A 144,179-nucleotide genomic window follows, 5' to 3' on the forward strand; every position below is an offset into this window, starting at 1 on the left:
ACATCCATCTAAAAGTATCATCTACATACTTGTCTCCTTACCTGAGAAGCTCAGTAGTAGAATTTAAACATGTGAACTCCACTAGTAATAAGCAAAAATCTAAGAGCGAAAAAAAATCAATCTATTGCAAATGGCCAATACAGCAAATAAGAGCTGACACTTATTTCTAACTGAGGTTCTACAGTATCAAACAAAATGATTAAGGATGATCTGGGTCTAACAAAATGCATGAGCAATTTAGGGTCTTACTGTAAAAAAATAGCTTTTTTTTCTTTTTTTTTTTTTTTTTCTTTTGATTCCTGCACTGCACAGCAGCCTTAACAATGTGTCTACATGTTCCAAGCCTGACAGCCTACAGGACATCAGCTTTCCTGTGCATGAAGACGTAGCTTTCTTCATCCTTAGTTCCCTCAACGAGTCAGTTACTTGTGGGTTGAAGTTAAAAAAGTTTGGGTTGAGCACTTAGACCTCAAAGACTGAAAAATGGGGCTGTTAAAAGATTAAATCAGGAACACCTTAGAAAAAGGGTCACAATAAAGTAAGTGTGTGTATCTCATCATAACTGGATTCCTGGTTATTAGGCATGAGGTAGCCTGAAAACCCTTCTGAAAACTCAAGGTTTCAGCTGAGAGATCAAGTCTGGAATTAAAATTGAGTTAAATTTAAATTCCAGAGTTCACTGAATGCTGTACTGGAGTAAAAGAAAGTCTGTCCTATGCTTTGAGTTGAAACAGCTTAGCAAGGCAAACTTAAAGCTGACTCTTATACTTACAAAAAAGAGCATCACTCCGCCATGAGCATTTTCATCCTTCAGTCTCTAGCTGAGCATCATTACAAGCAAACAATTCAAACCTGTCACAGCCCCTCAAGCTCTACAACTTACAACCTGCTGCAAAACCACACTTGAGCCAAGCCTTTCTTGGAACTTACTAGAGCAGCTCCTGGGATGACTGCCCCAAAGTGTGCCTTCTGCCTCCTGCTGGAGCATAAGAGACTTTGAAACATCACAAATTCATTTTCCACATGGAAGATGATTTTCAGATTAATTTCTCTCTTCTATCCTTATGGTGGTTTTTCACCCAGAAAAAAAGGGGGCAGGAGGAAGTGGGGGGTGTGGTGAATCCTGGCTCATATGCAGTCTACATCAAAGTTACCAGGGCTACAAACCAGTTAGGAAACAAGCTGACAGACCTAGCCAAGACTGCTGGGCCCCCTGAAGGAAAAAAAGAAATGACTGAAAGATGTCAGAGGAGGAAAAATAAAAAATGAAAGTCCATCCTGTTGTGCTAAGCTGCTCAGAGCATGCCCACTTCATCCTATTTAGGGTGAAAGTGTCTAATAGTATATCTGACTGGGGAAAAAAAAAAAAACAAACACAAAAAAAAAAAAAAAAAACTAAAGCAAGAAACTTAATTCAAAAGTGCTGAGCATTTTTCACGCTATTTCCCTGACACTGGGTGCTGCTGAGGGGCTGCAAGGGGCAGGCACAGCCTGTGCTGGGAGAAGGGATGGCACCAGGGCAGAGCCTGGGCTGTGGGGGACACAGCCAGTGACAAATGGAGCAGTGATTCCATCAAAGGGAGAGGAACAGAGCTGATCAAAACAAGCAGAAGGCACTGTTCTGTCTGGTCTGTACACTCTGTACGCTGCCACTTGGGAACTCAATTAGTCCACATGCTTTGTGTTTCTATCTTGAGTCTGATGGCATACAGCTGTTCTTTTCAGCATCGCTGCCTCCTGCCCTTTCCCTGCTCTTGGGGAACGCTTGCACTTAGAAAAGGTGGGATTGCCTCGAGTGTAACCCTCTGCCAGCCCTTGCTGATTGCTTAGAACAGAGCGTTTTGGCCCAAATCATGAGGTAAATTGTTTCATAACCTCATGGGAGTTTTCAGACCTGTCCAGGGATGGGCAGGAGTCTCAGAGTGACCATCACAGGGCCACCCTTCAGAGCCAAAATGCTGAAAAAACAAAAATTGAACCCTTTTCAGGGCAATCTTACCTGCTGGGGTGAGGGGGAAGCATCCTTGAGTCATTATCAGCATGAGGTGAGGGGACAGAGCTGGTTCTGCTTCCCACCTCAGCTGAAGTGGATTTGTGGCAGAAGAACAAGCTCTGGACACGAAGTATGAAGGGACACAGATTATTTTAGGATCTTGAGAACTGGCACTTTCCCTGTGGCCTGCCGTGACAGACTGTGACCAAGATTGTGCAAGGATATAGAAATAAAAAAATCACTCCAGGACTGAGGCTGTGGTGATCCATTCATACTAAAATGCAGGAAAGAATATCTACTGAAGGTGCCCAGCTGGCCAATGAAGCCAAAATTGGGAGAAGACTCAGGAATGAGGCATGAGCTCCCACTCCTGGTTGCCTCTGTGCTCAGCATCAGGGTAAGCCTCAGCACCCCCATTTAGAGCACAGGGAGGAGGACAAAGCTGGCTTTATAGCCAGAGTCTGCCCAGGGAATGCCCCTATGCACTACAGCTAATAAATGAAGGTCTTCAAAACCCCTTGGCTGATGTCACTCCTTGCACAGGGTGTCCCAGCCCTGGCCTTTGAGCTGGGACATTCCTATCTCCCAGCTGGAATGCAGCCAGCACCCCCAAGCCTGGCTGTAACCTCCCAGCTCAGAGAGCAGCTCATTTTTCTGAGCAGTTAAGAAGTTACACATTCATCTACTCCCGAGGTTTAACCATATCAGTATCCTCCACCTCCTGCCTCCCTCATTAGTTTTTGTCTCTTGTAATCATTTTTTTTCTCATAGTCTAGAAATCCCTGCTTGGCTACCTTGACAGTGATGGTAATGTCAGGTGCAGCACATCATGCCACACTCATGAGTTTTACATTCCTACAACATGCCAGACTTTGATACAATTACAGCTTGGCGGCATATCTTAATTTATGTTACAATATTGCTGCGGTGATATCAGAGACAAATGTTTAATTCACAGAAACTCCGTTTCAAACTACAGTCCCTGAATGCAAACAGCAGACTTCAATATTTTTTTCATCAATTTCTTAGTTCATAAAAATCAATTTTTGTAGAGTTTTTACACTGTACATAAAAGACTGTGGCATCAATTAGCCTTAATTCTTTTTTTTTTTCTTTTTTGGAAACCTCTTTGTAAGAAAATCTCATATTTCAGCAATTTGCATTATCCACACAATCTGCTTTGAAGTTCTAAGTTATGGTAAGAAAAGGATCCACTTATCTGCACATAAAAAATGTTCAAAGCTTATAAATTCCCTGAAACAGATGTACATTATCATTGGATTTGCCTTTCTCTCTTTGCTGTTGCATGGCTAATAGAGTTTCATGTGCCCCCTCACATCCTCCCCATTTAGCATCTTTTCTCTACAGAAGCATGCACCCTACTGTGCCAATCCACACTTCAAAGATTTCTGTCTATCTATTAGAAACAAAGCACAAAGTGAGAACATATGGCCCCTTTTAAATTTCCCACATTTAAGTCAATATCGTTTCTTTTCTCCTTTGGCAAAGAAACATAATAAGGTTTATCTTCTCCCTTCCTAAATCTGCTGGCTCTCTCAAACTGCTTGTGCCAATTCAGCAGTTACTTTGCAGTATCAGACTTGGCAGCACATATGAAAACAAAATCTCTAATTTTTTAAATTGCTTTTATTTCTTCAGATCAAGAAGATGCATTTAAATGATGAAAAAGGACAAAATGTAACTGCACACTTTCAGATAAGTGGATTTTAAACCCATGAAAGGGCACAACAGAAAGTCAACAGCAAAAAAAAAAAAAATTGTCTTGTTCAAGTTCTATTCATGGTGACATCTTTCTAAACTGACTGAAGGGATGGAAGAGTATTCTGGAACCCAAGGCCTTGCTGCACCTGCTTGTCACATGTGCCAGAGGCTCCACAGAGCCCCAGAGCTGGGGCTGATCAGACACGGAGACACTGACACCCCTCTGGGGACAGGAACTGTTCCTTGTCTCAATGCCTTTGGCTCCTCAGTTTTCCCTGTTGGTGTCACAGATGTAGTGAACATTCCTCCTGTGTGCCAGGGAGAAGGAATTTTGGGCCATTCCTTGGAGTGGCTCCATCCTGCACATCCTTGGGGAGGTGAGTAAGAGCTCATGGTGAGATCTGCTGTCCAGTGCATTTCCTTTGCAATTGTAGGCCACAGAAGGAGTATTCAAAGGAACACAGGCTCCAAGTAAAACAAACTTCATTAACTATTGTTAGAAAGATCAGCAGACACATAATATCCTGTGAGTGCCGAATTCCTGATTCAATTATAGCAAAAGGGGTTGCAGTGATGATGTTTTTAGCAGAGAAAGGAATGGAAGTCCTGCCCTGCTCCTGAAAACACAATTACTTTCTCCTTTAATTCAGTTACCAGCTAAAATTACTCCCTGTTTCAGGTCGTAAGACATCAAGACTGTAATCTTTGAATTATTTTAGCATCCATTTATTAGACCAGGAAAGTTCTAATAAAAACCTGTCCCTAACCAGTGCAAGCTCTGAGTGTCCCAGGGCCCTGATTCCATGACAGTATAAATTGAATTCTTCTGTTGATCCAGTAAAGCTGCACAAAATTTCCAGTGAAATCCATGGAAGTCATGTGCTCAGAGCCACTGAGGGTTGTGGCCCTAGCAGATGGCACACTCAAACAGCAAGTTGTGATTATGGACATCAAAAGTAAAAAATATTCCCTGAAAAGGCTGTAAAGAGACTGGAGGAATGTGAGGCCCACAGAGCTGCCTTATTGCTTCCCTTCATACTTCTGCACTTACTGGAAACTCCGAGTCTCTTTAATTGAGCTTTTCCTCCCCTCCACTCCTCGCTGGGTGAGAGGGTTAATTGCTTTGGACTGGAACATTACAGTTTTTGTACTCCTGCTTCCTACTGGCACATTGAGCATGCAGAGCTGCTGTGTGCACACACCACAGAGGAGCCCCCAGCACTTGGAGCAGGGATGAGAACAGCTCCAGACCTCCCAGCCATGGGATGAGAGCAGCTCCAGACCTCCCAGCTGCGAGTATCTATAGAGCACCCTATCTATGGCTTTGAAAATCAGCACTGGCCAAGTGAGACCTTCATGCTAATTGCCATAGCATTTCACTGTTTATCTTAGTCGAACTAGCATTACCAGTCATGGTTGTTAACAACCTCAAGTGGCACTTTATTCATCTATCAACAGCCTTACCCTGTGAACAAGCAAGCAAAGAACTATAAACACCCACTCCAAAGTCACTCTGTAGGTTTAGGCTGAAGCCCACAGAAAAAAGGCTGTTCACAGATCATCAGAGAGCAGACAAAATACAAGCTCCAAACCAACGTTTTAATCTACAAAGTTTTATTTGTCTTTTTAAACTTGTAAACCATAAAAAGAGCTTATCAAATATGTGAAATTAGTACAAGAAAAAAAATGATGACTCATAATAAATTGCATTTGTAACGTCCAAATTCCAAGACATGCATGGGGCTCTTCTGCTTCCATTTATGAAGCTGAAAACAAATTTGGCCCAGTTTGTTAGGTGTCTTATTAGAAAATTCTCAAAGCCTCAGCATGCTACACTTTGTGAATAGAACAGAATGGGAAGGATTAAATGCAACAAGCACTCAGCACCAGAAGGATCTGAACCCCAAATCTTCATCCACAAAACACAACACCAAAGGAGTACATACATCCCTTAGCTGGCAGTGATTAGAAGCAGCTTTGTCTCCATGGACTAGGCACTCAAAGGAAGTCACACACCCCATCCACCTCACAGACATGTCCTAGAAGCCAGAGAGCACAAGGCACATCATCACCAGTGTGCCTGCTACTGTCCACATTTGCCCATCACCAAATTTATGAAGCTCCTTAACATTGTCTTCAACATAGCTAAAAAAACTTGGAAACTTTTGACTCTCAGACCCCAGAACACCACCCTGATGAGACAACCAACAGGTCCAGTCTGTCATTCCTTGTGGTATAAAGGTTGTCTTCTGTGTCAGCAGATTTCACAGGCATGGTTAGTGCTTGGTGTTTAGAAAAATCAGGGCAGATACTGAAACTTTGGGTAACATTTGACCAACGTCTGTGTGTTTGTAGTCAAAAGGATAAAGAACTGATAACACTATTCAAAATGTATTCTAAGGAATATCCAAAATATCTGTAGAAACACCTCTGCTTCCAAAAACATTTCCCTCAGCTTGGACAGGGACTCAGGAAAACGGGGATCTTTCCTTTTTCTGCCACAGCCCCATATCTGCAACTTTCCTGCCTTGTGCCTCCCCCTGTATGCTGGAGATTTACCTCTTATAGAAAGTTTTTCAAGTTTTCCCAGTGAAAAGCATTCTACAAGCTACTGTTGCTGTTTTATGAGCAAAAACTGTACCATAAGAGATTCATAAGATTAATATGAAAAAAATTGCTCCAAACAATTCTCTTCTTCTGCCTCTAGTGTGTCTCCCCCAGCCCCTCTGTTGGACAGCCCTGTGCTATCCCTACACTTCTCAAATCTTTCCATCTTTCCCTTGCCAGTCTTTCTTCACAGCTCTAACCCTCACAGTAATCTGCCTGAATTGTCCTTAAATCCTGCTAGTTTAAAACAAAGAAATTAGAAGACTTCCTCCTTATGACTCTTACCATTTTAGCTCATTTAGGATTAAATTATCTAGAAATATATAGAAATATATAGAAATATAAAAGTAAATTAAAGCATCATTGAAAACCTCATTATTTAATAACTGTAATGCAAGTTTCAATAAGATGCATTTCAACATATATTGAGTAATTTCAATATAATTTGTTTTTCTCTATCTGTTCCTTTCAGACCATTTTAAGCACATTTTAAATGTGCACAGAATAACAAAAAAACCCCAAAACTTCCAAATCAAATCAACTCAACATCTGGTCAAATATGCAAACAAAATACATTACTATGTCATAAATAGAGGCTGGTTTTGCTGTTAAGTGCATTAGGAAAAAATCTTTCAGAAGCTATTTAGAAAACACATTAAGTTCAATTTTTAGTTCATGGATTTTCAAACATGTTTCTGCTGGTATATTAAAAAAAAAAAAAAAAAAAAAAAAGTCTGACAATTAAGAGGATGCTGAATAAGATTTGGTTCCCAGTAAAGCCATGAATAAGTCATGTTTGAAAATGTATTTTCAGATCTTGATGAATTGCATCAAGGTAATTAAAGGTGAGACTTGATTAGCTGACATGTTTCCAAACATGAACATTCTTGCCTGTACTCCAGGCAAAAATTATGGTGAATGTTTTTGCAAATTTCCAAGCATGATGAATTTTTCTCAAGTATAATATAGGCCCAAAGGGGCCCAACTTTCCTGTTAATTGGAATACAAATGAAATCTGTCATTCAGTAATTGAGGTACACGATGACATATGGAGAACAGTATGCATTCATCAGAGCTGTGTGTTTATGTGGCAACTTGTGGACCAAAAGCACACACAGTGCTCATCCCTTTAGAAGAAATCCCCTCTGTCAGAATCCATTTTGTTCCACTCTAACTTCTGCCAGAGGACACACTCACACACACACCCCACACACCTTTAGAGCCCTTCTCCAGCTAAACACTGCTGCTCCGTGCTCACCATGACTACTGTAGAAGGACCATAAAGAGGTCATACTTCTGGTCATATATTTGGGGCTGGTCTGCCAAAAATGCCAGGAGAATCTGTACCTCATCAGCCAAGGGCAGAACTGGGTCTCCATCTCTAACAATGACAAAATGACCTGTGGCTGTTTCAAAGACCTTTGGAAGTGCCTTGAGGTCCTCCAATGATATCAATGTAAAGAGCATTTGCTGCTAATCTTAATTAATTTACCAGCTTGATCTCTTACAGCAAAACTTCCATTTACCATGAGCAAACCCAACAGCAGTAAGATGCAGAGAAAATAAATACTGAAGTTACTGGTTGCACGTTATGCAGACTTCAAGCCCACCTTCCTGGAATGAAATTATAGGCACCCTGTAGCAGTGGGAACCTGGAAGTCCTGCCAGAGACTTCACTGGGACAGAGATTTTACTTCACAGCCTTAGCTTAAGCTCATTTGCATTGTGGACATGAAGTTGTGAGAAGAGCTTAGCAATCCTTTTCAGAACACTGTCCTCCTCAGAACTGCAGCTGGTAGAGATGAGCAAAATTTTTCCATTGAATTTTTTCAGCAAATAGTGCAAACATCAGGATTGACTTCATTTTGCTGAACTGCCTTGTGTAAAAACAGAAGAAGGAAGTGAAAAGTCTGGAGTTTTCATCTGAAATTACTTAATTCCACTCCATTTTACTTTTCCATATTAACAATATACTCTTTTGATATTTTTTCTTTGGAAATAAATATTTTGTTTAACCAGAAACTAAACTCAAATTTTGATTCAGCTACGGTTTTTAACAACTTAAAACAATATTTTTTCTTTTTTTTAGGAAAAAGTTTTCAGAATTAAGAACAAGATGAAATATCAGTTATTCAACACAGGTCCAACAGCAGAGGACAAGAAATTTAACTTTGAAACTTGATATTTTAAATATTAGACCAAAGCATACCCAGTCCATACGTAATTTCCTGATCCTGTTCCCAAAAATGTTAATGCAAGCTCTTTCATCAGTGGGATCTGCAAACACTGACAGCAATTGCAATAGGCCCCTGAAATCCACAACAAGAAGAAAGAAATATACTTTCTGAACTAGTAAAACTTTAATCAACAGGGGGTTCTCTTGGCACAGTTTTTGCTGTTAAATAAATAAAGCATTTAGTCAAAACCATCTATATTTACTATACAAAATACTGAAAAGCAAACATATTTAAAAGATACGGAAATTTAAGGTTCTGTGAAAAGAAACTGTGCTACATGTTATTCACACTTATAATGCACATAACACAACTGCAACACAGTATTTAGATACTGTATATTCATACATGGCTGGTGTAAAGTTTTCATAAGGGGATGCCATGTTATTAAAATGTATTTGTGTCTCACAGTCTCTGAGCAAGGCAGAATTTGTCTTTTGAATGTCCAAATATAATAAACCAAAACAAATCAATGCCAGGCTGTAACAAATGGTCATGTCAGAGTTCACTTGGCACACTTCTCAGTCAGATGGGATTTTGGTAGTGGTGCCGTTTTCTTTTCCAGCAAAATATCTTTGGGTGAAGGAGCAGTTTTACTCCCTTGCTGCCCTTTCTTAGAAAACCCCACAATTCTGAAAGCACTCGAGTTTTCCAAAATGCTTTCTGGTTTTCAGCAACAATCTGCATTAAAAAAAAATTACTAAGAAAAATTTCCACCTCTCGGTCTTTCTGGCATATGCTCTACTGAAAAGAGAACAGCTTTAATTACTTCTTGAAAACAAATAGCATGGCATCCCTTCTTAGATGGAATGTACACTGTGTGTTTGCATGCGGTATAATGTAAGTCACTTGAATACATCAGACTTTTTTAACACTATAATATAAATAAGCTTATTCCTTCTACTAGACATATAAATGCCTTTTTTTTGTTTTTTGCAGTCCATAATTATATATACATTGAAAAAGAATGATACACAAGCAGCAAAAAAGGCTTAGACTAGAACAACTCAGTGGTAACTAACCAAATTCGTGGCCTTTTCATATTTTCAACACAGAAAATTCTGCATATAAATATTTTTGGACTTTAGGAATTTTAAAATAAACAGAACAGTATAGTTGTCACACAGATCAAACACATTTTAAAAACATTTTGTTAGATTTTACAGAACACGCTGTTGACAGCTAAAAAAAGTAAAATAAAATAAACCAGATTTTTTAAAGGGGACAATAAGTCTAAACATCTGCTGATCCAGGGAGACAAGAGACGGACCCAATTACCATGAAGCAGTGATTATATTCCAATTCCAGAAGAAGGCAAGGCTTCCCACTGTTCTTTACAAGGTGATGTCTCTGTGTTCTTAGAAAGGACAACATCGCCCTAAAACTGGTCAGCAGTAAGGTAATACCCCATTTTGGACTGATCAAAACTCTAGTCAGAAAACAAAAAACACCCTAATCATAAAGGGCTTATAACAACGTTGGATAATTACATTTTACAATATATACTATTGACAAAATACCACAACATTAAAAATAATTAAAACCAAAAGCAAATACATTTATAGAACAATTATGTCTTTATGTGTAGGAGTTCTCTACTTTAATGTTCCTAAAGAAATGTAGGTGTTTTCCAGTCACTTTCTACCTGCAAAATGGTGATCTGTACAAAACCCAACCCAAATCTGGGCTCCACAGAAAGCAAAATTCAATGTATTGACCCTTTTTTTTTTTTTTCCACTTTTCTAATTTCCTTTTGCCCTTCAAATTTCTCAGCAGCCATTAAGGTCTTCTGAGTGTGGTCTGATTCTCCTTCATGGAATGGAAGCCCTTTGCTATGGAAAAAGTAGGAAGAATCCAGAAAGATTGTGAATGATGTTTTTTATACACATCTCTAAAATGGGAGAAGCACAAACTGATAGGTGCTTGGGAAATTCAAACTGGAGGCACCAAGAAAACGCCATGGCATATGTTTCTAAAAAGTTAAAGTTACTGTTGTGGAAAAAAACAAATATAATGTTAATATTCAAACCACAGATTTCTAAAACACAACAAAATGTACCTGAGAGTGTGCATATTTATATATATATATTTATATTTATATTTTATATATATTTGCCAACATTTAAAGTGAGAAAGTATATTTTCCTCAATTCTTTCTCAAAACAAAGAACTGTGGATTTAAACAAAACAACCCCCCCCCCACCCCAATCAACCCCTCTCCTTCTCAAACCCCCATGAATGATACTTATGGCCCAAGCACTAAAGTCTAGTGATGCTTTGGAAAACCCAGTTTCACATCCTCCTCTTTTCAAATGGTACCCCAAACAGAGTGGAGAATAAGTAAGAGAAAACCCCCCCCAAAAAAAGAAGTATATTTAAATATTACACAGTATATAACAGACTGTACTTGTGTCAAAGAAGAATCTCCAAGAAAATAAAGTGTAAGTCGTACAAATGTAGCCCTGTTGACAAGTTTAGCTAATATTTCCTTGCAATTAAGATGATTTGAAAGGATGTGAACACAAACAGGCTACATGAACACAGTATATTAAAATTCCCCCCTGTAGCACATTACAATCAATAAAAAGAAAATAAAATCTGAATAATACTAGAGGTAGCAGCTGTTTGTATTTTCCATTATCTGAGTATCTCTGGAGTCCAACCCTTCCAACATTGCTCCCCTGATGAAAGGCTTGTGTGCGATCAGCCGACGTACAGCAGAGTGGAAAGCTCGATGTCTGCAAGTGTTTGAAGTGTATCTTTCCGAGTACAATGGAAGTAGTACTTGTACACAAGTGCCTTGATGACCTGTATTAAATCACAGCTCAAAAAGCTATGGCTGTTTGCTGTTTTACAAGCCACTTAAAAAAAAAAAATATCCACAAGGTGTTTGAGTAAGCTATGCAGTTCCACAACATATAAATAGGGTGAGTTTCAAGAGTTCCATATAACCTCTAAAATATATGCTAGCTGAATATTAATGGAGTAATGATAACATTAATCATAGTAATGCCTTAGTTCTGGTATCACAAGAACGCATTTCCTTCATTTGGGATGATTCTTGGAGGATGTTGGTGGGATCTCCTCTATGTCTGGTAGAAGTGGTGGTAGTGGTGGTGGTGCTCGTGGTGGTGGTGGTGCTCATGTCTTTGTATCATTTGTCCCACTTGGCCTTCATATAAAATGACTGTGGGCAGGTCTCTCACATGTTCCTTTTCCACAACTGTCCCCGGAGACTGGAAGGTTTTGCACATTTGGTGATTCTCCTTTGCCCTCTGCTTATGCTTCTTGTGGATCTGTTGGGATTGCAAGGGAAGGTACGGGAGGTTCTGGCCCACCCGTGCACTTGGGGAAGCCATGGGCAAGGGCACCCCTTGAAAAGGTTTATTTCTAACTGCCCTTCCAGGGTGCACAGGGGCAACATTTTTGCCCTGGGCTTTGGGAGACCTCACAAAGTGCTTGTTTGAGTCCTGGTTCCGGAGCCTCTGTTGGATATCTGCAATCTTGGCATAGGAACTCTCGGCCAGATTGATGTGGTTTGGATCCACCACTTGAGATTTCCTATGGTGAGCATGGAAGGTCTCAGGCTCATGAGAACGGGATCTAGTTTGATTCACAATTCTGCCTGGTGGGTCATGTTTTTGAGCTGCTGGAGGAGATCCTAGGAAATAACAAGCTGAGTTAGTCATCTAGTATTTCAAAGTTTTAATTAGTAGCATGCAGTTGGCAGGGATAGCATTATCGGCAGAACAAATTTTTCCTAAGGAAGTGAATGCAATTATAGCTGTCTAGTTTAATTACATTTAATAATTCTGGCCAGTAAATAATACACAAATATGAATACCTATCTAGAGAAGACTGAACATGTGTATGTGTGTGTGTGTGCATGTGTGTGTATAAAAATCCTTATGTTACCAACTCTTGGTCATCAAATTAACTGTGAGGGGAATAGTAAAAGCCTGGCAGAGGGCAGGGAAATGAAGGAAATCCAAATCTCTTTGATTTGAGGACTAGAGCCAAAATTCCAGGTATGAACACACATTCTCCTATTTTTGGGTCAGTAGAGAGTATAAAATATGTGCTGGTCTCATCTTGGGAACAAGCTCCAACATCCAAAAGTCAATCCTTGCCTCACCCGTAGACTAAACTTAATAATTTAGATGTAAAGATTGTTCTCCTAGGCTCAGCTCCAAGTTTAGCTACACAAACAAGTACATCAAAGCAGCCTTGCAGCAGATTAGCCACTCTGTTGTGATATCACCTTCACTAGTAATTATCTTGCTGTATTCACAGTCCTGTCCCTGAGTCACTACAGACAAATCACACAGCTTCACAATTCACTGTGCATGATATGGAACATGCAACTGAAGAAAGAAAAGATTATGAGGTTACATCATAAATTACCTGGCCCAAATTTTGATGTGTAGTTTTCTATTCCTGCAAGATCCAAATAGTGGTTTCTCCTTTCAATGTTTTCATCAACACAGTGACGATAGCACCCACTTTGCTCTGGATTGTTCTCACTCTGGTGGTATCTGTCAGCAGGAGGCAAAATTACAATTCAGCACAACTTCTTTAAAGTTCTTATCACCATCTGCAAACCAGCAACTAATGGACCCTTTGAAGTGACAGGAGCTGCTCACAAAGAAACAACACTTGAAATTCTGGATGACCAGATCTGCTATGATGATAGGCCTAAACTGACTGTTCCTTCCCCTCATATAAACCAACCTGATGTTGCAAAGCAAAGGAGGCCTTCAAATTGCTTCACACATGTAAAAGCAAATAAAACCACTCCTGGCATTTATTGCTTTCTGTCTTAAGGCCAAATCATTCAACTGATTCTCCGATTTGGACATGCCAAAGAAAATCTGCTGTTTGATTCATGACCATTCCCACTGCTGTGAGGAAGTGCTGGGGTAATCCAGATAAATGTTCATGTGCTCCTGCTGCAGCAAGGCAGGCAACTGCACAGGTGTGGTAACTGGAGAGAGCCTGGGAAGAGAAGGTGTTGGTAGGACACTCAGGAGGTAACTGCTGCTTTCAAAAATATAATTAATAAGGTCAGATCAGACACTGGCTTTAGAATCCCAACTCCTTTTCTTGCTCAGCTTTGCAATTTTATTTATAGCAGAGCTATTTCCTGAGAATGAATATCTGAAATACCATTCATTTATGAGGCAGAAAAAAAACAGGCAGAAGTTTACAGTATTGTAGCCCACAATGCTGAACAATTTAATTCAGCAATTTAAATGGGAAGTCTGCAAATATGAACAGTATTTTCAACATAACAAACAGGATAGGCAGAAAACTCTTGCTTAAGTTGCTGCTTGTCATTCAGACTGCTCAGTCTCCATGACCATGAGATTGACTCTGTTATTTCTCCATGCAAGTGCACTGATGTCAACCTAACACCAGAATTTGGCCTTGTATCCTACAGCAGTGGCTAAATATGGGCTCTGTACTGTATGGTGCCCAGTAGTCTGCTTTTAGTCTATTAACACATTTCCAAGTTTCCAGAGGCTGCTGGTCCCCCTGAGCTTTGGCACAAATGGCTTTCCTGGTCTAGCTTGTACTGTTCAGGGACATTACAGAACTGAGGCCCCTCGTGTCTCTGTCAGACACAGGTCTGCAGTTTCTTTGATAAAAGTCACAAGACTTAACCTACTTGGAAGATCCTTTTTGCTCTACTTTGATAGAGGTAGAGTCTCCTGAATGGAGGAGAGCCTGCCTGGAAACCAGGTAAGGTTTAAAGATTCTGAGTCGGCTTTGAACTCCAGAAGCAACATGGGGTACAGTCAAAAAAAAAAAAAAAAAAAAAAAAAAAAAAAAAAAAAAAAAAAAGGAATGCCCAGATATTTTCTACTTTTTGGATACCTAACCAACTCAGTACCTTTCCTATCTCAGACAAACTTTAAGGTTGTTACACTATAGCATGGCATCATCAAAGATCTCTGGGGCTAGAACTTGCCTAACTGCAGTGCCAGGCATGAATCACCTACAGAAACCATTGGGACTTGCACACATGTGCTGAAGACAATGCACAGTTAACCCAGAAAAAACGTCATTGAGCTTGATCCAACACAATTAAGCAACACTATATACAGCACTGTCTGTTGGAAATGAAGTTAACAGGGAACCTGTTATTTTGTTACTGTAATAAATTCAATCTCTCATCAAGACAGAGAAGAAAAAATTGCTGCCACAGCCCTACACTCTAATAACTTTCTTACATGCAAGATGACGTTCAACAGTACTCATGCAAATGCACAGAGTGAAGCAATTATACACTGATGAGAGATGTGCTCCACTGTCAAAGGGAACTCCAAGCACTTCTGAGAACTGAAGTGTCTGGCATCCAGGCCCACAGTGCTGTCCTGCAAACACATGGCAAGGCTTGGGCAGGCATCAGCCATGCCTCAAGGACTGTGTAAAAACACAGTGCTGTTACTGGGTTTGGGCTTGGTTTGGTTTTGGTTTTAATAAAAAATGGCAGCTGCTAAAGTGTTTGTGAAGTGTATGAAAGTCCTTTCCAAAATTCCCACGCTGATGTGTCATCCTGATGGCACCAAGCACACAACAATAGAGCAGGAAAGGGGAAGAGAGCAGTGACAGAGCACAGGGCAGAAAATGCAGGGACATCCCCTGAAAGCCTCACTCACTGAGAACACAGAGTTTAAGTCAGTCAGGGAGAACCAGGCTATCTAGCCATGAATCTAGCTACTTATCTTGATACTCATATTAGCCCTACAGGTGAAAATTCCTGCCTGTAGCTTCCAGCAAATGAAAAATCCAACCCATCTATCTCCCAACCTTCAGGATAAAAACATTTCTATCCATTTTATCTTGAATATTAATGTTATCTTGCCTAGAATTCCTAAGTGACTGAACACGTGAAACGTGCACTTCTCACAAGTTCTCATTGCTGATTTCAAAGGGGAAAGCAACTGCATTAATATTGTGAGATTCTGATCTGCGCCTCAGCAGCTTTCCTGAGGGTTGTCAGCTTGGCCAGAGTGCACAAACACACCCTGAAACACACACAGTGTGAACAGAACAATCTTCAACCCGTCTACATGTAGTGGGGTGCAACAAAAACTGGCAGATGCTGGCCATTGATAAACTCAGCTCAAGACACAGATTTGTTCTGTGGACGAAGCCTCTCACCAAAGGAATGAGGAGGGCAAACATTTTATCCCAATGTTTGATCCTTCCATGACTGTGGATTGAATTGGAAGTGTCTGCTGTTCATAAAAACACTACATTTACAGAGCCAGGACTTTAAAGTGGATAAGAGGGGGACTTCAAACTGAAAGGGGATTTTTGCACTAGATTATCAAACAAAACCTGTCTTTCGAATTCACACAGGGCAAAACTTTGCTGATGAGCAGAGGGAATCTGCACACCACATCCAGGCCAGCAAGGAAAACCACAGAGTATTCTTCAGTTCGTAGAAGAATTTGTGCAGAGTTGCTGACACAAGATTAATAGTAATTTTATTCTTCTTTTAATCTGAAATTTGATTGTACTGGGATTTGCTGACTGGGATAACTCATGAGCATTTTTTCTCCATCCAAAAAAGGGAGGTACTGTTCTCTTGTCAGTTTTAATAAGACTGAATGCTCCTTCTCTTGATAAATTTGTTATGTATCCAGAGAAATATCCCTAAATCTAAGGAAAGCCAAAAGTTTGGGTTTTTTTTTTTCTTTTTTAAATTTGCAGCTGAAGAAACAAACATAACTAATGAGTCAATGTCATTACTGTAACATTTCAGCAAACACTTCCCCCTGCCTTATGGGCAGTGTCTGTTAAGAAACATAAAATCCTAAAATATATCAAATCTACACCAAGATGACCTGTTAGCACTCTGCTTGGGTTATGAGCTGGTAACCAAGTTAGCCCATGCAAATCTTGGCAGTATTTGAGTTGATGAGTGAAAAAGATGGGCTGGAAGAAAGACAGAGAAAGGCAGGAGATGGCTGCAAAGGAGAAGACAAGGTTTTAGGACACTTTTAGCCAAAAAGCTGTGCTATTAACTTCACTTATTTCCAGATGGCATCTAAAAAGACAATTCAGATCCTCAAAAGAGCTCATAGATAAATAAAATTTCAGGATTCTTTCTTTTTTGTTTGTTTTGTTTTAATTTAAGTATCCAGCTATGGAATCTGGTCTTAAGTCTGCAATGAAAACTCCTGTAATTCTTCTATTTTGAAATAATCTTTAAAAATAAGACAAGCAAACAAGAAATCAGTGGTTAAGGTTTAATCAGAGGTATCCAGTGGCTGTCAGGAGCCAAGGTTCATTCCCCTCACCTGAGGGAAGCCCTCTGCTTCTTCTCTGAACTTCTTCCTTCTTCATTAGCTTTGTTTTCAGCTCTGTGCCTGGCACTCTGCAAATCTGCCAAGAGAAAGTACATTATTGTCACATTGCTGTCCTTGCTGATCAGCACAAACAACACTGTACATTGCAAATACAACTGTTCATGTCAGCAGATCAGGGTGTGATGTATCATCGCATGTAACCTTCTCTGTCTCACTTTTGCCCACACACAGATTTCATTCAGATGTAGCCTCGACTGCAGGGTATCAGTCAGGGTGAGGTTTACCTGCACTCCATGTGCCAGCCCAGGTGGAGCCACATTCACTGACAGGCTCAGTGTGGGCAATTCAGTGCTGTACCACCTCATCACCTAACTCCCCAGCAGTGAGAATCTGCCTGCTCCTGAGGGAGTGATTGTTTTATTAAAATTGAGTAGAATTGATTAAAATTGATTGTTTTATTAAAATTGAGATCTCCTTTTAGATCTGATGCCTACCTTTTCTACTGAAGCATTATTTTAAATACTTTTAGGTATTTCAGTTAAGTACTCTAACTACTGAAGTAATTATGCTGATACAATTATTATTACAGTGAACATAAGATGGAAAAGCCATCAGGACACAAACATTTTTATAATGGCAGACTCTGCCAGCACAGAAAATGCGCAATTTTTAGGCACAGATTCTTTAAGTTTACTTATGCCTAATTATTTATTTTTACCCAGCAGCACTGGTAGCTATGCACAGACAAGAAACTTTTTATACTCCTACACCTGCTTCCACACAAACCAAGTGCTGCAATATCATCAGAGACAAAGTGGTGCAAGTCAAGAAGGCCTTAGATCTGCCCCTGAGTGCACAAAGACAATTCATGACATGGGTTACTGCTGCTTCCAAAAGAAGCAATCCATCAGAAAGGGGAGCCCTCATTTGCTAATGAGACACTGAAAGGAGGGCAGGTAATTTCACAGTCAAGATCATAAAGCAGCACCATGGGGTTTAAAATACCCACATAATTATTTGCCTTTAAGTATGTATGTATTTGTATCAACAAAATATGGAGATGGATTTTCAAGGGACTCTGGAAGTCTTTTGTATTTTTTCTCTGGCTGATTGCACATCCTTACCAGTATGATTTAACAAGATACTCTTTTTCTTCTGGCTGCCATCTGGTGCCACAGTAAGTTTCACTCGCAGAGTTTTGCTGGAACTAGGAGAATGGTTTACTGATGCATCAACTACCTCATAGATGGTATGAAGCAGGCTGGTAATGTCCTGGAGTTGGATTGAAACACAAAAAAACACAGTATTGTGAAAATGGCATGAAACCTACAGCTTTGATGCTTACAATTGTTTCGGATTTGGCACTATTAAATGCTGAAGTACCCTCAGAAGACACTGAATTTAGAAGACTTCAACTTGCACATAGCATTACAATCTTCACCAAACGGGTTTATGAACTGGGGCAAAGCAGATCAAAACAATAACAACAGCACAAGATATGCAGGTTTCCCAGGCTCTCAATCAGCAAGACGGTGTTCTGCCTTTTCTTTTCTCTGATTTACACAGAACCTAGGGATAATCATTCATATCCCACTAAAAATTCAGTTCACATGGCCAAAACACATGCATCAATTGAAGAAAATCTTGAACATTACAGTCTTCCTATTTGTTTGGGTTTGGAGTTTTTTGTGGTTTTTTGGGGTTTTTTTCCTTGGCATAGTTAAATAATTGATTATCTAGAGGAAAATCAGTAAGAAAAGTGGCAGAACTGTAAATTTCAGGTTTGGAAATAAATTATGTCTGTCTGAATGTCACCTTGCCATCTGTGTTCTAGCTTATTTTTCAAAATTCAACCAGTTTTAAAAGCACATTTTCTAAAAACACACTGCAAATATTATCCAGTCAGGCCTATTACAGAATCTTCTTCTCAGATCTCTTTGAAGGCAATGGGATGAGAACAGAGGCTTACACATCTGGCTATATTGAAAAGAACACCAGCCAATTTTAACAAGCCAGTGGTTTCAAACAGGAGAAACCCTGTTTAGTAGTAGCTGGTGATGCTCAAAGTATCAGGTTGATTTTGATTTCTCAGCCAGGCTCAAAACAGGGTACTACCTGAAATTACCAGGATGAAAAGGGGATCTCTGGGCTCCCTGATTTTCCTCAAAGGGATTTTACCCAAACTGATCTTGGGCACCAACCTAAAGCCAAAGCACTCTGATAAAGTATTCTGGTCATGGCAGGCTATAAAGAGCCCACTGAATGAATATCTGAGAACTTCTCTATGCTGGTCTTTCCTTTCCTTGATCTATTCTACTACCAAAGCTCTTTCCAGATGCCTGCAAGCACAAAGGAAATACCTAAATCATCTTTTGTTAGGCATAACCGGTTCCTAGGATTAGCAGTCAGGTCTATAAAAATTCAAATTCAATCTTCCTTTGCTCAGGAGTGACACCTGCAACACAGGCAGCTCAAAGTTTAGTATGCCCTAATGGAGTCCCCCACCACTTTAGTAATCAATATACTAGGCAGCCCTCATTATGGAACCAGCTTTAATGATGACACAGAAATACTAATTTCTACTCACACAGAATTTAGGGAACTACTGACCTTATGGCCAGGACCAATCATATTATAGTAGATTTTTTTCCAGCTCAAAAGTAAGAATGAATAACTAAATCCTAGAGGGCCCTAACTTTGTCTTAACATGTAACCTCTCTAACTCTGCACTCAGGGGAATTTCTCCAGACTTATAAGTTCAAGACAATATATTCATAAAAGGAGAGTAGAATTTGCAGTGTCTCGTTTATTTTTTCACTGATATTCCTTCTCTCATTGCTCCAAGAGTCTATATGGACTGTTAATACACGTTTTTTACATGTTACTACACGTCAGTAGCTGCTTTCCATGCTCTTGACAATCACTGTCTAAAGCCTGAGTGTGGGACAGAATGCTCTGTGTCAATCTGCTGGACACCTCACAACTCTATAAACATCTCCCTCTCACACTTCCACCCTAATTTGAAACCTAGCTGGACCTCTAAATGTGCCCAGACAGAGCCACATCCAACAGCCAGCTTGAAGGGCTGGATTTTTATTTCATCTAAGACAAAAAACCCAGGCAAGCACACAAAAAAACAAGCCATCTCTGTTGTTTTATACACTGTCCAGAAGTCATGTTCTAGGAGCATTGTCCTGTAATCCTACATTTTGATAAAGCCTCTCCCCTTCAGCAAAATACTTAAGTACAGTATTTATTCTTAACTGGGCTCCATACACTCAGCACATGGGTGAAAGGGGCTTTTCCCATACATTCCTGGACAAGTGTTGGTTAACCAGCATGTCATCTTTCCACACAAGGCTGCTATCAGGAGGTTATTATCAACTGTTTCATTCACAATAAACTGCCCTTCTTCCTTCTCTCAGCTATGCCAGATATTTGTAAAGCCAGATGTTTGTACATCTAGCCTATTTTAGCTTCAATAACCAAAGACAAAAAATTCCCCCACTGTCCTTTTACATAATTTTTTTTTGAGGGTTGAGGTCTAACTTGCTAACTGGGTAACAATCTGCCCCTTGTGTTCTGTGAGGGTCTTTCTCAACAAGCTGCTTGACTCAGCAGTTTAAAAAGTACTCCCAAAGGCTGTCAGGGGAGGCCAAACATGGCATTTGTGTGACACATACTTGGCAAGTGACAAGTATGTGCACACACATATCACATCAGGACAAGTTACATGTCTCAGCCAAACAGGCCCAAATTAACCCAAATTAATGTCCAGGCTGTGAAAAGGCTGCACAGAGGACTCAGCACCTTTGTGAACTCACACACTGCTGCCTTCGCCTCTTGTAATGTGTTTGACATGTCCCTCCACGGGGACTGCTCTGCATCCTGGCACTGCAGGAACGTGGTAGTCCCACTGGATGTGTCCCAAGATCGAGGTTGGGGACAGCCACAAGCAACCACTTAGTGCTTATGCTGATCTTTTAAATACTGGCAACAATACTGGGTTTATTACAGGATTCATTTATTTGTGATCCTAATTTGGGGTTGGGAATTTCAACAAATTGACAGTTCTGATTTGGTCAAACAAGGCTGTTTGGTCATTCTGTCTCATGCACCACGGTCCTGGCTGAGCAGGTACCAGCTACAAGGCAGCTTGAGCCTCCTGTTGCTTCACAATTATAAGATATGAATTTCTCAGGCGCTGATCTACTGGGAATGGGCTTTGTGAATAAAATTTGAACTGTGACTGAAACTACTTTCTCACAGCCCTGTTTTGGCAGCTAATATGGTAATGGTTTCTTGTCAAATTGGTAGCAATAACCATTAAGATATATGTTACACACTGTATTTTATAGTCACATGTATTTTTACCCCCAGAAGTATTTTCATCTTCCAGTTGCCAGCAGACTTGTTTCCCTTGAAAGCTGTCCCACTGAACATTATCTGCATTTAGATTTGTTAAAAAACTGCCTAAATCCATTGAGACAGCTTTACCTTCTACACACCAGCTTGTGCATTTCACCATCCTCAAAAATCTAGCATCAAAGATCAAGAATAAAACCTAGTAAAATGTTCCTCTTTTCTGATACATAAACCAGCATGACTCAGAGTCCACCTACCAAAGAATTGAACTTTCATGCACAATGAATTATGAGTTTTACAAATCATGGGATTTTGCAACTGTTTTGCTTCAGAATGCTTGGCCCTTCCCCCACAAAAAGTGTATTTTTAGACCACTATATTAAATGGATAAAGAGAAACAAGAAAGAACAAAAATATTTCCCTCCTTTATAGCAAATGGATTATATTTAGAGGGGAAGTGTGCTGCATGACTCTAACCTCTGAAGGGCTTCTGGTATGCAGAATTTCTGCTGGGATCTCTTAATCACGTGCAAAAACTGAAACTATGATATTTTTCCACAGAGAGGAAAACAAATGCTCATTGAGCAGTATCCAACAGCCAGCACATGCCATACCCAGATTTGTCTTTTGCTTATTGAACACCACTGTTTTTTCCAGGGTGAAAACCCTGTTCTTTTTTATCAAGCAGCCAATGCAACAAAGTATATTGACAAGAGAAAATTTAATATATTGCCCAAAATATTTCCATTCAAAATATTAAAAAGCAAGCAGTTAAGCCCACACATGTATGCTGCACTCACACACCTATCTGCAGAACATTTTATGGATGTCCAGTAGGAGATTAACAGTAATTTATAACATCCAGAGAAACCAATGGGTCTGAAAAAAGAATGAGAGCACTGAAGTATTCCTCATTCCTTACAGAACACATGTGAGACTGAGAAAGTTCTTATTCCAGGTATTATTTTGTAGTTTAAATTAATATTAGTGGTACAGGGATGACCTTATTTTTCCTATATTAGCATAGATTATCATCATAAGACTAGTTAGTAGATTTTTGTAGAAGACACTAATAGATTTTTCCATTAGAATTAATTTAACAGAATTAGATATTTGTACCCAAAAAAGGCCAACCAACAAACAACCCCCAAAACCCCCTAAACTACCAGCCTCCCCTCAGAAAAACGAAACAAAACCACAGAACACCCCCAAAACCAAAGAGTTTAAAAAAATGGAAAGATTCAGTTTGAGTCTTTATAGCTTGCCTGAGAGAGAAATCTTTGACTCCCCTTAAAACCAGGGGAGAAAGTTTTATTTTCTCTTAATATCTTAATCTGACATGAAGCCACCATTTCTAATGACTGAAATGATGGCCACAGATACAGACACTGCTCCTCTCTCCACTGGTTTCATTGTTCTTTCTATATCCTGAGTTAGTACAAACACAGTGAAAACCAACAGATTTCAAGACAAGGGTCAGGCTGATAAATGGTTGCCCCAAAAAAGCCAATATCCTTCCCCAAGTCAATGACTCACTGCTGAATTCTGAATGCAGATACAACCTCAAACCTTTTTATTCATCAGAGCATAGGAGTAAAAAAAAATTCTAAAAAGAGAAAGAGCAAGTCACAAAGGAAACATAAGAGGGAAAAATGGGTATTTAATGTAAGATACAAAGAACATTTTTAGCATTAAAAATGCATGAAGAAAAACATCACTATCAGTTCATTACCTTTCCCTTGGAAAAAGATAAATACAAATGTCTCACTTGTACTTTGTTTGTAGTCTGATTTCTACATACAGCAGGATGTTTTTATTGCAACATCAGCTCTGTTTGATCACATACATTTTTGAATCATTCTTATTTGGAATGCAAAAGGAACTTGCTATCTGCTCAAAAGCTGCTCTAGAAGAAATTTCCTTTTTTTTTTTTTTTTTTTTTTTTGGCCTGACAAGCAACTTTCTTGTGTGCTTATTCCTGTGCAGCAGCTCACCAAAGAAACTCAATTTTACAAGGAAGAACTGATTAAAAAAAAAAAAAAAAAAAAAAAAAAAAAAAAAAAAAAAAGCTAGTGTTTATGAAGTATAATTATATTCAGAGAGCTCAATATAAAACCTCATGGATCAAAACACATTAGTTCAATTATCCAAGTTTCAAGTCCGATTACAAATATTCGTGTGAAGATAATTACAGCACAGCTGTCAGTACTAAAAAGGCCTGCTGTACATAATGAATTGTCCTCTTATGGCTTATGGAATGAAGGGAAGTGTTACTAGCCAAGTTTTGTAATATACATATTAGAGCCGGAAAAGTTATCTCTCACTAAACCAAAAAGGACTGACAACTGGTCATCTTTATGACAGAAAAAGCAGAAGTTTAATAACACACAGTAATGTTAATTTATAATTTGCCATCCCAATAATTACACTTTCATAATGGGTGTATCTCTTCAGGAAGCATGACTAGATGTGAATTTCTAATTATAAGGACTACAGAATAAGTCATACAGGCTCTAGGAGGAAATCAAAGCAGCATTAAGTTCTGAAGACATTGTTAGATCTACAAGAAATTTCACTGAAGGAGAATTTGAATGCTCTAGCAGTGATCTATTATTCTGTAGAACCCAACAGAAGCTGTATCAACTAAACACACACCTTATTTACAAATTTTAAACATTTGAATGAAAAAAGCCTATTCAGTCCATCAGTAAAATTTCTCCCCATCTACATGTGTCTTACAAACTTAATTTAACACTGGATTCCTTTGGAATCTCTCTGGACATGAGGTACAATGTTTTAAACACTATGATTTTGAATCAAATTAGATGGATGTGAGTGGGCAATTGAGAAGTGCAGTGGGCACTTCTTTTCCACTGTCTCACTTTTACAACATGGTAAAAAGCAAGAATAATGCTACTGATATCTTTTTGTAAAGCACCTCCAGGTCTACAGGTAAAAAAACTAACTAAAAAAAAATTTCATGTCTCTGTTAAATCTAGATTTAAATCCAGGAGACATTAAAAGGAAATTTTTCAAGAAGGAGAAAAGGTCCATATTAAGTTTTTTTCACCAGAACACTGGACCTTTGTTAAGAAAAGCTGACTAGTTCTGAATGCATTTTCATCAGCTCACTTAAAGGGCACTGGTACAGATCTGCCTCTTCCTCAGACTGCCCATTTTGTCCTTACTCCAGCAATGTACTTCACATACTTTTAAATGAAAAAATGCCTCTTATTCATTTTAATTGAAACTATTCAAATGTTTAATGCTCCCCCTCATTAGGTCATTCGGTGGAACGGGAGCAGAGTTGCTTAGCAAAGGACAGCATCAGGCACACTGTGACTACCCATCTCTACCCCCTGGGCCAAGAGAACAAGAAATTCTGTGTCACATTAAGAGACTAAAGTTCCTCTTTTGTGGATTATTTATGAGCTGCTATTGTTGGTCATTCTTGCTCACAAAAAGCCCTCATAAATTGCACCTGGATTCAACAGAAGATAACCAAGAAGATGTCTTATACAAATAGCCCTAGAACAGTTTGCAAAAGAAGTGTGTGACATAAAGGAGGAAGATTTGGAATGGTGCATACTACTTGTTTCTGTCTTTGGTCACATGTAAAGAGCTGAAAATTATCAACTGATTTGGTCCCTTGGTTGAAAGAATTTTTTTTGGCACAAGTTCAAGCCTGAATGTGGCAACCTCCAGACCTCAGAGCAGTATAATATTCAATCCCTGCACAGATTTGGTTTCAGTTAAGCTGTAGTCTGCTCTTGTAGCAGGGAGAGGTAGAATTTGGCTGTAATATATTCTCAAAGTACAGTCAAATTAAGCTCTTTGGTGTACCACATAATCACAAGTAATTATTGTATACATACTTGAAAGCATATTCTCATTATGTTCAGCACATGGAACCCCCACTGACATTAATGGGAATTCCATGCCTGAATGTAAAAGACACCCATGTGTGTGGGTTTGGGTTTTGTGTGTTTTTCCCCTATTTTTTGAGAGTCACAATAATCTTGTAATAAAGACTTAGCCTTGGGTCTAGAAAGACCTGGGTTCAATCTGCCACAAGGTTCTTGTGAGACTTCAAGCAAGTTATTTCATTTTTCTAGTCTCTGTTCCACAAACATTAACAAATACAATACTACTTCCTCACCTGACCCTTTCTTCTTGCCTTCTCTATCTCATCTTCCTATTTGAAACCCCAGACTTAACCTGCAACTTTTCATCTACTTGTTCTTGTACACGAAGGGCACAGATTTCACTGGACTACTCAAAGCTACTATATCAGAGTAGAGACAATAAAAATAGCCTTTTAATGATGTTCAAATACATGTTAAAAACTCTGAACAACCACCACAGTTAAAAGAAATTTGCTTCAGACTTACGGGGAAATTTCTGCCCTTAGTTGGTGTCTAAGGCGACAAGACTTTCAGTATTTGCCCTATTGCTTCCAAGCTGTTTTTAGCAATTGTCACAGGCACAAGCATTAGATCTTAGAGAGAAAAAGCCTTTGATTTTCAGTTGATTATCTAAAGACATGGGAGCCAGTAAACACACATCACAAAAATCAATGACAGCATATGGCATAAATCCCAAGTAAAAAGTGTTTTTCTGGAAGTATTATTCAATTTGGGCAGAAATAGTTCTCAGAAAGGACTATATCCTAATCTATACTTCCTCTAATTTGGAGTGAAGACATCCTGATGATAAAAAAATACACACAGGTATGCTTCAACAGTCATTCTTTACGGTCCTCCAGAGAACATTATCAGGGTTATTTATACTTGGAGGGAAAAGACAGAGAAAACAATAGAATAATATAGTTAGTAATGTTGGAAAGAATGTCAGCAAGCAACCTTGTTATTTGGTTAGCTTAACTCTGAAAAGCAGGAGTGAAGCCAGAACAATATACATTTGCAGGGGTTTATTTTGACAATGTGTTTAGCTGCTCAGTTGTTTCAGATATTTTTCCTCCTCAAATGCCAGTACTATTTTTTAAAGGCTAATCTCAGGTATTAAACAACAACTAGTTTAGAAAAAAAAAAAGGTACAGTAGATCTGAAAACAGTAAATTACTGGTGGGATTGTTTCTAGGAGGGAAGGGTCCATGGCAACTGCTGTTTAAATTGGCAGGACACCTCTACTTCATAGTAGAAAAAATGTTCCTGTTATAAAACACTTCTCTTGTTAGCAAGAGCTGCACATAAAGGGGCAGCTGTACTTTGCTTACCTCACGTGTGACTCTTCCGTTGTTATCAAAGTCATACAGTGTGAAGGTCCATTCTTGCCTGTTATCTTCCTCTACAGACACATCACATTGCAATTCCTAAGAAACATGCAAAGAGCAGCTGATTACCTAAAGCAAAAGGCCTGTTTGCAGAGGAGACTCTCTGTAGGAGGCTGCTTGCTTTCCTCCTTCCTCCCTTGTGGGAGGAAGCTCTCAGGACATGTCCCAGAGAGGCCACTACAATGAAGAGGTCCCATCATAATCACATAACCTTCTAAACTCTCTGGGCTACACCTCAGGGAATTCACAACTTGCTTTCTATCACATTGTAGAACACAGCAAAAGGTACAAGAAGACTATTCCCTGAAGCTCTTGAAACATAGGAAGACTCCCCACTAAAACATGAGAAGGAAAACTATGCTTAGCTCAGGAAGAGGAAGACAACAGAAGCAGACTCACAGGCGGAGGTGGCACAGCACAGGGCTGGGAGTAAAGATTAATGCAGTATGGACACAAATCCCCACCCGAGAGATCTACCATCAACACAGATACTCGATGGGCAAAGGTTGTCAGAGTCAGTGCAGTACAACACCATGCTGCTGGAGCTCCTGAAACAGAGCCTGCCTTGGAACTGGCAAGAGCAACCTGGGAGCAGTGCCTGCTCCTTGTTTTAACTGTGCTTCTGTTAGTGACAGTGCGAGCTGCGGAAAGGCTGAAAGAATCAATTTGTTAAAGGGGAAAAAAAATCCCCAAACCAAAACCAAGAACAAAGGATGCACTTTGAATGACTCCAGTCACCTGGGTGCAAATCGTTTGCTGTCTCTCAAGGCCTGTGCAATCAGAATTATCCAGAGCCACAAAAAGGCAAAACAGAGACGTTACAGTGCAATTAAAATGAAAGTCACTGTATGCAAGTAAAATAAACAGCCCCAAATAGCTTCAGCATGATAGACCTCAAAATACCTGGTTGATCTTCTGACTTGAAACCAATTCCCTACAGCAGTTATGGGCACCCCATCCCCTGCCGAGTTCAAAGGCAGCCTCCTCTCAGTTGTAAGGAGCGGGGCTGAGAGCTGCCAAGTGCCCCACACTCCACTGTGGAAACACAGGTTCATATTACATAAACATTCCCGGCACCTTTAAAAGCCAAATCACTTTCACCTCAGGTTTAGACCTCTTGTCGCAACACTCGCATTTCTGATTCTTTTATACCTTTGAAGCGTTTACCAGTCTCTCAGCTCCCAGCTTACATCGCTGGAAAACTTTCATTTGTAGAACAAGGGGAAAAAAATATCAATACTTGGTTTCTTGCCACATATTAATACTTCCCTGTCTCACATTGCCTAACATAACATCTTTATGTGAGGATGTGCTCTGCTTAGTTAAGAGCCATGGAAACCTTCCCTGCATTAGTCACGGTGCCTAGAACCAAGTGCTAACCTTTATGGCATGCCAAGAACTACTTGGGAACAAACGCAGACTCTGCTGGTACAGTGCAGCTCCAGCTACTCTGGCACCAACCATGTTGACAGGTGTCCTCCAACGTTCAAATGTCAAGGCACTGTTAATTGCAATTTATCATGCCTTTCCTGTCTGCAAATGTCTGCTACTCGAGGGAGAATATAAAATGGGCCTACAAAAAGAGTTATAGCTGGGAAGAAAAAAAAAAAAAAAAAAGGAAAGAAAAAAGTCGTCTCCCCAGAAGGCACACAAGCAACACCTGAACTACCCATGGGAAACCTACCTCCCCCTAATCTGCTTTAAAACAATAAAAAATAAAATTGTACCAGACTGAGAAGGAAAAGAACACTCCAGCCATGCTGCAAGGAGGCTGCATGGTCTTTTAAACATCAGTTGAGGAAACACAAAGCTCATGACTTACACAGGCTGACAGCACTGAAAGGCAGATGTTTGCCATATCTGCTGGAATGCAGAGATGAGTATTTGTGCTGGTTTTTGCTGGTGCCAGAATATCTTCCTCCTGACCAAGCAGACAACCCACTAGCTGGGTGACTGGATGCTTCCACACTCATATTTATGAAAACACTCCCTTACAGAAACAAAATCTGCCAGCTACACACAATGTCTGACAGTTACGATGTTTGCAAGTCTACAAGGAAACAGCCCATAGGACTCATCACCCTCCTTCTCCTGCCATGATCAGATGGATTTCCCATGTTGCAGGTCAGGGTTATTTCACTTTGGAGATGTGAGCACAGAAGATCAATCATTGCAGAAGCTTTCACATGCACCTTTTACTTTAGGCAGATTTAACAAAGTGAAATAGTCCATGAAAGTCAATCTAAAGATTTGATAATATAGTAGCTGGCCTAATAGAGAAAGGGTTAAACTGAAGGCTTCTTTGTACTATACATTTCAAATCCTGCAGAGAAATAATCATAATTTGATTCTTTCCAAACCTGGAAATAAGTGTCACTAATCACCTCATAAGCAGCACCAGGAGTAAGGCACTGATTTATGCCAGTTCTGCTGCCTCCTGTACCCACTACAAACACTGGGAGCTATAAACATGCATCAGATGACATTATCTGGTCCACAGGTTATTTTTCTACCATAATTATGTCAGTACAGTGAAACTTTAAAATACAAAGGACTTACTTCAAATTTCAGTTGCTTCTTGGAACTTGTGCGTGTGTCACTTTCTTTTTCTGCTTTCTTTTCATCTCCACTGCAAACTCCATCCGTCTTCTCTGGAGGCAAAGCCACTGCGAAAAGCATATTCAAGAAAAAATGCTTATAAGGAAATGTCAAAGCAGTCTCATATTTGCAAATCTGTCTTTATATTTAGGGTGAAATTGATATCAGCACACTTGTATGAGAGAATCATTATACTTGATTTGCTTTTGTGTTCACTACACATCTGGGATAATTTCAGCAGACAATCTACCAACAGCTTTTGGTACACAGCCTCTCCTACAAACATCACTAGAGTCACAGGAAGTTCAAACACAGTATTATGAGAATATAAAATAGCAGAACTGTTACTGCAAATAAGTTGAATAATTTGCAAAATATTGAAAGTTTCTGACATATTGCAAAAACCCATCACATTCACTAGCAGTGAGTGAAGTAATGAAGCTGAAATAAAGCCCTCATTCTGTTCCAGTTTCACTCTTCAAACACACACAAAGCTTCGTACCTTCCAAGAAGGTAACACTACCTCCCAAAAAGGTTAAGCTGCATTTTTTCAATGCATGAAATAGCATATTTCACTCAAGTTTCAAGTTAAAACATCAGGCCTCTGCATAAATCAATAACATTCATAAAGATCATCAATATTAATATCTCTCAAAACATATAATAACATATATCAGATATATAACAGAAAAATATATGGTTCTCATGTGGATTAAAAGGCAAATGCCTAGAACTTAATAGCTGTTCCTTTGGCCTCTGCAAGGGCATTCAGCCTTGCACTCGATGAAACTCTGTATCTGAAGAAAAATAATTCTATCTTCATTTGCATTATGAAACTATACAAAGACTTTTTAAATCTACTCTCAAACTTTCAGACATGATTTTTACACATCCACACAGCTCTGCCAATGTTGTGCCCATACACCATTGCATGTAGCAGCAATCCTTCCAACTCCACAAAACCCAGCAAAATTGTAAAAAACAAGGGTCCTAAGTCAGCATTTTCTTCTCTTGCACTGCAGCATTTGCATCTACCCAAAGCCTTTATCCTAATGCTATGTTAGGAACCATTTCTTGGGGATGCCTTTGGCAGTAGCATCTCATTAAGTGCCAGTTCAATCAAATCTGATTCCTTACAAAAAAGGTGACATGATCCCCTCCAGTTCAGGGTGACCCATTTCAAACTGGGTTTACTGGCTCTCCTGGTGTTCCACACTGCTGAGCTGCCTCCCAACCATTCTCCCAGGAAAGCAAGTCACTAGCATGCTAGAAATTAAGATACTCTATTAGCCATTTTTGCAGGACTTCCTTTTATGTTTAAAATAGAAAAAAATAGCTTCAAGAAACCAACCAACAACCACAAAAAAACCCACAAAAAATCTCTTACAACTCCTATTACCATAGTTTTATACTCTCAGAAATTCCAGAAGATTTCTGCCCCAGCATTCATACTGTCACACTGCAATATATATCACAGTCTCATTTATTCGTTTAAATTTAACATTATTGTATTACTTCTGTTTGTTTGCTTTCAAAACTGTGATATGCTATATAGGATGGATGTACAGTAAAGAAAAGGGAATAAAGCAGAAATGCCGACCTTGGGAATTTCCTGTCTTTGATACTTGCTGGTGGTTTTGATGTTATACTAACACCAGTTTCCCAACACACACTCGTAATTTGCATTACACCAATGAAATAGGGTTTATTGTACACACACTGACATGTTGATATCCTTTGATTTCTACTCCAAATCATGTTAGGATTCCTTACACCAAACATAAGCTGAGTAGGAAGGCCAGACAAAGCTGCTTCACAGAAGTTTCTTCCCTGATTCTTTTAAGCTGGTGTTATTGGATGGGCAGGGGGCTCTTAGGGTTTCTTAGGAGACTTTTGTACAGTGCTTATCACAGGTAAGTCAGGCATTAAAATAAATTTTATTTCCAATGCATAACTTTGAAATATATGTGACAAAGTGCCATTTGTTTTCTACCCATTTTGCACATAAATACAACTCCACATTCCTAGAAGTTCAAAGCTAAGGTTACAAAAAGACCCCCATAAAACAAAAGACAGTGTTTGTTTGTCTACTTCAGTCCAGCTTTGCTGCTTAGTCTAAAATCAACCAGAAATGAAAAGGTAACCTGGGCTTTCATAACAAGGACAGTTACACCTGCAGTGGTTCTTCATAGCTATTAGACACACCCCTGGATTTTCAGTGCCTCATCTGGACCAGTGATTGGTTCTTCACATGCACAGCTATAACCTGATAAAAACTTCTGTAAAAGAGGCCTTTGCAATCCCTCCCAACCTTGCTCTAGGGAACGTGAAATAAATGAAAGCTGGGCTGGTATGACCCCTAGCTTCTTTGGAATAGTGAACTGTGTATTTGGAAAAAATATCCACTCCTGTTATCACATATTCTTTTGAATGTTTACAGGTACATATTGGCCAAAAGATTTCTACAGTTGTCTTTTATCTGTTGAGGGTCAGCATCCCAAATGAGAATGGCATGGCAGACTGCGTTAGGCACAGCACTGTGAGGCAGATCCTGCATGAGCTGACTGTTCCCTACCACAGCGATCTCTGTTGGGTTTTCTGTCAAAACAAAGTGTCTTGCAGAGCATTCCCACCTTTCCACCACCATGGGAAGCTTCCTGCCCTGTGCTGAAAGCCACTGGCACAGCACAGAGCACCAGAGCTCCCCAGGCCACCAGAGAGAACAGCACAGAGTTACCTTCTGCTGTCAGGGGCAGCCCCTCCCTGGTATGGGTACCAACCTCCCTGCACGTACAGTTTTGTGTGTTCAGATAGGAAGCTTTCACTTTAATGTATAATTTATGTAACATAGGAAAAAACGTGCACTGACAAATTAGTCTTCTCAAAAAAACAAGAGTTCAACTATTGGGGAAGGAGGGGATACATCTTGCAGTACACTCCTTGGGAGAGTTTAAATACTATATGCCAGAAATTATCCTCTTTGAGCTTCACTGACCTTTGATCTGAAGAACTTATTGGCCTTGCTGCTCTGGGGAATTATCCTTTGAAATCAGTTACTCATTTTGGAGTTCAGCTGAAATGGGGAAATCTGGTGATCTCATCCTGATGTCAAGTTTAATTCAGCAAAGAAAAATTAAATCTAACTGAGGAAACTTTAAAGATACTAAAATATTATTTACAAGTGATCAAATAATGTGTCGGTGCATATATCCCCATGTGCCTTATCCAAACCCAATGAACATTTAAAAATACATACTGTTTTGTCTGAGAAGAGAAGAAGTGTTTGGTATTTGCTGCTATACTTAGTTTTGACTATTGACATGTGCTCAGTTTCATGAGGGCTACAAACACATGCAGAGCTTACTTATAAATAAAAAGAGAATGTCTGCTTGGGACAGTTAAAACTGGCAGCCTGTAAACAGAGATCCACCAGTGAGCCACATGCCAAGGTTCAGATATATTCACAATGTGAACTTCCTTTCAGCTCTGCCAATGATATTAAACCAGACCAGACGAGATAGCTATCTCAAAGGAGTGTGGAGAATTAATAGACTTGTGTTTCCAAAGTCTAGGCCATCAGAAATAGGTCTGCATACAACGCATCATCTGTGCAAAAATACTTACTTATCTCCCTGCTCAGATAACAAGTCCTGACAAAAAGAACATGCTACATAGACAAATACATAGAGAAACATTTTGTTGTTGTTGTTGTGGGAATCCACAACTGCAGGGAAAAAGAATTATATATATTGCTTCTCATGGGAATAACCATATGCTCTCAAAAACAATGTTCCCTAACAGAATGTTTCATGAATTGAAATACTGCATATGTTTTCTTTATTATGTTCTTTTCTTGTTCATTATTAATAGTCTTGTATTCACTTCTATAACCTTAAGACACTATAAAAATGCGTCTGGACAATATTTGAAATTGGAAAGACAATAAAGGAAAAATATTAACTTGGAAAAATTGTGAAATACCATTCTTTCACAAAAAACAAGCTGGCTGGCTTAAGTGTACTAGCAGATGTTTCTCTCTACAATTGTTAATTACTACCACCCAATTGCTCCTAATTGAAGTGGGGGAAAAAAAGAACAAGAGAATGAACACCAGTATAAAGATATTAAGACTCATCCCAGAAGAATTAACTCTCTTTTTCAGGCTGGTTTTTTTTTTTTTAATTTTATTATTATTATTATTATTTCTGAGGAAAAAGGGTAATAATTCAAAATCCTCCTTAGGAATCACCAAAATACTCCAGAAATGAGGTAAACTGATTGCTGTGCTCTGTGTATTGAGTAAGGTTAGAATAGTGAGCTTCAGGAAGAAAAACCATTTTTCTCCTGCCTCCATCCTGCATCTGGCAATAAGGGAGAAAAAAGAAAACACCAAAATAGAGTTGTACTCAGGTGGAAAAGTGACTGTTTAAACTTTCACCCTCACTCAGGAGGCGTGTCATTCCATGTTTCTCAGAGGCTCATTCCAGCAAAGGACCATGTGCTTTGTCAAATGATCTGCCTTCTCAAAGGACAGCTTTACTCTAGTTTTTAACCATAGTTTGCATTTTAGTCAGGTGGATTAACAGGATCTTGAGGCCAGAATCAAAGGTGCAACTCTGAGGAATGTCCAAGTCTGGGCTACCAGCATCAAATTTTGCACAGCAGTTAGGAGAACTCAGGCTAAATAGACAAACAACTTCAGAACCTCTATGGAAGGACAGCCATTCCAAAAGGCATGGGATTGTTGCATCACCTTATTCAAAAAGGAGAACTATGAGAGAGTCTGTGCAATTCCACAGTGGTGACTGGACATTACCAGTGATGTGTTAACCCTATCTTAATATCAGTTATTACTGGGAGAGACCAGACTAAAGGTAAAATTGGAGAATTGACAAAAATGCCACCTGTGAAAGTCAGCACCTGTCATACATGAAACTAAACCTTTGAAGTGAAATATTGTTAAGTCCTCCCCTCATTTTGGATAGACTGGATTCCACAGCAATGCTTTAAAACTACTACCAGAAGCAAAGGGACAGAATTATCTGTACATAGAGAAAAGAACAACAAACCACACACTAAAACCTGAGACGTGTGCGGGAGTAGCACAAAAGAAAATTTAAAAATTACCTATTAAGACAAGGAGGGGAAGTCATAAGCACTTCTATCACAGGTCAAATTGAACTTCGGCAGCAGTTTTTGACTGGTGGAATTGAACATCAAAGAGCTGGCCAAGCTCAGCAGTAAAATTCCTATGGACATCAACAGGGTCAGGGTTTCTCCCTCCCAATTTACAGACCTGCCAGATGCAGAAGGACTTAGAGACTATGAGAACCAAAGGGATAGAAAAAGAATTAATTTCATTGTTTTATGTGAGGTCTCTGATGTCTAAGTTATCTGGTCTGCCAACATTTTTCTCATTGCAAGTCAGGTTTGACAAACATAACTGACATTCCTCACTGACTATGCAACAACCAGAGCAATAACAACCACGTTTGAAAGTCTAAATTGAGGCGAAGTCCTTTAATTAACAATTACATTCACATTCAGATTTCACCTTTAAGTTCTCCTGGAGGCCATGGATTAAGAAACATCACTCCCATTAAGCACACTTTGTTTTATTCCACTGATTTGATTGAAATATATATCTCTGATGGAGATAACTTTGCTTGAGCAAATGCCCTCTTCTCCAGTGGCAAATGAACATAGGGAGAACGGGATCAGGGAGGAACATTCCTGTTCCACAGCCACCAGAACAAGAACATAGTAAAACAGGCTTGTCCTGGGTCAGTGCCAGAAACACGCATTTAACTTTCCCTGACTGAAAGCTGAAGCTGATGAATTAGACACACCCTTCAGAACAACAAAGATCAAGCTGCCTTCTCTGAAACTTACTATAGGGAAATTAATTGTCCACTTTAAGTCCAGTGGGACAAATAAAAACCAATTTAGAAGAAGCTGTACTAGCAGTGCTTCCTACCAGTCTGGGATGAGTATTTCAACCTGAAAATATGGGGAGAACCCATGTTCTTCTAGTTTGTGGTTTCTTGTTGACAGTCACAACACAAATTAAAGTCTCAATTGCACACCATAGGAGAAAAAAAGTCACAATGTCACAAGACCTACTGTCAGCACCTGACCAGGATGAGACAGAGCAGAGGGGTAGTGACTCACACCTTGTGACAGCTAGCAAAAAAAGAATGAAAAAACCCAACCAAACCAAACCAAACTCCAACAAAAATACACAGCCAAATATGTTTTAAATGTTCAAGCATGGTTCTAATTGACAGGACACTACTAGGACAGTGAGGAACATCTAAACTGAAATTCACTCCAAAATTCAGAGAACAGTTTCTCTCCTGAATAAACTTTAGTCAAACTCACAGGTGTGTGCAACACCACCCCCCTTAAAGGTTCAATTCCTTTTGCCAATCCCAATCATTTGACATTTCTAAGTAGAAGTATTTCCAAACTTTAATGCGGATTCTGTCCAGGTTTCTATCTAGGTCTGGCTTTTTTTGGTTTGGTGGTTTGGGGAGGATTTTTTGGCTATTATGTTGAGGAGAGAGGGGTGGATTCTTTTACTATTTCCTTACAAAAAATGTTTTGTACTAAAGATGAGATACAAAAGACAATGTGGTCTCTCTCTGTTAGCCAGGGTGTAGCTCATACATGCATAAACACTAAACCTAGATTTCTCACACTTTCTCTGGAGTGAGTTTGCTAAAGGGAGGGAGTCTGCTGAATTTTGCCAGATTATGATTCCCTTTTCCAATTAGTTCCCCAACTGGCTGTATTTCATCAACAGAAACTGCCAGATTAAATGCCTTACTTGACCATCTTCACCCAAAACACTTTGATGTTCAGTTCTCAAGCTCCAAAATACCTTTTGGATGAAGATCAGACAGCACTAAACAGAATTACTAATTAATTAAGCAAAGTTAAATTTTAAACACTGTTTGTTGTGTTAGCCAAAAGCCTGAACAGAACAGTCCTTTTTTTTTCTTTTCTCCTTCCTCATTGGAGATCAAAGACGATAATTTCTCATTCCCCACCCCTATCTTAAAGGAAAAAAAAAAAAGAGAAAGGAGAGGAAGACGAAACCAGGGAAGAATCTCTATAGGCTTTGGTCAGAATAGGATGATACCTGTAAAAGCAAGATTTTTGCTTGATCAGTGGACATATCAAACCCCTCATGAACAGCATGCAATCTGTTGTATTGTTTAACATGGGTAAGTGTTCCTTAAGTGAAAACTGTCAGTCATATGGACCACTTACCACTTTCTTACAGTGTTGTATGTCCCTAGGGCTCTGAGTGGGCCTTGAAGTGTTGAATTCTGCTACTGAACACGGACAGATGGGGACATCAACGAATCACTTGTGATTTAAAACAAAAGAAAAAAGACCTCTCTTCTCTAAAGTTGGTTCTACACTGATTTTGGTTACAACTTTGTTTTTCAAAAAAATCCCTTCTCAGTGCAAGTTACAGACATTCATAAGATTTTCTGTCTTAAATTTCCTTTGCCTTTTTCTCTCTGGATTTTTTCCCCCTGAGATTCACAAGGGAACAAAAAGAAGGAAAAAACCCTACCCCTGCATAACCCTTTATTCAAATGAAGACTGAGTAGGCAATGTTATTAATAATGTAATATTTGATATTAACTCGCTCCCATCTAACTTAGATGTTCAATAAGAAAAACGTGTTTCCACCACTTTTGCTGTGATAACGGGGCCTCTAAAGGTATCTGAACTGTAATTTTCAATTCATCAGAATTGCTTCCCATGAGGATAAATGTCACTCTGCCCCTCACAGAACTAACCTTTTACAGAGAGCAATGTTGTCGACCTGTGCCGTTAACATTATTTTGGCAGTGATGAATGGTTACAGACCTGACAACTCCTTAATAGTTAATATTCAGTAATAGGTTCAGTGCTCCCATCCTCACAGCCATTCATATTACTCTGAGGGAGGGGAGGAGAATGGAGACTGATCCACAAAACAAGAGAAAAGCATTATTGTGATTAATATTAGTAGTCCAGCATATACATGTGCACATATGTCTCTTCACCTTTTCATATTCATGCAGGGGTGAGGAATGGTACTGAGATGATACATCACATACTGCTGAATATGCAGAGAAATAAATTTCACCAAGGCTTGACCCAACCACCTGAAGTCTGAAGAGTACACAGGATCTCATCAGAGAAACCATTCCCACAGAGCCAAGGCAGATATCTGCTCACCACTGACAATTAGTACAGTCTAAGGACCTCAGCCAGAGATGGAGCCCACAAACCACTCAGAGGAAAAGACATGGTTTGGAGCATGATTTGGAGCACCCTTTCAGGAGGAGCCAGCCCTTCCTGTTGCTCCAGAGAGTCCACATCTCTGCAATTCAAGCTTCAGCTTCCCACTTTGAGCTACCCCTTTGGTGGAAGATCCTGTAATATTCCCCTAGACATTATCACTGTGAATTTATCTTCAGATGTAGCATCTTGAAATCTGGGCAGCAATAAGTCTGTGCCAGAGGGGCTGGGCAGCTCTCCCTGCAGGGCACAGGTGCCTGGGACAGGGCAGCTCCCAAGAGGTGCTGCAGGAGCACAGTGAGTGGATTAACCCGAATCCCACTTTGCCAACAACGTCCTGCCACACCAGAGAGCTCCACTCTCTGTAAAGGCTCCTTGAAATAGCAAAACAAGGGTCTGCAGCATCACACTTCAGCTTTATGCCTCCACTTCCTCAGGATGGACTATAACTCCCTCCTAAAAATATCTTTCATGCACAGAGTGCAGAGCTGCCTTGGCTTCCCTTGGAAACTCCTGCGCCAGCAGCGAGCCCTGAGTGCAGCCCTGGCTGCCAGGCACAGAAATGCTCTCCACTCCTCCAGAGCCCTCTGAAAATTCCTTGGGGAGCAGCTCTTTTACTTCTGGATATTTCAGTTTACAACTACTATTCCTTTCCTCTCTTTCTGTTACCTTTACAGTTGTAAATCCTTTTTGGTACAAAGTTGAGAACTCTGGATGACGTATTTTATTGGTGAAAGGACCTGGATTGCTGGATGAGATTTATAAAGCAAGAAAAAACTGATTGCTGGTAGTTTTATTTTTTTTGGTAGACTGGGGGTTGGGACTTTCCATCTAACAAGAGCGGCTGGACTCCAAGCTCTTTCAAGAACAGAAATGTTGCTTCAGGTTCATTTCCACAACCCCACAGTGCTGCATTTATTATTTGCTTTTACTCACAAACTAGTTGTGGTTACAAAAAAAAGCTTGTCTTCCAAACAAATGACATTTTATCTCTTTCTCCACAGGAGAATAAGGTTGACTGCTACTTGTGCTTTGAGGTTTGGATATGATTGAGATGAAACATCTGTTAAGAAAAAAGGTGTGGGGGGACTTTTTTTCTGCTAAAAATATCATGCCTTTTTTTTTCCACCAAACTTGAAACATGTGATGAAATTCAACTTTTAAAATATAACCCTGGAGCTACTTGAAACTATAAAAGTCTCCTCAGTATCTGAGGCAAGTCAGAATTTCCACTGTTCAAGCTGGGCTTTTATGAAGAGCAGACTTTAGAAAAACCTGTAATCTGTCTAGGTAACAAAGGGCACTTGTTCTGCCTGGTGAGGTAAAACTTTGGGTTTCTGTAGCTACTGCAGCAGAAGTGGAGTTGAAACACACAAAAGCACCCTGACTGATACACACTTTGAATTTGGAACAGCATCTGGCAAAACAACATGCTTGTCATGGAAATTGCCTCCACAGCTCTGCATCTACACAGCCCAGTGTCTGCCAGGCTCAGAGGGTTGCTGTGGCTAAACTTACCCAGCACAAGGCTCAGGATTCTATCTAACTTTGCATCTATCAGGCAGGCCAGCTGTATAAAACAACTGCTCCTAAACGCAGTCCCAGAAATGCAACAACTATTCAATCCTGTCATAAAGTGTGTCCACACCTGAGACACTCCAAGACATGAAATCCCTAAGGCAGGACAGAAGGGCCTTAACACAACCATGCACATGGCATCTGAACAAAAGCCTTTTGCAGAAAGCCACCAAAACCCAGCAAAGGCAGCGCTCAAGCTCAGTGGCCTGGCTCTGTCACAGGTCAGTGAAACACAAGAGAACCTGCAACATCAGAAGACTTGGGAGTCACAGCAGGACATGTTGCTTATTAAATGAAGTGTTCAAGGTTTCTAAAAATGAGCTAAAAATGAGTGCAGTGTTTCATGGAAAAGCAAGGGATCCGAAACATACGTGTTGTCTTCAGAAATATCAAAGGCCAAAACTTCTTTCAATTATGAGGGAAAAAATCTGGAATAATTCTAGGAATACCAGCATGAGAGTGTTATCTAGTCCAAAATCTTTGACTGGAAATATGCACTAGCTCCACATGGATAAAAAAAATAGAAAAAAAAAAGAAAATAAAAGAAAAGAGAGAGTCACAAGAGAGTCAGAGAAGAATGGCATTTTTCAAATCACTTTTCAAAAACATGTTTAATAAAACCTCCATGAACTGTGGTCAAAGCTACAAGAAAAATAACTGGTAATAATCGTTGCTGGGAAATTAAAAGTAGAAAAGGACCTTTGTTCAAGTAGAATAAATGAAACCACTGGTATTCATCATGTTTCCAGAGAGATTGTTTTCAAACTCCTGACTTGTTCCCATATTTCATTCTTTGTTCTTGGTGGTGGATGTCCTGGGGCAAAGTTGAAGTACATTATTACACTGCTGCCATGTACAGTACTGCAGCTGATCTCTGACCACAGGCACAGGACCCTCTCTCACAGGTACCCCAGCCCAGCTCACACTCCCTGGGTGTGACTCTGCCAGGGCACAGGTGAGCTCACCCCCAGCAGAGCAGAGGCAGGAGAGAGCAGGACAGTCCTGGGCAGGGGTGACCCTGCCCTGCTGGGGCTCAGGGTGTGCCAGGGGTGCCCACAGCGTGGGCAGCTGGAGCAGAGCTGTGCATCTGTGTCTGAGCAGAGCCTTGTGTGAGGACCCAGCCCAAATGAGCAGCTCAGCCCCTGAGCCCAGCCCCTGAGGCCCAGCCCTTCCAAGCTGCAAGGACAAACCACAAGCCTCACCTCCCTGGCACCCACTTCTCAGTTCTGCTGCAGGGCATCTCCCCTCGAGCTTCACTCACTGACATGAGTCTGCTGCCCAACATCCCCCAGCACATCCTACTGCCCTTTGGGATGCCAAAGGCAAATCCAAGAGCCCTCCTCCCTCTGATGGGATGTCCCTGAGTTGTCCCTTTTGGCCTTCAATTCTTCTGCTTCCCACATGCACCCTCATGGTCTGGCTTCAAGAGAAGCAGCTTGAGAGATCTGTAGACAAAGATTTTCCAACAGGTGACTTTTTGCCTCCTAGCAAACTAGTTCATGACTACCCCAGAGCTGAGAATATAAGAATATTCTCAATGTTAATTGATTATTTTTAAATGACCACTCAGGAAGAGCATTAGCTTCTCCATGGCAGAAGGAAAAGTTGTTAGTCTTAGGTAGATGGAAAGAACATGGAAAACCAATATTATTATAAATACCATGAAGATAATATTATTTTAAAGCTTTCCATATTTAAGATATTCATTAAGGATTAACTCTTTGCTTTTTTTGAGGTGCTTGTTCACTCCCCTATTTAACATTTGCCTTTCCTTAGCTATCATAAAGGAAGTATATAGACCACTTGGAAGTTTGGAAGGCTTTCTTGAGTATTGTGCTTTTTAACTCTGTCATATGCCAAGGGACAGACATGGTTGCAGAAAATCCCAAGCTTCATTCTCAGCCTTGCTCTGCTGCTCCTGAACCAAACATGCAACTTGCTCATGCTCAATGGAACAACTTTCCAGCTGTGTGGAATGATTTGAACACAGAGATCAATGTGAAACCACTCCTTACAGCAGGTATGATCTTCCCAGTCTAATGCAGAGGATTATAACCCAGAACAGTCTCAAACCATAGATAAAACACATCGTCTACCACAGCCTGTTAGGCAGCACCAGCAGGAGCTGGTGGGGTGTCAGCTAAAGAGAGCGACATGCTCCATGCAGGGAACACACAGGACACGGGGAGGAGAGCACATGCTCTCCACACAGCAGCAGCTCAGTGTGAGGAGGAAAGCTCACCCTCTGAGGTGTCCTAACAGCCCACTTTTCACTGCCTTTCTGTGCTCTGCTTGCCAACATGGGTGGGAGCTGTTAGACACGCTGTAAAGGTTCCTTTGGAAACACCTGGAGACCACTAACTCATTACACACAGGCCATGGGCAACCGTTGGATGGCAACAGTCTTTCATCACTACTGACCTGGCTGCACTTGAAACAGCAGCTCCAGAAGTAAAAGCTTCTGATCCAAATACCAACCCCCCTCAACTGGAACAGCTAATGTTAAGAAACACTTGTACAATTTTATATTTTTTTATTTTTTTTTTAAAGGGCCTCATGCCGTAAGATTTTCCTCCCACTCATGGCAAGCAGCCTACCTGCTTCTTATAATTTCCTGGATCTGTGCACAACCACAGGAAAACTTCTGCTAATCCTACCAGTCTCATGTTCTTTGGTGACTTTTATTCTAACTGCCAAACTAAGCAGTTTTCTCTTGGCACTCTCCCCTGCTCCTTCCTCCCCACACCCCCACGTCCTTCGCTGCTCCTTCCAACCCACAGCAACCAGCTTATCAGCTGCCAGCCTCTGCAGGGACCTGCTGCTTGTCACATACTGGTGGCTGCTGCCAGTGGGTCACCCTGTGGCCAAAGGCATTTTTCAGAGTTGTTCCATGTCATATTGAGTAGTAGGAAAGGATACAGCAGGAACCTCTTGGGAGCTGAAGAAAACACAGCCAGTGAGTGAGTGATCACACAGCATATACTCATGCATGGCAAATCTATGGTAAGTGCATGGGATTAGCAACAAGTCATTAAAATGCAGAGCTCCCATATAACATCCCAGAAGGCTGACCACAAGGGCACTTTTAAGGTAGAATTATTAACACTCTGTTTGTAATGTCAGGGATAAACAGGTATTCTGTTTAAGAACCTGAGAGAGAAGGCACCATCATTTTCTGCAGAGCCCCAAGCCTGCATCAATAGTACCATACAGGTAATAACAGCAGTGCCAACAAAAAGAAAATTTGCCATTGTGCAAGATGCAATCTATGCTTTTTCTATAAATACACTGGAATTTCATGTATATAAAATACAAAAAACTATTTACGCTTTAGAAAAATGAATAACTATTATAACTGAAAGCATTAACTAGAGAGAGGGATGCAGTTTGAAATAACTGCATTTTAGTACCTATTCACAGCTCCACTTAGAACAACACATTAATTTATTAGAGTTAAGAGATTAATGAAGTATGGCAAAATGTGTCTCCCAGACAAGTAGGTTAGCTAAAACTAGCTAAATGGTTGTTCAAGTTTTTATCTGCTGACAAGTTTATAAACAATTTGGGCCCAAGTACCATACCTACCACCTTTCCTCTGAGCTGACAACCCAACAAATATTCTTCCAATCCCTAATTTTAGAGAAAACTCCAGGAACTAAAGCCTTCACTGAATCTTTCCTGAATGGAGAGAGAGGAAAGGGAGTAACCTGACACAGGAGCAGCCCCACTGCAGGGTGCCCTGGGGAAGGATTCTCCCCCTGCCTCCCCTGTCACTGCAGCCCCAGCAAAGGGAAGCATCCTGCTGGAAGCCAAGGTGTTCCACCACTGCAGTCTGGGATCAGTGTGGAGGGAGAAGCAAGTGCAGCTGGGGGGTCCAGGCAGCCTGTCACAGCTGGGCATGAGATGAGCAGCCTTAAACCACCAGTTCATTCTGTGTTATTGGTTCCTTGTTTGCTTTTCGGTTCTTATTTAAGTCAAAAATAACAACACAGCTCTTTGTACTGGAGCACTGCTAAACCAGACCTCAGCTCCCTCTTGACCACAGATTCCCTGGATGTTGGGGAGGAAGATGTGAAGGACAGACTGCATAAATTAGCAAAAAGTTGAATTACTTTTTTACTTAATGAATTACTTTTTTGCTTTGCTGAATACAGAATGCTCTAATTGTGGGTTTAAAAATTCCATACGGCTTGTAAATATGTGAAAAGAGCAACAAGTAGCTCTTTTACAGATCTGCTAGATTTTTTTTCAGCAACATGTGCTTTGAACTCTGCTGGAGGGTTTTCTAATATTAATGGGCACGAAGATGACCTGAATAATTTGTCCTTTCTGGTACCAGAACAGGGAACATCTTACATCTAGGGATTTAGATATATCTGTCTTGGGAAACATATAAAAATTTGGGTTTGTTGATTCAGGCCAAGCTCTGTCACTACTTTCAGCAGGGCTTTGGATATCATGTTCAGATAAGGCACCAGGAAGGCTTGGATCTTCTCCAGTCTTCTGTTGAGAGAATAATAATCAAGACATCACCCTCAGCTGACAAATGAAACAGGGAACAGATTGCTATCAGTGTAAGAGGCAGCTCCTCTGACAGCTACAGGACTAGATTGATCTCAAGAGATGCAAGATTTCTGATTAATAGAAATACTTAGGTCATACTTTTCCAGAGAACAGCGACATGAGAAATCACATTACTGCATAAATAATTGGGACAATAGGTTAGGTACCAAGGTGAAGCCCAGGACTTCACTGTGAAGTCCAAAAGGCAGCTGTATCCCACAGGGCTCCAAAGAGCTTGTACTGGGACAAGCAAGAAATCACCCCTTTATACGACCAGTCTGTATCAGAGGATTGCATCAGGAGCTCCTTCCTGAGCTTAACTTTCTGAAATTTTTTAAATGTTCACGTGATAAGATGGAAAAATCCCGGTTCATTTAATACAGACACGGAGTAGTCAAGGCAAGAAAGGTCTCCTGGTCTACAAGTTTTAGCTGCAAAAATTTCTAGAAAGGTCCAGGGAAAGGAGGTGATAAAAGTTCTGGAAAACAAGAGCAGGACTCTCAAAGAATTCATTAGAAGCTTACTTATGCCTAAAAGAATTGAGGGGGAACTGGGATGTCATTACTGAGCACACAAAGAGCAGATGTCTTTCTGAACCACCTGCTTGTCTCCATGGCAGAAGAGTGACTTGCTGTTTGATCCTGCACTCAATTCCTTCCTGCCATTTTAGCTTCTTCACCAACACAAAATGGCAAATATCTCCTAAAGTCTGTGCTAGTTTTTGTGATTTCTTCCAGAGCCACCTCCAGTCATTCAGTTCTGGTAACCCATTGTTCTAGCTAAGGACAAGGAAGAGAAAATGGGAGCTCTTTTACCCTACATGTGAAGGGTGATGAGGCAAATCCTTCTTGAGAAGGAACTGGGGGCAAGTGTGGGAGACATTCCTACACAGCCACAGCAGATTGCACAAGTACTCCAGGCCTGGTAAGTGGAAGGCTCTGAAATGCACTGGGAAATGGCCTGGAATGCAAGATGCAAACAAATCCACTACAGAACCCATATCCAGCATGCCCAATTGTTGTGTTATTAATGAAAGAGGAAGAAGGGAAACAGAGCAAGAGTAATAAGAGACTGAGGTTTCCACTCGTGTCTCTTATCTAAGGAATCAGTTTCTCAACTGACCACATAAGAGAAAATCCAAAAATTTCAATTTAGCGACTTGCCCAGCAGCAAAATCAAAGGCAGGTGGTGGATATAATAGACAATGCTGGTCAAACCGTTTCTTTCTGCATAGCACTCAATAAACAGAGTTGCCTCTATTGAGTTCTAACCTCTTGTCATGCAGCAACATTGAGTCAACAATCCGCTCTCATGGCTTAATGCTTTTGATGTTTACTTTGTTCTTTGTATAGTTCAAAAGAAAGCACTAATGCATCAGTCCTCTTACCAAATACAATCTTAATCCCAGAATCCCGAGCCTTTTGCTGTTGGCCAGTTAAGTCTGTTAAGACGAAAGGATTTGATCAAGCTTTACATAACAACACAGAAGTTAAATCCAGCAAAGAGAGTTCTTTTTATCTGTACTGCTCAGACAGCTAAGAGAGGAAAAAAACCAATAGGGAAGAGAAAAAAGGTAATGAACTTGGCTATGTAAAACAAAATAAGGAATTCAATTATTTCTCTTATTGCCACTTTGTCTTTTCAGTAACAGTCTTCTAAAGAACTCAGATTTATTCTCCAATAAAGTTCCTGAGAGAGAAGGCTCTAGCTTCCTCTAAACCAGAACTGTGGCACTTGCTGTGCTTTTTTTCCACGTCTGAGAAATATTTCTTTTTCATCCCTGCCACATATTTAAGAAGACAGAACATAGTTCACTGATGCATGGTGTTTGGTAGAGCATGGTATCTGCCACTCATGTCCTCTCTGAGCTCAGTCCAACCAACCATTTTCTGGGTTACAGATCCCTGTCTCTGAGGCTGTTGGTGATTTTGATGTTATCTTATGGCATGAGCATATAACATGAGCGTATAACCATGCAGCACATGTTTTATACCAGTACATGTGTAAAGATCACGAGGCAGCAAAATAGAGACAGAACTTTAGATGGACAGATCAACCTATGTTCTGGAATATTAACTACATTTTCCCACAGAAACATTTCTATGCAGAGAAGAGGTATGACAGTTGCCATCTTGTAACTAAGAATTCAAATTGTGTCCTATTAAAGATCTCAAACCATGTTTCAGCGTCACTTTATCTAATACCACAATTTTTTGCTAGTACTGGCACAATCATTAAAGTATGATGCAAATAAAATTACACAAAAAGGATGCTTTAAGACAATGCTTGTTGTATTGTCTGAATGATTATAAGATTTGCAATATCTGAATTAAATAGGAAGTGATTAACACTGTCCCCAGGATGGAAAGCACAGCCTGTTGATCTGAGAGCAGAAGGGATGAGGAGCAAGCTTTGACAACCTGCATGCATTTGCCTGAGCACGGGGTGGGAACAGTCATCTTCCTCCCAGCTGGAAAGATGCCACGGAACAGCTCTTCCCTGGTGACAGCACACAAAGGATGCACCACTGCTGGTACCTAAATCTGCACTACCTAAATCTGGTCTTCACTTCTCAGCTACATACAAGACTCATCAGAAGCAATATTGTGAAACTGCTGAAAGACTGAAATTGCAGTTACATAAAAGGCTTTACACTCTAACAAAAAGAATCTTGCTGCTGACTAGTTTGAAAATATTATATATTGACCAATACATTTGCTATGCAAAATAATGCTACACAGGAAAGAAAGAAAGAAATAATTAGAGGCAAGGAAAGATAGAATGAGACAAAGAAAATGAAATTATTCACCTTGCTGACATTTAATATCCTGTCTGAAGTAATTTCTCCTATAATCTAAAATTAAAATCCTACCCTATGTCCTGCTAAGGGGAGACTGGAAAACTGTGGTGAAGTTAAATACAGAACCAGTCTGACAGAGTACAACACAGAACAAACACTGACACCACCATGGCAAGTATAGTTTGCCTTTGTAGTTAACAGCAGCCTACAAGCACTAGCCAAAATTGAGTTCCTGTGTTATGGCACATACAAAGACATGTATGAACTACACAGATGAGAGAAACTTGGAATCTAAGAATCACTCTATATTAACACATTGCACAGGTAAGGAGCTGCAAGGCAGACATGAACAGAGAATCTTTCATTTTCTGTTTATACAAAAGTTTCTAATATCAGAAACAAATGACTGGATTATAAAAGTATAGAAATTTCCAGATTAAGCTTGACATGGTTCACTGTTCTAAATAAACTGGACATATTGTTTCCACTAGTGTATAATACAATCCAGCATACAGCCCACACAACCACTTGTTTCACTAGAGAGTTTCTGAAGTCTCATTTCCTTGAAAGGAATGAGCAACAAATTAATCTCCTGTGTTCATGAACCCAAACTTATCCCTGAAGCTCAAGGTACCTTGGATGTGTTCTCTGGCAGAATACAGCATCCATACCCACCAGCACTAAAGGTCCTTCCCATCACAACAGTGATTCCATCCCAACTGCCTGATCAGAGGAGATGAGATGGAAAGGGAAACTGTCTGAGGCAATAATGATTCCACACATATTCGAGAAAAATGTGTTGAGTAAGAGCCTCTAGTCCCCATTAGAAATTAACGTGAGAGTTTCTAAGGCTGGTTTGTGTGACTCAATGTCCCACACAACCCAGTGCTAAGAGTTTCACTCATTTGCCACCTCTGCCAGGGACACTGACATCCACCACTCCTACCAATGTCAGGAGAAGTAGCTGGAGAAAATGGTGAACCCTGAATTAAAACACTTGGTCCCTGTGATTCAGCTGGGTGACATTTTCCCATATAAGTAGTAGCAGATACAGAAATAATACCCAATTTCCATTTTAACAGCTTTTTCAGGCAAATGATACATCAGTAGATCAAGAAGTGCCACTCTAAATATATGCATTCTCACACTTTTCATTCACTAACTTACTACAATACCCCTTTACCTTAGACAAAAAAATTTGTTCTTTAAATACCTTCTAGATGAAAGTGTTCATCACCAATAGTGTCTCTGTAGCCTTCCCCAGATAAATCCTGTTTAAAACAAAACAGAACAAATTAACTACAAATATAGTACGTATAAACTGTTGAGGTGTTAACAGTATGTATTTACTATTGCCAGAATTAATTTATAACATGAATGAGAACACAAAAACTGTTTTTCAGGAAAGAAGTCAATTGCCTTATTAGTGGAGTCAATGCATTTGGTGCTATTTCACAATGCTCTGGACATACTTCCAGACAAAAATTTAGTGAAGATAAATCAACTATGTAGGGGAAAGAGAAAAAAGAGATCATATTTAAATAATTTTATAAAGTAATATTTAGCATTTCAATGTTCTTTCAAACAAGCAAGATTACAAAACTCCAAATGGAAATGATAAAGGAGAAATAAACCCTTCACCACTCAGAGAGGAATGTTATCACTTGGTTCCACCAACAAACAGAAAACTTCCGTATGCCAGAGGTCACCCAAGAAAAGCAGATACCAGATTCTGACAAGCTGCCTGAGCCTTCAGTTCTGAAATTAATGAAATTCGGTCAGCCCCAGTATGTCTAGAACAATACAGAAGTAGATGCCATAGATATGCAGATGAACTTATCTCAGACCCAAAACACATTTCTCCAGTGGTGCTGAAGAAGTTATAAAGGGCATCAATGAGATTTGGAGCTAATCCCAGTTACAAAGACTCTGAAGAGCTTTCTTACCCTGTTATTAACAAGCCCTCCCAGTTCCACCACCCCACCCCAGCTAAACCATAAGCAGTATCAGCCATCCTCATGTCCTGACTGCTCTCAGCCATTCCACAGCTTTGACAGTGCCACAACCTTACACTGCAGTCCAGCTCCCTGGATTCTCCACTAACACTCTCTGCCTCTGATAAAGTTATGGTGACAAAGAAGGATATGGGCCTAAAAAACTGGTGTGCTGCACTCACAGCCATTCCAGCTGCATCTGCAAAAACAGACCAGCAGCACAGAGCCAGAATTCTCAGCATCAGCCTGTGGGCTGGAAGTTGACCTTGGAGAGCTTTTAGTATAAGATAAGGATAAGGGAGTAACCTGTGAAAATTAATATCTGGTTGAATTCATTAGTTTTGCTGTTAAGGAATTTGATCATGATAAAGGCAATTCACCTCTTTTTCTTGAAAAAGCTGGCAGAGGTTCTTTACCTTCCACATGCCCAAATGTTATTCTTTGAGATTACTTATAACAGAATAACTAAACCACAAAAGTATATCTTTAGGAATTCTTCAGTATCAATTTCTGCAACAGTATGTTAAAAATTAGATTTCACTAACAATACTGGATACCTAGCCCAGAAACCCTGAAAATACTGCTTCTTCACAATCACATCCCCTGAAGTAAAATTAGACCCTGCAGGATAAATGTTACTGAGAAATGCTGGCAAACTGGCCTGGAGTGCTGGGATACAGCACAACACAATGCTGCTAAGGTAGAAAATCACAAAAAACTACTTTTGTTCCAGTGAAAAAACTCTCTTTTTCTGGGCTAACATCAATCATAATATCATTCATTAGCTTAAAAATTATGAAAGGAACAAACAGAGAATGAAAAGAAGACACAAAGTGTTGGCATGATGCAGCATATTGCTGCAAGATGATCTTTTCAGGACTATATAAAAGTTAGTGTACTTCTCTTTGATCTAATTCCCCCATGTCACAATCTTCCATGGAGCTGTAAGAGCATAGCCCTGCTCCCGTAGATAAAGATATATAGAAGTGACTCTGCTTTCCTGCAATGCTAAATATTGAAAAACTGTTTCATATGGGGTTTTCGTGTGTTGGAATTCCCACTCTCCTTGGGAAAAAAAAATCTGCAAATATGTAATGGGTAGGTACTTGTGGTGTATCTCTGAGTGCACTATCTAGATGGTCACTTTCATCACCTTAAAAGTTTAGCCAAGCAAGCATTGCATCTGGGTATCAGATATTGCCTGTTAAAATTATGTCATTAATCTCATGTTCTACAAAACTCCTAAGTCATTAATTGTTGTGATTTTTCATATGTCAAAAGACAACACTTAAAAATATGCATTTTTAATGATTTTAATGATTTAATTTCTTGATGAAAAATGCACTATCAAGTAACTTAAAGGAAAACAGTGGAAGACAGGGAGTGTAAAACAGCAGAGTGAAGCATTAATATTCATTACACAAGCTTCCTTATTTCCTCACTTTTAATCATTACATGGGTCTTAAGCAAATATGTTTTATATTCCAGTCTAGTTTCACTCCTTCTCTAGCTCCTAGTTATTTAAGTTAAAGTAGTAACTTAATACAAGCAAATTTCCAGTAAGTGTTTCTGCCTTAAACCAAATTATTATAAATTAACACATTCTAAAAAGTGTTTTTCATGCTGTTGAACCACAATATAGCTGTTAGCACATAAATTGACAATCCATCCTGAAACTGATGAGAGTGTCATTTGAACATTTAGTGACACATTTAAGCAGACTTCCTCAGCTCCCATTCAAAGGTATTCCTCTGTGGAAGATTCTGACATGTATTATCTTTGATAGACAGACACAAATCTGAGAAGGGTGTGGGCAACTCTTAAGATTTTGCAGGGAAAAGATGCAGGGGAAAAAAGATATACACTCTCTCATTCATCTTATCATCATTAACTTTTCTGCCAAAAAACCTGTGAGAGTGTTACCTGAATATTTTTAGCACCACCGAGATAAGATGTTGCAACCTGGATAAACACCAGAATGCAACTGCCTGAGAAAAGGGTCCTGGGCAGTGCATGTGAACTCACACAACAGAAAGGTATAAAAGCTGAGCAAGCATCAGAGAAAACAGTTCTGACTGCAGCTCATCCTGCATAATATTCTCCCAGTAACCCACACAAATTGCCATAGAGCAGATATAACTGTGCATCTACCCCCAACAACCCAAATTCATAAAAAAGTGGGATGGAGTGAAAGGAAAGGGTCAATGGGTAAAACAGAAGAGCAGTTCAAGAAGTTCTAGTGGGAAGCAAACACTGCAGCCAGGTAGGAATATTTGCCACTGGGGACAAGTGTGCCCAGGCACAAGGAGGACAGGGGCTGGAGGGGACGAAAAAGGCAGGAACAGCTCTGGATTCAGCCAGGCTCTGCCAAAAGCTCTCAGCACCCGCCAGGGCAGCACCAGAGCCCAGGAGCAACAGCAACAACATTTGGGTCACAGGCAGCTGTACATCACTGTCCTGACACCATGCTTTAAATCACTGCACTGCCTTTCCAAACTGCAACACTGAGTCATGAAACAACCAAAACCAGATGTACCCTGTGAAATACTATATAAATGAGGTCAGCGAGCACTTGAAAGTACAAAGAAAAGAAACATTTACACAGAAGGATTATTCCAGCATGCCATTGCTATGGGTTGCTGAACAGGAACCCATCTAGAGTAAGTGTCTCTGCCTCACCAGGAGTTTCCCAGATAAATAAGTTGGCTGCTGTTAGCTACCAGCACAACTCCCAGTGAATGACTATGATTCAGGTTCAAACATGTGCTTCAAAACCCAGAACAGCTGGCTACCTGGCCTGGCTGGAAAGGACCTTGTGCCCCATACATCCCACTCTGATAGGTGCTGCTGTTCTCAGCTCAGATTTAAGAGGGTGGGGGTGGAGACAAGAGTTAATTAGTGCAACTCCCTCAGAAATGTTGCTGAGTATATACATACATGAGGAGAAAAACAACCTTTAAAAGCTCCCACACCCCAGGGCTTCTATTCAGCTGGGTACAAGTCCAGCAATCATCACTCACCTCCCACCTTCACTGTGCAATCAGACATCAGTGAATTCTAACTCGGTGGAAATTTTAATTTTTTTAACCTCAACTTCAGCCCTAACTGCCCTGTGGAGTCTTCTTCCTGATACAAGCCTCTGGAGACAAAAGCCAGGCACTCACTCTGGGGCTTCCAGCTATTGACTTCCTTGTCACAGCCATCTGAAAATGCTGCAATCCAAATAGTCACCCTTCATTCTGCTTACATCACCTTTGCTGCCTCCCTTTCTGCTTCTGCCTTGAGGTGAAGCTCCCTGACTTCACCTCGCAGGCTCTGCACAGGTGTCTTTTCGGTCACATCCCCTAGTCCTGCCCCCTGGTCCCTACATCCACCAGTTGCTCCCATCTTGCTCTGCAGGATTTCCCCCTCCCTGGCTGGACCTGCCTTTCCACGTCACCCCCACGACATCCAGCACATTTATGGCACCCAAGAGCCAAACCTCCTGATTGCAACCCGAGTGTATTTCAGCAGCCTGTGCCTGACCTAACACGCTGCTGAATACAGGTTTGCTCCAATGTTAGGTACAGATGGATCTATCCATACATGTATTAGACACCTCAAAGGATAACCTTTGATTTAAGTGGGTTATCATGATAACAAGCACATTTTTAAAGCCTGGACCCCCTACTCCTTGTATTACATCTCAAGTCAATATTGCGTTAATTAACATTTTTCTAAAAGGTGTTGCTCTTCTCAAGTAGAAACAAGTTGCTTTACCTCTCTCCTTCTTCAAACACCTCGTTAAAATACTTTGATTTGGCCTTAAGATACTAAATTTTCCACATTTTTGGCAGAAAATATGCACATATTTCCTGTTTAATTAAGTTTTTTGTCAAGGATTCATATATGCTTTTTTTTTTTTTTTTTTAATAACACATGCAGAATGACAAATCATCAGCCAGAAACCTTTCCTCCCCTATTTTTAACCACCTGACTGAAACACGGGTTTTTCTCTCTTTATTCTCACACTGATGCAATAAAGTTTTGGAATGAGCAAAGTTGAAGAAATGCATTTCACAACAGGACTGCAAGGGTCAAGATATGTGGCAATTCTAATGTCTTGTGTAGATTTTAAATGGTTTTAAAGTCACTGCCAACAAGAATTCTGTGTCACCTATGCACAAACTTCAGTTCTTGATGTAGAAAAAACAATCCTGAGTAATAGAGGCTTAGGAGAATGTGGATGCCCTTTGGCCTTTCAATCAAACCACTGAGGGCTGTCCGGTGCCACGTGGCCATTCTGAATGTTTCAGTCTCACTTGCAGGAAGCAATTTTCCAAAATAACTCTGATTTTCATACAGAAAGTGCTGAGCAGACTGTGAAAATGTGAAAACCTCATCTCTTGAAGATGCTTCAGGAAACCCATCCAAATCCCAAAGCAGTCATTATTGTTTTACTCATTTTTAGTCTTGTCTGGACTTGAAGAGAAAAAGGAAAAAGATTTTTGAAAAACAGTTGATTGAAGGAACCTTGCTCCCCTTTGGGTGTCTGAAATTTCCCATGGACTAGAAACACAGCCACGTGTAACTATGAACACCTGAAGCCTAGGCTTCAGCACTAGGAATCCTACTGACACCTCAAATAATGGTGTAGCTTCTTTTAGGCTAATGGAAGTGGCAGCAGGTAGTCAGCTATCCTGAGGTGGTCATCATTTTTTATAATACAGGTTTATAGCCTAGACTTAAAACTTGAAAATGAAATAAATAAGGTAATAAATAAATAAACTGCTCATAGTCAGACATATGTGGAGAGGACATTGTGCCAGGCCAGCAGCTTCCATGCACAGGCACCCATGCAGTCAAACATATCTCAGAGTAGGTATTTATGCACACAATTTTGTCCAATCACTACTTATAAGCAAAAGGGAAGAATGTGCTTTGGGCAGGCATCTGGCTCTCTCAGCATTTGGAAATGAAGACTTCATTGTAATATTCTCTTTCAAAAATGCTCAAGGATCCCCCTCATAAGGTTTTTCAAATAAACAATACACTCCTGTATTACAGTATTGTATTTAGGACAAGAATTTCCTTTCCTTCCCTGTTCATAAGTAATCTATAGACCCAGGGTCTTACACAGATGAAAGTATATATGCCAAGCCTCATTATAATGGAAACTGAAACCAGGTGAATACATGTAAAAATTAAACATGCCACACAGAAAAACACTAGAGAAATGCACATTTATGCCTTGTTTTAAGCTTAATATTATTCTTCTACAGCACATTTCCCTTTTTCTTCTACGATCATGAGGTCCTACTTTTTTGAAGTCTACCATTCTGGATAATTTAATGATAAAGAGAATTCACTAGGATGCAACATTCTGTAGACAATGCATAAATCAGCTCACACTTGAAGAAGCCAAGGTGACTCTAATTTTTAGAAAATTGCATTGAAATACACACCACAACTGCAATAATGTAGATTGTTCAGCAGAAGGAACAAGCTCAACTTCTATAATGTTTTCTTTCTCTGAAATAAGAACCTGTGCTCTGTCATTACAGAAGGATTTTTCTTCCTCTACCATGCACTGAAGCTTCTCTCAGATAGAATTTCATCATATAACCACAGCAGGTAGAGTTCTTAAGAAAACAGACTTTTCCTCCAAGATCCATGATAGATGATCTTAGATGGGTTTAACTGCTGTGGCTTAGGATTTTACTGCCTTTATCTGCCTTGTTGGCCTCTATGCCCAAAGTTATGGTCTTCCTAACAGAGAAAACAGGACACAATGGGTCTCATACCACAGATACCAAAATTCATCCCTTTGCACTTTAGCATAAAGATCACTCTACCAGCTCCAAAAATGAAACAGAAACACAAATGCCTTCAGTTTGGCTGCCTCTATTCCCTCAGAGCAGTAACTCCCAGCCATAATAACATGGCAACACTTTGAAATCACACATCTGTATCCACCAATTTGACAGAATTGGCACTCCTGCAGTCTCATCTCACAGAGGTTACCTGTAGAGCAATTCCAGCTGCTGGTAAAATGCTGTGATGATAAAGACAGGATGGCAAAATAAACCACCCCACTCTTAAACTCTAGTCACAAAGGATCATGGACTGTTAGAGGCTTACGAGGCAGAAAACATCCCCAATACCTTTATATCCTGTTACAGTCCCTCAAATAGGTACCAGGAGCAGCTGTTGTATGATACACTTTTAAGGCTAGCCCATTCATAGGAATATGAGCATGAGCCAGTTGAAGAAGTGAGCATGGACAGCAGATGGACACTTGTACAAAAGGCCTCATGGTGGACACCTGAATAAGAAAGGAAGTGTGGTACTTTCTGTTACAACGTGCAGCTGAACCTCTTTTGCCCAAAACAAACATGTGGACCAGGCTATCCAACAAGATGAAATACAAATCCTTCCTTCATATTTCTAACTTATTTCTTTTCACCAGTCTGTGGAAATCAGGTAGTGACAACAATGAATCATGCTCTTTGCAAGTATCTTTGTCACCTCTACTGTAGTGGGCAAATGAGCATCCTCTTACAGTGATCAGTCACTACAACCTGCACCCAACAAGGCCTAGGTGCCTGCTCATTTAACTCATTTAACTATATATAAATATATAGAGAAAAAGACCTGAAATGATAGCTTAAAATACTAGGAACATTTATCCAATGTACGTAAAGACCTGTAGATACTCAGAAGATCAATTTAGAGTACACTTTTATTTGGACTATTCCAGTTTCAAGAACATTACTATTTTTATGATGTTTAATCCTGGATTTCACGGATATTTATAAACCCTTGATAAGTGTTTGCAAAATGATATCTTCCATTAACACTATTATTGAAATTCTGTAACTATTAAGGCTTCTAATTTTAAGGTGATAGGATAAAACACAATTTTTCAAGGACTTCTGCCAGATAAGAGATCATATAATTGAAAGCAACTGTTAGAACAGATGTACAGAATCAGCAGTTACTTTCCTACTGAAGGGTCCAGCCATCTTCAACTAAAAAAGATCATCAGTCTTTTGAGATTAAATAGAGCTGAAACAAGAAATGACTGCTTTTTGCTATATTTAAATTCACTTTGAAGCTACATCAGAAGAATAAACGAGCTCACTCCACAGATTGAGCTATTTACCTTGCTTTGTTCTAACTATCCTCTAATCTCCTTGCTGGTTGGAAAATCAATTGTCCCATGTTCCCCAAGATCTTATCTTCAACATAGATTATACTGAGGAACATGTCTAAGGACATGAATGAAAGAAGACAAACCTTCATCTTCCTTCCAGCCTGGAGAAGCTCAGTAACTTCTCCAAATTGCTTATTTTGGGCTTCTTCACAGCAGACAGATGGGCGTAGCTATGTAATAAATCTGATTTTCTGTCCAACGTCCTTTCATGACAGATTTGGTTACCAAGAAACTCTTTAACAGACAGGCTTAAGTGCACTGAGGTGATTGTATCCAGGCATGCACTGGGAAGCAAGCTTGCAGAAATGGCTACAGAGCTTGAGGACAGAATAACTTACTCATTTAAGGTGTGATCAACAACTTCAGTGGTCATTATGGCTTTAACATCCTGCATTCTGAACCTTTCTCAGGAGAATAGCCTGTGTCTTCCTATATGGGCCAGGTTTTCATACAGCACCAGGGCTTAAAGCTCCCCTAGAATGATAATCAATGCTCCTCTATTATGTTTATAGCTCTAAGGCTTTTCCTGCTAATGGATGACGTATATTTATGCAGCTGGAGGAAACCTGGATTCAATAACTGCTCCACCACAGACTCACTGTGTGGTGTAGGGTAAATCACTTAAATCTCTCTGTGCCTTCATTTTTCAACTGTAAAGCGGAATTCTTGATGCCCACCTTTGCAAAGAGCTCTGAATCCTCAGGATGAAAACATTCCCTGCTAAATAATATTACCTTGTTAGGAAGCACAGGTGTGTGACCCTGGACACATATGCTAATTTTGAGCCATAAATCTGTCAACAGGAGGTGCTGGCAAAACAGATGGTTCACATTCCTTTTTAAACCACCTCTTTGTCCCCAGAGCCCAGGTATGTCAACTAATCATTTTATAACTGGTCAGGGTTTTAATGGGCTAGGAAGTCCCAGCAAAGCACAATACCATCAACATTAAGGCTAAAAACAGAGCCAACAGGAGGAAAAGACAGACAGAGGTTTCTTTTCTCCTCTGCCGCCTGGCATGTAGGACCAGCACTAAGAGGCTCTGCAGAAAAAGATAAAATAAAAAGCAGAACCTATCTCCACAGATTCCTGTAAGCAGTCCAGCATTGGTGGCCATGCCTGAATGGTGACTGATGCTGAATACATGAAAGCAGACACATGTTTTTTAATTACAGGCAATAAAAACCACAGACACACACAGTTTAAAAACCTGATTTAGATGAACAATTACATGTTGGTTCACAAGGACGTCAGGAGGATTAGAAGCAAATAAAAAGTTTCCTTCTAAACATTTTTTTGAACTTAAGAGTTGCCTCTATTATTAGAAATTCCAATTCCCTATCTCAATAACTGAAAACTGCGCATATGGCATTTTCCTTGAAAATGTTAATGTAGCAACAAGGGCTGGGCAGGTAGGTGACGGAGTGCTTGGGCTGGCAAGGCAGGGGAGCAGGCTGAGCAGGCAGGAAAGGCAAGGCATAGCAGGCAGGGAAAACCAGGCAGTAAGAACAGGCAATAAGAGCAGGCAGAGCAAAGCAGCCAGGGGCAAAGGAGACAGAAAGATCAGGCAGCAAGAACAGGCAGGGCAGGGCAGGGCAGAGCAGAGCAAGGCAAGGCAGGGCAGGGCAGGGCAGGGCAGGGCAGGGCAGGGCAGGGCAGGGCAGGGGGGCAGGAAAGCAGCACAAAGCAGGCAGGGCACACAGGGCACACCGAGCAGCAGGGCACACAGGGCACACACACAAAGCAGCAGGGCACACAGGGCACACCGAGCAGCAGGGCACACAGGGCACACACACAGAGCAGCAGGCACACACGGCACACAGGGCACACACACAAAGCAGCAGGGCACACAGGGCACACAGGGCACACACACAGAGCAGCAGGCACACAGGGCACACAGGGCACACAGAGCAGCAGGCACACAGCCATGCAGGCTCGCCTGCCACGCACATTCCCATAAATGGAATCGCAGGGCCAGCGGCCCACATCAAAGCACGGAGTTTAGCAGATTTCCCCTTCCCCTCCCCCTTTGAGTCTTTGAGACGGAGACTTCATACTCCAGAATTTAATATCTTTTTCCTCCCTCCCCCCATCAGCCCCTTTGTCTGTGTCTCTGTTCTCTAAGAGCTAACAGATGTTGATGCCATATAGTTTCAAAGAAAACTTTTGATGCCCACATAACTCATTACAACTAATATATTCCAAGAATGCTTGTAGCTCAGGAAACACTGGGGTGAAAAAACAGAGGAGAGGGGGCAAATGGCTACACTGAGTAAGCCTTGAGAGAAAATAAATAGTTCACTTCAAAGTCATCAGGGAATTCTTTAACAAGCTCTTTCTTCCGCAAAACACAGAACAAATTCAGCTGAGCCTAGAATTCCCAAAGGAAAAAAATAAACCCAAACCCCATCCAAATGGCAAAGCAGGGGGAAGCATCTGAGAGGTTGCCCGGCTCGCCCATCAACAAAGTGCAGCATTCTCAAGGTTCACTATTCCCAAGCAACCTGCCCTGTGCCAGGGCACAAACGCACCGCTGAAAAGCAGTCTGTCAACAATAACAACACGGAGAGCCCCAGAATAAGCTAACCCTGTCCCTCTGCACGGAATGAATGCAGATGGCAACGAGATTGCTCAGTTCACGGAGCAATGTAAATCAGCCTTAAACACATGAGGAGGATGTGTCATGAATCTCACAACTGAAAACAGAAACATCCCCTCATTTAGCAAAAGCAGGTGATTGCATTTTTCAGGGCAGGCAGGTCTGTGTTCTTAGCTGTTTTCTAGGTTTACGTCTGGGATACAACCCTCCATAATTTTTGCTAGCAGGTCTCCTCCTCTCCTCTGCTGCTTCAGCACACAGCTGCATCCTCCCCTCGGTTTGGTGAGAAGCCCCCCAGGAGTCACCAGGGGTTGGGCGAGAGAAGGGCTGAGAAAAGGGGGAGGGCGAGAATGCGATTACATCAATTTCCACAGCAGGGGGATCAGATTGCATCATTGTACACAACTTGGGGCCCACTCTTTTATCCCTGATGCAGGCAAATTTCCCATTGAAACCAGTGGGAGACTTGTCTGTGCGAGGACTGCAGAATTGTGTGTTCTGTGATCACAGAATTAAAAAGCAGTAGGAAGCCACACCTGGCAGCACCTCTCTCAGTGGTTCTCTGCCCTCCATCGGGATGGATATCAAATCACAACAAACACAACTGTAACACCGACGTTAAATCCCTTCTCCCCTCATATACAAACTCCTAAAAACCCAGCGCTGCAGTTACTCTATAGAAGTCTGTATAAAGTTCCCTCCACTGTACTGCAGATTTCACACAAAGCAAGTAGCAATGAGAAAGAAAGTATCAGGGGGAGGCATGCATTGACATCTCTCATCTAACAGCTAGAAAGCAGAGTTTTAAAGGTTTTAGACAAGCAGGTGTATTCTACTGCTTGGATTTTTTTTTCCAGGGGTTTAGTTGGAGGAGGAGAAACAAAGACAGCCCTACTGCAGCAGCAACAACCCATGGTCTCTTTCTGAATTGTCCAATACAAAAGCACAATATGTGAAATGTTACTTTTTCACTGCTGCTCACTTGCAGGCACCATACTTTGCGTCCACTCACATCTGCATGAAAATTTTCCATGTAGCAGCTCAATAGTCTCCCCAGTTTAGCTGCTGCTACTCCCCACCTTTTTGCAAAATAATTAACCCTGGTAAACAGCTTAGGAAAACTAGAACTAAAGTCCTTTATTAGATTTGTTGAGGATAAAAGGTGTTTCCTCGTAAAATGATTCCATATTATCTCTCCATTGAAAATTTATGTTCAGCAGGTTAAGTTACCTTTGCTAGAATTTGTCAAAACCCTCCTTCAATTTATAGACAATCCAGAGCACAGAACATATCAAGTGCATCTCCTTCAAACAGTCTCAGTAGCAGACCAGCAATATTGAATGCTCTCAGAAACCTGTAATTCCTTTCCCCTCTCAAGCAATCAAATTAAACGAAAATAAAATTATTTAATGTTCATAAATTCTTTTTTAACTGTCAAAGATACCATCAATACATTTTCAACTGTGTTGCCCTGAACAGTAAAGGTGTAGACAGAAATTATGTAGATGGGCATATCCTCCTTAAACAGAATTTGTGGTGATACACATGGGAATTGTGCTACAGGTAGGAGGAAAAATACTCTGCTTCAGCCAGCCAGGATAGAGCAGATCCTCATTTTGATGCAACTCTAGACATGCAAACTCCTGAACTTCTCACCAATGCTATGGTTTTGTCTCCTGAGCAGGGCAGAATGATGCCCAGAGTCATCCAAAGACTTTGGAAGGGCATTTGAGGGTGTTTATCACCATTTCAGGGAAAATGTTTGGTTTTCTGATTGTGTGTGTTGGAGTGCGTAGGTTTTGTATGTTACATTGCAACAACAGAAAGATTAAGGCAAATTTTGCCAAATACTAAGTTTCCTCTCAAGAAACACTGATAGAAAAATGTAATGGAGCCTCACAAACATAGACAGTTCTTGTCCTCAAACAAAGGAATTGAACTTGCAGTGACCCAGCCAAGCCAGGTTGCTGAGGGAGATAATATTTATAGAACCTCTTTCAAAGCCTTTTTTTTTTTTTTTTTTTTTTTGCCTTATTCCCCTATTTCCATTAACATGAATTACTCTATTTCTTAGCAGTACTGTATTGCTTTGCCATTACCCTTCTTCAGTACACCCTTGGCAGGGAGCACTGCCTGTTCCTCACGGTGCCACACAGACACACAGAATCTCCACAGCCCAGGGGAACACACTCAAAAAGGTACAAGGAGGTTTATTTTTTACCACCTGCAGGTGTTTGCAGTAGGGCAGATCCCACTGAGCTTCTTGTAGTGACCAAGCCCAGAGAAAGGAGCATGCACAGGTCTTGGGCAGCGAAACTGAATCATTCAGCCCAGGGCTCACGAGTGCACAAGTACTTCAGATCAACCCCCTGTGCCAGGGGTGTGTCTCCAGGCAAAAAGTGATGAATGATTTCAGATACAGTGAAGGTACCTGGCAAAAGCTAGCCTCAGCATCAGACTCCACACAAAATGCCAAAACCAGCATTGTGAGAGGCCAACCAAACCAAGGATATGGGATGCTGTCAAAAGCACCATTTCCTCACCCTGAGCTCATCAGCAGGGCTAGCAAGTCCTCAGTTTGCTCCCCCTGGAAGGGCACAGACTCCCTTTACACAGGTGACACAGGAAACTGCTCTGTGACTACCACAAAACACTTGGACAGAAGCAGAGTCACTTGGGATCACAACAGGCATTTTCTCTTCCTATAGGAGGTGAGAAAAAGCTGAAAGAGAACCTTGGGGTACTTCTGTCTCATCACTGATCCCCAAAGCCCTCAGCATGTAACTGTGACAGAAACTAGAGTTTTAAGTCTCATCAGATTACCATCCCACCTTTCTTTTTTAAACCAATTTAACTCCATCTTTGTGGCAAGGTTTTGTACTCACTTGCTATGATTTATAACATCTTATTTAAACATAAAGACCCATGGAAATCCTTTTACAATGTTTATACTTTTAATGTTTTCCATGAGGACCAGACACATTTGGGAGGGGAGGGAGGAAGGATGGCAACCCAATGCAGATTATATGGAGAGCAGCAGGTTTGACTGGCCCCATGCACCTACAAAAGGGACAGCAACATTTTAAAATCCACATTTGCCCAGAAAAGTTTTACCTAGTCCTATGCAAACACCAGAAAAGCATTAAAGGAAGAAGAATTTTCTGACAATTCACTTTGACTTTAGAAATATTGTTTCAATTCAAGCCTGGTGATGTTTTTAATATGCTCCAGTAAGGGAGGCACAAAAAGAGGAGTGGTGCTAATAATCATGAAAACAAACGAAAACAACAAGGGGACTTTACTACCCCAACCTACCTTCATTTAAAATTTTAAATATAAATTAGGGGAAATATTCCATCAGAGTCATTACTGGCATCTTGGTAGACATTATTTTCATGTGAAATGCTGTTTAATACTGCTAATTTTTAATAGCTTGTATTTAAAGAATTAAATAAAATTCACACAAACAGATCTTTCTCACTAGGCACAGCTCTTCATTTCAGTCAGAAAAGTCTGTCAGGCAGCCCAGATTGCATCAACAACTTCATGAGCTCATGACACACCAGCAGCACAGCACAAACTGTTGCCCAAGCTGTCCTGGCAGGACATGCAAACCTTGATTTTGATCCCAGTTTTGCCCTAGTTTCACATTTCTGTAACTGCAGCAGAACAAAATCAGAGTGGCTGGAAATAAAATTGTACCTTCACTGGACATTCAAGACCAACTCGTTTTCTAGTCAGTTATAGCATCAATATTGGTATCAAAGTAATGTTCTAACTTAACTTGAAAAATCTTTTCTATTTCTTCCACAAACAAAATATTTAGAACTCTGGCCTAGAGAAAGATAAAAGGAACCAATCTCCCCTTTAAATTACCAAGCAAGCCTGGACTTTGACTCCTTTTTCGATGGGAAGTCAAAACGTCTGACTCCAATCAGTTTGTATAAACCAGCTTTTGTTTTTCCTTTTACCCAAATGACTCCACTCTTAAGGATTTATTGTAACTGGATTGCTTTTCTACCCAGCAGGGAGCTGTAGCACTAGCAAAGCTGTTCCACACAGTAGGTTTTCCGCTGATTGAATTTCTAGACTTTCAGCTCTTCGGAAATGTTTGCTCTTGTACAAGCTGTCAGAGGGAAATTGTGTGCAGTCGATTTTGTCTCAGCTAAAGCCAGGCGGGGTTCCATATGCAGCCAGCCAATGTGAAATTGAAAGAAGGAGGATCAATCAAATTGCAAAGGAAAAAAGGTCTCAGCACAAACAAATAAAATAAAAAAAAAAAAAAACAACCAAAGAAACAAACCACACAACAGAAAAAAGGGCAGAGGGAAGCAGATGAGAATGAAAACCATTTCTGCAAATAGGTGCATTAAAAAGAACCAGCAACATCCTTTCTTAAAAGGAAAGCTTTTATTTAAAAATCACTAAAACAAGGGCTTGGAGCCATATGAAGAAGTTGTTCCATTAACCATGCACAAAGCCAACACCATTATATTGCTCCCACTCCAAGCTGCTCTATAATCCCTCATCCCTGGAGCAGCCCACCCTACCAGCAGTGCCCCAGCTGTCAGTAAGTACCACAGTCACAGCACAGACACAGATACTCTGCCACACGAGCTGCTGGCTCTGTGTAACCAGGACCACACCCTGGGAAGATGTAGGAAGCCACTGGAAAGCACCTCAGCTGCCATGCATGTCACAGACCGTGGAGGGGATTTAACAAGAAGGATTTGTCAGGCGTCACGTTCTCAGGACCTTACAAAGCCACCTCCACTCCAAGTGGATCATTGCCATTTTCTTGCCACTCACAGGGTCTAATGGTACCAATTGCTGTCTGCACCTGAGGTTGTGTTCTATAGAAATACAATAACTGACAGGGCCAGAAGTGCACGTGGGGCCAACACAACCAAGTAAGTCAGAAGCAACAAGCAGAGATTAAGACATCTGTATTAAAGGTCTCAAAATCTGAGTATAAGCAACATTTGCCTGTGGTCTGGTCTGCAATAGCTCATATTTCTAACTCAGCTGCAAGAACAAATTTTGGTTCTAAGTGCATTGCAGGGAACAGAAATGCTTTTAGGCATAATTCAATACTTCCAAGTGACACAATAACCCATGAATGTCACAGCACAGGTGACCACTGGACTGGGAGTCTCTGCTCTGCAAGCATTGGACAGATAAGCCTCACAATATTTAAGTACACCAGGACAGAACCAGGAGTGGTTGCATTGACACCAGGCACACCATCTTGCCTCTCTGCTGAGGTTTGTGTTGCGACAACCCTGTGTTAGAAAAGTTGTGTCACCTGATTTCTTTTTAAGAAATATTTACATCTAGTGGGTCACTCTCTTTTGACATACAGTGGAAATCAAAAAGCCATACAACAGGGGTTTGGTTTTAAATTACTGACTTGACCTTAAAATACTTTTAAGTCCTACTCTTTTGTACTGGTCTGGACTTATCCTCCTGTGTAAGTTCAGTAAGTAGGCAGGCAGTGCAGCAGTATCCCTACTGTCTGCAAGGGCAGTCATTCTACCTTTTAAATTTATAACGGGGAAAAGCACCTTGCAAAAGATCTTTGTTAGAGCATCCCAAGTGTCTGCAACAGTGACTGGTGAAGAGCCTCAGTGACGGTGCAAAAAGGAGCCTTCAGTTTACTGTGCACTGTCTTTCCTCAGAAGACACTGTGCAGTGAGAGAGGATGACATCTATCATAAAACAAATAATAATAATGAGGATTTTTGCAACAACTCTTCCCCAGTCAGCTGCCTTCCATTAACAGTGGTTTTCTCTCTCAGTTCCACCCTTATTTCACCTGTTAAGTGTAGCTCAGTGATTTTCCTGCTGGGAGTCTGTTCAGACACGCTCTCCCAACTCAGCACACTGACAGCCTGACATTTGTGCTCCTAATCAACAGTGCACCTCAACAAAGCCCTGATGATGAAAGGAAATATCCTGGCTCCAAAGTCTTCTAAAGGGCCACGTGCCTGACGAAGGCATTTGCAGCACTGTTTACACCATATTTAATGAACCTCATTACTGAATCAGTTGTCTGCTCATGTTAGTCACTGAAGAGTTTCCTCATTTTTTCTTTACCTCTTAGGAGGCTGCAGTTCCTCTCCGACCATAAAGAAAAATATTCAAAACAGAAAAGAAAGAGGGCAGTGAGCAAGAAATTCTGATACACAAGAAGGAAGCACAAGGCTGCAAATGACCTGAAACTTTTATCAGTGTGTCCTCCTGATACTATTAAGATTTGCTCCAGATGTCCCAGGCACTGCTAACAGTGCTCCAGCCCAGAGCTGTAACCATGCACAATAGCTGAACAAAGTATTGCCTTAAGAGAAAAATTCACTCATAAATCCCAACAATGGCTATGGAAAGGTTATTGTTCTGCAGTTAGGATACACTGCCATTTTCAGCTAAATGCAGATTTGATTCAGAGTGACACAGAATTTAAGATTCAATATTGTAAATGCACAGCCTTCAGTGTTCTATGGGATAACCAGAACAAGGACTGGTTAATTCTTCTCATACAGTCTGAAGATGCTCTGATTGCAGACAGGCTTTTTACCTCATTATCAATTTCTACCTTGTTTTCCATTGCACCATTTGGTTTGAGAGCACATGGCTGCACAAAGTGTGAAGAATTATTCTGCTCACAGACGTAACTGAAATAAGGCAGGTGAGCAGGTGTCCCTAACCAACTGCTTAATTCCTTACATCTATTCCACTTTCAGGTTCTAAAAACCAGAGAACAATATTTGAGCTGTCTATCAAAGTTAGTGCTCTTCACTACAACCAGCCTTAAACATTCGACAGACTTTGCTCAATTTACCTGCTTTGTATAAAAGCCTGTCTTGCTCTTTTACTTCTAAAAAAAGGAGAGAGAGAAGGAGAAATGACTGAGTGGAGCAAGAGGGCACTTGGAGACTCTGGAAAAGGAGGAGCACAGCTTGGAACCTCACAGCTCACCTCCACATTCTCCCAGATGAGACACCAACAATCTGTGGTGACATTAACTCACTTGGGCGTTGCACTGGAAAATGCAAAATTCCTCAAAAGGTTAGAACAGAAGTTTGAGTGTATGAGTTACTCCATTCTGGTGTATGCAGTTATACAAAATACACATTGTGCATTTGCAACATCTTCCATTCAAGCAAATGGAAGCTCTGTCATTGATTTTCATGGAAGGAGCCCCTATTTCCAATGCTTAGCATAGGCCAGCTGCAGATTAATACCCTAGATCATATGTCATGTCTTGCAGATCTCACTTTAGACTACCATTTCTCTTCATCCCAAGCAAACTGCTGTCAATCTGCCTTTATTTGCTCCAACTATCACCTTACAGTTAGTACTGGAAACTACCAACTGACTGCTTCTGATGGAGCAAGGCAGTTTCACACAGAACCAGGACAATGACAACTGAAGATAAAGTACAAAATCTAGAAGTTAAATGTTTTGGTTTTTACTATTGCTATTTTTTAAAAACACAAAAGACATTGAGAATGGAAGACTTTAAGAGACAAGGCTTAAAGACACATGAAGATTGAAAAACAGAGAAGAAATTAAAGGCAGCCAGTAATGGAAACCTTTGCACGGACACTAAAGCTTACTCAAATGAATCATTCTTTTGAAACCAACTTGACTCCTTAAACAAGTAAATTTAAATTTGTAGGATCAATCATCTAAAATGAATGTTTAAAATGAATAAAAGATACAAGATATCAGAATAACATCACATGAAATACTGTATCGCACTAATACTAATGTTAATCATGCCTCATTAAAAACAAACTTCAAAGCAGTACAAGAAGCCTAAATGGTAATATAGGCAAGATTTAAAAGTGATGATAGAAACAAGGCTAAGGTGTAGAATAGCACATGCAGTGAAAAGGGAATAATCAGAAAGACTAAAGCAAAAAGGGAAACCAGCCAGGACTGCAGCAAGAAGGAAGATGGGATGGATGTTCACAAAGAACATGCCCAGATGTTTTACTCCTGATTTATTCAGGGCCACAACCTGCAAACATTTGTCATCTGATGAAAAGACTAAAGCCATGACCATTACTATGAATTTCAATGAGGGTTTAACTCCTAAGAATATTTCTAGGTTTGGAGTTGCAGGGGCTTCCCTTCTAAATGAGCACACACATGAGCATCTGCAGGGTTTGATCATTAGCTCACAGCCATTCCTGAGTTCCAATTTCTTACAATATGGTTCCAACAGCCACAGTCTTATCCAAGTGAGAATGAACTGCTGGGATTGTGACAAAATGTGGTGCAATGCAGAGACAGATATCCAGTGGAGACTAGTATTTCCAAGAAATTATGAACAAATTCTGATCATCTGACAGAAATGAGATGGGCTGTTGGCTGATACTAGAAAGCACTGAGAACAGTGCCCTAGTGAGAAAAGTTTCTGTTACATATAAATGACATTTCCTCAGCTCAGGAATATGCAAAATATAGGTTAGGTATCAACACCTAGCACATACAGGGAACTGCTTTAAACAAAAACAAAATCAAAACAAATTAGCAAGAATTCAAACAAAAAAATGGATATGAAGAAAATAATTCCATGGATAATGTTTTTTGGTAAAGCTCTTCTACAACCCTATATGATGGGACAAGAAGCAGATGAATTCTATGTCAAATTTCTCTGAACAAATTTCTGCCAATGGTGTCACCCTGCTGAAGCAGCGTGGGCAGCTGCAGGTCCTCACCCAGCAGCAGCTCCCTGTGCTACCCAGCATTGTCAGCAGCACCTGAGCAACCATTCCAAAGCAATCCCCAAAAATCCCCAATAAGCTGTTCTTACCTCACCCTCAAATGTGCTGTATGGGGCAGTGAGAAGTGACTGTCGCCACAGACAATGCCCAAGCATAGTAATCCATAACAGGGATGCCAGAAAACAATAAAGACCTGAAAGGTGGGAAAAGCACAGAGAGATTGTCTAGAAAAATGCATATCATGGAAGTAAAGGCCCTGAAAGTTGCACCAAATTGATGGAAAAATGAAATGCTCAGCTGTTCCTTGTAAACCCACAGTCTTTCCAGGTTCTCCAGGGTCAAAGGAGAAACCCCAGCTTGAGTTAGTGGAGTGGCCCTAACAATTCACCTGTTGCATGCTCTGCTAACAAGATACAGAAGGTCTGCAGTGCTCAGGAACAGAACTTTGCACAGTTTTCTGGTCCATTTGAATTGATGAATACTGGAGACTCAAATACTGCTGGGAAGCCCTGGGGAAGAGTCAAGCTTTTGACTTTGGGAAACCTGAACAAAACCCATCTTAAATCAAAAAACACAGTGTGTGGGAGAGTTGTGGCACACCAGGTTAAAAATTCTCTGCCCTAGGATGGGCTGAGGTGTTTCACATAGGCTGGCAGTATATGGATTTCACACTGAAGTCTGAGGTATTCTCCATTTTCTCACACAGTACTAAAACCAGATCATTTCAGCTGAAGTTCATCTGCTTTTATGGCAAGTAACTCTGCATACCCAGTGTTTGTCCACTGTAATGTGGCACCAGAATCCCTGTTAACAGCTTAATTTTGTGAATCTCTTACACAACGCCTGCAAAGCAAACCTTGCAGCTGCTGAGCTTGTTATGGGTTGGGTATTCCTTTGCATCCTGACTGAATCCTAAATAGACCTCCATTTATTTTAGCTAGGGATATTTCCATAGGCCTGTTTTGATAGGCAGAGCTCCTTCCCCTCTGCTTTAGTGTCTTTTCCATTTAAGAGTATGAAATTTAAAAGTTTGAAAATAAATAAATAAATGGAACCAGAAACTATCATAGCTTCAAAATTTTACTTTCTGGATAGAATTTAGGACAAGGGACAATACTAACAAATACAATTTGTACCAGACTTTAAAGCCCACATGCTCAGGCCAATGATCACACACATCCACGAATTCACACTGTGAATTCTCTTACAAGTTTGCTGTAGATAACACACAAAAGCTTGTTTAGAGACCTCTGCCCTTTTTCTTTTTTTATATCACTGTGCTTATTTTTGTTATGCCCTTGCACACAGAGCCTCAGCTCTCCCCTTGCAGTGTGCATTCTGCTCGTCTCACAAAGGCAGGAGGGGGATTTGAGGAGAACAAGTTTGTTAAGTGCACAGAGCGTGTCCCCACACCAGGACACGGAGTCAGAGCTGCATTAAAGCCTTCTGCCAACAGCCCAGGGCAGGCAGGTCTGTCACTCTGGACATGTGAAACTGCCAGCAAACTGCAGCTCCTTTGAACAGTTTGTGTGCAGGGTAACCAGCCTGGCTCTGCACTTCACTCAGGCAGCTGTCACAGCCCTCCTTGCCTGCTCCACCTAGGGAAGAGTGAAACACAGCCAAGGAAGGAACATGGTTCAAAGGCCTGAGCCTGAGAGCAAGTGCTATTAAAAAAAAAAAAAAAAAAGGAAAGGAAAAATAAGAACAAAGAAATCTTAAGCTGGTTTGTCTGTTTTTCAATTTACACAACGGTAAACAAATTCAGAGGTTTATTAGTTTATAATGCTTTATGTGGTCATGTAATTCAAATGTGAGCTTTGATTTAAGAAATGGAATTTGGCAAGAAAAGAGTTTCAAGGCAGCCTACTCACTTTCCCATTAAGAAGATTAAAAAAGAATTCAAAATATTTAACATTGGTTAATAAGGTCTATACTTGTGTAGCAACTAATCTTGTGCTCATGCACATCCCAATTTGGTACTGCACTTGCTTAACTTTAAGCAAGTAAGTAATCTCACTGACTTCCCTCATACTTCAGGAAACACTAAGTGCTTTGCTGAAATGGGGCCATGATCAGATTTAAACAGTGTCCTTTAATGAGGATTTACTGATTAGAATAAAAGGTCTCCAGAAAAGCCACTCAGCCTGCTAAAAGCCAGCCATTCACCTTAACCAGCAACTTTTTATCTAATTTTGCTTTTAAATAAAGCTATCCTACATTCAAGGGTGCAATCCACAAAGAGTTATTTTAAACAGAACATTTCAAGTTCAGCTAAATCTGGGAAAAATCAGAGCCTGGACTCTTAACTGTATCCGGACTGGCTGTGCCTATATGTAGAAGGCAGCAGCACATAATCCCTTGGTGTACCACAGCCACTTGGGCATTCAGCCTTAACTCTGAATGTGCTGCCTTGCTTTTGTAATCCAACAGGCAACATCCGTATTTTCTGGCCAAGTTCTTTTCAGTTATGATTTTTTCCAGATTTCAGCCATTACTTGCATGCAAGAGGAATTGAATTCAAACCTTAATGCTACAATAGGCTCTAATTGTATATACCACATACTTTTAAACACTAATCATTCTCAAGAGCAGCAACTGAAAAATAGCCTCACTTGGCCTTGAAAATATAGGATGTAGTTAGGAATAAGGGAAAAATTTACTGAAGAAATACCATGTGCTTTCACATCTCCAACTCAAAGATAAGGCCAGTGTTTTACACTGTGAACATTCATGATTTCATTTAAAACCAGGTTTAGGTCTTTATCACAATTACTATTATTTTACTATTGCTTTAGCAGTACCCTCTTACAGATGTTACTGCAGAAAAAAAAAATATTTCTTTTTAGGAAAGTTACCCTGAAAAAGAAACTACATTATCCCACGTCCTCACATAGCAATGACCATCCATTTGGCTGTTTAGAAAAACATTAGCAAAGCCACAGAAGCTGCAGCTTTTATAGCCAGTACAGATTTAATTTTCCCAGTGGGAAGAGGGGGAAGTTTTTCCTGAGCAGGTTCATCTGCACACTGCAGAGAGGCTGCTTGGCCTTACTCCCACAGCACTGCTGGTGGATGGGCTTGTCTGCAAAAGGAAGCTCTGCTGGATTTAAACAGCAGGCTTACTTTTAAACAGAGTTCAAGTGCAAAAATCCACGTGGACATTTATTTCATGTGGTTTATTTTTATTTGGCTTAATTGATTCTGAATCATTTAAAGCCAAATAAAAAAATAGCCTGGATCTTTAATGCCCACAACAGAGTCTTCACCATTCAATCCAAATTAAAGTAGCAGTTTACTTAGACTAAAGTTGTTGTGTTTGGACAAGGCCAAAGCTAATCAAGTGTTGTCTCATCACAATCCCAGCAAACAGTCTGAGCAGAGATAATGGCAACCTCTGCTTCCTGCCACGACAGCGAGTGCAGGAGGAAGGCTCTTCAGTCCAGAGGAAGACCAGTTTGGACTGTACAGGGAAGAGAGAGGGGCTTCCTGCTAGATGGAGCTGGCAAATCTATTTCTGCACCAAAGAAACAATCCCTTCAACGTCCCTCCAGTGTGTTGTCGAACCTGACCTGTGTGAAATTTGAGAATGGATATAAATCAAAGAGAGAAAAAGTAATAAAAAGCTCCCGGCAGACTTGATGACATGTTGATAATGTTCTCGTCCTGGAGTCAGGGTGACACCAGCCCAAAGATGATATATAGAACTAAGCCCACATACCGACGATTTACTGGCCTAACGACAGTTTTCATTGATCAGAGGCCAACAATTACTGGATTCCTTCCCACTGCCTATTTCAGTATCAGGCTCTGGCATGCAATCAAAACACTGGCCCTGCTTCTCCACAGTTCATGTGCCAACTTTGCAGTGGATGCTCAAGCCAAGCAAGAATGATATGCAAATCTGGCAGGTGTTTGGGGCATACCAGTGCTGCTCAAAAGCCCAGCCATAAAAAAGGAAGCAGCAGACAGGCCAGGGGAGTCCCGATCTGCTGCAGAAACGCTGCAGGCTCTCTACAGTACACAGTAAACAGGTCCCAGAAACTGGAGACATGGCTTTCAGGCAGCAACAGAAAAGGCTCAATTATTTTATCTCAGTATAAACAAAGCACATTCTTTATATCCCCTCCAGATTGTCTAAAGGCCTCTCTTGCCACTGCAGCTTATTTCAAAAAGAACAAGAACTTACAAACAAATAGAGCATCCGGTGCTGGTACCGATCACATAACATTCCTTTGTATTTTGTTTTGCTTTGTGCCTTGAAGTAGGGAACCAGTAGAAGGAGATTTCCTTCCCAAGTGTATGGAAAATGGATGTGTCAAACTGAATTAATATCTGCAATAGCACATTTAAATGGCCATGATTAAGCTGCTGGAACGAGATGAATCAATGCAGGAAAGGTGCTGGCAAAGAAATATTTTTCCAGTATATTACTGTCTCTTACAGACAGTCAAGTGCAAGTAATTTGTCTTGGTCTATCAGGATTTACCTATCAGCACAGGGGAATGCTGCAAATTTCCAAAAGCTTCCATACACCTTCTTTGGGACCCAAAGAAAAGTTGGAAAAGGCTCCAAAAAAAAAGTTGGAAAAGGCTCCTGCTAAAAAAATGTAATTTCCTTACTGTAAAACTCATGAAACACACATTTAGAAACTACACAGGACTTCAGACTGATACAACAGTATCTTTGCATACGATGCTTTTTCAAAAACATGCCACTAAACACTTTCCATATTTCTTGACCTTCTATCCTCTTTCTCTTTTCCTTAAATCTGATTTGGCCGAGCTTTTCAACAGAAGCAAAAGCAGCTCAAGAGTTCAGAAAGAGAATTACTGTTTTAGGAACACAGACAATAGAAAATATCTTCTTAAGAACAAATGTCTTTTGAAAAAAGTTACTTTCAGCAATTTCATGACATCAGAGTTGACTACTTTAAGGGGAAATACAGCAAAAAGACAAGGGTGGGTTTGAAGAAGCTCAGAAGATTTGGGGGTTTCTATGTTATAATATCTGTACAAAATGAAGCTACCATCAGAAATACTGTCAACATCTTGGGACAATAACAACCACCACCCAGATCAACCTGAAATTTGCATAGTTTCAACTATATGTTCTTTTTTAAAAGAAAAAATTGACATAATACATTTAAAATATACATTTTAACCCCCTTCTGCAAAAGGGGAAGGGTATAAGTGCAAGAAAAAAATTAAGAGCTGAGTACTCAGAAGATGCTACCAGCACATACTCTGAAAAGAAAGGAAGTTTTCCTCTATTCAATCTTCCCAAAAGTAAAACTTTAAAGAAGAGAGTCCAGGTTTCAACACCAGTAGACTTTTATAGAGAGAATTAGCTTCTGTATGAATATTTTGGACAAAGGCAGAACACCTTAAAGTAGATAAGCCTGACAGCCTCTATGTGCTGCCCTCTTCAATAGTGGCCCTAAAGCTCTTCCTTGCTGCCTCCATCTAGCTTCACTTAATACGGCATTTTAGCCTCCATGTCCATTTACTCCTGAAATGCAACAGGCCAGTAACCCCAGTTATTGGCACTGCAGCCATGCCCACAGGGCCCTGGCAGGGAGCTGGAAGCCTCTCCCACTGAGCACTGAGCTGAGCCTGTGAGTGCTGGGCAGGCTCCTGGCTGTCCCTGTGCAAGTGACTCCTTGTCATCCACAGGAAAAGCATTCCCCCAGGAATCAGCACCACCCTGCCTCAGCTGCACTAGATTATCACAGAGGGGAGTACACCAGGCTCTCTAAAGCCAAGCCACAGGCAGAGCACCTCGAGTACTAAAAATACATTTATTTTCTGCCCAATACAGACAGGTTGTTGGAAAGAGCTTCTCTATCTTTTCTTTTCCAAAAGATTAAATAGAGATGAACAAAATGGAAGCAGATCTGAGGAACATGCTTTTGTTTACCTTCTTATGAAAATGGCAAGAATTTACCTGAGGGTCCCCATGGAATACATACTTCCTTCAGCCTCTTTTCCATTAAGTTGCAGTACTCATCTTGATCCTAACTCTCTCCTGCAACTGCTGAAACTAACCATCTTTAGTAGTTCCATATCTCTATTGTCTTTTATAGTTTTTCATTCCTGGACAGGGATTATTTCAACAGCATATTTCAGTGTGGAATGAAAAGATGGCATTGTTAAACACTTTCTATCAGAAACTGATATTGATTAATATGAACTCAAAAATTAAAGGAAAGCCCCACCTGAAATGTTGGATCTGCCTGCCTGCATCACACATCTCTTGGGAGGAAATACAGGATACAGCTCACTGAGAGGAGTGTCCCCACTGTGTTATGGGTGTTTGAATTAATTTTCAGAACATTTTGACCATGTACCCAGAGGCCATGGTGAGTTTGTTGAAGCATGTTTTCCCCCACCATTTCCTATCACTGTTCTTTCCTTCTTTCACTAGTACTTAGACAGTCTGGTGTTCATCAGCACGCCCTCCTGGTCAGGCAGGCATCTGCTCCAGCTTCAAGTGGTCTGTGGGGAAAATCAAAGCTTTTAAGTTCAAAGAGACCAAATTATCACCTGAAGAGGGTCCCCAGCTCAGAATATTTGTAAGTAAGTAAGCGTGCTTCTAAAGATCAGATTTTAGGAGATGAAATAATCTACTAATGCAAAGGTGAAAGCTTTATTCACATCACTTACTTCAAATAGCAACCCTACAAATCAAGGTTAAAAATTTCTTTTCAGGTCAAGCTCTTTCCCAAGGGATTTGTTTTATGTACATGGTACCCCTATGCTGTTCACTCTACACCAAAAGCAATGATAGGGCCAAATGTCATTGTATCAACTTATCTTTATATCTGTACGGAGATAATATTATGGTCAATAATCAACCTTCTCTTTCTCAGTTGCTGAAGGTGCCATACTCACAGAAGTGCACTGTCTCTGAGAGTCTTTCAGGGCCTCCTATGTAGGTTTTATTTGCTGCATTTGATTGATCTTTGATGAATCTGGGTTATGACAGTAAACTATTGTAACGCATTGTGTGTCAAAATCAGATCAACACCGAGTTTGACACCTTTCGTGACATATGAATGATTTACAATTTTTTTCCTAAGCAGCAGGAGATCATTTGGTGCTGTTCCAAACTGTCCTGGACAGTAACTACACACACTCCTGAAATTTAAGAGTGCTGTAGAAACTACCAGAAGCTCTGACATTGCCTACAGGTGTGAGGACATTCCACTTAGCAGCACTCTGTCCAGAAGTGGAAGGCTAGGTTAAGTGTACAGTCAGGCAAAGAAAGTTTATATTGATCACAGAGATCAAAACTCCCTCAGTAGGACTCTCCTAACCCCTTCACTCAGGGCTTTGGTTTTGGCTGGTGCAGGGTAAATTTTTCCAGCTTGAATTCAAAGGATGGGTTACCTAGTGAAAACCCCAAAACGTATTTGTCAGCCTTCAGAATTTGTTCCTGCATCTTTATTATGGCTAATCTTTCCCATTTCTGCTCTTTCCCACTGTTTCTATCTCTCATTTTAAATCCCAACATTTTCACCACATTAGCCTTTCTCTTTCTGGACAGTTGGAGGTTTGTGATTATGTACAGGAGTCAACATACATCAAAACATTCCTATATGCCAAACCTCACAGACTTAAAATGTGTGCCTAAACTGAGAAACATGAGAAATAAAATTGCAGAATTAAACTTTAAGTAATTTACCAGACCAGTTGCTCTAACTTCACCTCAACCAGCAACTTCATCACCCCACCCTTTCAGCTGATACCAACAATTTACAGTAATACAAGTGAAATGTAAATAGGGCTGTGTGAAATGGCAGTAAAAATAAAACTGAAATGAAAGAAATATGAAACATGGAGCCATGGTGCGCTGTGCAATTAGGATCATTTAATTTTTTATTTCACTAAGTGAAAGTTGCACACAGGGCTGATCTCTGCAAGTGGCTGTGAAGTAGAAAAGCAATTTTCAAGTATTTCTGCTCTGTCCAAGGAATAACTGAGTAAAAGGGATGTAAACCTCATCTTGTTCACAATTTGACAACATCTGACAGAACAAGTTTCTCTACACTGCTACACTGAAAAAAATAAAAATCAAAGCAATTCTCCTCTTAGCTAAGAGCCCACTCCACCAGACAGCACAGCTGGGAGATCTGGATCTGCTGCACCCTACCTGCCCAAGTGGAATTTCTCCCCTTTATTAATCTCTCTGGCAAGTGGTGGGGCTGCCACTATATTTAGCCAGCTCATGCAGGACTGGCTCCTGCTGTCTTCAAAAGGCATATCAGGTGCTGATGCCTATTTTTAAACAGGACATCTAAACTTCCCAAGTGTGGTGACCCATGAGTTTGGGCATTCTGCTTTTAATCAAGTGAGTTAATTAACTACAGGGCTATAAAGGAAAAAAAGGCATCAAAGAGGAAGAGCAGGCTACAATAAAGCAACTCAAGATCTGAGCAATAGGAGCTCCTCCCACTTCAAGCACAGCTATTCAGGGAGGGAATTTTTCCCCTTCCCTTATCTATGCAACTGAAATACAGACAAGGCTTCTTCCTTCCTGCAAGGTGCTGACATCATCTTTTGTTCAAGAAAGATTTTGTTCCCAAATACCATGCCACCAGGAGGATGCTAAGAAAGTATTGGGATCCATGACTGAAAGTAACTACAAAATTGCTTTACAGACATTAAGAGAACCTTGTAAGACAAGCATGAGAACTAGCTATGGTATGAGCAGTGATGGCAAGTGATAGGTTGGTACAGCATGCAATGGGGTTTGAAAAAAACTTCAAGGTATTTTCAAGAGAGATTAAGTATGCAGAAGGTAAAGAATTTCAGAGAGCCAATCATAGAACCCAGGATTTCTTATAGCCTCACCTACTTTGTAACCTTCAGCCAATAATCCTTCCACAGCAAAGTGACAGGGTTATTACTTCTTGCTTATGTTAATTATATGTGTGGTGAAAAAGACATCCAATATTTTCAACCATTCTGAGAATTAAAAAAAACCCAAACAAACAAACAAACAAAAACAAACAAAAAACCCACCACCAAACCAGAAAACCCACAAACCAAAACATTTTATCATTGTTCAGGTTATTTACACAAACACACGCCTCTCACCTCTGAGGCAGTGGAGTTGTGATTTGGAGCTGTGCTGCTGGGGAAAAAGCAAGGATTTTCTGTCTGTTCAATGTAAAAGGCAGATACAAAGAGATATGGGATAAGTCATAGCTTAGCACAGTGTTGAGAAGTACTGCAAGTGCTTATCCAGTTCTGTGACACACAGGCAAACACTGAAACATAGAGAACATGATGATCAATGAACAAAACCCCTCTACTGCAGAAGAGATGCACCCAATGTTGATAGTGGGTGTCATGTTCTGCTGCTGCAAAGATAAGTCCTTGGTCCTCTGTTTTCTCTCTCTCTGACACGTGTACACACAAACACACTGTCCCTCAAACACCCACACTTAACAAAGTGCAGCAGAGGCCAAGCTTCACGGGCAAAGGTTCCTAAATCTACCCCTTTTCAGAGAGATGAGATTAATGTTTTTGTGTCAGCCTGCTGACATTCCAATTTGCTCTCCAGCTTAAAGGCCTTCCTTAAAGCAATGAATAAAGAAAGGACAGTCAGCAGCTTTCCTTTCTCCTTTTTCTGTCATCTGCTCTTCCCCATTCATACATACACATGCTCTCTCCCAGATTTTTTCCACAGCGTTCCTTTTGTTAAGTTTCTCTCTTCTCAGCCATTGGACATGGCTGGGTTTTCTTTTTCCCCTGAGAGACAGTGACAGTTTTGGACACAGTGGCTTGCAGCACACAGAGTGGACATAAATCTATCCATGGAAACCTGATATATCTCCTCTGGTTAAAATAGCACAACTAACTGTAAAATTTCAAAGCAGCTAGACACTGAGCAGCTAATCCTACCTTACTTACCTCCTGCTATATATTCAAAAATAACAGCGTTCTCCATGCTCTAAGAAAATTCTCACCCCTGGTCTATATATATCAGCAGCACCCAGAGGAGTCAGCCAGAGCTGAGGTCCCCTTCTGCCCCCAGGAACACAGATCAGACATCCCTGCTCACGTGGCTTACCAGAAACAGCCCCAGTGTTAAAACTGACCTCACTGAAGTTTCTGTTTCTTTCCACTGATGAAAGGAGACAGCCTGACTGGCTCAGATGTCAACGTTTACCTTGCAGACATCTAAAGTTAGCTGAGCTGAACCGAGCTCCAGACATGACAAGGAGTACAGGGCACCGCACAGCGCCTCAGCAGCTGTGACAAGGGGTAGCCAGAAATTAAACACAGATTCTGCATGGGAGTACTACAAAACCTGGACATTTTCCGGTGCCCATTTTATTTAAATAAGATAACGAAACTGTTGTCAAATTAGAAATGAAGATCCTATTGGTTGAAGCTAAAAGTCTTAGAATAAAGAAAACTATGGCAATTTATCTGAGTAAGTACTGCAGATTTTGACTGCAGTTTCACTGAGTTGAGATTTGAAACTTTTCCAGCTTAGTTATAATTCACAAAAATCTTCATAGCTCAAGTCACTAACAAATCCAGAATAATTGTCTGTAATGTGTGATATGCAGCACTTTTTTTCCCCTCATTTGTTGTTACAGACACCATTCATGCCTTCAGTACCCCCTTTTTTGGTGCTCTGCTGTTTTTCCCATTTATTTTCATTCCTAACCTTTAATGGCAATGTTGCAGGCAAATCACAGCATTACTTCCATTACTGCTTCATTCAATACGCTTATTTGCTTTAAAAATGCTCATAACATCCCCACTGCAATGAGGGCTGATTCCCCCAGACAGCTTTTGCTGATATTATTGTATGTTTAGTTTGTTTCACAACCTAGTCCTCAAATACAAATCATCAAGTCATTTTGGTCAGCCTCATTTCTGAGCAATCAAGTCAGCTGTTTAAACTGTGCTTCCACTTCTCATCTTCAAGGTAAATTACTTCATTGGGAAGCAGAGTGTTGTTAGCAGCATTTGCTGTGGTTGAAATAAAGACAAGAGCCAAATTCTCTCACTGTTTTACAAACACTGAGCAATTTTTTGAACTAACTAGATTACTGAAGACTTGTTATATAATTTCAGAAGAAAAAAAAATAAATTGAAGCAAAATAAAATAAATTAAGTCTCACCCCTATCTGGTAAGAGATATGTTCAGACACAACATGTTTTCTGCCACATGCTGGGTTTGCAGTAGGATAACAGAGTTCAGAGGCTTCCCCACCACTCACCATATCCTATAAAAACTAAAACTAACCAGACTTTTCCATCCATCCCTCAAACTGATTTGAGCAGTCACTTATACCGGTCCCAGGGAAAGGATTATCAAACTGTGAACTTTCAAATGAGGGTGAACTCACACACATCTGGTAACCTATAGAGCTCTTTCAACCCAATTTTCTTCTGGCTGACAGCTCTCCTGAACATTCATGATACTCATTCATGGACCTGATTTAAAAGAGAACAGTTCCCTCTGACAAATTCGGTCATGAGAGAAGACTGTAAGAGGCAAATCTACACCTCTGTTTGGCAGAAGTTCTTCCTAACTGAAAGTCATAAAAAAGCAAGTTTTTATCAACTTGTGTGTGCTTTTGAAGTTGTGAGTTTTTCTTTCTTTGTGTCAGTCATTCAAGCCATCAGATGTCCTCTTTAAAAATTAATAAGGAGAGCAACATACATGTTAAAGGCAAACTCTGGAAAACACCGAAGAAAATATTTTTCTCATGTATTTATAAAACATTGGGCAACTTTGAACACAAGTATCAAATTTAAGGGAAACTGAAGTTGCAAAGCAATGTCTCCAAGTAGGTACAATCCTGAGCTCTCAGCTCGGGTGTCATTTAGGAGATGGACTCTTGGAAAACTTTGCCCTTTGGATAAATGTGTGGCCTCCTGCACTGGTGGTTATGATTCTTTCATGTGATATCGAATGGTACATGAGCAGATTTGGACAGTCAGCCTCAGTTAAACCTCAGGAAAGTGAGAATGGGTTTTTAAGCGAGGGCCAGCTTGTATTTGGTTAGCAGGCTTTTAAAAGCATGTGTGTAAAAGGATACTGCTGCAAAGGAAGTAGCCCAGCTTCAGCTCCCATTAACCCTTGACAGGTATGACTTAAAGCTGAAATCTCACACCTTCCCTGGTTTAGCTCTAAGTGCTCAGATATGTACATAGATAATTCTCAAATTCCCAGGGTTTATAGTTCCCAGCTCCATCTAATGAAGAAACATCCTCACAGTGTTTATTTTTTGAATGCACTAGCAAGCCTCCCTGCTCTCAAGTCTCTGAATGCCCATTTCAGCCAGCTACCAATTCATGTCACACTGTAATGAGCATGAAATTGAACTATAAACCACACTTGGCCAAATTAGTATTAACAGAGGCAGGGGAAGTAAAAGAGGGATAAAGGAAACCCAGTTCACAGCTGTGCAGATCATAACTAAAGTGCCACATGCAAGAACAAGATTATATTTTCTAACAAATTCCATAGAGATTAAGTCATCAAAATAATTCTGGTAGGGAGGATGGTTAATTCCACTAAACAAATCTGATATATACAAAAGGAAGTCTACTTCCTCTAAAATGGAACCTATGATTGACTTGAGAATAGCTGTCAGGGCTAAAACAAGAGAACTTTATGACCATAATAATGCAGCCAATTGCACAATTAGGCAAACTTTGAAATTATCAATTGCATTTTGGAAGTATCTAAAAATCCAAATATTCCCACTCTTAAACACAAGTGGAAGATATATTCTGCCATATACAGTCTTAGGAGGTGAGGGACATAAGTAAACATAGTACTGGAGAAAAAGATCCAAAGGAAATTAAACTACTTATTTCCAGTCACAGAAGCATTCAATAGAGAACTGAAAATAGTGTGGAAGTCCCTCCATCCCATTTCCTGAATGATGACCCTGAGGCTGTACATAATTACAGAAGTATAATAAAATGTTCCATGTAATACTTGCTTTGTCATCCTTCTTGAATAGACACAGACACAATGTCAGGCAGTTTTAGCAGTATTCAAAGAAAAGTTAAATTTTTATTCTTTCTCACATCTCTATATTGGATATTTCATGCCTCTGAGGAAGAGGGAGAAAAGGCAGACTCAGGTGCAGCTTTGGTGTGCTGGAGCAAAAATCTCTTATGGTATAATTTTGCCCTAGGACACAGAAGAAATTTTGCTGTTTTTCAGAGACCAAGACATGGAGAGAAAGAACAGACATGGAAGAAGATGAGAAAAATGAATGTCCAAGACAGGTTGAGGTCAGTGGCTGAGTTGGAATAAAGAAGAAAGTGACGAGAGACAGAAAACGAAAATATTGGTTAAAAGACCTAATATGGTTAAGCAAAGTATTAGCCCATGGCTTTAGGACTATTGAGAAGAGTTCTCAATACTGGGCTCTCAGGACAACTCCAGGGAAGCTTCTTCTTTTCTCTGGCACGTTTATCAGTGACATGCCAACACACCAGGTCACTGTAAGAAGCAGCTCTGCACTGAGCACAGTCAGGAATGAGAAGATACAGAAACTGAGCTGGTGGAGACCCTGCTGACACACTGCTGCAGGCAATGTCCTACTGCAGTGCAGGGAAGGAACAAGAGCATGAAAAGCCTGGGGAAGCAGGCCCAGCTCCAATTCATTCTCTCTTCATGGAAGTGGCAGTTCCCCTTAGTTTGGATGGTGTACAGTTGTACTCTGGCTTGTTCTGAGCACAATTATAACCATTCAAAGAATATTTTCTTTGCCAGAGAGTACCATTCCAACCATCCACACTACTCAGTTCCTGGCTATCATGTCAAATAACACTTAGACACAAGTATTATTCGCAGTAATAATCTCACCACCAAATTAATCTGAGTTTTTGCCTCAACGTGATCACACCTCTTAGGATCAACAATTAGAGAAAGTAAAGCATTCAATAACCACAGAATTTTTTACACAAAACATAGATCTGCTGATGCATTTGCTTTTCCTATCCATCAGGTGCTAGTCTTTTACAGGAAGTGAGGAATGGTTTATTGCCTCAGTGGGCTGCATTGATGTCCCAAGGCAACATCCAGTAAATACACCAATACCCCTGTTGTGCAAACATCTCCTTAGGCGGAGGACAAGTGCTGTTCTTGTGTTTGGTTTCACATTAACCAAGTTCTATTCATCCTTAAAACTTGCTTGTCTCAAAAAAAGTATCACATATTATTATTAGAAAATATGTAAGTAGAGATCAGACTTGCTACACTTGCCACAAGACATCATCTTCTTTTTGATGTTTTACTTGGGGTATGTGAAGAGAAAAATTAATGCAAGGTGAAATAGATAAACCTCATACACAATATTGTTTCTCAATTCTGCCACTTTAGATGAACCAAACATGCAAAACCAGACAATCAGCTCACAGGATGAGAGTTGAGCTATCTTCCTCCAGTCTGAGAAGCAACGTCTCTTCCCTGACACATAATAAATAAATGGTTCAAAATTTGGGCAGTAACAGATGCCTCAAAGAGCCTCAGACTGCTAACTCCCTGTGGTAGTCTGCCAAGCCAGCTGAGGGAATGGTGTGGTTTCTCCTTGGTGAAAAAGAAAACCAAAATTTGAGTAAAACATGCCACAGTCCCGACAAATGCTGTCAGAGGAACGACATGAAGAAAGAGCTGGAATCTGAAATGCTGCTGGTGCTTGGGATGAGGTCTTGCCTCAGGAAGAACTGTGAGGACTGTGGCTCACATGGAGGGACGTTAACAGGACAGGTCCATGAGCCAGGTGTAAGGGGAGATGTCATCCCTGGACATGACCAAAAGGCTCTCCATGAGCTGAGCAGTCTGAGCTGCCACTGCTTAGATAAAACAAGGCCATGGCTATGGTTTCCTAGGAGAGAAGCTTCTCAAGTTCATTTCCCCCCAACCCAGGGACTCAAAGCCAAACTCAACAATCAAGAGAAAGCTCACTTTGATCATACACACAAAAACACAGCTGAACACCCTGGTAAATACCCAGGATAGGGCAATGGCCTGTCAGCATCTCCCAGGTAAGATCACCACACAGAGGTGCTGGGCATCATCTGCTGCAAAATGTTCCCATGTGGCAAACCAAGTGTGGTTCTGGTGTTCCCTGTCCCCCTCCCATGTGGTAGCCTGCCTCCAGGTCCCTCCATGGAGGGTCTCTGCATGACCAGCAGAGCCACCCAGTCCCTGGGCTGCCACTCCAGCAGCTTCTTGCTCCACAAGCAAACAGAAAGATGACAGAAACGAAAAATGAGAAGTAAAGGGAAAAAGAATGACCTGGGGAAAGGCAGATACAGGGGGAACAAAAATAATAATATTCAGGAAGAAGACATAGTGCACAACAGCAAGGAAAGAGAACAAGTTCAGAAGGCACAGAGCAGGATGAAAATCTTAGAGTACACAAGAGCTGAAAAAGAAGATTAACAGCAACAAGTATCTTTTGTTACACAGGGCTCTCCATAGAGGAAAAAAAGGGGGAAACTTTGCCTCTAATTAGAATTAACTACTTCCCTTCACTTCCACAGCACATTAGCTTCCCAATGTCTCTGTCAGTTTTCTCTTTCCCTGTCTGCTAGGCAGAAACTCTGGTGTGAGGGAGGTTCAGGCACCTGCAGGCCCAGGGTGCTGCAGGGACCAGCAATGAACCAGTGGGAATGGCCAGGGGCTGGCCCTCTGCAAAGGGGCTTTTCACCTGGTATCACAGCAGGAACTGTCACAGTCCATTACACAGACCTCAGATACAACAAAACAGTGTATTCATTTCTATTCTAAAGAAATTGCCATGTTCATTTGGACATGCCTATTAAGGCTTAGAAAAAATAAATTTGAGCAACTGCCAAATTTAAAGCCTTGTGTTTGATAATTTTTTTTTCCCCCAAGTAGCATAATGGGCCTAATCCATATTGTGGGCAAGTATCCTGTAAAATTTAATTAAAAGCCCAAAGCTGGTAAACAAAGTGATATTATGACACCAGAAATATAACAGTTTTGTGAGGTTTCAATGCAACTCAAGTCACAGGTGGTTCACAGTCCATGAACCCCTTTGCAGTAACTACCTACTGAACTTTTTGTGCATGTTACACACTGGGGCTTAGTGCCCCTAAATGTTTCCTGGAGGAGGAGATGAAATAATTATCTTGGTATACTTAGCCTTCACTAAACAAAAAAATATTTCCATTTCCACCCTTTGGGATTTCATACGCCCTGAAGTTTGATGGTTAAAAGTGCTGTACTAAGTACTAAGACAGATCATAAAAAAGGTTCAGGCTTTTCTCCAGGGAAATGTTATGCTGTGATCTCACTGTTTTCCCAGATAAATTTCATTGCATTGTTTCTTTTGCAGCAGTTTTAGACCCATGTGAATGCCATAGCCAATACCAGATGTGCCTCCACACACTTGCAAGAGAGCTCTGAACAAAGAAAATCCAGGAGAGCTGGAGTTCTGCTTAATGAGAACAGCCCTGGGACAAAGCTTTAATAGTTTAACTAAAATTACATTCAAAACTTAATTAGCAGAAGCTCTGAACTCACAAGCCGTGGCCCATGAGCTCTAATACACTAATTAGCTAAGACACCCTTTAAAGCCAAGTACAGCTAAACCTTCTTGAAGAGCTGTCACGTGAGCCCTTGGATCTGAGGCAACATTTGTGCTGCACATGGGAAGTTCAGCATTATTTCACTACAGTGCTGCTGCACATACAATTATTGCAGGTCCCAATTACCCTGGGTAACAAACAAACGATAAAATGTTCATGGAGGATAGTCCTACACACAGAGAAATATGAAAGCAAACTTTAAACATGGGCTTTGACCAACCTGGTCCAGTGGAAGGTGCCCCTGCCTGTGGCAGAGGGGCTGGAACTGGATGGTCATTAAAGACCCTTCAAGCCCAAACCTTTCTGTGATGATCCTACAACTTACCTACAGTAATGGGAGCTGGACAAGAACTTTCAAAACTTCAGAAAAATTACATCCTCAAGAAGGATAAAAGCATTAGAAGTAAAGACTCATTTCAAGCATGTAAAAATCTGATGTTTCAGCAATTTGGAATGAAATGTCACAATTTTTTGAAAATAAATTTGGTGACACAGTCCGTCTATTTTGACAGATTATATTGTCTGGGGAATAAAATTCATCATAAGATCGCAAATCAGTTCTGGGTTGTCCCACTGTCTTTAGTGACATTACTTAAGCAAGATTGCTGATTTCAGTAGGAAATTTGGTCAAATCCAGGTTTTGGGATACAAAGAAGTACTTGTAGGTATTGCAGAACCTCACAAGGAATACATACAGATTTTTTTACTGCAAAATTTTCCCTTTGAAACTAACCCTGAAAAAGGGGTTAAAATACCTTTTTGTTACGCTGTAATTCACACAAACGTCTGAATTTCAGCTGTTACCATTTTCAAAACATTTTATCATGGAAGTTCTCAACATGCCTTGCACAGTGGCGAATGGGAAAAAGAAAACTTAATTTAGGGACATCAGGGCAATTTGTATTTATTAAGGAGACTATCCTACAGTCTCAAAGAAAAAGAACAAAAGGAAATTTTACACTCCGGTGACAGATTTCCAGCCAGCAAAATCCATAGTGCTTCATTTATTTACCTTTGAAGGACAAACAGAGACATTGCCAGGATTTGGATCTCTTGTGCCAGGGCATTTCAGTGGTTGAAACCTGATGCTTCTATCATTAGTTTTCTTTCTCTGAGGCCTTATTTTTCCTGCTAAAAAGGTGTGTTTCTACCTTTCAAGATAACTAACTTAGGATAAAATTAGACATAGTTTGCTACCCAATGGTTAAGGAAAGAGGAACCTTTCCAACAGGAAAACTGGAAAGTCTTCCCTTTCCCTGCTCCTCAAAGCAATCAAAACCCCTGAAGCATTATTGGGTTATTTTATTTTAATGGATCTTGGGCAGCTGATAAATGTGCTGTCTGTAGCCACAGGGAACCCAGGGGATTACTCCAGCCCTTTGCCTCACTCTTTCTAATACACATGTGACACTCAAGACAGAGATAGAAGGCTTTTAAATACATGGCAAACTAGATAGAGCCAGTCCCTGGCTGGTGCTGACCTTGTGTGGCCAACCCTCAGGCACAGCTGGAGCACCTTGTACAGCCCCTGGTCTTTGCTGTGCTCCTACCCTGAGCCAGCACACAACTCAGAACTCTGGGTTTAAAAATACACTTCTGCTGGAGTGCTGTCCACTGCCAACAGCCAGATTTGACAGCTAATACAAACTAGCAAACTCTTGACTAGGGACCAAGTACAGCGTGGCCTAGGAACCCCACACACGTCTGAAAACTGGTACTGAATCTGACCAGAGACCCTTTGAGTCTGCTCAACACAGCGAGCAAGATCTCCCCCACTCAGTGGAGTGGACACTGGGCATCCATTCTGCTTCCACCAAACACTGCTGAGAGCAGCAGGCAAACATCAAACACTACACATTGCAGCAGTCCTGTCACGTGCTGACCACTGTTTTACATGTGGAACTGTACAAAACTCACACTGACACAAATCCATAGCTAATAGCTATTAGGGTGCTTACTATCTACATGAAGTGTCCTTCTTTTCGGCTTTATATAATGTACATGAGATCCACAAAACATCAAGGGAAATCTTCACCAGGAGTGCAGAAAAACTTACTCCCAACAGGTTGAAACTAATAACAAAATAAAAAAAGAGAGAGGACTACATCAAAGTACAGTATTTAGTTCTGCTTGTATGTGTAAAGCACTAAGTCTTCCCTTGAGGATACAGAGTTGTGATGTTTGCTCCTGCACTGTGCTGCCTCCATTAAACCCATAGAAAGAGTTCAGGCCTCATGATAACTTTGCAACTGCTGATCCAGTAAGCTGCTTAAAAAGACTCTTGATCTCTCAAAGCAAATTTTTTACTTCCAGTTTCAAGTTACATTCCCTATTTCAAGTGACTAAAAAAGAAGAATCAAGGGGAAAAAAATTAAAAATGAAGAAAAATTAAAGTGAGACATGCGAGCTTTCCATAGAAATCAGCCAACAAGAATTCAGCCAAAGCCACTGTTCAGATTTCAGTCCAGACTGTTCAAGGTAATAGGCTGGCAGCAAAATGAGGTTAATCTTTCCCCTTTCTCCTGTAAGTAAATGTAGAAAGGAGTCTAGCTGGATCTGCAACACAAAAATGAGTTTCCATCTCAGCCACAGCAGTGACTGCTGCTCTGCAGTTGTAAGGAAATGCTTCATGTCGCACGGCCAGGAAGAGAAACCCATGGAGAAAGAAAACTCATGAGGTTTGTCATCCTGCCTCCCTTCCAAATCTTCTTTAGCCCCAAAGGAGAGATAATGCAATCTAGAATTGGGTTAGATTTTCCACTGACTGTCAAGACAGACTGTCCCAGCCAAGAGGGTACTCTGCAGAGGAGCTGGTGAGCTCTCAAAAGCCCAGGCTGGGACGGCATCCAAGCACCTCTCTGGCTGCAAATGTATCCTGGCTTCCTTCTGTTTCAGAAAATAATTCACAGAAATGAAGAAGTTCACCAGAAAGAGACCTAAGATAGTTTTCCTCTTTCCATGTTAAGTTTCCAATGAATTTCCCACAGATGGAGAAAATCTGATCTTGTGCCCTGAATCTCCAGCTTGTAGAACTGTTTGCTCTGTAGACTGTCCTGAACAAATTAAATGCAAAATGAATTTATCAGGGGTTTTTATTTCTAGTAAGCATCTGGGAAGAAAAAAACCCCAAACAAGCAAACAATAAACAAACCAACAAACTCTTAAGAGAATCATTAAGACTCTAGAAATGCTTATCTAAACATGCAGAACAGTCACTGTGCCTTATCTCTACTCGTGAAGTAAGACAGGTTGAATTACAGAATCTGTGTGTCCTCTCAAATTCAAGTATTCCTGTCCATCCCAGGTAAACAATGAATGAGCTGCTCTATAACAATGATGCCCTCAAAGGCCCTGGAGCAATTTAATTTATACCATTTAGACTTTAGTTATTTTCAATGAGACAGAGTCCAAACAATACCAGTTCTTATTGCCAACGATCTCAGTCCTGCACTTTATTTGACTAACAGCACTGCTTCCTAATAACCATATTTGCTTCGTAATTAATGCAGCTAGAGTTTGCAAAAACTGCACAAGTTGTATGAACAAGGACAAGGCATAAAGGCCTCAGGCACATGGAAACCAATCCCTCCTTTTCACACATTCATTCTCAAAGTGTAAACATGAAAAAAAATTTGGCTCATTTTCACTTTATTTAGACCACACAAGACCAGGAGGTGGCAACATTTGGATACTACTCTCATGCTGAAATCTTGAGCATCTGGGAGAAAAAGAAGTACTATAAATAAAATACATAGATGATTGAAGTAAATGGGGTCTGCACATATGAATCCAAGAACTTTATTTGGCCCGTAAAATGGAAAACCAGCATCAGCTAAAACCACAACAGAAATGGATGTTATTTGTCAGGTCCAAATTCAAGATTACAAATGGAAATGACAGAAACAGAACTGCAAGATGATCTGCAATAGACATCAAAATACTTACAGAAATTACAGAGCAACACACTGGAAAATAAATAACTGAGGACAAGCCTGTTAATATAGTTAGTTCCTCCAGTGCAGGAAAGGTAAAATAAAGTACGGAAGTCAGGATGTGGAAAAAAAGATTTATCACAAATAGCATGCTTCTGTCTACCAAAAAAAAGAAGAAAAAAAATCCAGTTAATGGTAACTTTCTGCTGCCACCTCTTTCTTCCCTAACCAGCACATGCCCTCACCAAGAGTATTTTATTTATGCTGTGCACAAATCCAGGGGGTTCTCGTGCCAGGTAGTGTAACGACTGATGTCCCTGTGATTGTGACAGCCAAGAGCTTTTATGCAAAATATGACTTAAAAATCACACAGCATGTGGAATGAATCAATAATTGAGCAAATCTGCTCTCTCATGAACAGTTTTCAAATTCCTGTGTGAGGCAAAGCATAAGCAGAGTCCTTGGGCAATCAGATAATACACCACTGAACTTTATGCAGCAAGGCTTGCTCTTGGTTACATTTTTGAAATGTGGTTGGCAGAAACAAACTTATCTGTCTTCTTGCCAGAGCTTGATGAGCTCCTGTTGGAGAAAAGGATGCCCCAGCAAAAACCAGGCAGTTTTTGCAGTTTTTGGGAAGTGGAGGTATAGGGAGTGACCACTTCAGAGTTTGTGTTATCAAGTGCCTTGCCAACACTAAAGTCTCAAGACAAGTACTATTTCACTTCAGTAACGTCTAGCAATTATTCTCCTCCATTTGGATCTCAGCCTATCTCTGGATACAAGATGACAGTGTCTGCCCACCACCCTGCCAGTCTATCAAAAAGCTAAGCCTTTCTATTACATACTCTCAACTCATGCACACAATACATGGGCCTCAGCCCCTCTTTCAAGAAGACATTCTTACATGTATCAGGGCCCTTCTGTAAGGGCCTCTGATCTAGAAAGAAAGAAATTTGCTGGGATTTATATTCCCTTTCTTTTTTTCTGAAGCTTTTGGCATTCTGTCTTTATCCTTCATGTCTGATGATTTGAATATCACTGTTCTGACAGACACATCATTTCCCTCCTTACAAGTGTTTCTCCTACTCTTTCGACTTCGAACTGATCATGGTTCTGATTTAAATGCAACAGTTCAGTTAACAAGTTGTCTAAAAAGATAATCAAGACTCCTCTTCCTACATTTTCTTGTCACTTGCTAGCCTGTAATACTCAAGGGCTTCTATTCCAAGATCTCTTTGAATTACAGGTCCTCATGCACTTCTGGAAGACTCAAGGTTGGATTAAACTTCTTATATTGCTTCCTGTTACAATCTTAAAAGGACTCTTTTTGTGCCTTGCATTACTTTCTTTCCATTCTTCATATACTTTGTCATTTGCACTTCAGTAGCACTTGGAGGTCCCAACGAAACTGTAGAAATGGGTTTGCACATTACAGCACTGGAATAGAGGGGCTCTGCCCCAGGAGTTAGAAATGGAAAAGAAACGAAGAAAGGATCATTATCTTTGTGGGCAGGATGAACAAGTAAAATACAGAAACAAGACTTGCCCACGCTTACAAGGAAGTGTCTGAAAGAAACGGAGAGAGAGGCCAGATCTCCTACAGCTGAAGGGCTCCTCATCTCCCCTCTAATATTCCCTTTCCCAGGGCACTTGTGCCCATCTGATCTATTCAATTATGTGAGGCCAACCTATAAATGACTTCTGCAGCCTCCAAAATCTGTTTTTCCAACTGCCACAGATGGAGTTACAGTAGACCAAAAGCAATTGATTTTGAAAAATGAGTGAAAGGTGTAAACCAGAATGGATGATCCCCATTTCCATTCAGCAGCACCTCAAGGTACCAAGTGGACTAAAATGACAGTAAAAAAAATTGATATTAAATATTAAATTAAGCAAACATGTTTTGAGAACAGAACATAACATTACTCCCAAGCAAAGATGAGATATTAATTTTCCAGAAAAATACATTTATTGCTGAATGTCTTATATTTAAAAAAATACTTTTTTGAAAAATAAAATTCTACAAGAACCCCAGCCTGGAGCATATAATGGTTTATGCAACAAATACTTGTGAAATGCCTACTTAAAAAGTTAAACCCCCTGGAGGGCTTGTGAATCTTTTAGTTGTAATGTACCCCTGGAGGATTTTATTTTGTATCCGCCTAGCCTAAAGTTAAAGAGCACTTTTTGAACATGTTTGCTTTACTTCAAGCTAAAATCTGGGTTACTTGGGGGAGGGCAATGGAGAGTCTAATAAATCTTACAATATACTTCTTGGCAAGAAAACTACTTACTGGTGTCATGAAGAAACAACTTTACTGCTCTCTAAAGAAATATTGGTTTCAGAAGTTACTATTGTATTCAAGACACATGGAAGCTACATTAAATCAAGTTGTGAAACATACTTTGTAATATGTGTTTAAAAAAAAAAAAAAAAGTTAAATCTTGAAACAGATTCTGACATATTAAAAACAGGAGGGAAAAAAAGGGGGGAAAAAGGAAAGTTTCTAAGACTTCCATAAATTTTGAAGTAGGAAGTTTAAAACTTGGGTGTTCCTCTCCATAAGTCACATTCCACAAAGAAACAGCTTGATTTTATGTATATAGTTTTACCATTCAAACTTCAGTGGTTAGGGTTTTTTTTTTAAGCTTCTATTTTCACCATTAAAAATTGTGTACTTCCAAGCACAGGAAACATGAAGAGGGAGCCCACTTGCTCTGAGAATACCAGCTAGAATATGTTTTCTTACTCATATTTGAGCAAGTGCCCTAACCCTTGGCTCACAATGCTCCCAGTTACTTTCTTCCGCAAACACTGCATATACAAATGGATCAGCTAATTAATCTAGACATAATTAATTAAGGCCACCAGCAGCAGAACAAAATTTGCCGGTTGTCCATGCATCTGGATGTCCTCCCATATGCTGCCCAGAGGAAAAAATTGAGAAGCCTAATCTTTACAGAAAATCAACTTGTAAAAACAATAAAGTGAATTTAGACCCTTTGAAAGAAAGCAGATTGAGTAGTCAATTTATCCTCTGAACAGGCTCGGCTCTGACAAGAGCAAGGTGCCATGTTCAACTCCGTACTTGAGGGACCATCACTACAAAGGAAACAAATTGAATTCAAAGTCCCTCAATTTCTGTGCTTTTTGTTTGAAGACGACTACAGGAATCTGAAATGAGGGCAGGTGCCACAACTGTCCTCCTGTGGCATATTTGGTAGACAGTTAACAAAAAATGTTTTCTCTGACGTGTTTGCAGCCATAAACTAGCTTCTAGTTCTCCTTCCTCACATGGTTTATTCTGGGCTAAAGAAGTTAATTCAGTAAAATCAAGACAATAATTCAAAAAAATAAATCTGCATGTGAGTTAGTCTCTGATGCTTGCAGTCCATGTTTCTTAATTCCAAAATGCACTTCCTTTTCCAAGCCTGGTTATAGCAGATATGGCCTAAGCCACATCATACAACTTTTGTCTTGTTAATCCTCTGTTGAATGCAGAGTATATTTGTGAAGTTATGGTCAGTTAGACCAAGTTTGTTGGGGTTTTGTTTGTTTGTTTAAGAATGTGATGCTAATGATACAGAGAATTACTTCATCAGCTGCTAAAATTAATCCACTTGTAGGCCAGAACCAGAACCAACTGCTCCTAAAAAGTGAAGAACAACATTTTCAAAATTTTTCACACAGCAGAGATTCTTTAAGGTGGAAGCTTGTTTCCCAATTTAGCCTTATCTTTTGCTTCCTCTCTCACCATTCCCATGGCACAGTGGGCAACAAGAAGAAGAGGGTCAAAAGCAAAAAAAAAAACACAACCAAACAAAAAAAACCCACAAAAAAACCAAACCCTCAACACCTCAGTGTATGCCTTTCAAAACATCTCAGTTCTGATGCATCTGAGAATTAAACTCCATCACTGGCTACTGATAATTGAAATTAAGCAAGCAGTATATTTTCAAAGCTTCAAATTCCAAAGTAAACTTTACTGGGAACCTCAGAATAATTGTCTCAACTCTGCAAATTAGAATGAATATTTAATGTTACACTGCTACCACCACAAAAGGCCTACTTCTTTTGATAAAGACACTGATTTATCTCCAAGTATCCTGGGAGGTTGAGGCTGAAATATTGCAAGAGAAGCTGGCTTGGATCTAGGTTTCAAAAATGACAAAAAAATTATCAACCCTCAGTTCTTAACTGCCTTACATTAGTCTTCAAAGTTAAAAGGGGGATTAAAAATATCACTAAGTAAAGCAAGAAAATACCAGACATGCTGGATTTCCAGCACAGTCCAATTTTATCTCCTAATTATTTCAAATGCAAGCTGCCAAGTGCACCAACCATTATGACAACAAAAATCTGATCCAACTTTGCAACAACAACATAAAAATGTTTATCGGAGAGGACTAAACCACAGACTCATTTTGTAAACTTGGAAGCAATTCCAGAGCTAGTGCCATACATCTCAAAGGAAAAGATAAACCTTCACTCACATTTTCATGTAACAAGAAATGCATCAGCAGTCTCCATGCAAAAAACTTTAAAATCCTTCACAGCTGAAGCCACAAGACTTCAACAACAACTCCTTCTTATCAGGGATATTTCCACTAACATAAGTGCAAGTAAAACCCTTGGCTGAAGTGTCCTGAGCCGTGCGTGTCAAGAGCAGGAGTGAGGAACAAAGCTGCTTCTCAAGGGCTCTGAACACAAGGGCACTTGCACCCTACAAGAAAGGAAACGTTTTGCCTGCTTCAGGATGAGCCTTGCAGGATTTTGTCCCCTTCCAAATCACCTCTGATTTCCAAAAACTTCACACAGAAATTGAAGCCAAATGGCACCTGAGAACTATAGACTGAACAGTGAACTGAAGACTTAAACAGCTTGTGTGAGAACGAGTCACCAGCAAATGCATTTGAAGCAGGCGGAAAATTTCATGTTCTTACCCACCCCTCACAGTTCTTCAAATGTTTCTGGAGGACGAGCTGGCTCAGCAGACCAGAAAGGAAAATGGTGTCTTTCAATAAGAGGCTGCTGTTCCAAATTCAGCCCAGTCTAATGGTGGCTGAAAGCTATTATCCAACAGGTGGCCAATGTTGAATGAAATAGAGATTTCACTTCCAGTTGTGTGCTGTGTGCCTGCGAGGCACAACTGGCAGTTTGAGCAGAAAGGCCAAGCCCTGGCTCTCCAAGCTGTGACCAAGGTGTGCTGGCAGGGCAGGACAGTGGCTTACACCTGTTTTGTGGCAAAGGAATTAATTTAACCAGTGCTGTTAAATAGGAACCAGGATTGAGTTTGCGTTTTTAAAAGAAAGATTAAGAGAAGAATTTTACTTACAAGACTTTTGCCTGATTAATTCCAGCAACAGGAGATATGTCTAGTGTGTTTACACTACATAAATTATTATTGCATCAAATTAAACTCAAAACAACTCTTAAATTTTGTTTGAAGCTAGAAGCTGCAGGACCTTGCCATCTGATACAGCTCTGCTATCATGGTTTATGGAGCAAATGACTAAGCTATGAAATTTTACTGGATGAACCTCAGAAAAGTGCTTCAGGCTAGTTTCTCAACACCAGGACATCTGAGAGAATGGCTACATGGCAGGCATTCCACAGTAATAGCTCATGTCAACACTTCTACTGGGGTAAATAAAGGCATAAGCTGCCTCAAATTACCTTGTATTTACTGTGAGGTATAGGGGAATGCAGACAGAACTCCATGGAGCAGCCAGTTATTGGTGTATCCACCACCTCATTTATGCAGAGACCATCTGCCCCAAGACTGCAACCAAACTCCCACATCAGCCTCCAAAGCACTTGACCCTGAGATCTCCACCCTAACCAGGCACAATCTGATACATGGAATAAGAGGGCATTAGGGGGGTTTAACTCTTCCAGTACTGCCATCCCACTCTTTGCCTGGTTGCCAAACACATTCAGTGCAGACAACCTTTTCAAGATCCCTATAGGCCTAAAGGGCATGGCAAACCATCACCCAAAAGAGCAGCCCCTAGGAGAAACCAAATAATTAGCAACGTGTGTTTTGGTACAGAAAGGTGCAGAGAATATGGCTTTTCCTTTCAAGGCACATGAAGGAAAAACCTTGGAAAAGCAAGGAACTAGATACTGTTTTCTCAGCAATATTTAGTCTAACTCGGCCTCCACCTACATTCACTTCTGCACTGAAAGAAGTACAGTGTGTAAACTTTTTAACATTTTCTTTCCTTTATATCCTTTATATCCTATCCAGTGTTTTCTCTCCAGAGTTTTCAAAAAAGCTGGAAAAGGGCAGCATCTCCTCAGGTGACTCTACAGTAGGAAATGTCTTCTGCACCACAAGAGTAAAAATCACGATTTCCAAAGCTGTGTTTTCACTTGTGTGTTAATGGCGACAATGTTATTGATGACCCAGAAACAAAGAGAATAAACCCCACATTGTCAAGATTGTGACTACATATATACACATACATTCAGGAAAAAGAGGGCAAATTTAAAACAAGTATTTCAATAATAAGTGAGTGTTACAAAATGGTATTTTTCCTCCTAAATGCACGGATAAAGGACCTTTTGCTAGTCTCTGAATTTGCCTTTCACAGCTACATCATCAAGCAATGTCTTACCCAATAAAAATATTTCTGCAGAATTTAATAACTACATCTATAGCACCTTGTCTGAGATTCAAAAGCCTTGGAAATTAAAATATGGCAAGAGCAGGATTTATGACAACTCTGTGAAGTAATGTCTATGCATACACTCCCTCTTAATGTCATGATTAATTTACTGTTGGGACTATATTGTAACAAACGTATTTTTAAGTTACTGGTTCTCCCCCGAAACAATGCCCACCCACAAAAGCCAAGCTGTTGGTCCCTGTGCCTGCTGAGCTGTTTTCTGCCTACTGAATGATGGCAACCAGAATAAAAGTCAACAATTCTCAGATGTGTTAAAAGCTTCAAGCTCTTTGCAGCACTCCCCATAAGCCATAAGCAAATGCGATATTGCAAAATGGCTTGTCATCACCCTCTTCCTGCCCTTCCCAAGACATATATTCCTCATGAAGGGACCTTTTCTCTCCAATAGCACCTTTGAGATACTGAAACCTTACTGCTCTATTATAAGAAATAGTAGGCGAAGATGTCTGCGCTTACAAAAACAATTCTATTTATGAACTGAAAACAACTTCCAGGGTTGGCATTTCCAATATATTTATTATTTCAAGGATCATTAATCTTTACAAAGGACAGATCTGAGTTATAACTAACTGCTGTCAGCATAAACTGCTAAAGCCATGCCTAAAGTAACACCACTTCTATGTCAAATGGTATCATGCAAAAGATATCCATTGAAAGGGAGAAAACTCCCATACCTCAGCTTTGCTCATAGATACACAGAATTATTCTATATTTTCAGTAGAAGAAAGAGGAATGGACAGAGTTCAATAAACTCAGCTTTGAAGATCCTTTTCCATTACATACTTGAAAATGGTAAGAGATGTAAACTGCAGCTTTAAAAATTCTGACTGGAACTAAAACCTGCACCACTTTCCAATAATTACACATTCAAACAGACCACTACTGCCATGTCTTTACACCCAGTTTTTTCCAAGTTCTACCATTATTCCTCATCATTCTCCTTCACAGATCTCAGTAACTTTCTTTAAGCATCAAATAGCATACACTAAATTCTCATTCAGTATTTACTGGCATGTTTACATATGGAAACAGATTGCAATAGGTATTCCAGAACAGCTGCTCTGCAAACACTCTGAATCACAATAAAAGTCTGCACAAGTAAGCACATTAATTACGGATAAATAAATGCACTTTTTATTCTTTCATTTTATGTCTATAACAAAGGGTCTTATCAGCTTCCCTACATGAACAAGCAGCAAATAATTTGCCCTTTCAGTCTTCTTGGTTCAACCACCCTTAGCTCTTCTGTGAACTTCTTCAAGCTTGCCCATTATCTTTTTCATTTTGTTTTTTTTTTTTCTTTTTTTCTTGGAACAAAAACATATTATAATGGTGGCAGAAAATCATATATTGCACACTGCCTGTGCACGTTACCAGACTTGGACCCAGGATCCTCAGCCTCAGCATCCACACTGAAATACACCTAAGCTCCCCACACACACTTGTACCCACAGATCTCACAGGGCCAAGAGGAGCACGAGGGGAAGGGCAGATTAACTTTAGACCCATGCCAGTTTCTGAAGAAGTGATGCTCCCTGCAATACTCCAAAAGGAACAGCAAGCAACAACTCAGCCAGGGCTGAAGTCTGCACTCATTGAAATTTCCTACTGATTTTCAAGAATTCCCTAATAGGGGATGCAAAAAGTCAGGAAAAGGAAAATGATTTCTCTAAAGGTCATATTCAAATGCTTCTCAACAAGTGATTGCTTTCAATTGTGACCTCTTTGGTATCAGTTGGAACTTGGCCTGAGAAAATGGTTTCAGGACTCTGCCCATTGGTTTGTTTGTACAGTGGCACAGGAAATATGTAAATAGATTAAATTTAAAGCAAAGTGCCAAGCATTTGAGATCGCTGGTTCTGTAATATTCTCTGCTACACGATTGTAACAGCCAGAGCCTGATTCTATGGAAGTCAGCACTAAACCCCCTCTGAAAGCAGACACCCTGCGGTGTCCCCTGGACTCTCTTTCCACCATCCCAGGACCATCACACGTGTTCACACATTATCAGCCTCTGCTCAGAGCGAGGCCAGTCTGAAATTACATTCAGTGTCACACACCAGGCTACAGATACAATGGGTGACAGCCCAGGGGAAAGCATGTTCTGTGCCCAGCTAATTTGTCCTGTTCACTTTTGGGTAAGTGATTCTCACTGTCATTCATAAATCATGTCTTCTGAAGAGAATTGAGATTTAGAGCCCTAATCTCCCACTCTACAAACACACCACTGAGTCAGACCCAGCCTAACAGATCTGAGCAGGCAGCTTCTACCCAGTGTGAGAGTTTCTTAGTGTTCCTCTTCCCTGTTTAAAGTTCTCCAAAGTCAAGGATATTCATGTTTATTCGTATTTTTAGTTTAACTCTTTCCCACCTAACAATTAATTTCAATTACTTGAGTAAAGAAATGTATTTGACTATCAAACTAAAACAAAGAAAGAAAATCTTTCCTAAAAAGATAGCATGACAGGACACTTACTTTCTTCTCTGTAAGAACATACAAGTTTTCACTTCAAGACAATATACGAGAGAAACACTATTTTTAATAGACAAATAATGGTACATTTTCAGCTCTACTAGACCTAGTCAAGTTGTCCTTCTTTGCTAGAATATTCAGAATTTGTCTAGTAAAAAAAAGGATCTGACTCCAGCAGAAAGAAATCTTTTCTAAAACAAAGACACGCTGAAAAAGTGAGACTTGCATTACTAGCAGAGAACATCTCTCAAACCACATGGGTGAATTTTAATATTTATATCCCTGCTAACTAGACACAGGCTCAAACAAAAACCACAAATATGGTGAAAGTCTGAACACAGATCTGAATTTTATAGCCCACACCCCAACTCCTCTCTTAACAATGGCTGGAAAATGCTTTTCAAAACTCCTACAATATTTGTTCCATACACAGGAAATTAGTTTAATAGTACATCTTTGGGGATTAGCTTTGTTTAGCTGTCCAAGCCTTTGATTCAAAGTCTGTAGATAGTATTGCTTTAGTTGCTACACAGAAACAGACATATTTCCTGGTGGGATGCCTCCCTTGCTCACATGGTCATTCACCTTAATCCCTGGTAACTTTGTAGGATGCTACAGTGCATGTATCACTGGCTGCAAATGAAGGCCTTTATATATATATATATAAGTTTCTTGGCCTTCCTCTATTCACAGCACGAACATGGTGAAGATAAATATACTGCTGAAGCACAGGAATTGGGAAGCTGGATAAAAAGTATTTCATTCTTACAGAGGAATTCCTCATTTCTAGACAACATAAAGCAGCTCCTGAGGATGAATTTACTGCTTTTCTGCTTCAGCATAGTGGGCTGTATTATGACCCTATAATCCACTGTGAGCAAGGCAGCAGCTGAGAGCTGCACTGCCCTGGAGCTGTCTGAGAGATGACTGTGATTCACTGAATCAGTTTCCTTTCCAATTTCCACTCTGCCCCAAGTAAGGCAGCAAGCCTCTGCACTGTCCTCTTCCTGAAATGATTCTGCTCATGGGCTGGGCTATGCTCCACTGTCTTTCTAATCACAACCGGGCAAGTAAGGAAGTAGGAGATTTAAGGAGAAATTCTTTAAGCTCCAAAAATATGTATAGGCTACACATGTTTTTTGTTAGCCATCTGTACAGTGGCTATGGTACAGCAAGGTGTGGTTATTCAGTAGATACTTGCCTCAAATCCTGGTTTGGTCTGCTGGACAAGTCATGATTCTTGCAGAGGACTCAGTGTTCAACACCAAATGCACATCCTGTTAGGCCAGCACGTGGCTTTGTTTCTCCCCCAAGACTTAGCTTCTGAAGAATGTAGTGTTTAAATCCAGCTAAGGGAAAGGCAACTGCTGTTAAAATAGAAGTATCTAACACACTTTGAGGCCTGAGGAACTGAGAGGGAAAGGAAAAAGCACAAGGCAAGTACTGAGAAAGTGTGATCTGTGGGCAATAGGTGGCAAAGAAAGCTTTCAGTGTCCAAAGGGAGAGGGGGAAAAACCCCAAAAACAACAATAAATGCCCATATCCAACACACAGACTGAAGTACCCTAATACCAGCCAGACTGACCAAATTCTCCAAAACCACAGAGCTGCTAGATTTAAACCATTCTTCTGATTTAATATTCAGCGAAATCATCCTTAAATATGTAATAATAGGGTTTGGGATGCCATAAAATCCTCTTTAGACAGGCAGAATATTCCTGACTTCTCTTCATATTTACAAGGACTGGGGAGCAGGGAAGCTACAGACAGGGATGTGCCTGGCTGCAACATGCAGCTCTGGGAGGGTGCTCACTGCTGCCAGGCTGACAGGACACTAAGTGCCTCTTCAGCACCATATAGTCAGCTGTGCTCTCTATTGTTTAAAAGAACAAATTCCATTCGTAGCAGAGAGTTTAGCAGCACCAACAAAAAATCTTGGGAGTACCCATCACTAACCATCAGTCACCACTTCTAAACGTGACCGTGGGTGATGCATCACAGACAGCACCAAAGGAGGAGGGAAGAGGTGTTAATTAACCTGTAAACCTGCTCCACTTTGTGCTCCGGATAGCACAAAGGCCCGCCGGAGTCAGAGGCATAGTTCACCCTCATTACAAGGCTCTCCATTACAAAGCCGGTGCAAAGAAAAACCTACTGCTTTGACTCACCACCCCACTTCAGTTCTCTGTAAACATTCTGACATGCATTTCACTCATGCACAAACTCTGCTTCTCCAGGGAATAACCTTTAAGAGAGGCGTAATTTCATTATTCAATCAAACACCAGAAAAACTTCATCTCCTTGCAAAGCTTCCAGTCTAGCTGGTGCACCAGAGCCTGTCCCCAGTCGAATTTTGAACACACCTTTTCCTTCCCAATTCAGTTATGCCTATGGAGTAGTCCATTTCATTTAGTAACAGTGGTGAAAATCTGGCATTCTCCTCACACTGTGTTGTGTACCTGTGATGATTTACACACATGCCAGCCACGCTCTCTGTCCCTACATTCCTACTAATCTTGCCCTGACCTTATATGCATCACCAAGAGCAAGGCACAGCAAAAAGCAGAAGTCCACATCACTGGAATGCACATATCCTTGGACAGACCTCCACGAGAGGGGGGATTCAGCTCGTCCATGAAAGGCACATCCCTCTCACCACCTTCTACAACCTTGTCCAAAGTCTCGTCAGGATGAGCGACAAGTAAAATGTCTTTTCTCTATATATGTCAGAACTGCTTTGATTAATACCAACTTTTTAGAATTAGACTTCTTGAGCCACTGGATTGTAACAAGAGCTGGACAGTTCAGAAAGGCCCCTTTCTGAAACATTTTAGGAAGATTACTGTAGATCAAAAGAAACAATGTAAGAGGTTGGGCTATTTTGCAAGGGGAGATTATATAAACTTCAAGGAGAATTCAAACATTCTTTTTCTTTCTTACTTTGCTCAGGAAAGTAGGTGATAAATACCTGGCCTCTTCATAAAAACATAGCAATGAATTAAGAGTACAGCTGACACTGAAGCTCTTCATGAACTATAAATATTTCTCTGATGGGGAAGCAGGAAAAAGTGGATAAAACCAGTAGGTTCTAAGAGAAGACAAATGGGACTAAATGAGTGACAAGTGTTTAGCTATTTGGGGTCTCTGTGAAGATATAAACAACTTCAGGAAAGATACATACCTGAAGCTGGGACCTGGACTAGAATGCATGGCTCCTGGATCTCACTCTTAAACCAAAACTTCAGAGTTTCAGAGACCAGGCAGCAGCACAGCAGTGGCTATCCATCCCTGCCACCCACATCACAAACACCTCCTCAGCTTCACATCCCAGCCGCCAGACCAGTCTGCTAATCTTGGGTGACTTCAAAGCCTACCTACCTTGGGATCCAGAGAGCTTAAGAAAGCAGTGTTTAACCTATTATCCCATCTCCTGAAGTACAACAGGGCTGACATCCTACCCAAGAAAATCCCAACCACTAAGCAGGGACCCAAAGGGCAACACCAGCAGCCCAGGTAGGAGAGGCACATCCTGTTACCAGAGCCTGTGTCTGAGCCACAGACAGCTTTAACCTGGAGGGATCTTTCTGCCACGTACACCTGAATATAAAATATGGTCCAGCATCACATGCAAATGGATAAATCTAAGAAGTGCTTCACTAGAACATGCAGTTCTTAACAGACTGAGCTACTAGAAACTTCTGTCACAAGGTGAAAACACAAACAAAAATTATTTTATGATTGAAGCAGAAAGGATTAAGGGCACAGCGCAGATATCCCATCTGTACTGGCTGTACTTCGGATGTGCCCATTCTCACCTCTTCCCCTTCACAACCAGGTCAATGACTTTGTTATACTGTATGTACGCAAATTGGACAAATTTCTTTGACTGTGTCCTCAACATCTTAATTTTGCCCTTTCCATCCTTTACCAAGCCTGTCTTCATAAGTTGAAGATACACTCCCTCCTCTGTCCACTTGCTTTTTCCAGGCCTCTTTTCAGAGGAGAGGTCAAGCCTTTCCTCTCTCACCTTCTTTCTTAGCAGAACATCTTCACCCAGTCTGAGGGGACTGCATTTTGCTCTTTCCTGTTTGATGCATTTCTTGTGAGACAGGATCAAATGTGATTGAAGGCCCAGAAAACCCCATGCTGTGTACCTTGCATAAAATGTACTTTCTCTTACACTAGAAAAAGGCTTACATGACATATATTTTTTATAAATATATGTCTATGAAATTTTGAAAGTAGGCAAAAAACATTATAATATCATAAGTTGGCAAGGAATACAAAAGGAAAAAAAACCACAGTGAATAGAATCCTTTTTTATAAAAAAGGAAACTATGCTTAACACAAACTCCTTCATGAATTCTCTTTATACTTCCAGTGACACAAATTCACCATTCTGCTGACACTGTTGCTGACACTACTGAAAAAGTCACCCAAGATGGCTCATTTTAAAATAAAATTTTACAAGGAGACAAAATGGGGATTTGTAATGGAACATTTCCTTCTATTCAATCACAGCATCTTTACTGTTATGGTATAAAATCCATTTGGTCTTTTAATTGATTTAATGATAAACATGTAATATTTTGAGGATAACTCCCACAAAGATATCCAATTACAGGGGAAAAAAATCTTAAATTATAGTTGCCCAAAACAGTCGTCCCCTAATTTACTTAATGCCAACAAACAAGAGATCCCTGCAGTAATTCTGTGTTTCTAGTACTGCTATCAATTTTAGATTTCACTCCAGATTTCACTCATTTCAAGTCACTGAGAAATTCTTAAGTATTTACAATCATCAGTCAAATGAGAAACCATTTCAGCTCTTTGACCTTAGAATCATGAGGTATAAACTTTCAACTTCCATAGGGAAGATATTTTTAAAACGAAGACTGCACTTCCCAGAATAATGATGCTCTAATACTAAACAGCAGCTCAGTTATTTTGTGTTAAGAAACCAAAGCCCTTCTTACACAATTTCAAAGCAGCAGCTGTGACTTTGAAACTAGGAACTCGGTCTGGCCACCTGCTTTAAAACCAGCCAAAATAAACGTGGTGGGATGGTTCCTGTTGATAACCATGGGATGGCAGGGTAGCACAGGTTATTTGCTGCTAGGGCTTAGGTCCTAGACATCACTAACTTCTCCAGGACTTCATCTGGATGAGGACCTTGGGATCAAGCTGCATCTGAAAGCTGGATTAATTTTTAAGTGCTAATTTGTAGTACTGTTACGCAAGAGGAGCAAAACTTCATTGAACAGCTGAGATATATTGTTCAGGGCATGCCATTCACAGTGTGATGTTTTACTCCCACAGCAGATGATACTTCTTAATCCCTTGCCAAACAGAAAGTATTATGGTCTGGCTTACAAGGTATTGGTTTCTTTGAAGAAAGGGTTTGTTTTGCTGCTGTTTTGGGTTTTTTTTAACCAACTCAAACCCATCCATAATAGCAGTAACAGTAACCTAAGAATTATTACTTTAAAACCTCAAACTAGCTTACTTCTTCTAGCCTTACTAAATGCAAAAAGCATTGCAAAAAATAGTGTCCACCAGTGCAACTTAGTGAACACTAAGTAAACCTTCCCAGATCCATACCTAATGTAGCAGAGTGTATCTCAGAAGATATTCCAGGACCTAATCCTGCTCTCAGCAGAATTAACAAAGAGTTCCTGAACTTCAGCTGTAAAAGGATTTGGCCTACAAAATCTCAGCCATTTCTAATTCTCACTATTAAAAAGCAAATGCAGTCCTCCTCAAAAAACTACACTACAAAAGAAAAGACTAAAAACTAAACTACAAAAGAAACCTTAAATATTTAAAAACACACAAACATTTTCCTAAAAGTTTAATTTTATATAACATTGTTATAGAAGGAGAGAAGAAAAGAAAAAAATCAGGTCACTCACTTAGCTCAAGTGTCCTAAGTTCTTTCCTCTTTCTACTCCTCTTTGCCTTGCTTTCCCCCTTACACTCTCCTTGTGCAGAGGCACATTTTGGACAAAGCACACACTGTAACACTCACAGGGCTGAGGTGGGAGCATGCTCTTCTCCTTCTGGAGAAAGGACACATTCTTTGATCTTCAAGGAAAAGACTCTGGATGGTGCAGCTCAAAAGGCTGCCACAAGCAAGTTTATTTCTTTTTTTTCTTTTTCTTCCCCCATAAATTATCCCCCCTTTTGATATCTATTCTTGCTCTTAAAAAAAATACACACATCAAGTTAAGATGAAAACTGCCCACACGACAAGTTTGTGTTTACAAGCTTAAGAGCAAGTTTCACTTGAACACAGGTCAATGCCTCTTTAAGAAAACATCACATACCAAAAAAATCACACATGGTTAGAACACATCATGAGCAGAGAGGAATTGTGGACTCAGTCTGTGAGGCACTGAGCCAGCCTGAGAAGCCCTTTGAAGTTAGAAAAACATCCTCTGGTCAGAGCACATTTGTGAAACCGTGGGACAGGCGCTTTAAACAACATTCACTCCGAGATCACCTGCGGTGTGCCAGTGGATTGGCGCCTGGGTAACTTCAACAACGTAACCCTTTATACTCCACCAAGATCACTCACTCCAAAATCTCTCCTATCTACAGCACAGCCACAAAACTGCGTGGCAATGCACGTACCATTTCCCTCTCTGTGCAACATGGGCAGGCAGGTCCAGCAGACATGAGAAGTTTGGTGAAACCCAGCCTCAAGCGGACCTTGGTCAGCAGAAGAAAGGCCACCCTCCCTGGCCACAGCCATGCTCACACAGAGGGAAGGCATCACCCGGAAAGAAGGGCCACTGCAAAGCTGTGCTGCACAAGGCACAACAGAGTTTGGAATGCAGCCAGGTATGACACAGAATATACTGCTCATCACCCTTGTCAGAGGGAAGATCCTTGGCTGTGGATGCCTAAGCCCAGGTAACACAAGGGGTTTTTTCCTTTCCCCCCTACACACAGATAAGACTGATCATCAGAAGATTTTTCTAGCAAAGTTAGCTCCCTCCACCCAGCTCTGCCACCAGCTATTAGCACCCAGCCCGCTAGCATCAGTGTGCTGTGCCAGCCCAATTTAAAGCACATCCAGCCTGCGATCTGGCAGCTCTCTCAGGCTGGAGCGCCTCTCAGAAGAGTCCCTAACTGAAGGCAGCAGTGCCTACCCAATCCTCATGCTGCTGGATATTGGAATTGATGTGCAGTAGCTGATGACCTTGACTGGAGCCCATGTCAGTTGAGACTGTGGAAGGAACAAACAAACCTCACCCTGCCTTTGGACAGGGTTCCTGATGGTCTTAGGAGAGACTCAGACTGTACGCTATGCCAGGACTCTTTCCTTTCTTAAAACATACCCCTACAGGCACATCATTAGCATTTTTCTCATCTGACCATTCTGCTCTTCTGTGTTTGACAAGCTTTCCTACTTTCCCCAGTGGTGGTGAAATTCCCCTCATTTTTGAGGAGACAGGACTGCCAGTGCTGCCATCAGAAACACATGAGGAGGGTCAGATTACTCTTGCAGAGCTAATAAGGCTCTGCAGTCTTTTTGCTTCTCCCACAGGACATTACCCATTGTCTGTTATTCAATTACTGACAAGTCTAGGGGGCTTCCCACTGCAGTGCCTTTGGTTTCTGTCTTTCCAAAATGGGGAAAATCAGAGGTGGCCATAGACTAAGGACAGATTGTTTCAGCAGAGGCTTATTCTGTATTTGACCTGCACATGTATGTTTAATGAATAAGCATAAGCAACACCTGTATGCTGCAGTCTAGCTGGTCTCTCCTGGACAGCAGCAAATGTCCAAGGACATAGAGCTACTTCAACATGCCTTACTTTTGAATTTCAGCACAGAGTTGTCACAATTTATTTTTTTTCTCCTAAACAGCATTTAAACAAAAAGAAATCTAACACCCATCAGGAAAAGACTGTGTGGTAAGGTTGATGACCAATTTCAGTGAAGTCTATATAGCATCAATGAATACAATACTTCCTTTCCAAATGCTGGAGATTTTTTCTTTCTTTTCTGTTACACATCACCATGTTGCAGTCTGAGAGCAAATGTCTTTCAAAGTAAAGCCCTGTACAATAGCTTACACAGGAAGAGATCTCATTTACTTCTTTATGCTGTGCATTAGTCCAGAGTTAAAGATTTTGTGTGCTTCCTATTACTCATAAATAAATGACTGAAAACACCCTTAGAATAGAAGAAAAAAAAAATAATGAGACTGTGGTTCAATACTTTAACAAACCAACCTAATTAGATAAAAAAAACACCTCCATACAATAAAAATGTGGCGTTTTAATGGGTATTAAGCAGTGCTATGGGAATAGCCTCTTTCAAAACATGCTTTTTAAACCTATCTGGAAAATTACACTGCTAATTGCAAATGGGAATTTAAGTGGCAGTACAGCTGGGAAAAACTTTTGTGAACCTGTCATAAAATGATCAGATAAACTGCATCTGCAGGGGAAAATACACCGCCACTACACCAGCAATGCAGCTGCCAGATTAAAAGAATATTAGTCTCTTGAACCTTCCCTCATCTTCCACCAATGTGGCAGAGTACCCAATAGAAAACCACTAAAACCAATGAGAAGCTTCTCCTCTACTACAGCGGCACTTTTGCATCAAAGCATAACAGAATTTTTTAAAAATTATAGAAACAGTCTTACCTAACTGTGCTGAGTTAGTTAAAAATATACATTTAAATGTAATTTATTTATGGTACATGAAAAAAATTCCTTTTACATATATATCCACATCAGGAACAAGACCTTGCACACAAGCTTTGCATAAATAAAAGTGGCTTTAACTGAGATAACCTATGAAGTTTATCCTCAAAATAAAATTAAATATTCAGGATGGCTAAATGAGGCACAGTTTTTCCACGGGAAAAAAATATCAAAGTATTGTTTATTTTCCTGTAGGTACTTGTTTTGAAAAGCCTTTCCTCCCCACCTGGCCTTCTGCTAAAAGCCACAATCTACATTTAAACAGTGTGTACACTTTAGAAAATTATCAACCATCTTTTTTTTACAGGGGGAGCTTATGAAATTATTTGATCCACTTTTCATATAGAAAGTCTATGGCTGACCATAAATAGGCAGGCTCCCAGTATAAACTTACCAGGATTACATCAAAGACCTTCCTCTAGGATCAGACGATTGATTTCTTCAATGCCTTTTAGAATTTCTTCCAGGATATTTTGGGTTATTGCCTTAGACCTTTGCTCAGCTGGAATGACAGATATTCTGTTTGCTAGACTGTGATGTTCTCTCTTTACAGGGGAACGAGTGTCCGTAGTGTATACACACGTACATTGCACGAACAGAGAGAGACTTGGAAAGTTCACAGGCAAAATTATTATTTATTGTTTCAAAAAGAGTAGTTTATTACAGAAACACTGATACAAGGCTTAACCGCAGCATCTTACGCAATACAGAGGCTGCTTGTTATTCTGTGAGCTCAGGACTGGGACACTCTATGCTCAGAGAAAATCCCCACTCCCCCAAACAGGCATTTGTTCTTTCTATGCACTTAACGCACAAGGCTTAGCCTTACAGCTACTACCCTCTTTACCTAACTCTCTTGAAACTAACTGTCCTGGAAGTATGAAAGATTTTTAAGATAGGACAAGTAGCTTAGTCCTTACCTACCACTATCAAGTCTTTGGGGAATCAGACAGCAAACTATCTCCGAGGGCAATGTGACACACTACCCGCCGTTCTCCTTCCTCCCCCAAGACAAATCTGTCACCTCCGTACCACTCATCATTCGCATCAGAGTGTGGATCAAAAGATCCGAGGCTGCTCCCAAATCCCATTTCTCCTGCAAGACTGTACTTTGTTCTGTCACTTCCCTACTGAGTCTATCTCCTTATTTTATGCCTCACAGCATGTGTGGCTGCACCCCAAGATCAAACACCCATGCATGATTTTCTTTCACAGATCTTGAATCACAATGTTATACTTTAATAGGAACCTCAATATATTTAATCCCTTTAAAGCTGCCACAGTAATGCCCTCAAATGCATTAAATTTCACCCTAATCGTCAAATACAAAGTATTTCTCTGGATGGACAGTGCACAGACTGTTCTGACCACATGCCAATCCACCTCTGAGCTAAAGCAACATACACTGCCTGCATTTGTTAGTCAGAAGTCTAAAGATACACGGTTGAAAATTCCAGGCATCTTAAATGTTCTCTGCTGCAAATTTTGCTCAAAACATAACATTTAAGGGAGGATCTTTCATTCTCAAGGCATTCTCATTGCAAATGACACAAGGAACGAGAGCCACTGAGCCTACATTTAAATCCAAACCCACTAAAACTGAAAGCAAGGCTAGTAGATGTCCCCTTTCAAGGTGTAATCCAGATATCCACACCCCGTCACAGACAACACAATGAGTTTCAGAGTCCAATGAGTTCTCAGACTGAGAAGGGTTACTGGACAAAATTACCAAACTATTGGAGCTTTGACAAAAAGCAGGAAAAACTGCTTGCCTGGTAAGACTTGATCACAAGTATTAAACTTTATTATCAATAGCCTTAGGTTTAAGGAATGACTGCTTTCCATGTATGTTTGGCAGGGACCTTGGTTTGAACCAAGAAACCTCAGGGTCTTCTGCTCCCCCTGCTGAGATGTTGGTGTCTGGTGGGATCCTTTAGGTGTATTTCTACAGGGCTTTTCTTGGCCATTGAGGAGCTTCTCAGGCACTGATGGCATTTCAGTCTCCTGTGGCCACTGCCTGGTCATCTGAGGAGCAGAAAGATTTATACCACCAGAAATTTTACAGACCAAAACAATAGGATCATTTATTGCCCTATATACAATAGGCCAAACCACAGAATTGCAGAGTGGTTCAGGTTGGAAAGGACTACACGATCTGGGTCAACTGGTCCAAGCTCCCTGCTGCAGCAGGACCATCCCAGAGCACAGGCCACAGGACTGTGTCCAGAAGGTTCTTGAATCTCTCCAGTGAAGGGAGACTCCCCAGCCTCTTGGACAATCTGTTCCAGTGCTTGGCCACTGCACAGGAAGGAAGTTCTTCCTCATGTGCAGGTGGAAATTTCTGTGCGTCAGTTTGCTCCAGTTGTCTCTTCTCCTGTTACTCAGTACTACCAAACAGAGCCTGGGTCCAGCCTCTTGACATCCTCCCTTCAGATACTGATAGACATTGATGAGGTCCCCTCTCAGCCACCTTTTCTGAAAGTGCTACAGGACCTCCCCAAAAGACACTGCAGCACTCCCTTCCCTAAACAATTAGATCCTGTATGACTAAACCACAAGTATTCCTGACATACAACAGGCACCCATCAGGTGATGTGAGACACAAACAGAAAGAGATTAGGGAATCCAGTTGAACACTTGCTAACAGACATAAACCTGTTGGAAAGCCAAGTCCATGGCAAGCCAATGGATCACCTTATTAAACAGTGGACATCAGGTTACATGGCAGCAGTGTGTTTGGAATACACTAACTATACAGGACCTTCCAACTGAAAAAAGGACATCTCACTTGTTCAGAAGTGCCATTGTAATTCCTCAAGTTAGAAGACAAAATGCAGGCCATATTGCTCTGACAACAATAAATCCAGAAGCCTACAAAAAGTGAATGCTCTGCACATCAGTACCCCTTGCAGAGACAGCAGGGGACCAGTGATTGAAGGTATTCAGATCATTTTCTCTTGGCTTACACTAAAAGCCAGCAAAGCCCTTTCACCACAGCCAACACCATTGGCCTTCCACCACTGTAACAGAAATGTCATGAGATACTGCCATACAAACGTGCTTTGCTGGCTCAAAAATCAGACACAATGAAGATTTTGCATTTGGAACTTGGTTAATAATTCTTGAACGGAATACAGTCCAACTCAGTCTCCCATAGCTGTAGTTACTCTGTAGGAGTAAATACAGGCTTAGTTTTGCTGCCAATGTTGGCAGATATGACTAAATAAATTCACAAGGAAAGTATATTTGACCATTCCTTCACATCAATTTTTTAAACTAAAACTTTACCTCACTTTCCATTAAAAGATATCTATAAATATCACATAGTTTGAAAACTCACAAGTATTCAAAGTAACTGCTATTATATGAAGAAGAAAAGTAGTTCCATTACAAAAAATAAACCAAACCAACTTCAAGTATTTTGTACATCTGAACATCTATCATTTGCTTTTCAACCAGGGTTTGATGGTGACATTCAGGAAGCAAAATTCGTCTGCAAGGATTTCTTTAAAGGCCAACATTTGTAGCACTGGGAGCAATGTTCCATTCTGATTTAAATATCATCACCAAACAATTATTTCCTCAACTTCGGAAAAACTAACTCCTACAAAGTTTCGGGACTCAAGAGACTTCTCTTTCCTCTGTTCATAACTCAACTCAAAAGAAACCATAAAAGTCAACTAAGATCTTCTTCTGAAGGGTGCATACAAATAGCCACTTACTGAGCTCCTCCTGGGTCTTATTACAGATCCCAAAACCTGCAGAAAACCCTTCTGTTAATGAATGCTGCTGCAAAGAACATTCCCGTATGTCAGCAATCATGTGCTACAAATGTCCCATTTTTGTTATAAATAAAGTTTTAGTGTGAAGTCTGGACTGCATTATTTACATTTAAGACATTAAAGAATATAACGTATTGTTGTTACTTTTCATCCCAGATTACAGAAGGAAATATACTCCATAACCAAGGCCTTCTCCTTCAGAAGAATTAGGGTTTCTAAAGCCAACAGGGACTATGAGGAGCCCAAGAGACACAGATGAGAACTTGACCCAGCTACTACAGAGAACATGTTTTCTTCTTACAAATACCAACCTAAGCAACTCCACTTTAAAGGGGGTGGGAGAAAGAGGGTTGTTAGAGATCAAAAAAAAGTTCCTTTAATGAGATTGTTTGCAGAAACTTCACGGGCCATTCGGCTTTCCAATCAACATGCCAAATTAAACGTGCACCACATTAAATCTGAAACACCTATAAAACAAGCCCTGATGAAATACAGACAGTCTTCCATCTACCTCCTCCATATGGCTCAAGCAAAGTCAACTTTTAATTTCATAACACAAAATATTTAATTTATGCTTTTCTTCATATGTCAATTTAACCTCTGGCACATAGCTTTGAAACCATATAAGGATGCCTAACACTTTCCATATGGCAACTGAATTGTGCCTTTTAATTGCACCAACTGGTATCATTCAAGGATAATTCCCTTGGAATCCAGCTTTCTGCTACAGTATTGGCCAATTCAGTAATCTCATCACCATGGCACTAATACTTTCAGAGACTCTTGGATTGTTAATATTCATATTATAATTTCCCCAAACCAGAGCTGTCAAGATATACTATGTACACCACTAATTAAATTATCTTGGTTTGTTGGCACCAAATTTCAACACTAAATAAGATTGTGCTTTTCTGTCTCTCAACAGAAAGTTTGGTAATTTTATTTTAAATGCCATAGACAATATTTTTGCGTACTAAAATACTTTTTAGTCATAACAATATCGAGAACTGCTGGGTCTGTTGTTTATTTTAATCTTCAGGGTCAATAAAATAATTATTTATATAGTACTGACATTAATACACTTGAAAATATTTCAGTTTAAAGGATGACTTCAAGCAGTCACACGAGATAACACCCAAGGAAACTTTCATTGCTCTTGTCACCCTACCAGTAAGAAGGCAGTCTTTCAAATGTCACTTTATCCATGAAATGACTCCAAAGTAGTGCTACAGTTAAATCTTGCATTTCAACAGCTTTTAAGCCATAGTATGTACATAACACTAAAAAAGTCTCATTTCTGTTTATTATTTCCATTTTGGAAGAATGACCTACCCAGCTGTGTCTTCCATAAGGTGATGTACTTTTAATATGCACATACAGACACACACAATTTAACAGTGGGGGACTGGGAAGGACTTCTTTTTTAATTTAAGATTGATCATACAAGAGGAGCAGTGATGTTGACACTGGTGTTGTCTCCTCTCAGCCATGCAAGGAATGCCCATTAATGTCACTGGCAGTTACAGGCACAGAACAAATGGAGAACAAGCCCCACCTCTGAAGTACTGATGAGCCTCAGAATTTCATACTGTGTTAGTCCCACACCAGATACTCAACTCTAATTAATATCAGTTAGGGTTGAACATGAGGATCACTAGCACCAATGAGCCCAGCAGAAGTGCTAAGCTAAAGTCATTTCTATTTTACCTAAAATTATTACCTACAATGTGGCTCACTGAAAGTTGGTTTGAAATTCAATTAAAAATATGATAGTTTTTTCTATTCTGAAGCACAGATCTCAATGAGATGCACAAGAACCTCGTAAAATTTCTTATGGCTTTGAAGATAAAAGTAAATGGAACTAAGCAAATGTCATATTTAATATTCCCCCCTCTAGCATAGAACCATTTCTCAGTTAAATAAATAAATACGTGAATATTTGCAAACAATGTTGATTTCCAAAAATAGTTTGTAAAAGTAAACACACTGAATAAATTTAAGCTTAAGAATTATACGGGATAATCCAGAGTATCATAAAACCTTTCTGGGTACAAGTTAACTGATTCATAAAGCAGCAAAAGAAGTGTATTCAGTTGCTAGCAGATTTACAGCCTCAGTGGTTTCAATTAGCTTTGAAACCAGAAGATGATTCTGGACCTCATACTTTTTCATGGATGCAACAGAATTCCTTTTCTCTTTAATCCCTCACGATGTGGAGGCTGCAGGAGTCATTAAAACACTTAGAGCAGAGCAGCCCCTGCTGGGCGGGTGGCAATGGTTTAATGAGCCCCGGGCTCTGTCCCGCAGCACAGCCGGCTGAGGGGGCTCATTCCGGCCACGGGATCCCCTGGATCCTGCCTCCACACAACCATTCACCACGAGATCCTTCCAGAGCACTGCTGCTTCTGGCAACAGCTGGCCTCTAACTGCTGTCCCTTCAGTGAATTGGGAGAGACACATGGACAGGACACGGACACAACACATCAGCTGACGGAAGTCTTCTCTAACATAGAAACTCCCAAAACTTCTGCTCAGGAGAAGGAAAGGTGTTGTATAATTGAACTCTCCTTCACTGAGGTGATGTAAAGATCTCCCCTCCACAACAATTGTAAATTCAATCATTCTAGAGAGGACTACAAATGAAACTTTACTGCTTTCCTGTATTAGTCACTCATTCCTCTTGTAAAACACTGCATGAATCCCCTGAACTTCAGTGTCATCTCCCCTGGATGACTAACTTTAGCAGAACAATTCACTGTCTGTCCTCGAGAGAAACAGCCTTCCAACTACATCCAAGACAGAATTTTTGGCTTACAGACAGTAAAATAAATCAAATTGCGCTATCACATCCATGTTCTGATAAAAATTACTCAAATTTTGAATTTTCAGTCTTGGAAGCTCTTCAGGATAGGTGCTCTACTCTCCCATCAACAGGTCTTTGGAAGTAAACTGAATTTCACCAAATCGGCCCTACATACTAACAAACCACCATCAGCAAAGCTCTGGTTAAGGATTCCCACTAGGAAAATTATTTCTAGGGCCATTATTTTTTTAACACAGCTGCACATGCAGATATTTTCATCAGTGTTTGATCTAGCTCCTTCTGCCATAAGTCACAAACACAACAACTTGGGATCTATTTTGGAGGAAAAAATCCCCATGTTTTACCAAGAAGTCACAGTTTCAGCTGTGACACAATAAAACTGTACCATTCAACAGAGCCTTGTAGGCTTATTGAACATTTTGGGTTGAATTTTGAAGCAGTAAGGGTCAATTCAAGTGCAACACTACTACACTATTGGGGACTACACCAGTGTCCCACACAACCCCATGGCTAACCGTTAGCAGAAGAAACTTCTATTTCTACATCTTGAGAAGACCAAAGAACCAAGAGGTTAGGCTACAATTCCCTTTGTATCTTGGTATAATTATACAAGAGATCAAAGCGATCTCAGAAGAGAAGCAGTCATGCAATCTCAGTTATGGAGTCAATAGCTGTGACTCTGTAATCCTTGTCAAAATGAGTGTACATATGGCACATCTGGTTCCAATGTAGGATTAGAAATGCATCCTTCCATATTCCAAAAGTTCATATTTTAAAGGAACTTTAATGTAGCTGTCACAGTGTGCCTGTGACAGGATGACAATTAAACTAAATCAATGAGCGGGCCATACATGCACACAGATACTACCAAATATATTAGGCAATAAATGGCAAATAATTTTGAACATTCAGAAACATCTCTATAAGGATGACAGTAAAAAAGCCTCGTGGGAACTGTGTCTTAAACACACTTAAACCTATTTACAGTTTTATAATGCACTAAAACTCTAGACTAATATTTAGTTAATGGCTTGCTAATTGCGGAGCCATCATGAGGAGGACTTCCTCTTGAGTAATAGGGGAAATACTATTCTACTGTCATTCCAGCTGAGCAGATCTCATGAAACTGCCAACTGAAGAGCGTAGTATATAGGAAGTATCTTTCACAAAAGATATTTTCTCTTCTTCAGAAAGCAAATAATCTTTGTGGAAGAAAATATATTTCACAAAGTCAGAATTTTTATCTTTAACTCTTGTATATTAAATCTATGTTTAGTTTGGTGAGTTGAGCTTCTTTAATAGAAAATATACACGTGAAAGGTAGACCATTTGTAAAAAGCATGACTTACAAAAGTTGGGATAATTAGAAAACAATTAAAAACACGTGTTTTTACTCTTTGTATCTGTATCATAGTATATACTATGAGAACTTCTTTCTTTGAACATAGTTTCCAAGTAAAGCACAATAAATATTACTTCAACCAATCATACCTGCAAGTTGAAGGTGATTATGTTCATCAGTTACAAAAAAATCAATACCTTACCCCTTTGTCTTTACTTCTAGTGACTCTCACACAATTTATGCTCCTCAAAATACAATACTGGTGGAATCTAAAATGTCATCATTAGCTCTTCCCACACTACGTATCTTCTACCCAGTTCAACATGCCACCTAAAATGAAGTACTCTCGACTTGCAAATTAATTTTTCCTGAGACATAAGAAGTCCAGGCTTCTGACAATACAACTGGTAGCTAACAAAGCAAAGAGCCTGCAGGAGGTTCAGTGGCCCTGGCTCTGCCTGTGCTTTCAAAGCCACACTGCTTGCTGGGAAGCACAGATTCCTATCTCCCCATCTCTCAGGTTACCTCTCCAGTGATGAGGCTTTCAGGGCTTGATCCAAAGTCAATGGGAGTCTTTCAGTAAACATCAATAAGCTCTGGATCACACCCTGAAACACTATGAGGACCATATCTAAGTAATGTTAAGTCTGTTTACCTCCCATCATGCCTCTTTGTTTAAAGAGACAACATTAAAAATAAATAAAAGAGAACGGCAACTGAAACATTTCCTCCAGCCTTGCTTTACATGGAGGACCGAAGGAAAGAGAAGGGGTGGAAAGTGACCAGTGAAACAGCCAGGACAAGTGACTCTCGTGGAGAAAGTCAGCCTCACGTTATTAGCAAAGAGCAAATAAATAACTCTTGGGGGACTTCTCCTTGCCTGCCAAAATGTCACAGGCAGACTTGTGCACTAATCAGGCTTCACAAGCTATCGCACACTGGCCGGGTGCTGGGCTTTCCCCAGAGATTGTTTGTTCCTGTTTGTAAAAGGTTCTGCTCTACTCGTACCGCCCAGACACCGGCACTCAGGTTCCCTTACTCCTCTGGCTTTTGTACCCTCACCAAGTTTGCTCTGCAGCTTCTAACTTCATCAAAGGACTGAAGGAAACCACCCACGGGGCAGCGCCTCGGAGCAACATTAGGGCAAAGAAAACCTTCCTTTGCACAACCGCCCCTTGGGAGGGAAAGAGGGATGTAGAAAAAGCTCTTGCTTTTCACTCTTTGAAAGGGAAGGGGCGGGGGGGGCAGCGAGACGCTGACATACCCTGGCGCTGGAGAGCCTGCACACGGCGCGGTGCTGGCAGCCGTGCTGGAGTCCCGAGCTGCTGCCGCCGCTGCTGCTGCCCCCGGAGTATTTCTGCTTCACCATCCAGTCCTCCAGCCCTCTGCGAGCCAGAGAGGCGTTCACCGCAAAACTATCACCTAGAAAAGAGAAGACAATGCCGCCGCTGAGCCGCCCGCAGAGCCCGCCCGACCCCCGCGGCCATCCCCGGGACCGGCCGGGGCTGGAGCCGAGACCGGCACCGGGGCTGAGACCGGCACCGGCACCGGGGCTGGAGCCGGGACTGGGAGCGGGGCTGAGACCGGCACCGGGGCTGAGACCGGCACCGGCACCGGGGCTGGAGCCGGGACTGGGAGCGGGGCTGAGACCGGCACCGGGACCGGGGCTGAGACCGGCACCGGGGCTGAGACCGGCACCGGGACCGGGGCTGAGACCGGCACCGGGGCTGGGGCTAGAGCCGGGACTTGGGAGCGGGGCAGCCGCGCAGAGCGCAAGGAGAGAGCGGCGGAAAGTTGAGGGGAGAGGGCAGGGGGCCGGGGGCAGCCGGCCGGACCGGGGAAAGGCGTTCAAAGTTACTAACAGTGAGGAGCCATCCCTACCTTCTGGACTTTCTCTGGGTTTACAAACGGCAGCTAGGCAGATCCGGAGGAGAGTGTGTCGGGGAAATAATAAAGGAAGATCGTTAGACACCAGAATAAAATCACAGCAACAAACCGAGTAAAATCCGAATAAAGGGTAAGGGCTAAGGAAGTAGCAAGTGAAAGGAACTAACCATGTTTCGAGTGAAGTTTCCCCATCTCTCTGCATTGATCTGCAATTACGATTCATTTGACTGTTTTCAGTAGGGTCAGGTTCGCTTGTTGTTATTTTTTTGTAGATATATATAATCCCAGCGTGTTTAGAAATCCATGTGCTCCGCTTCTCCCTGCTAACACACAAGCGAGCTCAAATCTCAGCTCCTCTCCTGCAGCACGGTCCGGCGTCCCCCTCTCCGCTCCAGCCTTCCTCCTCTCTCCTCTCTTTCCCAAAGACAGAGGCGGTTACAAAAGACCTTACTTCACCCACCGGGGAACATGATTGACACCTCATTGAGATTAGACCACTTGCAGGCAGCCTCCGCCTTCCCATTGGGCCGCGGCGGCAGATGAAAGGGGCGAGTGAGCCTTTTGGAGGCTCAAAAAGGAAAAAGAAAAAAAAAAAAAAAAAAGAAGAAGAGGAAAAAAAAAAAAAAAAAAAAAGGAGCAGCCGGGGCGCGTTTCACTTCCAGCCAGGCACGGGCGGCGGGGCCGGCCCCGCTCCGCGCAGCCCCGCGGGCTCGGGGCGGACAATGCGCCCGCTGCCCCCGGCCCGGCCCCGCCCGGCCCAGCGCCGCCCTCCGCAGCCGCGGAGCCCCGCGGGCCGCGCCCCGCCCGCAGCAGCCGCGTCCCGCACGGCCCGGGGCCGGCCCCGCCGCGCTCCGCACCCTCGGGCTGCCCGCGGGCCCCGGCTCCCCGCACGCTGCCTCCCGGCTCCCCTGGACCCGCTGCTGAGCCCCTGAGCCCCTACTTGGCCGTGTCTGGATCGCGAAGGAACCGGCATGTCTGGAGAAGCGGTTGTTCTGCTGACTTCTTCGTGCGAATTGTTTTTTTCACTGGCATCCCTTCGCACACGAGTGATTCTAACGAAGTCACCGCTAATGGCAAAATGCAGTTCTCAGGGTCAGGTCCGGAACCCTTTCTCAGTGATTCAAAATGTTGGCAGCAAGAGGACAAAGTCTCTCTCAGCTTTTTTTCATTATTAGTTAAGTAGATGAGATTTACAAAGAATCTCTCCTACTTCTCCAGACTGTGAATGGTGTATTTTTTACACATGGCATAAACTGAAAGGAAACTTGCTGTTTCATAAAGACAATTCTCACAGTCATTAAAATTTTGCTTTCTTCCTCTGGCTGGTCATTATATTTCTGTTTATGAAAATCACATCTCCCTTGAGATCCTTGTAGTTCAACTAGGAGAGATAAAAGGGAGTGTGTAGAAGATTCAGAACAAGAAAAAATGAAGACTTCTGAGAATTTAACTCAAGAAACTACTAGTCAAACTATGTAGGGTTTGACCCAGATGGGCCTGGTCCAAAAACTTCAAGGCCACATCTGTGCTTTCAAATCCATACGTTTCAAGCACAGGGAGGAAGGAGTTAGACTTGGGAGCTCATCTGAAAAAAAGATTCAAAGCATATGTAGTAACACTTCTGCAGGGAATTGTGACCGAGAGAGGACGGTCAGGCTTGGAGCTCATTTTTAGAAGGAATTCCAAAGCACATGGATGTGGTGAAGGTTTGGTATGAAACAACTGCACAGCACAGCCAATGCAATGCCATTAAATGGACTGTTTCAACCCAAATTTTTCTTTGGATGATTGCAAAGTAATTTCTCCCATTATTCCAACTATTTATCTGTCTAGCGGAGAAAGCCCTTGCATTGTGAAATGCAGCCATTGCAACAGCATCAATTGCTTGTCAAATGGCTAATAACATGCATCTTTTGTGAATTTCTTTTTTATGTATTTTAATAATTTATTTGGCCCATTTTTTGTGTTGTGCATTTAAAGTGACATATTTGTTCATTTGAAGTCTGTCTCTTGTTTTGGAGAGGTGAAAGAAAGGAAGAAAGTTATTTAGATGAAGCAGGCTCATTGGGGCATGAGCCTCACCTAGACTGTGAAAACTTGTAAAAATTTTCTGATCCGTATTAAGAAATTTGAAATCCTAAACCTCAGGTTGATGTATACACAAGTACCCTTTGAAACTTCACCAGAAAATATTTTTTTTTTTGGAATATCACTTATCTTCACTGTTTATGAGAAATAGAGAACAGCTTAGCATAAGTGACCCCAAATGGGATGGGTCTATCCGTTCATCTTTGTGAGATGCTGCTCACATTCAGCTCTTGGGAATGAAACAAGGCCTTAGAAATGTCTCGAGTTCAGCAGGTCTGCTGAAGTGGCCAGGGGAAGAAGCCTTGGCTTTCACAGCAGATTACAGAGGTCCACTTGTGTGAGGAACTTGCATTCATAACACAGCCACTCTTGTGCAGAACTGCCTTCACATATGCAACATTTGTTGGAGTTTAAAGCAAGCCATATCTAACTACAGTTGATGACATACCCTGCAAAACCAAGGTTCTCACAGGGGAGCAAAACTGACAAAAGAATCCCAAATGTCAGTGACTGACTCCATGTACAGTGGGATTCATGCCTGGGCTGCTTGGGCACAGGGGTAACACAATTACAAGCTGGTTTACATTTCTCTGGGTATGAAACACAACTGCTGCTATTCTTCCTCCATCTGGGAGAAAAGTTTTAGTTACTCTCAAAATGACAAATCTTGCAATTCTTAGCATGGGTTTACTCAGACATCAGATTCCAGTGGATTTCAGGAGAATTTAGCATGATGTAACAACAGGAACCTCAAGACTTGACTCAGTGTATAATGATTCTCAAGCTACAGGGATCTCAAGGCATACAAAGCCCTTTGTTTTTCCTTCCATGGGGCCAGAAGTGTGTTAAGTTGTGACGTCTAGTAAAATATCAAAGTACACCATTCACAAAACAGTACTAATGATTAAAGGATCTCCAATCCAACCCAGTGACTTCAGTGGAATTCTTAAAGTTCAAAAGCTATGACATAGAGTATTATTCATTGCCCTTTCATTCGTGCTGACTACACTCTGCTTCTTCAGAAGATGGAAAACTCTTTTGAACCTTGCTATACTATGAAGCAGTTGATGATAGGAAATATATCTTAGCAAAGGAACAAGTGAATTACACCATTCTAGGAATTAATTTTCAATATTCAATAGCATAGCAAAATTAATGATAATAGTTGCAATAGCAAGAGTTACCTGATAGGTGAAAGCACCATACTGATTTTCCTGTCCGGGTAGTGGTAAGATACTGCTTTCCAGTTTTTCTGCTTTATCTCCTTCCTTTTCTTCCCCTCTCCTGCCATGTTCCCTCCAGCTGGAGATGAAAGAAGTCTGGTATTGGCCTCCCACAGTCTCAGGTGGGTGCTGTTCTCTTCCACCTGGAAGTGGCATGCTGGTCATGCTACACCACCTCCACAATAAGTGAAGGTTGACGTGTTTTTAAAAGTTAAGAAGCCCCATGTAATTCTTTAAAAAAAAAAAAAAAAGGCACACAGAAATATTGGTCCCTCTTCTGCATTAAACAATCTAAGTCCATATTGAACAGAAGTGTTTTAAGGACAGGTTGCTCAGTTGTGAAGGAAAAACATATATAATTTTAATGTTTCTGAAGATGCTTCTGCTACTCTCAGCAGCATTGCCAGGGACAACATGGATCATATGTAATCTCTTTATATTGCCAGGATCCAGCTGATACAGAATTTCTAACCTCATCTCTCTCAGAATCACAGATGGTCATAAGCCACACTCAGCCTCCATTTCAACCACGTTCCAACCAAACCCCTTTTACTCCATCAACAAAGAATTGCCCACAGCAATGATACCTCCTCAGCAGTTGCCTCAATCACTACCCTGCTGATGCATTTAGGGCCACAAACCCTGTTATGAGCATTTAAATTTTGGTTTGGTGGCCACATGAGTGCTTTGACTGCTCATTCCCAACACATAAATGGGATGCCTGTCACAAGACACTGTTTTAGCTTTTGGGCCTTTGTCCTTGTACCTCTGGTCTTGGCAGTTTTTTCAGCACTTTTGCCTCAGGCATTTTTGCAATCTGTCATGTTAGCACCTCCTGGCTTTAGCAACTTTGCAGCCTTAGCTTATTGCCTCAAAGCTTTGGCATGAGTCTGCACTGTGGCATCCTTTCAACTCCAAACATACTTGCTTCACAGGTTTTCCTTGGGTTTTTCTTGGATGTCAGCAACTGCCCTGACCCTAGAGGGGGAAGAAAGACTGATCAGCAAGTTCAAACAGTGTCTGTGCAGCAGAAAGATGTCTATCACAAATGAGCACATTCACTACATCACTTGCCAGATATTGCACATGCTCAGGTACCATGAGAAATTTTTCCAGTCCTTCTTCAAGATTATTCCTATAAATCTTCTGAAAGCCTGTGATGATTGCCTGGAGAAAACCCTGGCAAGCTTCATAGTCCCAGATTGTCAGACCGCTGTGTCTTCATACTCCAGTGGCTATAGTTTACATGATTAAAGTATTTTGTCTTTCTCTTCTCTTCAAAGGCAAGAAAACCCATCAGCTAGAGATAGATGTTGAGTTTAAGGGCTGGTAGTTCAGGGTGACAAGTGCTGATTCAGTAGACGAGCTGTTTTCCACAACCACCAGGAGACACCCAGCTGTCCTTTGTACTGCCTCCACTAAAATACTCCTTTTCAGGTAGTATCACACTGCCTTTTCATTGCAGTCAGGAAAATTACTTAGAAGTCTTAAAATGGAAGAATCTATGATGATGAGGATAAGATTCATGACAGGTTAGTCTTGGTTTTCTCCATCTAATACGCTGAGACTCCTCATCAGCAGCTACCTTCAGTGAAGGTCTGAGTTTAGAAATGGTTTGTTTTTGTGAATTCCTAATCGCCACCTGTTATGTCCTGCAACTTCTCTCTCAAAACCTTTGCAAAGCTAACTCAGTAATCCAGATTTCAGCTCACCAGCAAAGTGGAAAGGTGAAAAAAATCAGTTGAGGCTGCCTAAAATTAGTGAGATTCCTTCTACCATGTATCTCTCTGTAGCTGAGCAAGCTGGGCCAGGGTTTTCCAAGCAATTTAGAAACAACTGGCTTTTTTGTGGGTGTTGGGACCTACAGTCTGTTTTCTTGGAATCTGAAATTCTCCAGAATAAATTGAAAGATCACACGAAATCAGCAGGAATTTTTCTGTCATCGTTTCCCCAAGGAAAACAATGTTCCTATCCAAATAAACTGAACTTACAGTTTATTTACTAATCCAAAACCATGGATGTCCTTCATAAACGGAATCCATGAGTTATTTTAAAGTGTGATTTTTTCTGAGTTTTCTTTTTCCAGTGGATATTTTGTGGAGATAAAATTTGCTAACATCTGTAACAATATGCAGAGAAAGAGGAAAAGTAACTTTTTTTTCCACATCATGTATACTGTACTACACATAAAAAGAAAAGAAGCAAAGTAGAAAGTACTGCCATGACTTCAATAATCAGAACCTTTCCTTTAGCATCTAAGAAATGACAAGTAAGAAAGTTTTAATATAGGGGAGGATTTTTATTTGCATTTCTTAACAATAAGGGTGGTTTATACTCCACCTGGTGTCTTTTCTCACATCATCTTTTATGGGCTTCTCTCAGTGACAAGTACCTTTGTACAAAGGTTTCCTCCCCCCCTCTCCCCCTTCTCTGGTTCTAACTCTCTAGCAGGCTTCAGCATACAAACACAATGGGAGCATTGAAAGGAAGACAGTGGGACACCTCCTTTGATCTTGTGTTCTAATAACTTGTGTATGTTTGTGTCCAAAAACAATGTTCCAAGGCTGTGAGGACTGCTGCTGCCGAAAAGAATACTCATCACAGGGGCAGTGGAATAGTTAAACCATATTCAGGGGAGTAAAGTACTGGCCAATAACATAAACAGCAGACTGTAAACTCTACTAAAATGCTTTGATGACTGAAGAGAGCCCCACTCCACAGCTGACAACACAGACATCATAGGTCTGTTCAAAGCATTGCACTGAGGGTCACCATTAAATCATACAATTCCCTATTACTTTTCATATCCATTCTAGAGGATGCTCACTGCACATGGACAAAAGAAACATGTCTTGCATTAAAGCAAATGGCTGCTGTCAGATAAGCCAGCTGAGCTCCTCCTGCTCTGCCGCTACTTGCTCAATGTTGTTGGGGTTTTTTAAACTGCAAGAAGCTGGATTTCTGTTTTCATTTTTCATTTTGTAACTCACTGGTGCTTTTCTTTCTGCTTTTCTTTCTTTCTGGAAAAAAATTATTGCTGGAAAAACAATTGGCATGGGAACAAAGTAAGACCAGTCAGACCTTACATACAGAGCACACTGCTTGTGTAGAAGTCACTTCTGACAAAGTGGCAACCCACAGCAAGGGGTGGAGGAAGGAGAAAGTTGCTAGATCACTGTCTCATTATTTACAATATGGGGTGGTAAAGTCTTGTACTGTCACGCATTGACAACTCTGTGACCTTTGGAAAGAAAATGTAAGAATCGGGATCTGTACCTATATTTTGTATTTAGGTTCCATCTCTGGAGTATTTTCAGCATATTGGAAAATACAGATTTGACAGCCACCCAGGCCTGATTTCCAATATGATAGCATTAGCAAAACTCTCATGAAATGTGAAAGGCTTGAATTCAATTTGTGGTGGCTCAGCACAGCACTTCTATGTTAGCTTTGCTTTTTTTTTTTTAAATAAACATAAAGTTTATTGAAGTTCTGTTGCTATAGTAAACATGGTTGGTGCTGCGCTTACAAATAAGTAAGTGTAAGAAGTGTTAACTTAATAAATATCTGACAAGGATAAAAAATATTAGTAAAACTACCTTTTAAGCTCTGCATGAATTATAACAATTCCAAAGTGTTTTGGCAAACACTCATAACCATATTGTACTGGGAAAGAAAACTTTACTCTAAAAACTCTGCCCAGACCACCATATCACTGTACATGTCTGGCTCCAGTAACTTGCCACAAGTATTTTGTCATTCTATTTAAACTTGCCCATAAAATAATGCCTTCTTTTGAATATTAAGATACAGCAGAATAAACCATCAGGTTTATCTCCAAGTTGCTTACACGTTGAGTCATTGGTGACTACTGATTTTCCCCACAGGTACCCTGTGCACACCAAGGAGTGGTGCTGGTACAAAGCCTATGATGCAGAAGGAATATAGAGACTGACACAGGTGAGGGGCTGAGGCACAGGAACTGCCCTTCTCCATTTCCCTGTGTGTGTTTTTGCTCTGCAGGACCAAGCAGAGCCCAGCTGCCCGTACCCACAGACAGTCTTGGGGGTGAATTACCCAAGAGTACAACAGAAAAGATCCAAACTCTTGGCTGTTGAGCCTGGTCCTGGCTCAGTGCTCAGCCTTTGTGCAGCTTACCAAGGCTGTTGGATCAGAAACAGGCTCGTTTCAGGCACAGACCCGGGGAGATGCAGGCACACAGCAGGGGCAGAGAGCGTGTCAGCACTGCCCAGCACAGCACACACCCGCTCCAGGTGAGCAGACAGGGACAGAGCCCCATGTGCAAGGAGTGCCTTGCAAGGAAAACAGAATTCACTTGAGCAGTTCAGCTCTATCGAGGCCACCAGCAGAGTGCACAGAACTTGATCTAAATTGTCCTTGCTGTTTATCTATAGTCTCTAAACTTTGCTATGGAAAAGGGCTTTGTTTTCAAAATTTAATTATTTTTTTTCTTACAAGGTGCATCCAAAGGAACCACAACAGTGACTCATATAGATAAGACACTATCCTAAATGACCTTAAAATCATCCTAGGACTTCTACATGGAAACTTCTGAAAGGCTGGCAGATGGACAGATATAAAATGACCAAGTAAACCCTGAACGTTTAATTTATACTTCTCTGCTTTTGTTTTCCCATTAACAGCTAGTGTTATAAGACTTTGCTTCTATCAAGCACACTGCACATTGATTTAACTTGTGTGCTCGATACATGGCCTCTTCACTGTACCTCTGCAACATTTTCTTATGGCATTAATGACATAATTATTGCATTCAGATAGGCTGCATTAGTTTGAATGAAGATAACCCATGGAGATCACTTTGCTGCTCTGTTTTACTTTCTGTGTCCTCTTACATTGTGCATTTTCAAATACATGACAGAAGCTACAGGAATTCTGGGATTTGCATAAAACTAACAAGCCCTCAATTCTTCTCCTGGCATTCATAATTTTGCCATGGTGGTTTTGAACTATTGCCAGACCACATCTAACCACGGCAGCATTTCTGCCAGCGTCCTCCAAAAGCAGGGTGCATCATAGCGGGCTTTCCCTTCTGCCTCTGTTCTGGCAGCCAAAGGGTAGACAAGTGAAAGAACTCAGGCACATAAACCACACACCTTGTACTTCCTCACAGCCTCCCTTGTAGAAGCCTATTGCAATATCTTAAGAGAATCTTTCCCTATAAGGCTCCTTCAGTACCATGAGGCACATGTAGGACTGTGGCTGGGTCACTGCTGCTAACACCACATTCACACAATAAGAGAACAGTGTCTTGTTTATTCATCTAAATTTAGATTTTAAAAAATACAAATTCCTGAACACATACTAGATAGAATTTATCCTCCTCTACAGTCAATGGAGAGAAATGGGTGATTCATGTGACCTATTTTATATGTCTCTATGAAGTTGAAATGAATCATCTTCTAAAAGTACCTATTAGGACATGATTTGTCTCATCTTAATATAGACATTTAAAATAGGTCAGATGAACAGGTTATTCCCCTTCCTTGGCTATAAGGGGAGACCAGGTCACCAGTTCAAGTGAAGATATTGTAGATAGCTAAAGCTGGGTGAGATGCATTCCACTTTGTGCATATGAAGCAAGGTTTTGAGGTTCTTCTTCTCCCTGGTCTTGAAGGGAGATGTGACTTTTCTTTTTTAAAACACTAAAAGAATGTTCCTGCATGCTATGCAACATAAAACATTGAGAAGATCAGAGGGAACAAAATGCTACTGCACTGGGCAAGGCTCGGGTGGGATGTACAGAGATCACAGCTCTGTCACTTTACAGAAGACAGTGAATGTGTATGTTAGCGTGTGTTAAACCCATGCTGGATGTAGTTGTGGGTCTGTGGAATGTTTCAAGGTGTGTTTTCTGTCTCTGCAAGGAGTTAGAATGTCGCCACAAGAAGTTTGTTCCTGCTCTGCTCTTAGGTTTTGCTCTAATCAGCCCTCCTGTGCAGAGAGATACTGTCCAGAAAAATACTGTGACCAGATGAGCCATTCCCATCAGCTCAAGCAGACAAATACATGCAAGAACAGCTGTGCAATCTCTGCTCCTCCGGAACTCCCAACCAACTGAACAGTGGGAGTACCATAGCTTACACAGGCTCAAGCAAAGTTTGGGCAAACCAACATGAGGGAAATCCAGTGACAGTTTCTAAATACAGAGAAGTAATTTCAGACTCAAGAATTCCCTGAATAACAAGTTGTGAGAGACTGAGAGATGATTGAGTGGAAGTATCATGATATGTTAACCCTATTATATTCTTCCCCAGGCATCTACTTTTGGTCACTGTTAGAGACCAGTGCCCTGTTCAGCAATTCTTGATCTACCTACCACAAAAAAATAAAATGGATCATGAGTGTTTCAGACCAATTGAAGAAGTTCAATTAGTATAGTCCCCGTGGAAGAGAGGAAGAAAATTCTTGCACTGAGTTCAACTAAGCCACTGAGCTGGTCTGGAGGCTCCATACTGATTTCAAGAGACCCATGAGGTACTATTCAGTCTCTTCATGTCTGAGTAGCTGTACAATAATATCCACATTATTAAAATAAAATCTTGTTTCATAAGACAGTTTCCTCATATGTTCTGAGTATTTCCAACTGAGAGTGGGAAGGCATTAATAAAACTGGATTTAAAATTCTACAAATCAGCATAAATCTCTATGGAAAAAGAATATACTTCAGCTCTTCCCCACTGTTGGATTATTGTTGAATACCCCATGGTTCTCCACAAATTCTTTTCTGTAGCACAAACCAATGAGACGGATAATAGAACTTTTGTTTATAAATTCTATATTCTCTTTACTATAACGTCTAATATTTTAATAGCTCATCTTTCACACAATGGAATCATACTCAGAATTATGGCACCCTGGCAAATAGTTAAAGAGTTTAAATGTATCAGTCTTAAATCAGGCCAAACAGGACTAACAAACGAAAGCTGACATGGCCTCCCCCTGGTCACAAAGGAGGAGGTTTAACAGTATTTGGCTGCTGTACTGGTTCCTTGGGTACAGTGCTGGTGCCACCTCCAGCTGATCACAAGGCTCTGAGCCCAGCAGTTCAGCCAGGGTTCAGCCCACCTGCCTGTGCCTTCATCCCTCTGTCAGCAAGGATGTTACTGTGTTAGACTGTCAGAGGTTTTACTAAAGTCAGGATGAGCAATATCCTCTGCAACATCCACCTTTCTTATAGAAAGCTGCCAGGTCTGCCAGGGATTATTCCCCCCTCCATAATCAATGCTGAGCACCCTCAGTCACCTTCTGTCCTAAGAGTGCTTGGAAATGGGTTCCAGGGATTTGTTCCTCTGCCTTCCCTGGGATCAGGGTGAAGCTGACTGGTCTGCGACTCTCAGATTCTAGTCTCCTTTTTGTCCTCCTTGAAGATATGTGTCACATTTGCTTTATTTCTGTCCTCAGAAGCCTCTCCTCTTCAGTGACAGCAGGGAGTGGCCTCACAGAAATCATCCAGCTCCCCCTGAGTGCATCCCCTCAGCTCCCATGGACTTGTGTACACCCAGCTCCTTTAAACACCCCTAACCTGACATTTTTTCTCTGAGGGTGAGTCTTCATTGCTTCAGACTTTCTCACTGGGCTCAAGAATCTGGAATTGCTGGAGGCTGGTTTTACCAGGAGAGAACGAGCTGAAAAGTTCAGTGAGCACCTTGGCCTTCTGTGCCCTTTGTCACCGAGCCTTCTGCCTCACTCAGCAGCAGACCCACATTTTACCTGCTGAAACACCTGCAGAAACCCTTTTGTTGCCCTTCCCATCCCTTGGCTAGTGAAACACCAGCTGGGCTCCAGCTTTTCCAGCCCCAGCCCCACATTTGCAGGGGTTGCTGGAGTCTGCAGTGTGGAACACGCCTGGAGTTGGTGTCCTGAGCCAATCACAGATTCAGTGTACCAGCCTCAGAACATGGAATGACCTTTTGTACAAGCTGGCAGGAGATTGATTTTGTAAGGACCGCAAACTACCGCAGCCATCCATAATTTTCACTTTACCAATTAAAAAAAATCCCAAATGTATATCTCTGCACTCATTTAAAGAAAATTAGACAAAAGTAAATATTACAAGCAAATGTAAGAGTTTCAAACTGCTACAATGGTCCAAGCTGGGATCAGAGCTGTGCAGAAAGTTGGTTTTCTGCTATGTAGGAAATTCCATATTTCATTCTAAATGAAAAACTCTTTATTTATTTTCATAATTTTTTTTTTAATTCTTTTTGGATTTAAACTGATGGTTCTGATTTTCAGGCTTTTCTTATTACAAAAGAGTTTGTCTTCTTAATTTTAAACAATGGGCTAAAAAGATACTTTACAAGGTCAAAATGTTCTATTCCAAAAGTATAAAGAGCTTCTGTTTCAAGTCTATTCAAATATTCTGCTCCAGTATTTTAATACATAGAACACTGTGAAAAGTAAAACATTTATATGGATTGCCATTTTGCAATGAAGAGCAGTTCCACAATACATTTTCTGATCAGTTCCAATTTGAAATGTGAGAATACAGAGGTTATGTTTACAAGTTGTTTTGTGTCTTCAATGGTATTACTTACCCCTTTCCTAAGGGCAAGGATGACTCAGAAAAACATGATCAAAAATTCAGGTCCTAGATATAACAAATATAGTAATTATATTTATTATTTTATATCTTTTTAAAGATTTAAGATATCATCTGAAAAAAAATAGTTTCCAATTCTGGTTAATCTGATTCTTTATCCGCCTAGGTTCATCTTCCCAGAGATTTTAGTGAGGAAGGTACACTTTCATTTCAAAAGCAATCCACTGTCTCTATTTCAGTTCTGCTGTAAAGGAAGAACATGTATTTCTGTCAGCTTCCTTTACAACCATACTGCAGGGTGCCTCTGATTATGCTAAACATTTGGGCCAGTTAAATCCAGTTAGCTTTGTTTTATGTGTTTTTACGCTGCAGATTGTTACATTTCCTTTGTTAGGGCACTGGGGTCTTTTCCACCACATGAAATGCAAAAATTAATAATACTTTGTTTTGCTAATACTGAGTTAACAGTCCCAACATACAGCATCCAGCCTGGTCCTGGACAAGAATTCTGGACCCATGAGATATTCCAAATAGTACAGACATAATCCTATTAAAAAGATAAAATAATATAAGAGAAAACAAAGCAAAAGGAATCTTAAGTATGTATATTCCTCTTTAGGCTTCACAACTGAGCAGTCCCTCTGAAGCCATCACATTTCATTACAGTGGAGCTTTCTGGTCCAACCCTGTGCATAGAAAAAGCAGCTGCATATCCTTGAGTCCTTTCCAGCCTGCATTCGGCACAGATTTTGAGTATAGGATGAGCATCTGACCTTTAAAAAAATCTTAAATTCAGAATATATAAAACAGGCTGCTTAGCCATTCTTCTTATTTCTAAAGGAGATTAAATGCAGTTGAAGAAACTACACTGCATTCAGAAACTGGACCCTTTGGAAGAAAGGGTGACATTTTCTCCAAAAGAAAAAGTCCACAGACTAGGACTTTTCAACTGTTTCAGTATAAAAGAGCCAAATATAAAGAGCAGGAAACCATTCTGTACTTTCAGAATAATGTGAAAAAGACAACCCAAGAGAGCTTTAATACCTGAAATGCTCTTAAATCCTAAAGAAAGACTTTTTGTAATACTATATCAAAAGGGGAAAGGGAAATAGCCCAACACAGTGCTTCCCTTTTTTCAGCATGATATGGATGTGGAAAGTATGTTAATTCCCGTATTCTCAAAGGAAAACAAATAGCATAAACAGACAGACAGGAGAGGAAGAGAGCAGTATGTTTAAAATAATAGAGAAACCCACCACTCATTTAAGCTGTTAGCTCTGGGAAGGCTCAGGCTGTGTGTCCAATCACAGGACCCACAGTTTATGTCAAGGCTTGTTTCAGATGCATTCTGCACCAACTCCACCAAACGCAAACACAATTAGAGCATTCAGCATCAGACAGTAGGAGATCCCCTTTGATGTTGGGATAAAATGAGGATATGCATGGTTTTGTCCAAAATGACAACCATCCCAGGTTTACTAATGGGTATCTAATAGAAAAAGAGAACTTTATGATGCTCATTAATTACCAAACTGTCATGTGCTTCTGGCAGAAAGAAAGTAATCCTCTTCTCCAGATTAGACAGCCACCACAAAGGACTTCAAAGAACTTTCAGTCCCCTCCCCTGAGAGCTGCCTTGCATAAACCTCACAGCACTAACCGTGCAAATTAAAAGAAGGGAGCAGTTGACAAACCCTTCCTGAAACATGCGCAGTCTATTGCTGTTGGCAGTTCAGACACGAGCCCTTATTCTGCTGGCAGATGTGCACATTCTCTGTACAGAAAACGTGCTCTAAAATTCACACAAAACTTTACAAATTACCAGTAAACAATGCTTTTCATTCCTGCTCTCAAACCCGGAGATATTTGTGCTGAAGATCCTTTGGCAGCAATAAGTTATTTTTTAAGAACGTGAAAATGTAGAAGAAATAGAGCTGAAAGTCTAGTTCTCAGAAAATTCCCTCTGATGCTGTTCTTAATAAGGAGCAGCTAAAGTATGCCTTTTCCTGGCAATTCGCCACAATGGGTATAAAGGGCTACAGAAATCATCCAATATGAGAATGGATGTGTGAGGGAGCATGAAGCACTTACAGCGATTCTCCTAGTTTAAATGGTCAGACATTTATGGAGCTGGAGATTTTGCCTTCAACACAAATTCCTCCCCTTGCTCTTACATTTCTATAAACTCTTTAGATGTAACTTTTGATTTTTTTCCCAGAGACTGAACTACAGTCTTCAAAGTAGGCAGTACATTTCACCTATTTATGATTGTCACCCAAACCGTGCATTTATGGTTGTTTTCACAAAGGTCTGAAACAGTGATAAAGTCTGAATTATCTCTCAGGAGGAGAGAGGGGACAGGTACTTGTGCTGTTTGGATGACACGTGAATTCCAGAAGACAGGATTGTGCTCCCCAACATATTTGCCTTTTGTTTTCTTTATTTGCTCACGCAGATTCAAATCACTTTACTGGCAAGGTGAAAGACAATGAGCCCCATTATGATTTAGAATCTGAATATCCTTATTCAAAGCATCCCAAGCAGCATTTGGTTAAAGCTGTGTGCCTTGGTCTTACCAGACAGATCAAATACCTAAAAGGTGCCCCACAAATTTTATTTTTAAAAATTAATTTAATTTTTTATTTAAATAAGGTCTTGCTCCAACCAATTTGAGAGACATTTTATAAAAATGATTGCCAAAAGCATACTGCTATCCAAAATAGGACTGGCTTCATGTTTCATTAGAACATTAGTGTCATGGGGAAGTAGTGCTGATTAAGAAATAGTTCTATAATAAATAATTATATTTGTTTTAGTACTATTTAGACCATCAAAAACTGTTCTTTTTCATACCATTTCTCAAACAGCACTTCTTTGGTACATCGTGGTGAACCTGTTCCAAACCCTAAACACTTTGAAAGATTCTCTTCTTCTCAAGTGAAGTGTATGCTACTTCTCAGTTTGATTTTTAAATAGTGACAACATACCCGGGAGAAAATAGATTTAAGTCTCCTTTTTTGTTTAATGAGTGATTTAAAGCCTTAAAATCTTTAGGTTTGCATCAGAAATATCATGTGTGCTGAACACATGACCAACCTTGGTCAGAACTAAATATGTAAAATATTAAATGAGACTGGCTAAAATATGTTATTCAACCTTTTTAGTGAAAAAAATCATCTTTTGAAGAGTAAACCCTGCAACCATTTCAACCTAAATAAGATTTTCATAGCAGAGAAATGCCAAAACTTTGAAAATATGAGCACAAAACTGGAGAAAATGGAGTTTTGTCTGAGAATTCTTTCTCTTTTCACATTCCATTGATTGTATTTGAGAATCAAAAGTACATTTCCTGATTGTCTCTACAGTTAAACCCTACATTGTTGCTTTTACTCATTAAACATGTTCCTTTCTAGAGTATTCTTTTTCTATATTAAGAACTCCTAAGGGTTCCAACATTTCTGAATTACCATGGGCAGAACCTTGACTTTGCTATCAGGTCTCCAAAAAGAGCATTTATAATGGACCCAGTTATGCATGACAAAATAAAAACTTAATATTTGAATGTGAGTGAGTCTATGTTTGGTCAGATGCAGAGGAGCTGCCTGATAGGTGCCAGCTCCAGCTGTAGACCATGGGAATGAGAAGTGCCCTACACTGGGGGAAAGACAAGCACTGTTCACACTGTGATTCTAATGAAATATGATTACAACCATAAATAGTACCATTGTATTGTGCTCTTCATGCCAGTACTTCTATCTGTTGTTTTCTCTGGTGTGAAATCATAAAAAAAATTTTAAATTATTAATAGAGACAAACCAAGTATTTGACTAGTTTGCAAGTTAGCTTAAGATAACCAGAGTTGTAGGCTAAACAGCCACAGGATTTTCTTTTCTACCTCTTTTTAGAGGTTATCCACTACAGCTGAAAATCCAATGCTCATCCTCACTTTGTACTTGCAATTCAGCTAATGCAAAAAAAAAACCTAACCCAAGACATAATCTTTAACTCAACATCCTCTGTTAAGAACATCCTCCTCCACCTTCTTCCCCAAAGATAGCCAAGAACTGTAGTTCCTTCAGTATAAATTCAAAACACAGCCATGTACCAGCCTCTCTGAAGAAAATTACCTCTAGCCCAGCTGAAACCAGCACAGAACCAGAGTCAGGAGTGAGGCACTCCCAGTGTCACAGGCATCCATTTCTGAGGCAAGTTCTCTCCTGGTAGGTGAACAAAAGTGAGGCATTCATACTCCTTCCACCTCCAGGCATTTTTCTATGATTTTTGTCACAATAAGACCAAAATCACAGTTAATTCCTGAATGGCTACATCTCTGGAGACACACCAGCTTCCAGGGTATGCCCACAAAAATGTGATTCCATTTGTTGTCTGTTCTGTTTAGTGAGCTTCGATGGAGAACCCTTGTTCCAAAATTCTCTGGTTGGCATCAGACAAACAAGTCATTCTCCTGACTATAAGATAATTTCCATTAGTTTTCATTTGGTTAAGTGACAGTTGAAAGAAAAGAAGTCCTGGGAAAATTTTAGAATAGGATGATCCTTGCAGGCAGAAGTTGAATTGGTTTCAATAAAAAATGCAACCACAGAGGAGTTTGTACTGAATTTTTTGAGCTGCATTTTCAAACAGGAAAAGTGAAAGAACAAATGAAGGCAGCGAAAAGGAACCCAAGTCAAATAGACTCAAACATGATCTGAGAAGAGATAAGAAAGGAGTTTTAGGGTAGAGGGATGGATGGAAAAAGGCCTGGGTCTGTGAGTGCTGTTATTAGTCCCAGCTATGCTCAGGGAAATAGAGCTCAGTACATATTCTTTGTGACCAAACAGATTTGTCCCAGGGAAACAATTCACTCCATAGTCAACTTCTCCTCCTAACAGAAAAAGGTAAAGTTGGTGAGTCCCTTAGGTCAAAAAGAGATCAGTGATGTTAGCAATGAGGTCTAAATTATAAGCACAGAACATTCAAGTTGCTGTTCCTTCTCTGACAAAGTGCAAGTTCTGGCATTTTTTCAATTCAATGTCAAACTCAAATGAATGGCTCACAAGACACTCAGAAAGGCCAGTAGGGCTTTAGCAGCCACCTAGTCTGATCTAGCATCAGTGATGTTCCAAAATGTTTTCCCCTCCAAAAACTGGAATCATTCCTATCCAGGAGCAGCCCTTGATGTGTTGGAAGCAGTCAGCATGGGGCATAACTGGCTACAGCATCACTAGGATGTGTAAGTCAGGAGGGAAGGAAAAGACCCCACTTGAACTGGCAAAGGACACGAGGAAATTTGTATTTTTGGAATATTCAAGTACTTGTAAGGTCTTCCAGGATAAACAGGCAAGGAACCAGTTTATACACACACAGATGCATCTGGACTTGCAGATCAAGATCAGGGGAGAAAAGAAGCAACAGTCATTCCAGGAGGCTCTGGATTTGCTGATAGAACTTGACCCTTTCCCTTTTCTTCTCAGCAGTGAACTTCACAGGAAAGCAACTGGAGCTGGAAAAGATGCCAGCTGATTGCTGTGAGCTGAGACAGCACAACTGGGAGCCTGATCCTGGGAAAGCAAAAGTCTGAGGTATTTTGAGATGTTTCTGTGCAATTTCTACAGCAATCAATTCAACCCGTAGAAAAAGAGTAAATGGGAGCAACTGAAACATTAAATGAAGTCATTAAACCTGCTAGCATGAAAAACTTTCCCCTAAAAGGAACTGGCCAAGTCCCCAGGTGATCATAGATGCACAGAAGTTTTAAGAGTGTAGGAAACTGATTTGTGAATTTGCCAGAAGTTGAAAACTTCAGCATAGGTTGGATGAGAAGGAGGAGCCCTTACAGTAGTCAGCAAAGAGTCGTTGGGCAGTTTTAGGAGTTCATTCCATACATACAAGATACACAAGTGCACACACAAAGACTGCTCCTTTTCTAGTCTGCTCATGAGTTAACTTTTCATAGAGTGAGCCCAGAGTCCAATGGTGGAGGCTGAGCCTGTAACAGAACCACGAGTGGTGCTTTGGATCAGGTAATGCTCATGTTCCATAGTACTGTACCTCCTGGGAAATGACTTTAGTTCAGTAGGACATTTCTACTTGAATTTTCAGGAGAACAAATTTATGATCTGGGGGAACCATGTATTGCTGCCACAGTTTTATAGATTTAACACAAACAAGCTTACATATAGGGATGGCAATAATGCTTTGTCCATTATTACCGTACTGAAAAATTAGCAAATGCTGTCCCAACCAGAGCAACTACCAGGTAAAGACATCCAAATAAAACTACACAAGACAAAAACCAGATGGCTCCCTGTGCCCCTGTTAACTCCTGTTAATATGCCTGAAAGAACTGTGTCATCAAAAGCATGAGTACACCCAGAATTTATACAACTGACAAAGTTCCCACTTCATTGACTGGAACAATGGATTTGTTCTTTCAATAATAGCTTGCAGGGTGCTGAAATACTTACCTGAGAGGGATGCTGTATTGGAACAGAATGTCACAGTGAAATCATCTGGTAAATGAAGCACTCCACTCCAGCATGCAGTTCTTCAGATAATCATGCTTAATGCTTTTTCCATCACAGAAGAAAATCTCTGTATTTCAAATTGAAATAAAGATGTGGGATATGGAACAATGTACAAGTTACTACTGGGCCTTTCGAGACAGAAGTAGTCTGGCTGCATCTGTTGCTGTTATGAGTCTCTAAGCTGCAAGCTGACAAATATCCAGGTTGTTTCTTAGTTTAGACAACTTTGGTCATGAGCTTTTGTAAATAACCAACAATTAATATTTCATGCAATCTCTTTTTCTGAAGCTGTTTGTTCATTCTATTATGTGATTACTAAACAAAGACCGTAAGCAAATATAAGGGTAAGGTGCCCTTTCACAAAGGAGAGCAGATATCAATTCTGAAACTCTACAAACAAATGTAGAGTAGAAATGCACCTGATCTGCTTGTCTTATATCTAGAGCAAACATTTCTAGGACACTTGAACAGTTTTGTATCTTTAAGAGAAACATTCACACAGCTCAGACATAAGAAAGTTGCTACAAAATGGGGCCTCTATCACGGGGCTAACACCTCACAGTATCTCCTTTACAGTCAAGTAACCTCCATTTCCTTCTTATTTCAAAGCCTTCTCATAAGTTTTAGCCATATGAAGTGACAACAGTGATTCAGAGATACAGTTCTTTAGGTCCTGTTTTCATCACGGAAAAATCCCCACATGCTAAGCCTAATTAAAGCCTAACACACCCTTTTAAAACAGCTCACACTACCCATGCAACGTTCATTTTCCTGCCACAATACCATATTGCCCTGCCTGCATTTACTGTATTCTTTAAAAGCATCTATGAACCTTAAAGAATGGCTTATAATTATTCCATATAGCTTCAGCTAACAAAATATAGAGCATGAGCTCATTTTTCCATAGAGCATGATGGAAAGCAAGGAAAAACCAGTTGGAGGTAAATGGTAAAAACCAGTCATTTGTACTAATGAACTGTGCTTTAAAATAATCTCAGTGGGCTGAACCACAGTCTTACTCAGAAGCAGGTCTAAACAAATCCTGAAGTTATGTGGAAGGGATTGTTGGAGTTGCCTAAGCTAGTTAAGAGCCTAGAATGTGTTAGGGTAAAGGTTCTGTACTGGATTCAGGTATACCATGGGATGGTTGGGATATTGCTTGGGATGAAGCAATGAACACATTCACAGCAGCAATGCTGATTGGAATCCAGGTATTTATCGTGAGTGTCACATGTTGAAGTAGGGCTATTGAACAAATGGAAAATATTAGCTCATGATCAGATAGCAGATGCTTTCATAACAGAGAGACATCTATTGTTTATATGACTCCTCATATAGGTCACTCTATGGGTGATTGGAAATAAGTTAGTCATGCTTACCTGAAGTGTTAACCACATAAATGCTTTCATAAAATCACAAATTACCCATTTATCATCGTTGGACACTTACCAAGCTTGCAGCAAGTGTGCAAAATGCTGATACCCACAAAGCACTCCAGATGAGTCTCTGGTGTACCCAGCCAATGACAGCCCATAAGTTTGGGATATAATAACTGATCTTGAGAGGATGATCAGAGCAAATAAACTTATTGCCAGATTATATTTGATGATATAAAGTTAACAAATTGAGAAAACAGCTCTATTTACTCTGAAGGCTCTTCTGAGGGTGTTTGTATCTTGAAAATAATCCCAATGTTAATGCAGAATTGTGAGTTCATTTGCTATTTAAAAAAATAATCAGCATAATAGCTGTTAAGAAGATTTATCTGATGATCCTGTTGAGGGTCAGAACAGCTTATCTGTTCTTAGAACTGTAAAGATAATATTAAGCATGCAAAGGAGCAGCTATGGATCTAGACAAAGCTGCTCAGTAAATCAAAAGGCTCCCCTGCTATGTTACACAGCACACAAACAGCTTTAGCTCCAGCTCTGCACACACTGACAGCTACTTACATGAATTTAAACACTAGGACACAACATTAAGATGATATTTTCAGAGCAGTGTGTTTTCCATTCCAGTGTCCCCCACTCTCTGGCAGCCTTCTCTGAGTGACTGACTTCTACACTTGAAAGAGGCAGAGAAGGCAGAAGTTCTGGTACACTCTGGCAATGAGCACTGAAAGCTGGAATTTGCACCTTGGGCTGTGGAGGAGCTCAGAACTTCCCTGGTACAGAAAGGTCCAGGCCATGGTGAGTATGCACAGCATGCATAAAGCCTAAAGCCAGCTGTAGAATAAAACTCCAATTTAACCTTCCTCTTGAAATCCCAGGATGAATATCACAAATTAATAGTTAGAAATGGAGAACATACACTTCAAATTAGAAGCTCTCCTCATGCCTCTAAAGCTGGAATATCAAGTTTCAGCTTTCTGAATGCGAGCTGATAACCAAGTTAAGGAATGACACAACCAGCAGTTCAACAACTGCTCAGCTTCTGACCAGCTTCTCTTTTTCTACTCTAGAGTAAACACAGTTGACAAGGCCAAATATGTAGAACACAGACACACAAAAAACCCAAACAACAAATCAAAACATAACTAGTGGCTCCATACCCACAGGGGAGAGCCCAGTCTGTTCTCCTGCAGCCACTGTTGGTTATGAGAGAAATTCCTGAGAAGGCAAATTTCTGTGAGAGAGGAGTGCTGCACACCATGGGCAGGGAGCTCTGGGCAGGGAGGGTGGGCATTACTGGGGTCACTGCTTCTCATGCAGGAAATGAGGAACAAAGGGATCAATTGCTCCTTGGAATAAGAATTAAATCAACCAGAAATCAGCAAGAGGGGACAGGGTAGATGTGGAAAGTGTAGAAAGTGATCAGACAACTGATGGTGTCATTCTGGTAATTTAAGTACAGATTGCAGTATCTAATTTCAAAATAAAAAGTGTATGAACTAAAGCCCTGCAAATAGATTTCTGTATTTTGTGAACTACAATAAGGTGATGAGCCAGGTAAAAGAAAAAAAATTTTTAACATTCAGACTGTATTGAAATTTAACATTCAAGTAAACACCTGTGTAATAACCCTAGATTATACATGCTTGAATAAAGACAGTTGAAAAAAAATTAAAATTTGAGAATAAAATATTTCAGGGGTGATCAATATTAAGGGAACATTTTGGCTTCTGAATACCATAGTGCAGCTTTAAGACTAAAAACAAACAAAAAATCCTGTTTACTTGATGGGGTTTTTCCCCATGGAGAAACACGTTTTGATATCTGCATTTTTGCAGAACCTTGAGTAGCTATGGGGTTCTCTCTAAGCAAAGCAGAGTTCATCCAGCTGTCTAATGAGGTAAGAGTGAGTGCTGTGAAGGAGGATTGGCACACAGGACAGGATCCTCAGTTTGGTAGTCAAGGAAGAGAAGGCACAGTGAATGGAAAAGGAATTTGGTTTCGATGTTTATGAAGAGACAAAGCAAAGGAAGCAAAGAAAAAGCCCTAATCTCTTTCTGGTAGGCTTACTGAAGTCTTATTTTTGAAGTATATGTAGTTAGATATCACTTGATTTATACAGTGTCATAAACTGTTATTACTCATAAGTTACTGCAGGGCAGAGAGATGTCTCTTCAGCTGGGGGATCCCCAGCTGTGTGGGTCAAAGGACACAGGGTCTGGATTGATGATCCTTAGTCCTGTGCAAAGAGGAAAACCAGGAGATGTAATTGCCATCTCAATTACAAAGACTGAATCTAACCCCAGAGAGGAATAAAGCAGAGCACAGAAGCTGAAGCTGGAAAACTCCCTAGATTTTTTTTTTTTTTCACTGACCTTAACAACTTCTTTAAAGAAAGAATTTCATCAACTTGTGCAAGACACTGAAGAGACAGAAAGGGGATAGTTCCTGAAATAGCAGTCGTTTGGACATACTGCCAAGTTCCTTGCTATCTGACAATTACAGATTTATGTATTAATCTTGATTGGAAGGAACCCTTGAGGTTATCTAGTCCAAACCTCTGTAACTTTTATATGTGTTCAGAATTTCCTTTGGTGAAACCTGTGACCACTGCTTCTCAGCGTTTCACTGTGCATCTCCAGGAAGAGTCTCGTGAGTATTTAGGGTCTGCAACACTTTGTCAAGCTAATGGTTCAGTGTCATGTTTCCAAGAACTGCAAGCTGCTGAGGGAAGAACAAAGCACACACAGATTAACTCTATCATCCTTCCTGATTCCAACAAGTGGAAATTTAGGAACGCCGAGTCTGCAACCCAGCAGTGGTGCTTAATTAGGTATAGATTTAATCCTTTCTGGAATCTATTTAGTTTCCAAAATTCCGTGGTGGAAAGGGCTGCAGTTGACTTATAAATTATGAAAAAGTGCTTTCTTCACTTGAAGTGAAGCAAATCGAGCTCTCCCAGTTTTAGCAATATTTTATTGGCAGCAAGTGAGACTAAGATGCAAGGCTTCTCTCCATGATTTATGCAATTTCAGTGGCAATGGATCTCAAGGATGCTTTCAAACTTTTGAGTTCAGGGAAACTGTTGAGATAGCAAATGTTGAGATAGCAAATGTTAACACCCTCTGAGAATATCTCTGCATAATGAAGTTTACCATCAGGACTATCACAATGAAGTTTTTCCACTAGACTTCCAGTACTGTAATTTCTCATCTGAAGACACTCCAAAATAGGGCAGCTCACCCAGGATTTGCAGCCATATAGATATCATAATATATTATAGATTGACTGGTAAATCTATATATGTACATAAAGATTGACTGCAACAATGTAAAGAAAAAATTTGGAAATAGAGATTTATTTTTCCCCTAAAAGACAAGCTCTTGCCCACTTTTAAGATCAAAGGCAAATTGCAAAGTTATTATAAAGAAAAACATAGCTGTGTCAGTCCAAACCACTAATCACTATAAAATCCTCTATGGTTTCTGCTATATTAATGTTGAAAGCACTGCTGGTCAGAACACTGAACCTGAAAATTGAAAAACTCTCCTCTTAAAATGATGTTTTTATTTATGCTGACTTTATTGCTATGGTTGCCCTCCCTACAGTCTGATGCCACCATCTGTCCATTGCTTTCCAAGAATTCAAGTATAGTTATAATAGCAAGTGAAAGAACAATAATTAGACCTTTGTTGAGATACCAGGTATATTACCAGCTTAGTATGTTCCAGAAAAAAAGAGTCTGTACTGACTGTTCATGCTGGTGCAGAACTGTCTCTTAGCAGCTTTTTCAATTTTTCCTTCTGTAGACTTTCCAATAAATGCCTTTAAAACTGACTACTATGATCTCTACCCTCCACTTTTGTTTCAGTGTTGAGTCATTCTATTTAACTCCCTTTGTAGCAGCAAACTGCCCTTTGTATAAACTGAACCTAGTTAAGAATTCCCTTTTGCTGGAAATCCGACTGGAATTCTTGGCAGTACACAATGTCATACACCATAGCAAGGTGTTTGCTCCAGTATTTCACTCAAAAGCTCTGGGCTTTGTTCTGATTTACACACTTCAGATAAGATCAGAATCAGGCCAACAGTTTCTGCCAAAAGAGCATACAAACTGAAAGGCAGAGAAGATAAAACAGACTCACTCCAAGAGATTCAGAGAATGAAAGTAGCATAAAGCTTTTTAACTTTTTCTGTTTTGGCTGGAAGTGATGCCAGCCTGTGTGGAGCATCCACAGGCCCTGTGAAAGCAGAGGGATCTACAGAGGTATTAGAGAGGAAAGTATAAAGAAAAAGGAACTGGAAAAAAAATAGAATTAAAACTTTAATATGTCACCCTGCTTCAAAGAAGCTTGCTTTGTTCGTACGGCATGGTGCAATCACACTCGGATTTTTAGAGACCTCAGACTACCCTCTTTGAATGAAACATTAAGAGTGTGGAGAACAGTTTGTTACTGTTGCATCTGTCCTTCTGACATATATATCCCCTTGCTAATTGACCATTGAGGAACTAAAGCAAGAAGCATTCCTAGCTTGCAGTGCAGTCTGGTTCCAAACACAGCTGCAAGGTGACTGGAGGCAGCTCCCCTCCCAGCTTGTAGGGACAGGGAACAATGATCTGCAGACAGCACATGGGGCTCTTGCCCTTTGCATCCTGAACTCAGCAACTCTCATCCTAGAGAATGCCTCCCCTGCCCCATCCAGCTCTGTTTTGCTTTTGCCCTTCACATGTTCTGTCACAGCACATGGCCAAAAAAGCAGCTTTTCTGCCCTTTTTTATTTGGGCTTGGCCCACCACCAGTTCATAGTGAAAACCTCATGCCCATGTCAGGAATCAAGTACAGCCCAAACTCTGTACTTCTGCACAAGAAAACCAAACATCTGTGCACATTACACAGCAACAGTAAATCAGTTCTAAGATCATAATCTTTGTCTGATATTAAAAGAGAGGAAAATAAAAGGCAGAACTTGGAGCAGCAAACACCTTACAGGTGCTAAAATGTGCCTGGTATTTTAACATGGACCCAAGGTATTGTTCATAAGTCTGGATGAACCAGACAAAAGCAAGCCATGCATGCTACAAAACAGTCTGCCAAGAGATAGCACAAGCCAACTCTTCCCAAATATGTGAATGCTTAAAGTCAAAAGTGCAGCTGGGCTAACAGTCATTGGGAAAGCAAGCATGAGTCACAGGGTTCAGTAGGCTTTAGCAACTCTTCGTGTCACAGTGCAGACATAATCTCACAATCTCACTCTGCAGTTCCTGGACAGCTGGAGAAGTTCCTGGACTTTGGAGAGAAATGTGTTGTGTGTCCTTTCAAAAATCCAGGGCCCTACTCCTTTGACACATCTCTCCAGGCAGTGGAAAGGATCGCTGGTCTTAGTTCCCAGGGTCAGAGCTGCTGCAAACGTGCTGTGCCTGCTCTGCAGGACAGGGGCACTGCCCTGAGACCAGGACACATACTAGTGCACATGCCAGCGTGCACTCCTGCTCCAAATGAAGACACAACAGAGGCACAGCATCCTATAGAACTGCAGAGCCTGACTGGGGTGCTCTTAGCACCAGGACTGAGGGGTACACATCAGAATTCTCATGCTCCACAGTGCGGCACAGATTTTGTAAAACAAATTAAAAAATACATCTTATTTAAGTTCACGTGCTGTTACTTCTTACTATGTCTCAAAATTGTGTTTTACTTCTTTGCTTTCACCAAAAAATGAAAGTTCTGTGTGTCTCAAAATAAGTAGATTTACTCCATGGGAGACTGATGGAGAATGTATAGACATTATTTTTTCCTATACCTCCCAGCTGGCTTATTTCTGCTGATGCAAAAATACGTATTGTTTTCAAAGCAACAGGTATTGGATGACATTAAGCATGCCAAGTTTCATGAAGCATGTTTAAAAAATAAGATTTGGATTATACTCATACATTAAAAGTTGCTCATTAAAGCTAGTATTTGTTTATTTTTGGTAATTATGTTAATCTTGAAGTATTTTTGTGGTATTCATTGAAACTGATTTCAATAAAATGTTTACTAAACTATAGTACATCTTTCTGTATGAATCTATTGCCTGGTTAGTTTTTCTAATTTTCACAAAAAGGACTAAAACTTCATAGAGTCTCATTGGTAATCTTAAAGCAGCTCTGAATGACACAAGTCATTGACCAGTCACCCTATAGTGGAATAAGCCACTGTCATCTCATATTGCTCATATGTGAATAATTTGTAAGTTTAACTTACAAACTTTTTAAGTTCAACTCCAGATAAATTTAACTGCTTTTTAGACAAGGTATTGGGTTTGTTTTGGTTTGGTTTTCAAACATAAGCAATGCTCCACTGCCAGAAAACAGGCCCCTGGGTATTTGGCCTTCAGTGTGCCCTCCATCAGTTAAGGTTTTGATAAACCTACTTTACAGGGGCTAAAATGCTGGATTTTTCCAAACGTGCCTGATATAAATAAGCCAAGTGTTTTGGAGAGGAATCCAGAAGTATTTAATCAGGCAAAACTTCCATTGATTTCCATGGGAGTCTTGTCAGAATAAGAACTGAGTTAAGACTTCAAGACTTGGCACATTATCAATCCCAGCAAATGACGGGCGAGAGCTGATGCCTAACGCATGTTCTAGGGAGGAAACTACTTGGCTCAGGGACCAGATTTAAAACATCACATACTGTAGTTTAAGCCCTGTAAGAAGTGAGAAGAACAAAGCTTAAGTTAGTCTCTAAACACCCAAGTCAGAGTTCAAATACAGTGCAAATATTCTTTACATATCTCAGCACGTCTAGTGGCACACTTACTGTAAAAGGCAAGAGCAATGGATAAAAGGGAGCAGGTCTTAATGGGAAATGAGTGCCCAGAGGAGGTGCCACAATGCACCTTTTGCACAGCCTATTGATGAGTAGATAACACACGACTGTGGTATGACAAAGTTAGTTAAAAAACACTATTAAAATAAGGAACACAGTATTTCATATAGCTATTTTAGAGATTCATTTTATTCTTGAATTTTTTCAAACAGCAACCTCTTTTTTTTATCCTGTCTGGCATTGTGGGGGAGCCTGAAATATCACATCCTCACAACCAAAGGCAAAAGCCAAGAAAAAGAGATGAAGGAGTTTACTATACAGCCTTTCCTAAATGCTAACAAACATAACTCTGAATTTGTTCTGCAGATTGTGTTTAACACTGCACCAGCTTGCCTTATAAAGGCAAAATTTTCAACATACTTCAATAATAAAAATGAGTGTAACAAATGAAGTAAGCTGTTCAGGAATGGGATTTCTAGCTCAGTCACTTTGTCGGATCCATCATGGGTGGCACTTTATTAATGTGCCTGATGTTGCAGATTAGATCAATGACTGGCAATTAACCGTGGGGTTTTTCTGATCTGCAACAGATTCAGAAACTGCAAAAATTCCCTTTGCAGGAGGCACAGTACACTCCCTTCTCAAGCTCCTTCATCCAGGATCCTGCTCCAGTGGAGGACAAAGCTATAGGCCATGAAACCTCAGTTGTTTTGAAGTATTTCCTGGAGACTTAAAAATTCCATCTCTCCTATAAGGAATGTCTTACTAGCAGAACATTAAAGCATGACAATAGTGTGTATTAATACAAAGTGCTAACACATAGGCCTGCATTCAGAATATTATGAAATATATTTAGGACAGTACAGAGAGAGACACAGAGGTAGAAACAGATTTCAAAGTACTGCTGACCAGGTGCTGGCAAATGAAAACCAGGTGTTGCCTACAGTTGTTTCTAGGCAAACATAAAAATCTGAATTGCACTCAAAACAGGAAAGATTTTCTACTTTATTTCTGGTTGATTTGACTGACTTTTTAGTAAGCATACTGCTTTTTTCGGTAAAAAAACCCAAAACCTTTCTGCGCAAGCATTTTCTTTTTAATTGAAACACCTTCCCCCCTCATTTAAGACTTAAATGGTAACCTTAGCGAGAGGGAGAATTGTATACAGATCCTTTATGCTAATTCTTTTTGAGAAGAAAGTTGACACTGTAATGAGTTTCATGGTGTGTGGACTGGACAAACATATCGAACATATACTAAGATGCCTCTTAACCATCAAATCATACCCTAAGTAAGAAGCTGACTCAGTGCACAGGCCAGTTTTCTTTATTCAGAACTCTTAATGGCACACAGACTCCTCACATATTGCCTGAATGTAACACAGTGTGCCCTCCATAATTCATGCAGTTTAAACAATTGCTTTTCTCTTCCCCTTTTAAACTGCATAACAGTCTTTGGGAGAGGAGAGTTCACTTAATAAAAAAGAAGAAAACACTTTATGAGCATGACCAGTGTGTACAGTCAACAACATCCCGGCCTGTAGCAAAAGCTACAGGTTTTGGCCAGACATCAGGAGGAATTTTGTTCACTGAGTGGGTGGTTAAGCACTGGAACAGACTTAAGCCCAGGGAAATGGTGGAGTCACTATGGCTGGGAGTGCTTAAGAAACAACTGGACATGGCACTTAGTGCTGTGGTTTAGTGGATAAGATGGTCTTTGGTTAAAGGTTGAACTCAATGATCTTGGAGGTCTTTTCCAGCTTTAATGATTCTGTGTTACCCACTAAGGTCTCAAGAAATTGCAAAAGCTTAAATAGCTTTCGCCACTTGAATTACAAATTTCACAGCCCAAAATGATCTTCAAAATGTATTCATACAGACAGATATAAACTTGAATGCATTATGACATCTCTTCCACTCACAAAGGATACGGCCATCTCTCATTTTTAACTCTATTGGTTTGGAACAAAAATTTGACAGTTATAAGTAGTCTTCACTTGAACATGAAAAATATTCTTCCTCTAATAATGACCTCTAATAAAGAATTCACCATTTCTTTTTCACAGCCTGAAGCTCAGCTGCTTTCACTCTACACAACTCCACGTTTCTGTATTGTGAGCTTCAACACTGTTTGTCCTGCCTCCTCTCACACTGAAACTTTTGAGGGGAATAGAATAAGCTAGAACATAGGTGTGAAAGAGGAGTATGCAAACAGTGAGTAAAGACATCTGGGCCACTGAAAGGCTTCATAATTCAGATAGACAATAACATCTACATGGCATTGGAGACTCTTTAAGTACTCAGCAACCATGGTGAACATTCCAGGTGAAATCCCCCTACCCAGAGGCATCCTGGTGGGGATATTTAGTCAATTGACTGGTTTCCTTTACAG

The 144,179-nt window shown here is 40.6% G+C and overlaps 2 protein-coding genes across 2 annotated transcripts in view; one reads left to right on the top strand and one right to left on the bottom strand.

Annotated features, from left to right (window-relative positions):
* Window positions 1-8,660: 8,660 nt before the first annotated feature.
* On the bottom strand, window positions 8,661-115,777 carry NKD1 (NKD inhibitor of WNT signaling pathway 1). The gene is made up of 10 exons (XM_066327877.1): window positions 115,331-115,777; window positions 115,158-115,190; window positions 114,541-114,698; window positions 47,592-47,649; window positions 29,095-29,201; window positions 26,479-26,574; window positions 18,002-18,149; window positions 16,869-16,953; window positions 12,961-13,091; window positions 8,661-12,217 (listed from the first exon to the last, which is right to left on the bottom strand). Exons 1-10 carry the CDS (start codon window positions 115,353-115,355, stop codon window positions 11,643-11,645), a joined length of 1,416 nt encoding a protein of 471 aa, XP_066183974.1. The 5' UTR covers window positions 115,356-115,777; the 3' UTR covers window positions 8,661-11,642.
* A 19,890-nt stretch (window positions 115,778-135,667) lies between these two features.
* Window positions 135,668-144,179, top strand: part of ZNF423 (zinc finger protein 423) — a 581,899-nt gene continuing 573,387 nt past the window's right edge. Inside the window, exon 1 of the mRNA XM_066327879.1 lies at window positions 135,668-135,674. The gene's annotated coding sequence lies outside the window, so the exon portion shown is untranslated. The remainder of the gene's footprint in view (window positions 135,675-144,179) is intronic.

Source organism: Sylvia atricapilla, chromosome 12, assembly GCF_009819655.1.
Source record: "Sylvia atricapilla isolate bSylAtr1 chromosome 12, bSylAtr1.pri, whole genome shotgun sequence".
Taxonomy (NCBI): domain Eukaryota; kingdom Metazoa; phylum Chordata; class Aves; order Passeriformes; family Sylviidae; genus Sylvia; species Sylvia atricapilla.

Coding starts and splice junctions, on each gene's coding strand:
- NKD1 (XM_066327877.1), bottom strand. CDS start 115,355: ATGGGGAAACTTCACTCGAAACATG. Junction 114,699..115,157: donor ACCCAGAGAAAGTCCAGAAG/GTAGGGATGGCT, acceptor TCTCTTTTCTAG/GTGATAGTTTTGCGGTGAAC. Junction 26,575..29,094: donor AGAAGCAACTGAAATTTGAA/GTAAGTCCTTTG, acceptor CATGTTTCTTAG/GAATTGCAATGTGATGTGTC.